The sequence below is a fragment of the Schistocerca gregaria genome, chromosome 4 (genome assembly GCF_023897955.1).
Source record: "Schistocerca gregaria isolate iqSchGreg1 chromosome 4, iqSchGreg1.2, whole genome shotgun sequence".
Taxonomy (NCBI): Eukaryota; Metazoa; Arthropoda; class Insecta; order Orthoptera; family Acrididae; genus Schistocerca; species Schistocerca gregaria.
Window position 1 is genome coordinate 26889427 of NC_064923.1, and position 142950 is coordinate 27032376.

Here is a 142950-nt window from a genome sequence, read left to right on the forward strand (position 1 = left end):
GGAATTTTGTTCCTCTGCAGATGTAACTTACCGTTTTTCTGATTAACGTGATGTAATGGAAATAGCAACTTTAAACTTTGCCTACGTCTCCGTCAGTCGCAAGGAAACTGTATTTGAAGGTGAAGGTGATTTTGTAGACGTGTGTGAAAGACATGTTCTGAAATGCAAGTGGTGTTATTTGGAGAGCACTTCGTTTACGTGTAAGATGTGTAGCCAAGCAGTAATGGGTCGCCATAGCTGCAAATATTAGACGGTAATATTAAGTGTTGTCAGCTGAAGTTTGATGATCCAGACGACCGTAAGGATGAAGTACGCAAAAGTACCGCTAGGCCGCGCCTCTTTAGCTCAGTGGCAGAGCACTGGTCTAGTAAACCAGGGGTCGTGAGTTCGATCCTCACAGGAGGCAGACGAATTTTGGATATCAGTTGTGCGTCGTGGCCTTATAGCAAACAGTATCTGGGATGACGAACAATTAGCGAGAGGCGTTTTTTAAGAATTACTCTCAGATGTGATTAAGGCGAATGGCGCAGATAAAGCATTTGCCAAAGCGGTACAGCATAAGGTGGGACGGGGCAGCTCTGAAATATATTTTATAGATGTATTTCTCACATATCTCAGAGCCTTCCGCGGTCGTCGTCGTCGTCGTCGTCGTCGTCGTCGTCGCCACTTCTGCAGAAGTAGCAAATGGCCATCGTAGCAAATGCGGCGAGGGACGCCCTGCCTTACATTTCCGAATGCACAAAGTGTGTGGTCTAGTTTCCCAGTCTATATTTGGTAGGTCTCGTAGCAGGTTGAATGTATCAAATGGGTGGGAAAGAGCAAGGGGCAGCGTCTGTGTAGAACGAAAACACAACACTTCAGTGGTGTGAGCGTTTTGAGATGAGTCGTACATAAGTTCCACTTGTTCGTCAGTGACCGTGTGGCCTAATGGATAAGGCGTCGGACTTCGTATCCGAAGATTGCGTGTTTGATTTCTCTCACGGTCGTGTTTTTCCAGATCTGAAAAAGAAACATACCGTTTTAGTGTAGCACTTGAGCAGTACGAAACCGTGGGAATGTTGAAGTTGACCATTTTCTGCTTGGAGATGCTCTTGAGCTTGAAACACGCACAACAAGACAGGTGTTAACTAGCGAATTGGTTTGCATACTGCCGTCGCCGCGTGTTTTTGACTGGCACTTGCACATCTAAAATAACGTCGGAAAGTAACTCGTTCGGCTTATGAGTCACATCAAGTATGTGTGTTAATTTTGACGAAAATAGCTCTGCAGGTTGTCATGCAATTCTGTTACCTCTCAGAAATGATTATGAAATAAAAGTGAACTACGTGACGAGTGTGACGTTAGGAAAACATTAGGCAACATGGAGAGGTTCTGTATGGGAAAAATAAACCCAAACGAGTACTGTGTGACGTGCTAACCGGCATATATTCACCGAGGCAGCGCGGCTAGCTCAGTCGGTAGAGCATAAGGCTCTTAATTCAAGGATCGTGGCTACGAGCCCCACACGGGGAGGAACGTAATTTTGTTCCTCTGCACATGTAAATTACCGTTTTTCTGATTAACGTGATGCAATTGAAATAGCAACTTTAAATTTTGCCTACGTCTCCGTCAGACGCAAGGAAACAGTATTTGAAGGTGAAGGTGATTTTGTAGACATGTGTGAAAGACATGTTCTGAAATGCAGGTGGTGTTATTTGGAGAGCACTTCGTTTACGTGTCTGATGTGTATCCAAGCAGTAATGGGTCGCCATAGCTGCAAATATTAGACGGTAATATGAAGTGTTGTCAGCTGAAGTCTGATGATCCAGACGACCGTAAGGATGATGTACGCAAAAGCACCGCTAGGCCGCGCCTCTTTAGCTCAGTGGCAGAGCACTGGTCTAGTAAAACAGGGGTGGTGAGTTCGATCCTCTCAGAAGGCAGACGAATTTTGGATAGCAGTTGCTCTTCGTGGCCTTATAGCAAACAGTATCTGGGATGACGAACAATTAGCGAGAGTCGTTTTATTAAGAATTACTCTCAGATGTGATTAAGGCGAATGGCGCAGATAAGGCATTAGCCAAAGCTGTACAGCATAAGGTGGGACGGGGCAGTCTGAAATATATTTTATAGATGTATTTCTCACAAATTTCAGAGCTTTCCGCGGTCGTCGTCGCCGTCGCCGCCGCCGCCGCCGCCACTTCTGCAGAAGTAGCAAATGGCCATCGTAGCAAATGCGGCGAGGGACACCCTGCCTTCGATTCCGAATGCACAAAGTGTGTGGTCTAGTTTCCCAGTCTATATTTGGTAGGTCTCGTAGCAGGTTGAATGTATCAAATGGGTGGGAAAGAGCAAGGGGCAGCGTCTGTGTAGAACGAAAACCAACTCCTCAGTGGTGTGAGCGTTTAGAGATGAGTCGTATATAAGTTCCACTTGTTTGTCAGTGACCGTGTGGCCTAATGGCTAAGGCGTCGGACTTCGTATCCGAAGATTGCGTGTTTGATTCCTCTCACGGTCGTGTTTTTCCAGATCTGAAAAAGAAACATACCGTTTTAGTGTAGCACTTGAGCAGTACGAAACCGTGTGAATGTTGCTGTTTTCCATTTTCTTCTTGGAGATGCTCTTGAGCTTGAAACACGCACAACAAGACCGGTGTTAACTAGCGAATTGGTTTGCATATTGCCGTCGCCGCGTGTTTTTGACTGGCACTTGCACATCTAAAATAACGTCTGAAAGTAACTCGTTCAGCTTATGAGTCATATCAAGTATGTGGGTTAATTTTGACGAAACTAGCTCTGCAAGTTGTCATGCAATTCTGTTACCTCTCAGAGATGATTATGAAATAAAAGTGAACTACGTGTCGAGTGTGACGTTAGGAAGACATTAGGCAACATGGAGAGGTTCTGTATGGGACCAATCAACCCAAACGAGTACTGTGTGACGTGCTAACCGGCATATATTCACCGAGGCAGCGCGGCTAGCTCAGTCGGTAGAGCATAAGGCTCTTAATTCAAGGATCGTGGGTTCGAGCCCCACACGGGGAAGAACGGAATTTTGTTCCTCTGCACATGTAACTTACCGTTTTTCTGATTAACGTGATGTAATGGAAATAGAAACTTTAAACTTTGCCTACGTCTCCGTCAGTCGCAAGGAAACTGTATTTGAAGGTGAAGGTGATTTTGTAGACATGTGTGAAAGACATGTTCTGAAATGCAAGTGGTGTTATTTGAAGAGCACTTCGTTTACGTGTCTGATGTGTAGCCAAGCAGTAATGGGTCGCCATAGCTGCAAATATTAGACGGTAATATGAAGTGTTGTCAGCTGAAGTCTGATGATCCAGACGACCGTAAGGATGAAGTACGCAAAAGTACCGATAGGCCGCGCCTCTTTAGCTCAGTGGCAGAGCACTGGTCTAGTAAACCAGGGGTCGTGATTTCGATCCTCTCAGAAGGCAGACGAATTTTGGATATCAGTTGCTCTTCGTGGCCTTATAGCAAACAGTATCTGGGATGACGAACAATTAGCGAGAGGCGTTTTATTAATAATTACTCTCAGATGTGATTAAGGCGAATGGCGCAGATAAGGCATTAGCCAAAGCTGTACAGCATAAGGTGGGACGGGGCAGTCTGAAATATATTTTATAGATGTATTTCTCACATATCTCAGAGCTTTCCGCGGTCGCCGTCGCCGCCGCCGCCGCCGCCGCCACTTCTGCAGAAGTAGCAAATGGCCATCGTAGCAAATGCGGCGAGGGTTGCCCTGCCTTACATTTCCGAATGCACAAAGTGTGTGGTTTAGTTTCCCAGTCTATATTTGGTAGGTCTCGTAGCAGGTTGAATGTATCAAATGGGTGGGAAAGAGCAAGGGGCAGCGTCTGTGTAGAACGAAACCACAACTCCTAAGTGGTGTGAGCGGTTTGAGATGAGTCGTATATAAGTTCCACTTGTTTGTTAGTGACCGTGTGGCCTAATGGATAAGGCGTCGGACTTCGTATCAGAAGATTGCGTGTTTGATTCCTCTCACGGTCGTGTTTTTCCAGATCTGAAAAAGAAACATACCGTTTTAGTGTAGCACTTGAGCAGTACGAAACCGTGTGAATGTTGCTGTTGACCATTTTCTGCTTGGAGATGCTCTTGAGCTTGAAAGACGCACAACAAGACCGGTGTTAACTAGCGAATTGGTTTGCATATTGCCGTCGCCGCGTGTTTTTGACTGGCATTTGCACATCTAAAATAACGTCGGAAAGTTACTCGTTCGGCTTATGAGTCACATCAAGTATGTGTGTTAATTTTGACGAAACTAGCTCTGCAGGTTGTCATGCAATTCTGTTACCTCTCAGAAATGATTATGAAATAAAAGTGAACTACATGACGCGTGTGACGTTAGGAAAACATTTGGCAACATGGAGAGGATCTGTATGGGACCAATCAACCCAAACGAGTACTGTGTGACGTGCTAACCGGCATATACTCAGCGAGGCAGCGCGGCCAGCTCAGTCGGTAGAGCATAAGACTCTTTATCCCAGGGTCGTGGGTTCGAGCCCCACGCGGAGAAGATCGGAATTTTGTTCCTCTGCAGATGTAACTTACCATTTTTCTGATTAACGTGATGTAATGGAAATAGAAACTTTAAACTTTGCCTACGTCTCCGTCAGTCGCAAGGAAACAGTATTTGAAGGTGAAGGTGATTTTGTAGACATGTGTGAAAGACATGTTCTGAAATGCAAGTGGTGTTATTTGGAGAGCACTTCGTTTACGTGTCTGATGTGTAGCCAAGCAGTAATGGGTCGCCATAGCTGCAAATATTAGACGGTAATATGAAGCGTTGTCAGCTGAGGTCTGATGATCCAGACGACCGTAAGGACGAAGTACGCAAAATTAGCACTAGGCCGCGCCTCTTTAGCTCAGTGGCAGAGCACTGGTCTAGTAAACCAGGGGTCGTGAGTTCGATCCTCACAGGAGGCACACGAATTTTGGACATCAGTTGCGCGTCGTGGCCTTATAGCAAACAGTATCTGGGATGACGAACAATTAGCGAGAGGCGTTTTATTAAGAATTACTCTCAGATGTGATTAAGGCGAATGGCGCAGATAAAGCATTTGCCAAAGCGGTACAGCATAAGGTAGGACGGGGCAGTCTGAAATATATTTTATAGATGTATTTCTCACATATCACAGAGCCTTTCGCGGTCTTCGTCGTCGTCGTCGTCGCCGTCGCCGCCACCGCCGCCGCCGCCACTTCTGCAGAAGTAGCTAATGGTAATCGTAGCAAATGCGGCGAGGGACGCCCTGCCTTACATTTCCGAATGCACAAAGTGTGTGGTCTAGTTTCCCAGTCTATATTTGGTAGGTCTCGTAGCAGGTTGAATGTATCAAATGGGTGGGAAAGAGAAAGGGGCAGCGTCTGTGTAGAACAAAAACACAACACTTCAGTGGTGTGAGCGTTTTGAGATGAGTCGCATATAAGTTCCACTTGTTTGTCAGTGACCGTGTGGCCTAATGGATAAGGCGTCGGACTGCGTATCCGAAGATTGCGTGTTTGATTTCTATCACGGTCGTGTTTTTCCAGATCTGAGAAAGAAACATACCGTTTTAGTGTAGCACTTGAGCAGTACGAAACCGTGTGAATGTTGCTGTTGACCATTTTCTTCTTGGAGATGCTCTTGAGCTTGAAACACGCACAACAAGACCGGTATTAACTAGCGAATTGGTTTGCATATTGCCGTCGCCGCGTGTTTTTGACTGGCACTTGCACATCTAAAATAACGTCGGAAAGTAACTCGTTCGGCTTATGAGTCACATCAAGTATGTGTGTTAATTTTGACGAAAATAGCTCTGCAGGTTGTCATGCAATTCTGTTACCTCTCAGAAATGATTATGAAATAAAAGTGAACTACGTGACGAGTGTGACGTTAGGAAGACATTAGGCAACATGGAGAGGTTCTGTATGGGACCAATCAACCCAAACGAGTACTGTGTGACGTGCTAACCGGCATATATTCACCGAGGCAGCGCGGCTAGCTCAGTCGGTAGAGCATAAGGCTCTTAATTCAAGGATCGTGGGTTCGAGCCCCACACGGGGAAGAACGGAATTTTGTTCCTCTGCACATGTAACTTACCGTTTTTCTGATTAACGTGATGTAATGGAAATAGAAACTTTAAACTTTGCCTACGTCTCCGTCAGTCGCAAGGAAACAGTATTTGAAGGTGAAGGTGATTTTGTAGACATGTGTGAAAGACATGTTCTGAAATGCATGTGGTGTTATTTGGAGAGCACTTCGTTTACGTGTCTGATGTGTAGCCAAGCAGTAATGGGTCGCCATAGCTGCAAATATTAGACGGTAATATGAAGTGTTGTCAGCTGAAGTCTGATGATCCAGACAACCGTAAGGATGAAGTACGCAAAAGTACCGATAGGCCGCGCCTCTTTAGCTCAGTGGCAGAGCACTGGTCTAGTAAACCAGGGGTCGTGATTTCGATCCTCTCAGAAGGCAGACGAATTTTGGATATCAGTTGCTCTTCGTGGACTTATAGCAAACAGTATCTGGGATGACGAACAATTAGCGAGAGGCGTTTTATTAATAATTACTCTCAGATGTGATTAAGGCGAATGGCGCAGATAAGGCATTAGCCAAAGCTGTACAGCATAAGGTGGGACGGGGCAGTCTGAAATATATTTTATAGATGTATTTCTAACATATCTCAGAGCCTTTCGTCGTCGTCGTCGTCGTCGTCGTCGTCGTCGCCACTTCTGCAGAAGTAGCAAATGGCCATCGTAGCAAATGCGGCGAGGGACGCCCTGCCTTACGTTTCCGAATGCCAAAGTGTGTGGTTTAGTTTCCCAGTCTATATTTGGTAGGTCTCGTAGCAGGTTGAATGTATCAAATGGGTGGGAAAGAGCAAGGGGCAGCGTCTGTGTAGACCGAAAACACAACTCCTCAGTGGTGAGAGCGTTTTGAGATGAGTCGTATATAAGTTCCACTTGTTTGTCAGTGACCGTGTGGCCTAATGGATAAGGCGTCGGACTTCGTATCCGAAGATTGCGTGTTTGATTCCTCTCACGGTCGTGTTTTTCCAGATCTGAATAAGAAACATACCGTTTTAGTGTAGCACTTGAGCAGTACGAAACCGTGTGAATGTTGCTGTTGACCATTTTCTGCTTGGAGATGCTCTTGAGCTTGAAACACGCACAACAAGACCGGTGTTAACTAGCGAATTGGTTTGCATATTGCCGTCGCCGCGTGTTTTTGACTGGCACTTGCACATCTAAAATAACGTCGGAAAGTAACTCGTTCGGCTTATGAGTCACATCAAGTATGTGTGTTAATTTTGACGAAACTAGCTCTGGTGGTTGTCATGCAATTCTGTTACCTCTCAGAAATGATTATGAAATAAAAGTGAACTACGTGACGAGTGTGACGTTAGGAAAACATTAGGCAACATGGAGAGGTTCTGTATGGGACCAATCAACCCAAACGAGTACTGTCTGACGTGCTAACCTTCATATATTCACCGAGGCAGCGCGGCTAGCTCAGTCGATAGAGCATAAGGCTCTCAATCCCAGGGTCGTGGGTTCGAGCCCCATGCGGGGAGGAACGGAATTTTGTTCCTCTGCAGATGTAACTTACCGTTTTTCTGATTAACGTGATGTAATGGAAATAGCAACTTTAAACTTTGCCTACGTCTCCGTCAGTCGCAAGGAAACTGTATTTGAAGGTGAAGGTGATTTTGTAGACATGTGTGAAAGACATGTTCTGAACTCAAGTGGTGTTATTTGGAGAGCACTTCGTTTACGTGTCAGATGTGTAGCCAAGCAGTAATGGGTCGCAATAGCTGCAAATATTAGACGGTAGTATGAAGTGTTGTCAGCTGGGATCTGATGATCCAGACGACCGTAAGGATGAAGTACGCAAAAGTACCGATAGGCCGCGCCTCTTTAGCTCAGTGGCAGAGCACTGGTCTAGTAAACCAGGGTTCGTGAGTTCGATCCTCACAGGAGACAGACGAATTTTGGATATCAGTTGCGCGTCGTGGCCTTATAGCAAACAGTATCTGGGATGACGAACAATTAGCGAGAGGCGTTTTATTAAGAATTACGCTCAGATGTGATTAAGGCGAATGGCGCAGATAGAGCATTTGCCAAAGCGGTACAGCATAAGGTGGGACAGGGCAGCCTGAAATATATTTTATAGATGTATTTCTCACATATCTCAGAGCCTGTCGTCGTCGTCGTCGCCGCCGCCACTTCTGCAGAAGTAGCAAATGGCCATCGTAGCAAATGCGGCGAGGGACGCCCTGCCTTACGTTTCCGAATGCACTAAGTGTGTTTTAGTTTCCCAGTCTATATTTGGTAGGTCTCGTAGCAGGTTGAATGTATCAAATGGGTGGGAAAGAGCATGGGGCAGCGTCTGTGTAGAACGAAAACACAACTCCTCAGTGGTGTGAGGGTTTTGAGATGAGTCGAATATAAGTTCCACTTGTATGTCAGTGACCGTGTGGCCTAATGGATAAGGCTTCGGACTTCGTATCCGAAAATTGCGTGTTTGATTCCTCTCACGGTCGTGTTTTTCCAGATATGAAAAAGAAACATACCGTTTTAGTGTAGCACTTGAGCAGTACGAAACCGTGTGAATGTTGCTGTTGACCATTTTCTGCTTGGAGATGCTCTTGAGCTTGAAACACGCACAACATGACCGGTGTTACCTAGCGAATTGGTTTGCATATTGCCGTCGCCGCGTGTTTTTGACTGGCACTTGCACATCTAAAATAACGTCGGAAAGTAACTCGTTCGGCTTATGAGTCACATCAAGTATGTGTGTTAATTTTGACAAAACTAGCTCTGGTGGTTGTCATGCAATTCTGTTACGTCTCAGAAATGATTATGAAATGAAAGTGAACTACGTGACGAGTGTGACGTTAGGAAAACATTAGGCAACATGGAGAGGTTCTGTATGGGACCAATCAACCAAAACGAGTACTGTGTGACGTGCTAACCGGCATGTATTCACCGAGTCAGCGCGGCTAGCTCAGTCTATAGAGCATAAGGCTCTTAATCCCAGGGTCGTGGGTTCGATTGGAATTTTGTTCCTCTGCAGATGTAAATTACCGTTTTTCTGATTAACGTGATGTAATGGAAATAGCAACTTTAAACTTTGCCTACGTCTCCGTCAGTCGCAAGGAAACTGTATTTGAAGGTGAAGGTGATTTTGTAGACATGTGTGAAAGACATGTTCTGAAATGCAAGTGGTGTTATTTGGAGAGCACTTTGTTTACGTGTCAGATGTGTAGCCAAGCAGTAATGGGTCGCCATAGCTGCAAATATTAGACGGTAATATGAAGTGTTGTCAGCTGAAGTCTCATGATCCAGACGACCGTAACGACGAAGTACACAAAAGTACCGCTAGGCCGCGCCTCTTTAGCTCAGTTACAGTTCCGCTTCAGGCACCGTGCAATGTGGACGTGCCTAGTCTTCCGCTCCGCCGTAGCGTTACGTATAGTGGGATATCGTTTGTTTACGTGTAGTGTTGTACCTTCTGTAAGTTTTTCTCCGTCGTTGTTTCGTTCCTTGTGTTACTTTCTGTGTGTATTTCAGTGTTTTTTGTGTAGCGGTTTAGACCGCGTAGTTTTTGAAAATGTCGTCTCAGGTTATTCCTCGTCAGGCTACAGTTAGTTTTGCTTTCGACAAGTCCACCCGCCATGTGCAACCTAGTTCTCTTGAGATTCATGATTGGTTAGTAGATACCTTTGGTATTAATTCGGATCAGGTGCACACTGCATATTTTGATACAGAACTCTATGTTTTCTTTGTTAAATTTATGGACCCCCTTCAGGTTGATAAAATTATTTCCAAATTTGGTCATCAGGTTCTCTTTCGGCATCGGGATGATTCTGTCAGTACCGTACTGCTTTCAAATGCTATCATTACGTACACCAGTGTTCGTGTTTACAACCTTCCGCCGGAGGTGGATAATGTGTATCTTAAGGAAGATTTACTCAAGTATGGTGATGTTAAGAGTATTCGCCTTGAACGCTGGTCCGGCCAACATCGATTGCAGTGTTATAGTGGCATTCGTTCCGTCGAAATGCACGTGAAGCAGAATATTCCCTCGCACCTGCAGATCGGTGGATATCGTGTCCATGTAACATATAGTGGTCAGGTTGGCACCTGTTTCTTGTGTAATGAGAGTGGCCACGTGCGTACCAACTGTCCGCGGAGGGTTTTTGTGTTAAAAAATTCTCTCGAACAGCGTCGCAAGTTAACGGTGGCTGACCTCGTTGCAGGTGGTTCTGCTCTTGGTGTCGAACAGTCCAGTGGTAGTAGCGCCCAGCCGCAGGTTGTGCACGCCCCTGACACAGAATTTCCTCTTTACGTGCCAAATCTGATGTTGTTCCGTCGGTTCCTCAGGTGGGTGTGTCGCTTTTGAATAATAAACGGCGTCTCGCACAAGATGGAAATAGTACGGATGAGGATCTCCCCGAGATGCCCCAATCCGAGAGACCGACATCCTCCGAGCCACAGAGTAGTGTAGATGCTCCCTGTTCCCCAGAAGTAGCTGTTCCGGTAGCGGCTGCTGACGCCCTTCCGGCTTCCGACACGGCTTCTCTCGAGTCGGCTCGTCGGTCGGGCCTGTTGGCGCCGCCTTCCGAACCGACTTCGTTGTCACAACAAGTTGAGTCGCAACAACTTCCTGCTTCGCTGCCCCACACCTCTGCCAGCGGGCCTGCTCCGCTTCCTTCCAACTTAGCAGTTTCTGAGCTTCCTGCTCACGTTTCGCCTCCGTGTAGTCCATGTTTGCCGGAAGCTAATACTGGTGTAGATCAGTCCGTTTCGTCGGATGTTTCCCCCGCGACCCCGGACCCTGACTGTGGACCGGCGCGGGTGTTGTCAGATGCAGAACTTGACCCTCCTACGTCATCGGCGGCTGCCGCTTCCTTGCCCGTCAGCCGACGCAAGTTGCGCGTTCAGCCGAACGTCAATGCTGTTCGTAAAAAACCGAAACGTAAGGGATCCGCGGAAGGGGGTAGCAGTCCCCCTCCCTCGGATGCCTCCGTCTCCCCTGCTATGGACTCTGATGTTGATGCGTCGGTGTAGGTGATTTCTTCCCTCGCTTTTCTCTCCAAGGTTCAAGCATACACCTTTCTTACCTTAAATGTTAACCGTATTGAGTCCGACGTTCGCATTGCCTCTTTGCGGCAGTTTCTTTACGACTCCTGTGCGGACGTAGTATTTTTGCAGGAAGTATTGTTTTCTGATCTCTCTCTACCTGGATTTCAAACTGTTTTTAATGTCGCACCGGAGAATTCAACAGGAACTGCTCTTTTCTTTCGAGAAGGTATTCCTATTACTAACATTGAATTCGTTGACTCTGGCCGTGGGATTGGTTGTCGTCTTTTTGATCTCCACCTAGTTGTTTTGTATGCCCCCTCTGGTTCGGGTCGCACTGTGGCTCGATCGCGCTTTTATAAGGAAGAGCTTATTTATCTTTTGCGCAAGAGTCCGCGGAGTCTCCTGCTTGGAGGCGATTTTAATTGTGTTTTACGCCCTGATGACCAGTCTCCCAATTTTAATTATTGCCGAGATTTACATGACTTGGTTCGTACGATGCACCTGCGTGATGTTTGGGAACACAAATATCCAACCCTGGTGAAATTTACGTATTTTACCGCGTCCTCATGCAGTAGACTCGACAGATTCTACTTCTCTGATTTTTTATGTGATAACATTCTTTCTGTCGATGTTATTCCTACTAGTTTTTCTGACCATTGTGCTTTTACTGCAACTGTAAATCTTACTCACCAACCAGCAAAACTTTATCGTTCCCAGTGGATGTTAAATGTTTCCCACCTTGCCGACAGTGCCATTGATGAAGTTGTAAGTGCCGTGTGGGAGCGATGTCTTCGCTCTGTCCCGCGTTACCCCTCCTTGCTCGTTTGGTGGACTGCGTTTGCCAAGCCATAGATTCGTCAGACTTTGATTTTTTACTGTGCCGCAAGGGCGCGTGATTTTAAGAACACGTATGAATTTTACTACTCTGTCCTGCGTGAACTGTATGACGCGGTGGGTCCTTCTCCTCTGCGGATCCATGATGTTCGTCGTATTAAAGCCAAGCTCTTGACCCTCAAACGACGACAGTTGGATGGTCTGCGAGTAAAGTCGAAACCTCACTCTCTTGTTGAAGGTGAACTGACTTCTTTGTACCACCTGCTGCGGCATCAGACTCGACGTCGTCGCTCCTTCATCTCTTCTCTTATGGTGGATGATGGACGACAGCTTATTGCACAGGAGGATATGACTCGTGCTCTTATTCAGTATTACGCTAGTCTCTATTCTGCCGATGATTCTGGTGCGTCACTTTCTGATGATGTCCTTGAGGATCTTCCTGCGACGGTCACGCCTGACGCGAACGGCGACTTTCTCCGGGAGTTGCAGGAAGATGATGTTTTTGATTTTATTGCTCACTCTCCGTCCGGTAAATCGCCGGGTCCAGACGGCCTGCCTAAAGAATTTTATCTCCGTTTTTGGCCTCTTTTGGGTGGCACTTTTACGCAGATTTTAAATGAGATTGTCAGGGGGATGGATGTGCCAGCCGATTTTAAAGTAGGTAAAATTGTTTTAATTCCGAAGTCCACTGGTCGTTTATCTACTGCCAATCTTCGTCCGCTCACATTGCTGAACTTTGATTACAAGACAGCTGCTAGAGCACTCAATAGTCCATTGTCTTCACTGCTTCGGGGTGTGATTGATGCACATCAATGTTGTTTTCCTGGTAGATCTATTCTGACCCCAGTAGCCGAATATCGGGATGTTGTCTCGGTTGCGGCGGTTACAAACGTTCATTGTGCCTTTGCTTTCCTCGATTTTTATAAGGCTTTTGATCACGTCAGTCATCTGTTTTTAGATCATGTTTTAGATACAATAGGTTTTAACGCTTCATCACGTGGTGTTCTTGGTAATTTGTATAGGGGAATAACTGCTCGGGTGTCAGTCAATGGGCAGCTGACGCCGCCCTTTGCTATCCGCCGAGGGTTACCTCAGGGTAGTCCGCTCTCTATGTCGCTATTCATATTGTCCCTGGAACCGCTGCTTCGGACTCTTGCTTTCAAGCTTCAGGGTATGACCCTCTCTGGTGGGAAGCTCACTGTTAAGGCGTACGCGGACGATGTCGTTGTTCTCCTCCGTCAACGTGATGATATCACATTGTTGAAAGGGGCAGTCGATGCATACTGTTGTGTCTCTGGAGCGCGTCTTAATCAGGGTAAGTGTAAGTTCCTTGATATTCGAGGGTTTCGCGATGCTGATGTTCCTTGGGCCACTTTTGTCGATCGCCATACGTCATTGGGGATTACCATTGATCGGTGTCCTATAAAAATGGCAGCTCTTAATTGGAAATCTGTCACCGAGAAGATACAGGGGGCTCTGATGGTCCATGAGCAGCGCTCTGCTACCATTTTGCAAAAAATCAGAATTTTAGACACATACGTGTTATGTAAAGCCTATTATGTTGCTCAGCTGTTCCCCCTTCCCATTATGGTGGCGAAACGGTTGCGCCAATTGTCTAGCAGGTTTATATGGAAGGGTCATCTATTCAAGTTGCGTTACGAGGTTATGACGAAACCGCGTATCTCCGGAGGCTTGGGCCTCACTGACATTACTCGCAAGGCATCTGCCTTGTACGTCCGCCGTACGACTCTAATTGTTACGCAAGAAGTGACTTCAATTACATCCAGACTTTTTACTGTTGTGCGTCCGAAGAGCCTTGCTCCACCTGTCGACGTCGGTCGCCTCAATTTTAAGTTGAAACACGTCCGGGAATTTTTTATTGCGGTTAGTTACCTCGGTGACGTCTTCTTGCGACGACCGGTGCCAACGATCAAGAGCTTGATTGCCCGTTGGGAGGGGCTGGCCGGTCCCAATCCAATCGAACTGGCGTCTCCATCAGTGTCCTGGAAGAACGTCTGGAAGAATGTTAGTCTGCCGATCCACACTATGGCTGTGGCGTCCACGTGGTGTAGGGTAGTTAATGGTTTGGTCCCCACCAACGTACGACTGCACCGTATTGGTCTTTCTGACACGGACAACTGCACTCGGTGTGGTCTCCTGGACACACTTGAGCATCGATTCACCTGCAGTGGGCACCTTGCTAATTGGATTAGGCTCAGGAAACAACTGGCTTTTGTCACTAGGACTGCCGAAACCGCTTATACCATTGACATCATCGTACGGCCCGATTCTTCCTTTTATCCGCGAACGAAGCCCAATACCGTTATGTGGTTGCTTGGACACTTCGTACATTTTGTTATTAGTTGTCATGAAGAGGATGAACACCTAACGTTTCGACAGTACATTCTTACTGCTTACTGGAACCGATTGCGCATGCCAGGACTCCGTGAGGATTTTGCAAATATGCTTAGCCTGACATTTGAAAGGGAGGGTGTTGGCTAAGGTCGCCTGTGTTAGCCGATTTCCTATAAACTGTTTCTGGATTTGCCACCTTTCTGTAAACTACTTTTCTAAACCTGGACTGAAGTTTTCGTGGATATTTAGGACGAACAAGAAAAACAAACGTGAGACCAAGAACCGAGACAGTAGAGGAAAGTACGACGCCGTAGTACTGGTGCCATTCGGAAACAGGACGGTGGAGTCATCGTGGCCAGGCCTCGGGTTTCGACCCCTGCCCGCTTTGTTTCCTCAGGCCTGAATCTGAGTGTCACCCCTAAATTTTAAACAATGGCATATCAAGTAATACAAAAAAAAGAAAGGAAAAATAAAATGAAACAACAAGAAAAAGATGGTAAACAAAAAAAAGGGGGTATGATTCCTGCTTTGGGTGCAGGAGGAGATAAAAAAAATGGATAAGGCGTCAGACTTCGTATCCGAAGATTGCGTGTTTGATTCCTCTCACGGTCGTGTTTTTCCAGATCTGAAAAAGAAACATACCGTTTTAGTGTAGCACTTGAGCAGTACGAAACCGTGTGAATGTTGCTGTTGACCATTTTCTGCTTGGAGATGCTCTTCAGCTTGAAACACGCACAACAAGACCGGTGTTAACTAGCGAATTGGTTGCATATTGCCGTCGCCGCGTGTTTTTGACTGGCACTTGCACATCTAAAATAACGTCTGAAAGTAACTCGTTCGGCTTAGGAGTCACATCAAGTATGAGTGTTAATTTTGACAAAACTAGCTCTGCAGGTTGTCATGCAATTCTGTTACCTCTCAAAATGATTATGAAATGAAAGTGAACTACGTGACGAGTGTGACGTTAGGAAAACATTAGGCAACATGGAGAGGTTCTGTATGGGACCAATCAACCCAAACGAGTACTGTGTGACGTGCTAACCGGCATGTATTCACCGAGGCAGCGCGGCTAGCTCAGTCGGTAGAGCATAAGGCTCTTAATCCCAGGGTCGTTGGTTCGAGCGGAATTTAGTTCCTCTGCAGATGTAACTTACCGTTTTTCTGATTAACGTGATGTAATGGAAATAGCAACTTTATACTTTGCCTACGTCTCCGTCAGTCGCAAGCAAACTGTATTTGAAGGTGAAGGTGATTTTGTAGACATGTGTGAAAGACATGTTCTGAAATGCAAGTGGTGTTATTTGGAGAGCACTTCGTTTACGTGTCAGATGTGTAGCCAAGCAGTAATGGGTCGCCATAGCTGCAAATATTAGACGGTAATATGAAGTGTTGTGAGCTGAAGTCTCATGATCCAGACGACCGTAACGACGAAGTACGCAAAAGTACCGCTAGGACGCGCCTGTTTAGCTCAGTGGCAGAGCACTGGTCTAGTAAACCAGGGATCGTGAGTTCGATCCTCACAGGAGGCAGACGAATTTTGGATATCAGTTGCACGTCGTGGCCTTATAGCAAACAGTATCTGGGATGACGAACAATTAGCGAGAGGCGTTTTATTACAATTACTCTCAGATGTGATTAAGGCGAATGGCGCAGATAAAGCATTTGCCAAAGGGGTACAGCATAAGCTGGGACGGGGCAGTCTGAAATATATTTTATAGATGTATTTCTCACATATATCAGAGCCTTTCGTCGTCGTCGTCGTCGCCCCAGGCTCCACCGGCACTTCTGCAGAATTAGAAAATGGCCATTGTCGCAAATGCGGCGAGGGACGCCCTGCCTCACATTTCCGAATGCACGAAGTGTGTGGTCTAGTTTCCCAGTCTATATTTGGTAGGTCTCGTAGCAGGTTGAATGTATCAAATGGCTGGGAAAGAGCAAGTGGCAGCATCTGTGTAGAACGAAAACACAACTCCTCCGTGGTGTGAGGGTTTTGAGATGAGTCGTATATAAGTTCCACTTGTTTGTCAGTGACCGTGTGGCCTAATGGATAAGGCGTCGGATTTCGTATCCGAACATTGCGTGTTTGATTCCTCTCACGGTCGTGTTTTTCCAGATCTGAAAAAGAAACATACCGTTTTAGCGTAGCACTTGAGCAGTACGAAACCGTGTGAATGTTGCTGTTGACCATTTTCTGCTTGGAGATGCTCTTGAGCTTGAAACACGCACAACAAGACCGGTGTTAACAAGCGAATTGGTTTGCATATTGCCGTCGCCGCGTGTTTTTGACTGGCACTTGCACATCTAAAATAACGCCTGAAAGTAACTCGTTCGGCTTATGAGTCACATCAAGTATGTGTGTTAATTTTGACGAAACTAGCTCTGCAGGTTGTCATGCAATTCTGTTACCTCTCAGAAATGATTATGAAATAAAAGTGAACTACGTGACGAGTGTGACGTTAGGAAAACATTAGGCAACATGGAGAGGTTCTGTATGGGACCAATCAACCCAAACGAGTACTGTGTGACGTGCTAACCGGCATGTATTTACCGAGGCAGCGCGGCTAGCTCAGTCGATAGAGCATAAGGCTCTTAATCCCAGGGTCGTAGGTTCGAGCGGATTTTTGTTCCTCTGCAGATGTAAATTACCGTTTTTCTGATTAACGTGATGTAAAGGAAATAGCAACTTTAAACTTTGCCTACGTCTCTGTCAGTCGCGAAGAAACTGTATTTGAAGGTGAAGGTGATTTTGTAGACATGTGTGAAAGACATGTTCTGAAATGCAAGTGGTGTTATTTGGAGAGCACTTCGTTTACGTGTCAGATGTGTAGCCAAGCAGTAATGGGTCGCCATAGCTGCAAATATTAGACGGTAATATCAAGTGTTGTCAGCTGAAGTCTGATGATCCAGACGACCGTAAGGACGAAGTACGCAAAAGTACCGGTAGGCCGCGTCTTTTTAGCTCAGTGGCAGAGCACTGGTCTAGTAAACGAGGGGTCGTGAGTTCGAACCTCACAGGAGGCAGACGAATTTGGGATATCAGTTGCGCGTCGTGGCCTTAGAGCAATCAGTATCTGGGATGACGAACAATTAGCGAGAGGCGTTTTATTAAGAATTACTCTCAAATGTGATTAAGGCGAATGGCGCAGATAAAGCATTTGCCAAAGCAGTACAGCATAAGGTGGGACGGGGCAGTCTGAAATATATTTTATAGATGTATTTCTCACATATCTCAGAGCCTTCCGCGGTCGTCGTCGTCGTCGTCGTCGTCGTCGTCGTCGTCGTCGTCTTCGTCGTCGTCTTCGTCGTCGTCGTCGTCGTCGTCGCCGCCGCCACTTCTGCAGAAGTAGCGAATGGCCATCGTAGCAAATGCGGCGAGGGACGCCCTGCCTTACATTTCCGAATGCACAAAGTGTGTGGTTTAGTTTCCCAGTCTATATTTGGTAGGTCTCGTAGCAGGTTGAATGTATCAAATGGGTGGGAAAGAGCAAGGGGCAGCGTCTGTGTAGAACGAAAACACAATTCCTCAGTGGTGTCAGCGTTTTGAGATGAGTCGTATATAAGTTCCACTTGTTTGTCAGTGACCGTGTGGCCTAATGGATAAGGCGTCGCACTTCGTATCCGAAGATTGCGTGTTTGATTCCTCTCACGGTCGTGTTTTTCCAGATCTGAAAAAGAAACATACCGTTTTAGTGTAGCACTTGAGCAGTATGAAACCGTGTGAATGTTGCTGTTGACCATTTTCTGCTTGGAGATGCTCTTGAGCTTGAAACACGCACAACAAGACCGGTGTTAACTAGCGAATTGGTTGCATATTGCCGTCGCCGCGTGTTTTTGACTGGCACTTGCACATCTAGAATAACGTCTGAAAGTAACTCGTTCGGCTTAGGATTCACATCAAGTATGTGTGTTAATTTTGACGAAACTAGCTCTGCAGGTTGTCATGCAATTCTGTTACCTCTCAGAAATGATTATGAAAGTGAACTACGTGACGAGTGTGACGTTAGGAAAACATTAGGCAACATGGAGAGGTTCTATATGGGACCGATCAACCGAAACGAGTACTGTGTGACGTGCTAACCGGGATGTATTCACCGAGGCAGCGCGGCTAGCTCAGTCGGTAGAGCATAAGGCTCTTAATCTCAGGGTCGTGGGTTCGAGCGGAATTTCGTTCCTCTGCAGATGTAATTTACCGTTTTTCTGAATAATGTGATGTAATGGAAATAGCAACTTTAAACTTTGCCTACGTCTCCGTCAGTCGCAAGGAAACTGTATTTGAAGGTGAAGGTGATTTTGTAGACATGTGTGAAAGACATGTTCTGAAATGCAAGTGGTGTTATTTGGAGAGCACTTCGTTTACGTGTCAGATGTGTAGCCAAGCAGTAATGGGTCGCCATAGCTGCAAATATTAGACGGTAATATGAAGTGTTGTGAGCTGAAGTCTCATGATCCAGACGACCGTAAGGATGAGGTACGCAAACGTACCGCTAGGCCGCGCCTCTTTAGCTCAGTGGCAGAGCACTGGTCTAGTAAATCAGGGGCCGTGAGTTCGATCCTCACAGGAGGCAGACGAATTTTGGATATCAGTTGCGCGTTGTGGCCTTACAGCAAACAGTATCTGGAATGACGAACAATTAGCGAGAGGCGTTTTATTAAGAATTACTCTCATATGTGATTAAGGCGAATGGCGCAGATAAAGCATTTGCCAAAGCGGTACAGCATAAGGTGGGACGGGGCAGTCTGAAATATACGAGGGTCAGTCAAAAAGTAATGCCTCCTATTTTTTTTCTACGTTTAATTGTTAGGAAATTTAAATGCAATTACATAGGTTGAAAACCACAACATTGAGGATCATTTTGTCATTTTTCAATGTAATCTCCGCCCATCTCCACAGTTTTGGTCCATCTTTGAACAAGGGCATGTATCCCAGCACGGTAAAAATCACAGCTCTGCTTCCTAACCCATTGATGCACGGATGTTTTGACGGCCTCCTCATCTTCAAAATGAATCCCACGATGAGCTTCTTTTAGTGGCCCGAACAGATGGAAGTCTGATGGTGCCAGGTCAGGGCTGTATGGCGGATGAGGCAAAACTTCCCATCCAATTTTGACAATCTCGTCAGAGGTGTGACGACTGGTGTGTGGTCTTGCATTGTCATGCAAAAGAAGAACATCTGCCATTGATTTTGTTGGGCGAACTCGCTGAAGACGTGCTTTAAGTTTTTTGAGGGTTGTGACGTATTGAACAGAATTTATTGTGCATCCCTGCTCCAAAAATCAACCAGAATCACACCCTTTGTATCCCAGAAAACTGTTGCCATAACTTTCCCTGCCGATCGCACAGTTTTGAATTTTTACTTCCTCGGCGAGCTTGTGTGACGCCACTCCATTGACGGCCTCTTTGATTCGGGTTCAAAAAAATGCACCCATGTTTCGTCCCCGGTCACAATTTTTTTCAGAAACTCATCTTCCTCCAAACGGAAGCGCTGCAAGTGTTGGGAGGCTATTGATTTCCTTGCCTCTTTATTCTGATCGGTTAACATTCTTGGAACCCACCGTGCACAAACTTTTGAGTACCCCAATTGTTTAATAATCGTGATCAGACTGCCTTTACTAAGAGAAATAATGCGACACACTTCATCTGCAGTCACCCGACGGTCACCACGAATGATGTCATCAACTTGCTGAATGTTGTGTGGAGTCACTGCACTCACGGGCCTGCCGCTCCGCTTTTCGTCAGTCAACGGTGTTTGCCCTTCAGCTTCCTTACAACGACGAACCCATCGTCTAACAGCGCTGACATCCACTGTCACAACACCATACACCTTCTTCAGTCTTTCATGAATGCGTATGGGCGTTTCACCTTCTGCATTCAAGAATTCAATCACACAACGCTGTCTCAAACGAACATCGATGTCTGCCATCTTACAAACTTCTGCTGTGTTGCCACCCGTTGACACAGAAAGTTACTACTGCAGTGGATTGCAGAAGAAGGTTTGAGGAATGGCGCCAAATTCAAATTTTTCACTTAACTTAATTTTTTTAAGTAGAAAAAAAATGGGAGGCATTACTTTTTGACCGACCCTCGTATTTTATAGATGTATTTCTCACATATCTCAGAGCCTTCCGCGGTCGTCGTCGTCGTCGTCGTCGTCGTCGTCGTCGTCGTCGTCGTCGCCGCCACTTCTGCAGAATTAGCAATTGGCCATCGTAGCAAATGCGGCGAGGGACGCCCTGCCTCACATTTCCGAATGCACAAAGTGTGTGGTCTAGTTTCCCAGTCTATATTTGGTAGGTCTCGTAGCAGGTTGAATGTATCAAATGGGTGGGAAAGAGCAAGGGGCAGCGTCTGTGTAGAACGAAAACACAACTCCTCAGTGGTGTGAGCGTTTTGAGATGAGTCGTATATAAGTTCCACTTGTTTGTCAGTGACCGTGTGGCCCAATGGATAAGGCGTCGGACTTCGTATCCGAAGATTGCGTGTTTGATTCCTCTCACGGTCGTGTTTTTCCAGATCTGAAAAAGAAACATACCGTTTTAGTGTAGCACTTGAGCAGTACGAAACCGTGTGAACGTTGCTGTTGACCATTTTCTGCTTGGAGATGCTCTTGAGCTTGAAACACGCACAACAAGACCGGTGTTAACTAGCGAATTGGTTGCATATTGCCGTCGCCGCGTGTTTTTGACTGGCACTTGCACATCTAAAATAACGTCGGAAAGTAACTCGTTCGGCTTATGAGTCACATCAAGTATGAGTGTTAATTTTGACGAAACTCGCTCTGCAGGTTGTCATGCAATTCTGTTACCTCTCAGAAATGATTATGAAATGAAAGTGAACTACGTGACGAGTGTGACGTTAGGAAAACATTAGGCAACATGGAGAGGTTCTGTATGGGACCAATCAACCCAAACGAGTACTGTGTGACGTGCTAACCGGCATGTATTCACCGAGGCAGCGCGGCTAGCTCAGTCGGTAGAGCATAAGGCTCTTAATCCCAGGGTCGTTGGTTCGAGCGGAATTTAGTTCCTCTGCAGATGTAACTTACCGTTTTTCTGATTAACGTGATGTAATGGAAATAGCAACTTTATACTTTGCCTACGTCTTCGTCAGTCGCAAGCAAACTGTATTTGAAGGTGAAGGTGATTTTGTAGACATGTGTGAAAGACATGTTCTGAAATGCAAGTGGTGTTATTTGGAGAGCACTTCGTTTACGTGTCAGATGTGTAGCCAAGCAGTAATGGGTCGCCATAGCTGCAAATATTAGACGGTAATATGAAGTGTTGTGAGCTGAAGTCTCATGATCCAGACGACCGTAACGACGAAGTACGCAAAAGTACCGCTAGGACGCGCCTGTTTAGCTCAGTGGCAGAGCACTGGTCTAGTAAACCAGGGATCGTGAGTTCGATCCTCACAGGAGGCAGACGAATTTTGGATATCAGTTGCACGTCGTGGCCTTATAGCAAACAGTATATGGGATGACGAACAATTAGCGAGAGGCGTTTTATTAAGAATTACTCTCAGATGTGATTAAGGCGAATGGCGCAGATAAAGCATTTGCCAAAGGGGTACAGCATAAGCTGGGACGGGGCAGTCTGAAATATATTTTATAGATGTATTTCTCACATATCTCAGAGCCTTTCGTCGTCGTCGTCGTCGTCGTCGCCCCAGGCGCCGCCGGCACTTCTGCAGAATTAGAAAATGGCCATTGTCGCAAATGCGGCGAGGGACGCCCTGCCTCACATTTCCGAATGCACAAAGTGTGTGGTCTAGTTTCCCAGTCTATATTTGGTAGGTCTCGTAGCAGGTTGAATGTATCAAATGGCTGGGAAAGAGCAAGGGGCAGCATCTGTGTAGAACGAAAACACAACTCCTCCGTGGTGTGAGGGTTTTGAGATGAGTCGTATATAAGTTCCACTTGTTTGTCAGTGACCGTGTGGCCTAATGGATAAGGCTTCGGACTTCGTATCCGAACATTGCGTGTATGATTCCTCTCACGGTCGTGTTTTTCCAGATCTGAAAAAGAAACATACCGTTTTAGCGTAGCACTTGAGCAGTACGAAACCGTGTGAATGTTGCTGTTGACCATTTTCTGCTTGGAGATGCTCTTGAGCTTGAAACACGCACAACAAGACCGGTGTTAACTAGCGAATTGGTTTGCATATTGCCGTCGCCGCGTGTTTTTGACTGGCACTTGCACATCTAAAATAACGTCTGAAAGTAACTCGTTCGGCTTATGAGTCACATCAAGTATGTGTGTTAATTTTGACGAAACTAGCTCTGCAGGTTGTCAAGCAATTCTGTTACCTCTCAGAAAAGATTATGAAATGAAAGTGAACTACGTGACGAGTGTGACGTTAGGAAAACATTAGGCAACATGGAGAGGTTCTGTATGGGACCAATCAACCGAAACGAGTACTGTGTGACGTGCTAACCGGCATGTATTTACCGAGGCAGCGCGGCTAGCTCAGTCGATAGAGCATAAGGCTCTTAATCCCAGGGTCGTGGGTTCGAGCGGAATTTTGTTCCTCTGCAGATGTAAATTACCGTTTTTCTGATTAACGTGATGTAAAGGAAATAGCAACTTTAAACTTTGCCTACGTCTCTGGCAGTCGCGAAGAAACTGTATTTGAAGGTGAAGGTGATTTTGTAGACATGTGTGAAAGACATGTTCTGAAATCCAAGTGGTGTTATTTGGAGAGCACTTCGTTTACGTGTCAGATGTGTAGCCAAGCAGTAATGGGTCGCCATAGCTGCAAATATTAGACGGTAATATGAAGTGTTGTCAGCTGAAGTCTGATGATCCAGACGACCGTAAGGACGAAGTACGCAAAAGTACCGGTAGGCCGCGCCTTTTAGCTCAGTGGCAGAGCACTGGTCTAGTAAACGAGGGGTCGTGAGTTCGAACCTCACAGGAGGCAGACGAATTTGGGATATCAGTTGCGCGTCGTGGCCTTAGAGCAAACAGTATCTGGGATGACGAACAATTAGCGAGAGGCGTTTTATTAAGAATTACTCTCATATGTGATTAAGGCGAATGGCGCAGATAAAGCATTTGCCAAAGCGGTACAGCATAAGGTGGGACGGGGCAGTCTGAAATATACGAGGGTCAGTCAAAAAGTAATGCCTCCTATTTTTTTTCTACGTTTAATTGTTAGGAAATTTAAATGCAATTACATAGGTTGAAAACCACAACATTGAGGATCATTTTGTCATTTTTCAATGTAATCTCCGCCCATCTCCACAGTTTTGGTCCATCTTTGAACAAGGGCATGTATCCCAGCACGGTAAAAATCACAGCTTTGCTTCCTAACCCATTGATGCACGGATGTTTTGACGGCCTCCTCATCTTCAAAATGAATCCCACGATGAGCTTCTTTTAGTGGCCCGAACAGATGGAAGTCTGATGGTGCCAGGTCAGGGCTGTATGGCGGATGAGGCAAAACTTCCCATCCAATTTTGACAATCTCGTCAGAGGTGTGACGACTGGTGTGTGGTCTTGCATTGTCATGCAAAAGAAGAACATCTGCCATTGATTTTGTTGGGCGAACTCGCTGAAGACGTGCTTTAAGTTTTTTGAGGGTTGTGACGTATTGAACAGAATTTATTGTGCATCCCTGCTCCAAAAATCAACCAGAATCACACCCTTTGTATCCCAGAAAACTGTTGCCATAACTTTCCCTGCCGATCGCACAGTTTTGAATTTTTACTTCCTCGGCGAGCTTGTGTGACGCCACTCCATTGACGGCCTCTTTGATTCGGGTTCAAAAAAATGCACCCATGTTTCGTCCCCGGTCACAATTTTTTTCAGAAACTCATCTTCCTCCAAACGGAAGCGCTGCAAGTGTTGGGAGGCTATTGATTTCCTTGCCTCTTTATTCTGATCGGTTAACATTCTTGGAACCCACCGTGCACAAACTTTTGAGTACCCCAATTGTTTAATAATCGTGATCAGACTGCCTTTACTAAGAGAAATAATGCGACACACTTCATCTGCAGTCACCCGACGGTCACCACGAATGATGTCATCAACTTGCTGAATGTTGTGTGGAGTCACTGCACTCACGGGCCTGCCGCTCCGCTTTTCGTCAGTCAACGGTGTTTGCCCTTCAGCTTCCTTACAACGACGAACCCATCGTCTAACAGCGCTGACATCCACTGTCACAACACCATACACCTTCTTCAGTCTTTCATGAATGCGTATGGGCGTTTCACCTTCTGCATTCAAGAATTCAATCACACAACGCTGTCTCAAACGAACATCGATGTCTGCCATCTTACAAACTTCTGCTGTGTTGCCACCCGTTGACACAGAAAGTTACTACTGCAGTGGATTGCAGAAGAAGGTTTGAGGAATGGCGCCAAATTCAAATTTTTCACTTAACTTAATTTTTTTAAGTAGAAAAAAAATGGGAGGCATTACTTTTTGACCGACCCTCGTATTTTATAGATGTATTTCTCACATATCTCAGAGCCTTCCGCGGTCGTCGTCGTCGTCGTCGTCGTCGTCGTCGTCGTCGTCGTCGTCGCCGCCACTTCTGCAGAATTAGCAATTGGCCATCGTAGCAAATGCGGCGAGGGACGCCCTGCCTCACATTTCCGAATGCACAAAGTGTGTGGTCTAGTTTCCCAGTCTATATTTGGTAGGTCTCGTAGCAGGTTGAATGTATCAAATGGGTGGGAAAGAGCAAGGGGCAGCGTCTGTGTAGAACGAAAACACAACTCCTCAGTGGTGTGAGCGTTTTGAGATGAGTCGTATATAAGTTCCACTTGTTTGTCAGTGACCGTGTGGCCCAATGGATAAGGCGTCGGACTTCGTATCCGAAGATTGCGTGTTTGATTCCTCTCACGGTCGTGTTTTTCCAGATCTGAAAAAGAAACATACCGTTTTAGTGTAGCACTTGAGCAGTACGAAACCGTGTGAACGTTGCTGTTGACCATTTTCTGCTTGGAGATGCTCTTGAGCTTGAAACACGCACAACAAGACCGGTGTTAACTAGCGAATTGGTTGCATATTGCCGTCGCCGCGTGTTTTTGACTGGCACTTGCACATCTAAAATAACGTCGGAAAGTAACTCGTTCGGCTTATGAGTCACATCAAGTATGAGTGTTAATTTTGACGAAACTCGCTCTGCAGGTTGTCATGCAATTCTGTTACCTCTCAGAAATGATTATGAAATGAAAGTGAACTACGTGACGAGTGTGACGTTAGGAAAACATTAGGCAACATGGAGAGGTTCTGTATGGGACCAATCAACCCAAACGAGTACTGTGTGACGTGCTAACCGGCATGTATTCACCGAGGCAGCGCGGCTAGCTCAGTCGGTAGAGCATAAGGCTCTTAATCCCAGGGTCGTTGGTTCGAGCGGAATTTAGTTCCTCTGCAGATGTAACTTACCGTTTTTCTGATTAACGTGATGTAATGGAAATAGCAACTTTATACTTTGCCTACGTCTCCGTCAGTCGCAAGCAAACTGTATTTGAAGGTGAAGGTGATTTTGTAGACATGTGTGAAAGACATGTTCTGAAATGCAAGTGGTGTTATTTGGAGAGCACTTCGTTTACGTGTCAGATGTGTAGCCAAGCAGTAATGGGTCGCCATAGCTGCAAATATTAGACGGTAATATGAAGTGTTGTGAGCTGAAGTCTCATGATCCAGACGACCGTAACGACGAAGTACGCAAAAGTACCGCTAGGACGCGCCTGTTTAGCTCAGTGGCAGAGCACTGGTCTAGTAAACCAGGGATCGTGAGTTCGATCCTCACAGGAGGCAGACGAATTTTGGATATCAGTTGCACGTCGTGGCCTTATAGCAAACAGTATATGGGATGACGAACAATTAGCGAGAGGCGTTTTATTAAGAATTACTCTCAGATGTGATTAAGGCGAATGGCGCAGATAAAGCATTTGCCAAAGGGGTACAGCATAAGCTGGGACGGGGTAGTCTGAAATATATTTTATAGATGTATTTCTCACATATCTCAGAGCCTTTCGTCGTCGTCGTCGTCGCCCCAGGCGCCGCCGGCACTTCAGCAGAATTAGAAAATGGCCATTGTCGCAAATGCGGCGAGGGACGCCCTGCCTCACATTTCCGAATGCACAAAGTGTGTGGTCTAGTTTCCCAGTCTATATTTGGTAGGTCTCGTAGCAGGTTGAATGTATCAAATGGCTGGGAAAGAGCAAGGGGCAGCATCTGTGTAGAACGAAAACACAACTCCTCCGTGGTGTGAGGGTTTTGAGATGAGTGGTATATAAGTTCCACTTGTTTGTCAGTGACCGTGTGGCCTAATGGATAAGGCGTCGGACTTCGTATCCGAACATTGCGTGTATGATTCCTCTCACGGTCGTGTTTTTCCAGATCTGAAAAAGAAACATACCGTTTTAGCGTAGCACTTGAGCAGTACGAAACCGTGTGAATGTTGCTGTTGACCATTTTCTGCTTGGAGATGCTCTTGAGCTTGAAACACGCACAACAAGACCGGTGTTAACTAGCGAATTGGTTTGCATATTGCCGTCGCCGCGTGTTTTTGACTGGCACTTGCACATCTAAAATAACGTCTGAAAGTAACTCGTTCGGCTTATGAGTCACATCAAGTATGTGTGTTAATTTTGACGAAACTAGCTCTGCAGGTTGTCAAGCAATTCTGTTACCTCTCAGAAAAGATTATGAAATGAAAGTGAACTACGTGACGAGTGTGACGTTAGGAAAACATTAGGCAACATGGAGAGGTTCTGTATGGGACCAATCAACCGAAACGAGTACTGTGTGACGTGCTAACCGGCATGTATTTACCGAGGCAGCGCGGCTAGCTCAGTCGATAGAGCATAAGGCTCTTAATCCCAGGGTCGTGGGTTCGAGCGGAATTTTGTTCCTCTGCAGATGTAAATTACCGGTTTTCTGATTAACGTGATGTAAAGGAAATAGCAACTTTAAACTTTGCCTACGTCTCTGGCAGTCGCGAAGAAACTGTATTTGAAGGTGAAGGTGATTTTGTAGACATGTGTGAAAGACATGTTCTGAAATCCAAGTGGTGTTATTTGGAGAGCACTTCGTTTACGTGTCAGATGTGTAGCCAAGCAGTAATGGGTCGCCATAGCTGCAAATATTAGACGGTAATATGAAGTGTTGTCAGCTGAAGTCTGATGATCCAGACGACCGTAAGGACGAAGTACGCAAAAGTACCGGTAGGCCGCGCCTTTTAGCTCAGTGGCAGAGCACTGGTCTAGTAAACGAGGGGTCGTGAGTTCGAACCTCACAGGAGGCAGACGAATTTGGGATATCAGTTGCGCGTCGTGGCCTTAGAGCAAACAGTATCTGGGATGACGAACAATTAGCGAGAGGCGTTTTATTAAGAATTACTCTCAAATGTGATTAAGGCGAATGGCGCAGATAAAGCATTTGCCAAAGCGGTACAGCATAAGGTGGGACGGGGCAGTCTGAAATATATTTTAGAGATGTATTTCTCACATATCTCAGAGCCTTCCGCGGTCGTCGTCGTCGTCGTCGTCGTCGTCGTCGTCGTCGTCGTCGCCGTCGCCGTCGCCGTCGCCGCCGCCACTTCTGCAGAAGTAGCGAATGGCCATCGTAGCAAATGCGGCGAGGGACGCCCAGCCTTACATTTCCGAATGCACAAAGTGTGTGGTTTAGTTTCCCAGTCTATATTTGGTAGGTCTCGTAACAGGTTGAATGTATCAAATGGGTGGGAAAGAGCAAGGGGCAGCGTCTGTGTAGAACGAAAACACAACTCCTCCGTGGTGTGAGGGTTTTGAGATGAGTCGTATATAAGTTCCACTTGTTTGTCAGTGACAGTGTGGCCTAATGGTCATTTCCGCTTGAGACACGACAGCGTTCGGACGTGCCTTCACATCCGTGCCGTCGTAGCGCCGCAAGCCGTGTTTACATCGTTTCTTGTGACTGTGATTGTGTTTCTTTCTCCTGTTATTTTCCGTTTTTGTGTACTCTTATTCTTTTTTTTTCTCTTACTAGCGGTTTCGTCCGCTTATCGTTACAGTTATGGCTAAATCCGTTCCCCGTAAGAATACATTATGTTTTGAATTTGACAAGGCATCGCGTCGTGTGCAACCAAGCTCTCTGGAAATTCATGATTGGATTGTCGATGTAATTGGGATAACTTCTGACCAGGTTCACACAGCGTACTATGATATGGCGGATTACTGTTTCTTCGTCAAGTTTCTCACTCCGTTACAACTGGAGAAGATATTGCAGAAAACTGGAGGAAAGGCGGAATTCCATCATCGCGACCAATCGGTGAGTACCGTGTTAATCACCAATGCCGATGTAGAATATAAACAGGTTCGAGTATTCAATTTGCCACCTGAAGTTGAACATTACCAATTGAAAGATGTTCTTGCTAAATACGGTGATATTCGGCAAATAAAAATGGAAAAGTGGTCTAGCCAACACAAATTGCAATGCTACAGTGGGGTTCGTTCTGTTGATATGAGCATTAAAGTTAATATTCCCTCGAATATCGTGGTCTGTGGCTATAAAGCACATGTCGTTTATAGTGGGCAAGTAGAAACTTGTTATATTTGTAACGAGAGCGGGCATCTACGCAGTGATTGTCCTCGGCGTATTTTCGTCCTTAAAAACACCTTACAAAAACGCCAGAGGTTGACACTAGCTGATATTATGACCCAACGTCAGAATTTGGAGGAGACACCTTTGCCACCCGGTACATCAGTGGCCGTTGAACCTGATCGTAGCAACGAGTCCTTCCCGCCATTAGCGCAGAAGAGCGAGAAGTTTCCACTTGCTGTCAGCACAACGTTATCAGTCGGTAACAAACGACGCCGTACCTGTGACGATAGTGGAACTGATGAAGAGTTGTCGGTCAACGACCCGATCTCGGTCACGGACGCAAACCCTCCCTCCCAGGAAAAAGTTGCCGTGGACAGCATAGCTGAGGGCTCCGACGCCGCTGCTTCCACTGCGGCGTCGGTAAACAACAGTGCCGGCCAGTGTTTACAGCTGACTGTTGTGACGCCGCCGGCCGGCCCGCCACAACACGACTTGGACGCACAACAAGAGGACGACCGTCCGATGTCGGCTCTACAGACACACGGCGAAGCAGTTGGTCTGGAGCCCTTGTCAACACCAACCTGCCCCTTCATGAACTCAACCAACCTGGGGCGCCGGACGGCTGTTTACCAACAGACAGTGTGGATACAAACAAACACACATTACCTTCCGCCGCCGCGACTTAGCACGAGTTAGCTCCAGTGGCGGAAGCCGGCACTCCGGCTACCGATTTCAGTCATGATCCGCCCACCCCGCCTTCTGCCATGGAACTCCCGGCTAGTGGACGACGGAAAACTAAACCCAAACCAAATGTCTCCGCGGCCCGAAGGAAGACTCCGATTAGAGGTGCCGCGGAATCAGGACGCGAACCTGGCACTGTCACTTCGCAGTCTGACAGTGCGATGGACTGGGCCGCTAATGCAATGCAGCTTTCTCCCTCCTCCGATGGGCACGACCCAGGCATATAAATTTCTTTCTCTTAATATTAACAAGTTCACGACAGCTTTGAAGACAGGGTTGTAGCGACAGTTTATCAACGGGTCTGCAGCCGATGTTGTACTTCTACAGGAAGTGTCTATATTAAGTCTCACCATTCCTGCTTTTCATGAGATAGCAAATGTAACGAAAGACACGGGCACAGGTGCAGCCATTTAGTGAAAAAGCGGCGGACTTCAGGCTGACTTTTCTTCCCCTCAAATACATTGTGCACATTGGGCGAAGTGTACATCTCCAATTTTGTGTACCCCCTCCACTTTGCCACCCCTACATGACAATTAACCTTCTCAGATGATTCAAGCTTATAAAAATTAACTATTAACGTTAACAGGATAACGTCAGATTTGAAAAAAGTAGTGTTAAATCAATTTATCTATGAATCAGAGGCCGATGTTGTGTTGTTGCAAGAAGTGTTATTCACTGATTTCACCGTACCCGGTTTTCAAATATTTTATAATGTCCTACCGGACGCAAACACAGGAACCGCAATTTTAACTCGTGAAGGTTTACCGGTGATGTTGTTGGACAAACTGGTTACAGGAAGAGGCCTTAGTTGTAAAATATTTGATGTCACCGTTGTCAATGTTTATGCACCGTCCGGTAACACCAACAAAGCGGCGAGAGCTAATTTTTTCAAGGATGACTTTATCTACTTGCTGAGGAAAAATCCTTCGTCTGTAATAATTGGTGGTGACTTCAATTGTGTAGTTAACAGGAAAGATAAGGTGCCGCACTTTAATTACAGCAAGGAGCTGCATGACTTAATTAGAAACATGAAGTACAGAGATGCATGGGAAATCAAATTCCCTACGCTAGTCAAGTTCACGCATTTCACTTCGACATCATGCAGTCGGATCGATAGGCAGTATGTGTCGGAGAATCTAATTCATAACGTGTTGGATGTGGAAGTAATCCCGACATACTGCTCGGATCACTGTGGGTTTTCTATGACTATCAATTTAGCAAGACAACCTACTAAATTTTACCGCAGTCAGTGGATGCTCAACATTGCCCATCTCAAAGATGACGAACTGGAAGACTGGATCAAAGCCACATGGACGGCATGTTTGAAATCAGTGCATAAATACGGATCTAAAATCGAATGGTGGGTCAAGTTTGCCAAACCTAAACTTCGGCAATCCTTAAAATTATACAGTTTTCAAAAAACTAGAGATACTAAAAAGACAATCGAATTTTATTTTACGGTATTGCGAGAACTACATGACAAACATAATGTAGCTGCTACTCACCTAGAGCAAATTCGAAAAATAAAAGCAAAGCTTCTAAGCATCACACGCCGGCAGTTGGAGGGATTAAAACTTAAATCAAAGGCCAAGTCTCTACTACAAGAAGAAACTACTTCAATGTTTCACCTGATCAAACACCAACTTCATAGGCGACGCAGTTTTATTGAACACCTCAAACTCGAAGACGGGACTGTAATTCCGGACCAACATGACATGGTGCGCGCCATACATCAGCATTTCGCTCACCTCTACTCTAAAGACCAGACTGCCGAGACTGCACGTCCTGAATCTTTACACTTATTAACGGAACGGATCACTACTGATGAAAATAACTGTCTGCTTGCTGCCTTTGCAGAGGACGAAATATTACATCTCGTAAAGACGTCACCTTCCAACAAATCGGCGGGTCCAGATGGATTACCAAAAGAATTTTATTACAAGTTTTGGCATATTATTGGGTCAACATTCACGGATATAATAAACGAAACCTTACAAGGAGGAGAATTACCAACTGAACTTAAGGAAGGAAAACTAGTCTTGATTCCGAAAAGTAAAGGACAAACGAACATTGATCAGTTTCGCCCCTTAATGTTGATGAACTATGATTACAAGACCATTGCACGAGCACTTAAGGAGAGACTCACACCACTTCTCAGAACAGTAATAAAAGGCCATCAAGCCTGCTTCCCGGGCCGGACGATCATGTCGGTCATCTCCATATACAGAGACCTCATTTCTATCGTGGCAGTCACTGACGTCAGGTGTGCAATATACTTCGTCGATTTCTGCAAGGCATTTGACCATGTCAGCCACCGATACGTGGACCTCATATTTAAACATCTGGCTTTTGACGATCGAGCAGTTCGAGTAATCCATCAGATGATGACCGGAATAACTGCCAAGGCTTACGTCAACGGCCAGCCGACGAAAACTATTTATATAGAGAGGGGAGTTCCACAAGGGAGCCCGTTATCAATGCTTTTGTATGTACTTGCACTTGAACCTTTGCTACGGCAACTCAGCCACAAATTAAGTGGTGTCACCATCTCCGGAGTCACGTTTACAGCAAAAGCATATGCCGATGACGTGGGCGTCGTCCTTCGAAACGGAAGAGAAATTACAATTCTGGAAGAGACAATACGTCAATATAGTCGCGCCTCTGGTGCAAAAGTGAACACCCATAAGAGTAAAATCTTAAACCTAAGAGGGTTTGACAGGGTACGCAGCCAATGGGCGTCACTAGTTGATTCCCACAAAACACTAGGCATTACTATGAACAATTGTCCAATGAAGATGGCTGCAGTAAATTGGCGGGACACGGCGAACAAAATACAGGGTGCGTTAAGGGAACTTCGTTGGCGATCCGCGGATTTATTGCTAAATGTTCAATTAATTAACACCTACGTGTTTTCTAAAGCCTGTTTTGTAGCACAAATATTCCCAGCACCGACGTTACAGGTGAAAAAGGTAATGCGTCTTGCAAATAGCTACCTGTGGAAAGGCAACATATTTACAGTTAGACTGGACAGTGTGACCAAAGCAAGACTGATGGGCGGGTTAGGGCTAACTAATTTGGTTACAAAGGCAACTGCACTTTACATCAAAAGAACACTGTTTATGATTAATAAGGACAGAAATAACATCACCTCCCGACTATTCACAATTGTCCACCCAGGTTCCCTGCAACCCCCGGTGAATGTGGGCAAACTAAACAACACACTAACGCATATCAAGAAATTTTATATTGAGGTCGGCTACTTAGAGCCACGCATTATGTACAAGTCAAGTATAACTACAAAGGAGATTCTAAATACATGGCACAAATCGGATACACAAAATACCATAGAAATCAAATATCCGAACGTCATATGGCGTACTGTATGGAAAAACCTTAGTCTCAAAATCCATTCAACAAACGTGGCTTCCACTTCGTACAAGATAGTCAGCGACACTGTACCAACCAATGCAAAACTTTATCAGATAGGACTGTGTGCTACAAATCACTGCACTAAGTGTGGATTCGTGGACACACTTCACCACAGATTCACGTGCAGAGGACAATTTCACAATTGGACATGGATAAGACAGAAGATTGCACTCCTCACCAGAAGTGATGGCCGCCATTATACACCACAAATGCTATTACAGCCTGAAGTGACATTTTTTCCAGAAAGCAAAAATAACACTGTCATGTGGCTCATGGGTCACTACACACATTACGTAATTGGGAGGAATGGTTCTGACAATTCACTTGATTTCATCGTCTATATGGTATCCGCTTATTGGGAATCAAAAAAATACAGTGACCATAAAAAACACTACGGCAACATGTTGAATATAGTCTTCGAGAGGACAGGCATAGGATATAAACGAACAACACGATAGAAACTATAAGGAAGTAACAAGCAAACAGTGGACTGAGTGAACTATTTTATTAATCTCTGAGAAGTGACTACGGCTTCTACACGGTATTATGTACGAAAAAAAACACAACAGAAAAAGGTACAAACAAATTACAACATTCAAGAACCAAACAGGGCAAATAATAAAAAAACAACTAAAAAAACATAAAATAAAATAAAGGAAAAACCACAACGTTCTAAGTAAAAACTTTGTTCCATGATATAAATAATCTCAGAGGCGACAGACAAAAAGTATGTGTCCTCCCATGTCATGATGGTGAAGGGGTTCTGTGTCGTGACGCACTTGCAGTGCCGCGAAGAGGCCCCACTGCTGTTGTTGCGCGTCCGGGATCCTGCCTTCATTGCGATCTACTTATTGAAAGGAGAAGTAAAAAAAAGGGGTTAAGGAAAAAAAAGTGGTTAAGGCCAAAAAAAAAGTTTGGAAGAGCGTTAAACAAAAATAAAAAAAAGTGGTTAAAAAATGGTGTATTGGTAAAAAAAAAGTAGTTAAGGCGTCTGACTAGAAATCAGATTCCCTCTGGGAGCGTAGGTTCGAGTCCTACCGACTGCGATTCGTTTTTGTGTAGAGACGCGAAGAGCGTCTCCAACGGAACCGTGAAATGGGCAAACACGTGGGAAACATTGCATTCGAGAGGCTTGTGAATTTATAGTTGCCAAGTGAGTGTCGAAAAAAAAAAAAGTGGTACAGCACTGGTCTGATAAACCGGGGGTCGTAAGTTCCATCTTCACAGGAGAAAGATGAATTTTGGAAATCAGTTGCGCGTCGTGGCCGTATAGCAAACAGTATCTGTGATGACGAACAATTAGCGAGAGGCGTTTTTTAAGAATTACTCTCAGATGTGATTAAGGCGAATGGCGCAGATAAAGCATTTGCCAAAGTGGTACAGCATAAGGTATGACGAGGCAGTATGAATTACATTTTATAGATGTATTTCTCACATATCTCAGAGCCTCTCGCGGCCGTCGTCATCGTCGTCGTCGTCGTCGTCGTCGTCGTCGCCGCCGCCGCTTCTGCAGAAGTAGCAAATGGCCATCGTAGCAAATGCGGCGAGGGACGCCCTGAATTCGATTCCGAATACACTAAGTGTGTGGTCTTGTTTTTTAGTCTATATTTGGTCGGTCTCGTAAGAGGTTGAATGTAACGAATGGGTGGAAAAGAGCAAGGGGCAGCGGCTGTGTAGAGCGAAAACACAAATCCTCAGGGGTGTGAGCGTTTCGAGAAAAAAAAAAAAAAAATGGATCAGGCTTCGGACTTCGTATCCCAAGATTGCGTGTTTGATTCCTCTCACGGTCGTGTTTTTCCAGATCTGAAAAAGAAACATACCGTTTTAGTGTAGCACTTGAGCAGTACGAAACCGTGTGAATGTTGCTGTTGACCATTTTCTGCTTGGAGATGCTTTTGAGCTTGAAACACGCACAACAAGACCGGTGTTAACTAGCGAATTGGTTTGCATATTGCCGTCGCCGCGTGTTTTTGACTGGCACTTGCACATCTAAAATAACGTCTGAAAGTAACTCGTTCGGCTTATGAGTCACATCAAGTATGTGTGTTAATTTTGACGAAACTAGCTCTGCAGGTTGTCATGCAATTCTGTTACCTCTCAGAAATGATTATGAAATAAAAGTGAACTACGTGACGAGTGTGACGTTAGGAAAACATTAGGCAACATGGAGAGGTTCTGTATGGGACCAATCAACCCAAACGAGTACTGTGTGACGTGCTAACCGGCATGTACTCACCGAGGTAGCGCGGCCAGCTCAGTCGGTAGAGCATAAGACTATTTATCCCAGTGTTGTGGGTTCGAGCCCCAGGCGAGGAGGAATGGAATTTTGTTCCTCTGCAGATGTAACTTACCGTTTTTCTGAGTAACGTGATGTAATGGAAATAGCAACTTTAAACTTTGCCTACGTCTCCGTCAGTCGCAAGGAAACTGTATTTGAAGGTGAAGGTCATTTTGTAGACATGTGTGAAAGACATGTTCTGAAATGCAAGTGGTGTTATTTGGAGAGCACTTCCTTTACGTGTCAGATGTGTAGCCAAGCAGTAATGGGTCGCCATAGCTGCAAATATTAGACGGTAATATGAAGTGTTGTCAGCTGAAGTCTGATGATCCAGATGACCGTAAGGATGAAGTACGCAAAAGTTCCGCTAGGACGCGCCTCTTTAGCTCAGTGGCAGAGCACTGGTCTAGTAAATCAGGGGTCGTGAGTTCGATCCTCACAGGAGGCAGACGAATTTTGGATATCAGTTACGCGTCGTGGCCTTATAGAAAACAGTATCTGGGATGACGAACAATTAGCGAGAGGCGTTTTATTAAGAATTACTCTCAGATGTGATTAAGGCGAATGGCGCAAATAAAGCATTTGCCAAAGCGGTACAGCATAAGGTGGGACGGGACAGTCTGAAATATATTTTATAGATGTATTTCTCACATATCTCAGAGCCTTCCGCGGTCGTCGTCGTCGTCGTCGTCGTCGCCACCACTTCTGCAGAAGTACCGAATGGCCATCGTAGCAAATGCGGCGAGGGACGCCCTGCCTTACATTTCTGAATGCACAAAGTGTGTGGCTTAGTTTCCCAGTCTATATTTGGTAGGTCTCGTAGCAGGTTGAATGTATCAAATGGGTGGGAAAGAGCAAGGGGCAGCGTCTGTGTAGAACGAAAACACAACTCCTCAGTGGTGTGAGCGTTTTGAGATGAGTCGTATATAAGTTACACTTGTTTGTCAGTGACCGTGTGGCCTAATGGATAGGGCTTCGGACTTCGTATCCGAAGATTGCGTGTTTGATTCCTCTCACAGTCGTGTTTTTCCAGATCTGAAAAAGAAACATACCGTTTTAGTGTAGCACTTGAGCAGTACTAAACCGTGTGAATGTGGCTGTTGACCATTTTCTGCTTGGAGATGCTCTTGAGCTTGAAACACGCACAACAAGATCAGTGTTAACTAGCGAATTGGTTTGCATATTGCCGTCGCCGCGTGTTTTTGACTGGCACTTGCACATCTAAAATAACGTCTGAAAGTAACTCGTTCGGCTTATGAGTCACATCAAGTATGTGTGTTAATTTTGACGAAACTAGCTCTGCAGGTTGTCATGCAATTCTGTTACCTCTCAGAAATGATTGTGAAATAAAAGTGAACTACGTGACGAGTGTGACGTTAGGAAAACATTAGGCAACATGGAGAGGTTCTGTATGGGACCAATCAACCCAAACGAGTACTGTGTGACGTGCTAACCGCCACATACTCTCCGAGGCAGCGCGGCCAGCTCAGTCGGTAGAGCGTAAGGCTCTTAACCCCAGGGTCGTGGGTTCGAGCCCCACGTGGGGATGAACGGAATTTTGTTCCTCTGCAGATGTAACTTACCGTTTTTCTGATTAACGTGATGTAATGGAAATAGCAACTTTAAACTTTGCCTACGTTTCCGTCAGTCGCAAGGAAACTGTATTTGAAGGTGAAGGTGATTTTTTAGACATGTGTGAAAGACATGTTCTGAAATGCAAGTGGTGTTATTTGGAGAGCACTTCGTTTACGTGTCAGATGTGTAGCCAAGCAGTAATGGGTCGCCATAGCTGCAAATATTAGACGGTAATATGAAGTGTTGTCAGCTGAAGTCTGATGATCCAGACGACCGTAAGGATGAAGTACGCAAAAGTACCGCTAGGCTGCGCCTCTTTAGCTCAGTGGCACAGCACTGGTCTAGTAAACCAGGGGTCGTGAGTTCGATCCTCACAGGAGGCAGACGAATTTTGGATATCAGTTGCGCGTCGTGGCCTTATAGCAAACAGTATGTGGGATGACGAACAATTAGCGAGAGGCGTTTTATTAAGAATTACTCTCAGATGTGATTAAGGCGAATGGCGCAGATAAAGCATTTGCCAAAGCGGTACAGCATAAGGTGGGACGGGACAGTCTGAAATATATTTTATAGATGTATTCCTCACATATCTCAGAGACTTCCGCGGTCGTTGTCGTCGTCGTCTTTGTCGTCGCCGCCGCAGCCACTTCTGCAGAAGTACCGAATGGCCATCGTAGCAAATGCGGCGAGGGACGCCCTGCCTTACATTTCTGAATGCACAAAGTGTGTGGCTTAGGTTCCCAGTCTATATTTGGTAGCTCTCGTAGCAGGTTGTATGTATCAAATGGGTGGGAAAGAGCAAGGGGCAGCGTCTGTGTAGAACGAAAACACAACTCCTCAGTGGTGTGAGCGTTTTGAGATGAGTCGTATATAAGTTCCACTTGCTTGTCAGTGACCGTGTGGCCTAATGGATAAGGCTTCGGACTTCGTACCCGAAGATTGCGTCTTTGATTCCTCTCACGGTCGTGTTTTTCCAGATCTGAAAAGAAACATACCGTTTTAGTGTAGCACTTGAGCAATACGAAACCGTGTGAATGTGGCTGTTGACCATTTTCTGCTTGGAGATGCTCTTGAGCTTGAAACACGCACAACAAGACCAGTGTTAACTAGCGAATTGGTTTGCATATTGCCGTCGCCGCGTGTTTTTGACTGGCACTTGCACATCTAAAATAACGTCTGAAAGTAACTCGTTCGGCTTGTGAGTCACATCAAGTATGTGTGTTAATTTTGACGAAACTAGCTCTGCAGGTTGTCATGCAATTCTGTTACCTCTCAGAAATGATTGTGAAATAAAAGTGAACTACGTGACGAGTGTGACGTTAGGAAAACATTAGGCAACATGGAGAGGTTCTGTATGGGACCAATCAACCCAAACGAGTACTGTGTGACGTGCTAACCGGCACATACTCACCGAGGCAGCGCGGCCAGCTCAGTCGGTAGATCATAAGGCTCTTAATCCCAGGGTCGTGGGTTCGAGCCCCACGTGGGGATGGACGGAATTTTGTTCTTCTGCAGATGTAACTTACCGTTTTTCTGATTAACGTGATGTAATGGAAATAGCAACTTTAAACTTTGCCTACGTCTCCGTCAGTCGCAAGGAAACTGTATTTGAAGGTGAAGGTGATTTTGTAGACATGTGTGAAAGACATGTTCTGAAATACAAGTGGTGTTATTTGGAGAGCACTTCGTTTACGTGTCAGATGTGTAGCCAAGCAGTAATGGGTCGCCATAGCTGCAAATATTAGACGGTAATATGAAGTGTTGTCAGCTGAAGTCTGATGATCCAGACGACCGTTAGGATGAAGTACGCAAAACTACCGCTAGGCCGCGCCTCTTTAGCTCAGTGGCACAGCACTGGTCTAGTAAACCAGGGGTCGTGAGTTCGATCCTCACAGGAGGCAGACGAATTTTGGATATCAGTTGCGCGTCGTGGCCTTATAGCAAACAGTATGTGGGATGACGAACAATTAGCGAGAGGCGTTTTATTAAGAATTACTCTCAGATGTGATTAAGGCGAATGGCGCAGATAAAGCATTTGCCAAAGCGGTACAGCATAAGGTGGGACGGGACAGTCTGAAATATATTTTATAGATGTATTCCTAACATATCTCAGAGATTTCCGCGGTCGTCTTCGTCGTCGTCGTTGTCGTCGTCGCCGCCGCCGCCACTTCTGCAGAAGTAGCAAATGGCTATCGTAGCATATGCGGCGAGGGACGCCCGGCCTTACATTTCCGAATGCACAAAGTGTGTGGCTTAGTTTCCCAGTCTATATTTGGTAGGTCTCGTAGCAGGTTGAATGTATGAAATGGGTGGGAAAGGGCAAGGGGCAGCGTCTGTGTAGAACGAAAACACAACTCCTCAGTGGTGAGAGCGTTTTGAGATGAGTCGTATATTAGTTCCACTTGTTTTGTCAGTGACCGTGTGGCCTAATGGATAAGGCTTCGGACTTCGTATCCGAAGATTGCGTGTTTGATTCCTCTCACGGTCGTGTTTTTCCAGATCTGAAAAAGAAACATACCGTTTTAGTGTAGCACTTGAGCAGTACGAAACCGTGTGAATGTGGCTGTTGACCATTTTTTGCTTGGAGATGCTCTTGAGCTTGAAACACGCACAACAAGACCAGTGTTAACTAGCGAATTGGTTTGCATATTGCCGTCGCCGCGTGGTGTTGACTGGCACTTGCACATCTAAAATAACGTCTGAAAGTAACTCGTTCGGCTTATGAGTCACATCAAGTATGTGTGTTAATTTTGACGAAACTAGCTCTGCAGGTTGTCATGCAATTCTGTTACCTCTCAGAAATGATTATGAAATAAAAGTGAACTACGTGACGAGTGTGACGTTAGGAAATCATTAGGCAACATGGAGAGGTTCTGTATGGGACCAATCAACCCAAACGAGTACTGTGTGACGTGCTAACCGGCATATACTCACCGAGGCAGCGCGGCCAGCTCAGTCGGTAGAGCATAAGACTCTTTATCCCAGTGTTGTGGGTTCGAGCCCCAGGCGAGGAGGAACGGAATTTTGTTCCTCTGCAGATGTAACTTACCGTTTTTCTGATTAACGTGATGTAATGGAAATAGCAACTTTAAACTTTGCCTACGTCTCCGTCAGTCGCAAGGAAACTGTATTTGAAGGTGAAGGTGATTTTGTAGACATGTGTGAAAGACATGTTCTGAAATGCAAGTGGTGTTATTTGGAGAGCTCTTCGTTTACGTGTCAGATGTGTAGCCAAGCAGTAATGGGTCGCCATAGCTGCAAATATTAGACGGTAATATGAAGTGTTGTCAGCTGAAGTCTGATGATCCAGACGACCGTAGGGATGAAGTACGCAAAAGTACCGCTAGGCCGCGCCTCTTTAGCTCAGTGGCAGAGCACTGGTCTAGTAAACCAGGGGTCGTGAGTTCGATCCTCACAGGAGGCAGACGAATTTTGGATGTCAGTTGCGCGTCGTGGCCTTACAGCAAACAGTATGTGGGATGACGAACAATTAGCGAGAGGCGTTTTATTAAGAATTACTCTCAGATGTGATTAAGGCGAATGGCGCAGATAAAGCATTTGCCAAAGCGGTACAGCATAAGGTGGGACGGGACAGTCTGAAATATATTTTATAGATGTATTCCTAACATATCTCAGAGATTTCCGCGGTCGTCGTCGTTGTCGTCGTCGCCGCCGCCGCCACTTCTGCAGAAGTAGCAAATGGCTATCGTAGCATATGCGGCGAGGGACGCCCGGCCTTACATTTCCGAATGCACAAAGTGTGTTGTTTAGTTTCCCAGTCTATATTTGGTAGGTCTCGTAGCAGGTTGAATGTATGAAATGGGTGGGAAAGGGCAAGGGGCAGCGTCTGTGTAGAACGAAAGCACAACTTCTCAGTGGTGTGAGCGTTTCGAGATGAGTCGTATATAAGTTCCACTTGTTTGTCAGTGACCGTGTCCTAATAGATAAGGCTTCGGACTTCGTATCCGAATATTGCGTGTTTGATTCCTCTCACGGTCGTGTTTTTCCAGATCTGAAAAAGAAACATACCGTTTTAGTGTAGCACTTGAGCAGTACGAAACCGTGTGAATGTTGCTGTTAAGCATTTTCTGCTTGGAGATGCTCTTGAGCTTGAAACACGCACAACAAGACCGGTGTTAACTAGCGAATTGGTTTGCATATTGCCGTCGCCGCGTGTTTTTGACTGGCACTTGCACATCTAAAATAACGTCTGAAAGTAACTCGTTCGGCTTATGAGTCACATCAAGTATGTGTGTTAATTTTGACGAAACTAGCTCTGCAGGTTGTCATGCAATTCTGTTACCTCTCAGAAATGATTATGAAATAAAAGTGAACTACGTGACGAGTTTGACGTTAGGAAAACATTAGGCAACATGGAGAGGTACTGTATGGGACCAATCAACCCAAACGAGTACTGTGTGACGTGCTAACCGGCATATACTCACCGAGGCAGCGCGGCCAGCTCAGTCGGTAGAGCATAAGGCTCTTAATCCCAGGGTCGTGGGTTCGAGCCCCACGTGGGGAGGAACGGAATTTTGTTCCTCTGCAGATCTAACTTACCGTTTTTCTGATTAACGTGATGTAATGGAAATAGCAACTTCAAACTTTGCCTACGTCTCTCTCAGTCGCAAGGAAACTGTGTTTGAAGGTGAAGGTGATTTTGTAGACATGTGTGAAAGACATGTTCTGAAATGCAAGTGGTGTTATTTGGAGAGCACTTCCTTTACGTGTCAGATGTGTAGCCAAGCAGTAATGGGTCGCCATAGCTGCAAATATTAGACGGTAATATGAAGTGTTGTCAGCTGAAGTCTGATGATCCAGATGACCGTAAGGATGAAGTACGCAAAAGTTCCGCTAGGACGCGCCTCTTTAGCTCAGTGGCAGAGCACTGGTCTAGTAAATCAGGGGTCGTGAGTTCGATCCTCACAGGAGGCAGACGAATTTTGGATATCAGTTACGCGTCGTGGCCTTATAGAAAACAGTATCTGGGATGACGAACAATTAGCGAGAGGCGTTTTATTAAGAATTACTCTCAGATGTGATTAAGGCGAATGGCGCAAATAAAGCATTTGCCAAAGCGGTACAGCATAAGGTGGGACGGGACAGTCTGAAATATATTTTATAGATGTATTTCTCACATATCTCAGAGCCTTCCGCGGTCGTCGTCGTCGTCGTCGTCGTCGTCGCCACCACTTCTGCAGAAGTACCGAATGGCCATCGTAGCAAATGCGGCGAGGGACGCCCTGCCTTACATTTCTGAATGCACAAAGTGTGTGGCTTAGTTTCCCAGTCTATATTTGGTAGGTCTCGTAGCAGGTTGAATGTATCAAATGGGTGGGAAAGAGCAAGGGGCAGCGTCTGTGTAGAACGAAAACACAACTCCTCAGTGGTGTGAGCGTTTTGAGATGAGTCGTATATAAGTTACACTTGTTTGTCAGTGACCGTGTGGCCTAATGGATAGGGCTTCGGACTTCGTATCCGAAGATTGCGTGTTTGATTCCTCTCACAGTCGTGTTTTTCCAGATCTGAAAAAGAAACATACCGTTTTAGTGTAGCACTTGAGCAGTACTAAACCGTGTGAATGTGGCTGTTGACCATTTTCTGCTTGGAGATGCTCTTGAGCTTGAAACACGCACAACAAGATCAGTGTTAACTAGCGAATTGGTTTGCATATTGCCGTCGCCGCGTGTTTTTGACTGGCACTTGCACATCTAAAATAACGTCTGAAAGTAACTCGTTCGGCTTATGAGTCACATCAAGTATGTGTGTTAATTTTGACGAAACTAGCTCTGCAGGTTGTCATGCAATTCTGTTACCTCTCAGAAATGATTGTGAAATAAAAGTGAACTACGTGACGAGTGTGACGTTAGGAAAACATTAGGCAACATGGAGAGGTTCTGTATGGGACCAATCAACCCAAACGAGTACTGTGTGACGTGCTAACCGCCACATACTCACCGAGGCAGCGCGGCCAGCTCAGTCGGTAGAGCGTAAGGCTCTTAATCCCAGGGTCGTGGGTTCGAGCCCCACGTGGGGATGAACGGAATTTTGTTCCTCTGCAGATGTAACTTACCGTTTTTCTGATTAACGTGATGTAATGGAAATAGCAACTTTAAACTTTGCCTACGTTTCCGTCAGTCGCAAGGAAACTGTATTTGAAGGTGAAGGTGATTTTTTAGACATGTGTGAAAGACATGTTCTGAAATGCAAGTGGTGTTATTTGGAGAGCACTTCGTTTACGTGTCAGATGTGTAGCCAAGCAGTAATGGGTCGCCATAGCTGCAAATATTAGACGGTAATATGAAGTGTTGTCAGCTGAAGTCTGATGATCCAGACGACCGTAAGGATGAAGTACGCAAAAGTACCGCTAGGCTGCGCCTCTTTAGCTCAGTGGCACAGCACTGGTCTAGTAAACCAGGGGTCGTGAGTTCGATCCTCACAGGAGGCAGACGAATTTTGGATATCAGTTGCGCGTCGTGGCCTTATAGCAAACAGTATGTGGGATGACGAACAATTAGCGAGAGGCGTTTTATTAAGAATTACTCTCAGATGTGATTAAGGCGAATGGCGCAGATAAAGCATTTGCCAAAGCGGTACAGCATAAGGTGGGACGGGACAGTCTGAAATATATTTTATAGATGTATTCCTCACATATCTCAGAGACTTCCGCGGTCGTTGTCGTCGTCGTCTTTGTCGTCGCCGCCGCAGCCACTTCTGCAGAAGTACCGAATGGCCATCGTAGCAAATGCGGCGAGGGACGCCCTGCCTTACATTTCTGAATGCACAAAGTGTGTGGCTTAGGTTCCCAGTCTATATTTGGTAGCTCTCGTAGCAGGTTGTATGTATCAAATGGGTGGGAAAGAGCAAGGGGCAGCGTCTGTGTAGAACGAAAACACAACTCCTCAGTGGTGTGAGCGTTTTGAGATGAGTCGTATATAAGTTCCACTTGTTTGTCAGTGACCGTGTGGCCTAATGGATAAGGCTTCGGACTTCGTACCCGAAGATTGCGTCTTTGATTCCTCTCACGGTCGTGTTTTTCCAGATCTGAAAAGAAACATACCGTTTTAGTGTAGCACTTGAGCAATACGAAACCGTGTGAATGTGGCTGTTGACCATTTTCTGCTTGGAGATGCTCTTGAGCTTGAAACACGCACAACAAGACCAGTGTTAACTAGCGAATTGGTTTGCATATTGCCGTCGCCGCGTGTTTTTGACTGGCACTTGCACATCTAAAATAACGTCTGAAAGTAACTCGTTCGGCTTGTGAGTCACATCAAGTATGTGTGTTAATTTTGACGAAACTAGCTCTGCAGGTTGTCATGCAATTCTGTTACCTCTCAGAAATGATTGTGAAATAAAAGTGAACTACGTGACGAGTGTGACGTTAGGAAAACATTAGGCAACATGGAGAGGTTCTGTATGGGACCAATCAACCCAAACGAGTACTGTGTGACGTGCTAACCGGCACATACTCACCGAGGCAGCGCGGCCAGCTCAGTCGGTAGATCATAAGGCCCTTAATCCCAGGGTCGTGGGTTCGAGCCCCACGTGGGGATGGACGGAATTTTGTTCTTCTGCAGATGTAACTTACCGTTTTTCTGATTAACGTGATGTAATGGAAATAGCAACTTTAAACTTTGCCTACGTCTCCGTCAGTCGCAAGGAAACTGTATTTGAAGGTGAAGGTGATTTTGTAGACATGTGTGAAAGACATGTTCTGAAATACAAGTGGTGTTATTTGGAGAGCACTTCGTTTACGTGTCAGATGTGTAGCCAAGCAGTAATGGGTCGCCATAGCTGCAAATATTAGACGGTAATATGAAGTGTTGTCAGCTGAAGTCTGATGATCCAGACGACCGTTAGGATGAAGTACGCAAAACTACCGCTAGGCCGCGCCTCTTTAGCTCAGTGGCACAGCACTGGTCTAGTAAACCAGGGGTCGTGAGTTCGATCCTCACAGGAGGCAGACGAATTTTGGATATCAGTTGCGCGTCGTGGCCTTATAGAAAACAGTATGTGGGATGACGAACAATTAGCGAGAGGCGTTTTATTAAGAATTACTCTCAGATGTGATTAAGGCGAATGGCGCAGATAAAGCATTTGCCAAAGCGGTACAGCATAAGGTGGGACGGGACAGTCTGAAATATATTTTATAGATGTATTCCTAACATATCTCAGAGATTTCCGCGGTCGTCTTCGTCGTCGTCGTTGTCGTCGTCGCCGCCGCCGCCACTTCTGCAGAAGTAGCAAATGGCTATCGTAGCATATGCGGCGAGGGACGCCCGGCCTTACATTTCCGAATGCACAAAGTGTGTGGCTTAGTTTCCCAGTCTATATTTGGTAGGTCTCGTAGCAGGTTGAATGTATGAAATGGGTGGGAAAGGGCAAGGGGCAGCGTCTGTGTAGAACGAAAACACAACTCCTCAGTGGTGAGAGCGTTTTGAGATGAGTCGTATATTAGTTCCACTTGTTTTGTCAGTGACCGTGTGGCCTAATGGATAAGGCTTCGGACTTCGTATCCGAAGATTGCGTGTTTGATTCCTCTCACGGTCGTGTTTTTCCAGATCTGAAAAAGAAACATACCGTTTTAGTGTAGCACTTGAGCAGTACGAAACCGTGTGAATGTGGCTGTTGACCATTTTTTGCTTGGAGATGCTCTTGAGCTTGAAACACGCACAACAAGACCAGTGTTAACTAGCGAATTGGTTTGCATATTGCCGTCGCCGCGTGGTGTTGACTGGCACTTGCACATCTAAAATAACGTCTGAAAGTAACTCGTTCGGCTTATGAGTCACATCAAGTATGTGTGTTAATTTTGACGAAACTAGCTCTGCAGGTTGTCATGCAATTCTGTTACCTCTCAGAAATGATTATGAAATAAAAGTGAACTACGTGACGAGTGTGACGTTAGGAAATCATTAGGCAACATGGAGAGGTTCTGTATGGGACCAATCAACCCAAACGAGTACTGTGTGACGTGCTAACCGGCATATACTCACCGAGGCAGCGCGGCCAGCTCAGTCGGTAGAGCATAAGACTCTTTATCCCAGTGTTGTGGGTTCGAGCCCCAGGCGAGGAGGAACGGAATTTTGTTCCTCTGCAGATGTAACTTACCGTTTTTCTGATTAACGTGATGTAATGGAAATAGCAACTTTAAACTTTGCCTACGTCTCCGTCAGTCGCAAGGAAACTGTATTTGAAGGTGAAGGTGATTTTGTAGACATGTGTGAAAGACATGTTCTGAAATGCAAGTGGTGTTATTTGGAGAGCTCTTCGTTTACGTGTCAGATGTGTAGCCAAGCAGTAATGGGTCGCCATAGCTGCAAATATTAGACGGTAATATGAAGTGTTGTCAGCTGAAGTCTGATGATCCAGACGACCGTAGGGATGAAGTACGCAAAAGTACCGCTAGGCAGCGCCTCTTTAGCTCAGTGGCAGAGCACTGGTCTAGTAAACCAGGGGTCGTGAGTTCGATCCTCACAGGAGGCAGACGAATTTTGGATGTCAGTTGCGCGTCGTGGCCTTACAGCAAACAGTATGTGGGATGACGAACAATTAGCGAGAGGCGTTTTATTAAGAATTACTCTCAGATGTGATTAAGGCGAATGGCGCAGATAAAGCATTTGCCAAAGCGGTACAGCATAAGGTGGGACGGGACAGTCTGAAATATATTTTATAGATGTATTCCTAACATATCTCAGAGATTTCCGCGGTCGTCGTCGTTGTCGTCGTCGCCGCCGCCGCCACTTCTGCAGAAGTAGCAAATGGCTATCGTAGCATATGCGGCGAGGGACGCCCGGCCTTACATTTCCGAATGCACAAAGTGTGTTGTTTAGTTTCCCAGTCTATATTTGGTAGGTCTCGTAGCAGGTTGAATGTATGAAATGGGTGGGAAAGGGCAAGGGGCAGCGTCTGTGTAGAACGAAAGCACAACTTCTCAGTGGTGTGAGCGTTTCGAGATGAGTCGTATATAAGTTCCACTTGTTTGTCAGTGACCGTGTCCTAATAGATAAGGCTTCGGACTTCGTATCCGAATATTGCGTGTTTGATTCCTCTCACGGTCGTGTTTTTCCAGATCTGAAAAAGAAACATACCGTTTTAGTGTAGCACTTGAGCAGTACGAAACCGTGTGAATGTTGCTGTTAAGCATTTTCTGCTTGGAGATGCTCTTGAGCTTGAAACACGCACAACAAGACCGGTGTTAACTAGCGAATTGGTTTGCATATTGCCGTCGCCGCGTGTTTTTGACTGGCACTTGCACATCTAAAATAACGTCTGAAAGTAACTCGTTCGGCTTATGAGTCACATCAAGTATGTGTGTTAATTTTGACGAAACTAGCTCTGCAGGTTGTCATGCAATTCTGTTACCTCTCAGAAATGATTATGAAATAAAAGTGAACTACGTGACGAGTTTGACGTTAGGAAAACATTAGGCAACATGGAGAGGTACTGTATGGGACCAATCAACCCAAACGAGTACTGTGTGACGTGCTAACCGGCATATACTCACCGAGGCAGCGCGGCCAGCTCAGTCGGTAGAGCATAAGGCTCTTAATCCCAGGGTCGTGGGTTCGAGCCCCACGTGGGGAGGAACGGAATTTTGTTCCTCTGCAGATCTAACTTACCGTTTTTCTGATTAACGTGATGTAATGGAAATAGCAACTTCAAACTTTGCCTACGTCTCTCTCAGTCGCAAGGAAACTGTGTTTGAAGGTGAAGGTGATTTTGTAGACATGTGTGAAAGACATGTTCTGAAATGCAAGTGGTGTTATTTGGAGAGCACTTCCTTTACGTGTCAGATGTGTAGCCAAGCAGTAATGGGTCGCCATAGCTGCAAATATTAGACGGTAATATGAAGTGTTGTCAGCTGAAGTCTGATGATCCAGATGACCGTAAGGATGAAGTACGCAAAAGTTCCGCTAGGACGCGCCTCTTTAGCTCAGTGGCAGAGCACTGGTCTAGTAAATCAGGGGTCGTGAGTTCGATCCTCACAGGAGGCAGACGAATTTTGGATATCAGTTACGCGTCGTGGCCTTATAGAAAACAGTATCTGGGATGACGAACAATTAGCGAGAGGCGTTTTATTAAGAATTACTCTCAGATGTGATTAAGGCGAATGGCGCAAATAAAGCATTTGCCAAAGCGGTACAGCATACGGTGGGACGGGACAGTCTGAAATATATTTTATAGATGTATTTCTCACATATCTCAGAGCCTTCCGCGGATGTCGTCGTCGTCATCGTCGTCGTTGTCGTCGTCGCCGCCGCCGCCACTTCTGCAGAAGTAGCAAATGGCTATCGTAGCATATGCGGCGAGGGACGCCCTGCCTTACATTACCGAATGCACAAAGTGTGTGGTTTAGTTTCCCAGTCTATATTTGGTAGGTCTCGTAGCAGGTTGAATGTATGTAATGGGTGGGAAAGAGCAAGGGGCAGCGTCTGTGTAGAACGAAAACACAACTCCTCAGTGGTGTGAGCGTTTTGAGATGAGTCGTATATAAGTTCCACTTGTTTGTCAGTGACCGTGTGGCCTAATGGATAAGGCTTCGGACTTCGTATCCGAAGATTGCGTGTTTGATTCCTCTCACGGTCGTGTTATTCCAGATCTGAAAAATAAACATACCGTTTTAGTGTAGCACTTGAGCAGTACGAAACCGTGTGAATGTGGCTGTTGACCATTTTCTGCTTGGAGATGCTCTTGAGCTTGAAACACGCACAACAAGACCGGTGTTAACTAGCGAATTGGTTTGCATATTGCCGTCGCCGCGTGGTGTTGACTGGCACTTGCACAACTAAAATAACGTCTGAAAGTAACTCGTTCGGCTTATGAGTCACATCAAGTATGTGTGTTAATTTTGACGAAACTAGCTCTGCAGGTTGTCATGCAATTCTGTTACCTCTCAGAAATGATTATGAAATAAAAGTGAACTACGTGACGAGTGTGACGTTAGGAAAACATTAGGCAACATGGAGAGGTTCTGTATGGGACCAATCAACCCAAACGAGTACTGTGTGACGTGCTAACCGGCATGTACTCACCGAGGCAGCGCGGCCAGCTCAGTCGGTAGAGCATAAGGCTCTTAATCCCAGGGTCTTGGGTTCGAGCCCCATGTGGGGTTGAACGGAATTTTGTTCCTCTGCAGATGTAACTTACCGTTTTTCTGATTAACGTGATGTAATGGAAATGGCAACTTTAAACTTTGCCTACGTCTCCGTCAGTCGCAAGGAAACTGTATTTGAAGGTGAAGGTGATTTTGTAGACATGTGTGAAAGACATGTTCTGAAATGCAAGTGGTGTTATTTGGAGAGCTCTTCGTTTACGTGTCAGATGTGTAGCCAAGCAGTAATGGGTCGCCATAGCTGCAAATATTAGACGGTAATATGAAGTGTTGTCAGCTGAAGTCTGATGATCCAGACGACCGTAAGGATGAAGTACGCAAAAGTACCGCTAGGCCGCGCCTCTTTAGCTCAGTGGCAGAGCACTGGTCTAGTAAACCAGGGGTCGTGAGTTCGATCCTCACAGGAGGCAGACGATTTTTGGATATCAGTTGCGCGTCGTGGCCTTATACCAAACAGTATGTGGGATGACGAACAATTAGCGAGAGGCGTTTTATTAAGAATTACTCTCAGATGTGATTAAGGCGAATGGCGCAGATAAAGCATTTGCCAAAGCGGTACAGCATAAGGTGGGACGGGACAGTCTGAAATATATTTTATAGATGTATTTCTCACATATCTCAGAGCCTTCCGCGGTCGTCGTCGTCGTCGTCGTCGTCGTCGTCGTCGTCGTCGCCGCCGCCGCCGCCACTTCTGCAGAAGTACCGAATGGCCACCGTAGCAAATGCGGCGAGGGACGCCCTGCCTTACATTTACGAATGCACAAAGTGTGTGGTTTAGTTTCCCAGTCTATATTTGGTAGGTCTCGTAGCAAGTTGAATGTATGAAATGGGTGGGAAAGAGCAAGGGGCAGCGTCTGTGTAGAACGAAAACACAACTCCTCAGTGGTGGGAGCGTTTTGAGATGAGTCGTATATTAGTTCCACTTGTTTTGTCAGTGACCGTGTGGCCTAATGGATAAGGCTTCGGACTTCGTATCCAAAGATTGCGTGTTTGATTCCTCTCACGGTCGTGTTTTTCCAGATCTGAAAAAGAAACATACCGTTTTAGTGTAGCACTTGAGCAGTACGAAACCGTGTGAATGTGGCTGTTGACCATTTTCTGCTTGGAGATGCTCTTGAGCTTCAAACACGCACAACAAGACCGGTGTTAACTAGCGAATTGGTTTGCATATTGCCGTCGCCGCGTGGTGTTGACTGGCACTTGCACATCTAAAATAAAGTCTGAAAGTAACTCGTTCGGCTTATGAGTCACATCAAGTATGTGTGTTAATTTTGACGAAACTAGCTCTGCAAGTTGTCATGCAATTCTGTTACCTCTCAGAAATGATTATGAAATAAAAGTGAACTACGTGACGAGTGTGACGTTAGGAAAACATTAGGCAACATGGAGAGGTTCTGTATGGGACCAATCAACCCAAACGAGTACTGTGTGACGTGCTAACCGGCATATACTCACCGAGGCAGCGCGGCCAGCTCAGTCGGTAGAGCATAAGGCTCTTAATCCCAGGGTCTTGGGTTCGAGCCCATGTGGGGTTGAACGGAATTTTGTTCCTCTGCAGATGTAACTTACCGTTTTTCTGATTAACGTGATGTAATGGAAATAGCAACTTTAAACTTTGCCTACGTCTCCGTCAGTCGCAAGGAAACTGTATTTGAAGGTGAAGGTGATTTTGTAGACATGTGTGAAAGACATGTTCTGAAATGCAAGTGGTGTTATTTGGAGAGCTCTTCGTTTACGTGTCAGATGTGTAGCCAAGCAGTAATGGGTCGCCATAGCTGCAAATATTAGACGGTAATATGAAGTGTTGTCAGCTGAAGTCTGATGATCCAGACGACCGTAGGGATGAAGTACGCAAAAGTACCGCTAGGCCGCGCCTCTTTAGCTCAGTGGCAGAGCACTGGTCTAGTAAACCAGGGGTCGTGAGTTCGATCCTCACAGGAGGCAGACGAATTTTGGATATCAGTTGCGCGTCGTGGCCTTATAGCAAACAGTATGTGGGATGACGAACAATTAGCGAGAGGCGTTTTATTAAGAATTACTCTCAGATGTGATTAAGGCGAATGGCGCAGATAAAGCATTTGCCAAAGCGGTACAGCATAAGGTGGGACGGGACAGTCTGAAATATACTTTATAGATGTATTTCTCACGTATCTCAGAGCCTTCCGCGGTCGTCGTCGTCGTCGTCGCCACTTCTGCAGAAGTAGCAAATGGCTATCGTAGCATATGCGGCGAGGGACGCCCGGCCTTACATTTCCGAATGCACAAAGTGTGTTGTTTAGTTTCCCAGTAAATATTTGGTAGGTCTCGTAGCAGGTTGAATGTATGAAATGGGTGGGAAAGGGCAAGGGGCAGCGTCTGTGTAGAACGAAAACACAACTTCTCAGTGGTGTGAGCGTTTCGAGATGAGTCGTATATAAGTTCCACTTGTTTGTCAGTGACCATGTGGCCTAATAGATAAGGCTTCGGACTTCGTATCCGAAGATTGCGTGTTTGATTCCTCTCACGGTCGTGTTTTTCCAGATCTGAAAAAGAAACATACCGTTTTAGTGTAGCACTTGAGCAGTACGAAACCGTGTGAATGTTGCTGTTAACCATTTTCTGCTTGGAGATGCTCTTGAGCTTGAAACACGCACAACAAGACCGGTGTTAACTAGCGAATTGGTTTGCATATTGCTGTCGCCGCGTGTTTTTGACTGGCACTTGCACATCTAAAATAACGTCTGAAAGTAACTCGTTCGGCTTATGAGTCACATCAAGTATGTGTGTTAATTTTGACGAAACTAGCTCTGCAGGTTGTCATGCAATTCTGTTACCTCTCAGAAATGATTATGAAATAAAAGTGAACTACGTGACGAGTGTGACGTTAGGAAAACATTAGGCAACATGGAGAGGTACTGTATGGGACCAACCAACCCAAACGAGTGCTGTGTGACGTGCTAACCGGCATATACTCACCGAGGCAGCGCGGCCAGCTCAGTCGGTAGAGCATAAGGCTCTTAATCCCAGGGTCGTGGGTTCGAGCCCCACGTGGGGAGGAACGGAACTTTGTTCCTCTGCAGATCTAACTTACCGTTTTTCTGATTAACGTGATGTAATGGAAATAGCAACTTTTAACTTTGCCTACGTCTCCGTCAGTCGCAAGGAAACTGTGTTTGAAGGTGAACGTGATTTTGTAGACATGTGTGAAAGACATGTTCTGAAATGCAAGTGGTGTTATTTGGAGAGCACTTCCTTTACGTGTCAGATGTGTAGCCAAGCAGTAATGGGTCGCCATAGCTGCAAATATTAGACAGTAATATGAAGTGTTGTCAGCTGAAGTCTGATGATCCAGACGACCGTAAGGATGAAGTACGCAAAAGTAGCGCTAGGCCGCGCCTCTTTAGCTCAGTGGCATAGCACTGGTCTAGTAATCCAGGGGTCGTGAGTTCGATCCTCACAGGAGGCAGGCGAATTTTGGATATCAGTTGCGCGTCGTGGCCTTATAGCAAACAGTATGTGGGATGACGAACAATTAGCGAGAGGCGTTTTATTAAGAATTACTCTCAGATGTGATTAAGGCGAATGGCGCAGATAAAGCATTTGCCAAAGCGGTACAGCATAAGGTGGGACGGGACAGTCTGAAATATATTTTATAGATGTATTTCTCACATATCTCAGAGCCTTTCGTCGTCGTCGTCGTCGTCGTCGTCGTCGTCGTCGCCGCCACTTCTGCAGAAGTAGCGAATGGCCATCGTAGCAAATGCGGCGAGGGACGCCCTGCCTTACATTTCCGAATGCACAAAGTGCGTGGTCTATATTTGGTAGGTCTCGTAGCAGGTTGAATGTATCAAATGGGTGGGAAAGAGCAAGGGGCAGCGTCTGTGTAGAACGAAAACACAACTCCTCAGTGGTGTGAGCGTTTTGAGATGAGTCGCATATAAGTTCCACTTGTTTGTCAGTGACCTTGTGGCCTAATGGATAAGGCTTTGGACTTCGTATCCGAAGATTGCGTGTTTGATTCCTCTCACGGTCGTGTTTTTCCAGATCTGAAAAAGAAACATACCGTTTTAGTGTAGCACTTGAGCAGTACGAAACCGTGTGAATGTGGCTGTTGACCATTTTCTGCTTGGAGATGCTCTTGAGCTTGAAACACGCACAACAAGACCGGTGTTAACTAGCGAATTGGGTTGCATATTGCCGTCGCCGCGTGTTTTTGACTGGCACTTGCACATCTAAAACAACGTCGGAAAGTAACTAGTTCGTCTTATTAGTCACATCAAGTATGTGTGTTAATTTTGACGAAACTAGCTCTGCAGGTTGTCATGCAATTCTTTTACCTCTCAGAAATGATTATGAAATAAAAGTGAACTACGTGACGGGTGTGACGTTAGGAAAACATTAGGCAATATGGAGAGGTTCTGTATGGGACGTGCTTATCGGCATATACTCATCGAGGCAGCGCGGCCTGCTCAGTTCGTAGAGCATAAGGCTCTTAATCCCAGGGTCCTGGGTTCGAGCCCCACGCGGGGAGAAACGGAATTTTGTTCCTTTGCAGATGTAACTTACCGTTTTTCTGATTAACGTGATGTAATGGAAATAGCAACTTTAAACTTTGCCTACGTCTCCGTCAGTCGCAAGGAAACTGTATTTGAAGGTGAAGGTGATTTTGTAGACATGTGTGAAAGACATGTTCTGAAATGCAAGTGGTGTTATTTGGAGAGCACTTCCTTTACGTGTCAGATGTGTAGCCAAGCAGTAATGGGTCGCCATAGCTGCAAATATTAGACGGTAATATGAAGTGTTGTCAGCTGAAGTCTGATGATCCAGACGACCGTAAGGATGAGGTACGCAAAAGTACCGCTAGGCCGCGCCTCTTTAGCTCAGTGGCAGAGCACTGGTCTAGTAAACCAGGGGTCGTGAGTTCGATCCTCACAGGAGGCAGACGAATTTTTTATATCAGTTGCGCGTCGTGGCCTTATAGCAAACAGTATCTGGGATGACTAACAATTAGCGAGAGGCGTTTTATTAAGAATTACTCTCAGATGTGATTAAGGCGAATGGCGCAGATAAAGCATTTGACAAAGCGGTACAGCATAAGGTGGGATGGGACAGTCTGAAATATATTTTATAGATGTATTTCTCACATATCTCAGAGCCTTCCGCAGTTGTCGTCGTCGTCGTCGTCGTCGTCGTCGTCGTCGTCGTCGTCGTCGTCGTCGCCGCCGCCGCCGCCACTTCTGCAGAAGTAGCAAATGGACATCGTAGCAAATGCGGCGAGGGACGCCCTGCCTTACATTTCCGAATGCACAAAGTGTGTGGTTTAGTTTCCCAGTCTATATTTGGTAGGTCTCGTAGCAGGTTGAATGTATCAAATGGGTGGGAAAGAGCAAAGGGCAGCGTCTGTGTAGAACGAAAACACAATTCCTCAGTGGTGTGAGCGTTTTGAGATGAGTCGTATATTAGTTCCACTTGTTTGTCAGTAACCGTGTGGCCTAATGGATAAGGCTTCGGACTTCGTATCCGAAGATTGCGTGTTTGATTCCTCTCACGGTCGTGTTTATCCAGATCTGAAAAAGAAACATACCGTTTTAGTGTAGCACTTGAGCAGTACGAAACCGTGTGAATGTTGCTGTTGACCATTTTCTGCTTGGAGATGCTCTTGAGCTTGAAACACGCACAACAAGACCGGTGTTTACTAGCGAATTGGTTTGCATATTGCCGTCGCCGCGTGTTTTTGACTGGCACTTGCACATCTAAAATAACGTCTGAAAGTAACTCGTTCGGCTTATGAGTCACATCAAGTATGTGTGTTAATTTTGACGAAACTAGCTCTGCAGGTTGTCATGCAATTCTGTTACCTCTCAGAAATGATTATGAAATAAAAGTGAACTACGTGACGAGTGTGACGTTGGGAAAACATTAGGCAACATGGAGAGATTCAGTGTGGGACCAATCAACCCAAACGAGTACTGTGTGACGTGCTAACAGGTACGTATGCACAGAGAAAGCGCGGCTAGCTCAGTAGGTAGAGCAATAGTCTCTTAGTCTCTTGGTCGTTGGTTCGAGCCCCACGATGGGCGGAATGGAATTTTGTTCTGCTGCAGATATAAATTACCGTTTTTCTGATTAACGTGATGTAATGGAAATAGCAACTTTAAACTTTGCCTACGTCTCCGTCAGTCGCAAGGAATCTGTATCTGAAGGTGAAGGTAATTTTGTAGACATGTGTGAAAAACATGTTCTGAAATGCAAGTGGTGTTGTTTGGAGAGCACATCGGTTACGTGTCAGATCTGTAGCCAAGCAGTAATGGGTCGCCATAGCTGCAATTATTACTTGGCAATATGAAGTGTTGTCAGCTGAAGTCTGGTGATCCAGACGAACGTAAGGACGAAGTACGGAAAACTACCTCTAGGCCGCGCCTCTTTCACTCAGTGGCAGAGCACCGGTCTAGTAAATCAGGGATTGTGAGTTCGATCCTCACATTAGGTAGACGAAATTTGGAAATCAGTTGCGCGTCGTGGCCGAATACCAAACAGTGTCTGGAATGACGAACAATTAGCGTCAGACGTTTTATTAAGAATTACTCTCAGATGTGATTAAGGCGAAAGGTGCAAATAAAGCATTTGCCAAAGCGATACAGCATATTTTCCTCCTACGTGATTGCCGCCGACCTTAACATCCATAGTCGCTCCGCTGCCCAGCTACAGCGGTTGCATCGGTCCTCGCCACCCTCCAAGCAGATGTCCTCCCTCTTCCCCAACACACCCGCCCTGAATCCAATACCACTCCCGATGTTGTCCTGGCCTCCCTCAACCTCCTTGGCCACATAGCGGTGGACGTCCTTGATCCTATTGTCAGTGACCATCTCCCTGTCCTCCTTACCATATCTGACGGTCGTCGCCCCCGTCCCAACCCTCGCCTTGACCCCCCCCCCCCCAAGTATGCCCATGATTACTCCCGTGCCGACTGGAATGCCTAACGAGATACACTTACTGCCCGAGTAGGTAGCCACCCCCTCACCTACCACCAACCTGATGACATCACCCATGCCGCGTCCTTTCTCCAGCAGACCTTGTCTGAGGCCATGGAGGCCCACATCGCTATCCACCCGCACCGTCCCACTTTACCCCCACAGGCCGTTCTCCTCTTTCGAGAATCCCGTCGTCTTTACCGTGCCTTCCTTCACACGCGTGACCGGGACACACTACGACGCCAACACTACGACGCCACCGGCAACTCCAGAGACACATCCAGAACTTGCTCGCGGCTAAGAAACGCCGGGACTGGCGGCAGACATGCACCCGTCTTAATGCTACCCTACCTCTTAACTCGTCCAAGTACTGGTCTGCCTTCCGCCGCCTTACCGGATCTAAACCCCCCTCTTACTATCCTCTCCTCCATAATGACCGTCCCTTTCCTGACAACCTTACTAAGGCCAACCATTTTGCCTCCTACCTCACGGATATCTTTACCGTCCCTGACGATCCCCCGTTCGATTATTCCCTCTTCCCCGATGTCCGCGATCGAACTGACACCTCTGTCCCTCCTGGCTTCCAATACTTGGACAACATTACACACACTGAACTCAATACCCCTATCACTACTCAAGACATCCTAGCTATACTCCACACCAAACGCAACACCGCTCCTTGTCACGACCGTGTTACTTACCGTCAACTCCATGAAGCTCCCGCCTCCTTCCTCTCCACCCTGGCCAGACTGTACAATGTGGTCTTGTCCACCGGCTTCTACCCCGACGTGTGGAAAACCTCCCGGATCCTAATGTTCCTCAAACCTGATAAACCTCCTTCCGCTGTCTCCTCCTACCGACCTATAAGACTCACCTCGGTCTTCAGCAAGGTCCTGTAATCCATTCTTACCCGCCGTATCCACCAGCACCTCCACCAGCACCGCTTCCTTCCCTCCACCCAATGTGGCTTCCGGCCATCCATCTCTGCCGATGACCTTCCCCTTCACCTCACTCACCTCCTCTCAGAACAACTCAACTCCTGTCACTCTGCCATCTTCCTCTCCCTCGACCTTGAACGCGCATATGACCGTGTATGGCATTCTGGTCTCCTCTTCAAGCTCCAAACCTTTGCCCTTCCCATCAACTACGTCCGTCTGGTCGCCTCCTTCATTTCCCACCGTCCTTCCTATGTCACCATCCACAACACGGATTCCTACACCTTCTACCCCTCTGCCGGTGTGCCCCAAGGCTCCGTCCTTTCCCCTCTTCTTTACCTTCTTTATAAGGCGGACATGCCTCCACCTGCACTCCCCCTTCACCTTCTCCAGTACGCCGATGACACCTCCTTCCTTGCCCTCGCCCCCACCCTGCAACGCTCCCAGCACCTTCTCCAATCCCATCTTGACCGGTTCACCTCTTGGTGTAACCAGTTGTTGCTCAAGGTCAAACCTTCCAAGACCCAGGCATGGATGTCTCCCAGCCCGCCCCTTCTACTGCCACCTCTACCACACCCTCCTACAGATACCTCCTTTCCCATCCGGATCCCTCTCTCCTGGAGGCCCACAACCTCACCTTGCTCCTCTGCCAAAACTTTCCTGGCGCCCCTATCTCCCTTCTCACCCCCCGTAGTGACTCCGTCCTTATCACCTCCTCTAGCCCCACCCTCCACACCGACATCCTATCAAGCATCCCCATTACCCGCTTCGGCCGCAATACCTCTCTCGCCCCTGCTCCTTCCCCTTCCTCTTCCCGTCAACCCCAACCCCCGCGTTCCTGCCAACCTTCACCGCCTTGATCACTCGGCTTAGTCCGACGATCACGGAGGAGGAGGTGTTGGCAGAGCTGAAGGCGCATCCCTACATCAATGTTCGTGCCGTTCGCTGGATATACAACCCTGCCGGCCCCAGCCACCTTATGCGGGTTTTCTCTGAGCACGCTCCTTCGTTCGACCTTCTCCTTAAGGAGGGTGCCCTCCTCTTCAACCGCCGCTACAAGGTTGACCCTTCCCGCTCCCCTCCCCAGTCCATCCGATGCCAGAGGTGCCTGCGCTATAGTGCACACCTAACATCTGAGTGCCGCGAGGACCCTGTCTGCCCGCACTGCAAGCAAGCGCACTTCCTCCGGCAGTCCCCTCCATCCTGCAACACCTGTAACCTCCCTCACCCCAAATACTCGCAGAAATGCAAGGCTCGACCAGCCCCTTCCACTCCTGAACTCACCGTCCCTGTCCGCCCTCTGGATGACCCTACCCCCCTGGTAAATCCCTTCGTCCCCCCCCCCACTGCCGAGGATATCATCCGCTTTGTCACCATTGTCCTCCAAAACGTCCATCCTTTTCAGCGCCCCCATACCCTCCAGCAGATATCCCTCGCCTCACGCTCCGTGTTCCATCTCAATACCTATGCCACCTACTCCCATAACCAGGCCCACTTCACCTTCTCCCGTCTTGACACCCTCGTCTAAATTCCCATCATGGCGCGACAGCACCGTATCTTGTTCAGTAACATCCGCTCCCTTCCTGTCAACAAGAACCTCCTTCTGCATACACTCACAACCCACCGTGTGGATGCCTTCCTCCTGAACGAAACCTTTCTCCAGCCACACATCACCGTCCACACCTCCCCCTACCTCCTTCATCGCTCCGACAATCCCCTCCCAATAGCGTGTGGTGGAGTCGCCGTTGGCCACCACCGCCAGATCCCTGTTCCGCTCCAACCCCTCCTTCCTGACCCCACAGTACATCTGATCCTCAGCCTCTTCTACCCCGGCGTCACATTTTCCTGTGCCACCATTTATGTCCGCTCCACTGCCCCTATTCTTTTCGACTTCCTTTCCCACATCGACCGTACCTTCTCCTCCTACGTGATTGCTGCCGACCTTAACATCCATAGTGGCTCCGCTGCCCAGCTACAGCGGTGGCATCGGTTCCTCGTCACCCTCCAAGGAGATGTCCGTCCTCTTCCCCAAAACACCCGCCCTGAATCCAGTACCACTCCCGATGTTGTCTTGGCCTCCCCCAACCTCCTTGGCCACATAGCCGTGGACGTCCTTGATCCTATTGGCAGTGACCATCTCCCTGTCCTCCTTACCATATCTGACGGTCGTCGCCCCCGTCCCGACCCTCGCCTTGACCCACCCCCCAAGTATGTCCATGATTACTCCCGTGCCGACTGGAATGCCTACCGTGATACCCTTATTGCCCGAGTCGATAGCCACCCTCTCACTTACCACCAACCTGATGACATCACCCATGCCGCGTCCTTTCTCCAGCAGACCTTGTCTGAGGCCGTGGAGGCCCACAACCCTACCGTCGCTATCCACCCGCACCGTTCCACTTTACCCTCACAGGCCGTTCTCCTCCTTCGAGAATCCCGTCGTCTTTACCGTGCCTTCCTTCACACGCGTGACCGGGACACATTACGACGCCACCGGGAACTCCAGAGACACATCCGGAACTTGCTCGCGGCTGAGAAACGCCGGGACTGGCGACAGACATTCACCCGTCTTAATGCTACCCTACCTCTTAACTCGTCCTAGTACGGGTCTGCCTTCCGCCGCCTTACCGGATCTAACCCCCCCCTTACTATCCTCTCCTCCATGATGACCGTCCCTCTCCTGACAACCTTAGTAAGGCCAACCATTTAGACTCCTACCTCACGGATATCTTTACTGTCCCTGACGATCCCCAGTTCGATTATTCCCTCTTCCCCGATGTCTGCGATCGAACTGAAACCTCTGTCCCTCCACTCGCTCCTGGCTTCCAATACTTGGACAACATTACACACACCGAACTCAATACCCCTATCACTACTCAAGACATCCTAGCTACACTCCACACCAAACGCAACACCGCTCCTAGTCACCATCGTGTTACTTACTGTCACTTCCGTGAAGCTCCTGCCTCCTTCCTCTCCACCCTTGCCAGACTGTACAATGTGGTCTTGTCCACCGGCTTCTCCCCCGACCTGTGGAAAACCTCCCGGATCCTAATGCTCCTCAAACCTGATAAACCACCTTCTGCTGTCTCCTCCTACCGTCCTATAAGCCTTACCTCGGTCTTGAGAAAGGTCCTGTAATCCATTCTTACCCGTCGCATCCACCAGCACCTCCACCAGCACTGCTTCCTTCCCTCCACCCAATGTGGCTTTTGGCCATCCTTCTCTGCCGATGACCTTCTGCTTCACCTCACTCACCTCCTCTCAGAACAACTCAACTCCCGTCGCTCTGCCATCTTCCTCTCCCTCGACCTTGAACGCGCGTATGACCATGCATGGCATTCTGGTCTCCTCTTCAAGCTCCAAACCTTTGCCCTTCCCATCAACTACGTCCGTCACGTCGCCTCCTTCATTTCCAACCGTCCTTCCTATGTCACCAACCACAACACGGATTCCTACACCTTCTACCCCTCTGCCGGTGTGCCCCAAGGCTCCGTCCTTTCCCCTCTTCTTTACCTTCTTTATACGGCGGACATGCCTCCACCTGCACCCCCCCCTACACCTTCTCCAGTACGCCGATGACACTGCCTTCCTTGCCCTCGCCCCCACCCTGCAACGCTCCCAGCACCTTCTCCAATCCCATCTTGTCCGGTTCACCTCTTGGTGTAACCAGTGGTTGCTCAATGTCAATCCATCCAAGACCCAGGCAATCATCGTAGGCAAAACCACCCCATCCTTCCGACTCCTTGATTTCTATCTCACCATTTATGGCCATCCCGTTAACCTCACCCCCACCCTCAAGTACCTTGGCGTCACCCTTGATTGTCGCCTCTCCTGTACCCCTCATCTCCAGACAATCCAAGCCAAGGCACGCTCCCGACTCCGCCTCCTCAAGCTCCTCTCTGGCCGCACATGGGTTTTGGACCCGTCCACCGTCCTCCACACCTATAAATCCCTCATCCGTCCTATCCTTTGTTATGCCCATCCCGCCTGGATCTCCGCTCCTCCTACCTTTTAACAATCCCTTCAAATCCTTGAACGCCATGCACTCCGCCTCGCCTATCGCATCCGCCTCCCTTCCCCCACGCGGATCCTCTATGACCTCATCCCCTTCCCACACCTCCTCCTTTTCCTCGAACGGATACAGATCCTCTACACCTCCCGTAAGCTTGATCCTCCCCACCCGCTTGTCTCTCCCATCCTCTCCCACCCCAACCCGCTGCCGCGCTGTACTCCTGTATCCCACCTGCTCTCCATCTTCACACTCTCCACACCCTCTCCCAAGGTGGCTTCCGCAAACTCCCCCTCCTGGATGATGCCCTCCTCCCATCCATCTACCCCTCCTACCAACTATGAGCCTTGCCTTCCCTCTCCTCTCCTTATCCTGTGGGCACCCTCTCTCCCCTCTCTCCCTCCCTCCTTCCCTCTCCTCCCCCTCTCCCTCGGCTTCCACACACCACCCCTCCCTCTCCTATCCTCTCCCCATTGGCATCAATCCCTCCCCCATTCCCTCCTACCCTCGCCCCTTCCCTCTGGCAGGTCCCCGGCCTTACTCGTGTGCCCAGTGCATCACCAACCGCCGGAGATTGTCGCCGCAGTGCTTATGTGTTTTGTCGTCCCATTAATGCATCCGCGTCTCTTGTTCCATGCTCCATCGTTCACGTATGCTACTTTGTATCTCTCCGTTATGTACTGCGTGAATCACTTTCAACTTGACTGCTCCACAGTGAACGGCTTCTGTTCTTTTACTCTGTTTGTCTACTGTTTTTTAACCTCCATGTCTCTTTGTATCTCTTACTGCTTGTACTATGTTCATGTCTGTGGCCGAAGAGCGGCTCAGTTACGCCGCTGCTGGCCTACCTATGTATAGGTATAAAATAACAATAAAGAAATAATAAGGTACAGCATATTGTGAAACGGGGCCGTCTGAAATATATTTTATAGCTGTATTTCTCACGTATCTCAGAGCCTCTCGCGGTCGTCATCGTCGTCGTCGTCGTCGTCGTCGTCGACGTCGTCGTCGACGCTTCTGCAGAAGTAGCAAATGGCCATCGTAGCAAATGCAGCGAGGGACGCCCTGCTTTCGATTCCGAATGCACAAAGTGTGTGGTCTTGTTTCCCAGTCTATATTTGGTCGGTCTCGTAAGAGGTTGAATGTAACGAATGGATGGGAAAGAGCAAGCGTCAGCGGCTGTGTAGAACGAAAACACAATTCTTCAGGGGTGTGAGCGTTTCGAGGTGAGTCGTATATTAGTTATACTGCGCCGTCAGTGACCGTGTGGCGTAATGAATAAGGCATCGGACTTCGGATCCAAAGACTGCAGTTTCGAATCTGGTCAGTGTGGTGTTCTTCTAGTTCTGGAAAAGAAACATACCGTTTTAGTGTAGCACTTGAGCAGTACGAAACCGTGTGAATGTTGCTGTTGACCATTTTCTACTTGGAAATGCTCTTGAGCTTGAAACACGCACAACAAGACCGGTGTTAACTAGCGAAATGGTCGGCAGAGTGCCGTCGCCGCGTGTTTTTGACTGGCACTTGCACATCTAAAATAACGTCGGAAAGTAACTCGTTCGGCTTATGAGTCACATCAAGTATGTGTGTTAATTTTGACGAAACTAGCTCTGCAGGTTGTCATGCAATTATTTACCTCTCAGAAATGATTATGAAACAAAAGTGAACTACGTGACGAGTGTGACGTTAGGAAAACATTAGGCAACATGAAGAGATTCTGTATGGGACCAATCAACCCAAACGAGTACTGTGTGACGTGCTAACCGGCACGTACTCACCAAGGCGGCACGGCTAGCTCAGTAGGTAGAGCATGAAGCTCTTAAATCTCAGGGTCGAGGGTTCGGGCAACACGCTGGGCGGAATTGTGTTTTGTTCCACTGCAGATGTAAATTACCGTTTTTCTGATTAACGTGTTGTAATGGAAATAGCAACTTTAAACTTTGCCTACGTCTCCGTCAGTCGCAAGGAAACTGTATTTGAAGGTGAAGGTGATTTTGTAGACATGTGTGAAAGACATGTTCTGATATGCAAGTGGTGTTGTTTGGAGAGCACATCGGTTACGTGTCAGATGTGTAGCCAAGCAGTAATGGGTCGCCATAGCTGCAAATATTAGTCGGTAATATGTAGTGATGTCAGATGAAGTCTGCTGATCCAGACGACCGTAAGTACTATCGCTAGGCCGCGCCTCTTTGGCTCAGTGGCAGAGCACTTTTGTAGTAAACCAGGGGTCGTGACTTCGAATCTCACTGGATGCAGACGAATTTTGGAAATCAGTTGCGCGTCGTGGATGTATACCAAACAGTATGTGGAATGACGAACAATTGGCGACAGGCGTTTTATTAAGAATTACTCACGGACGTGATTGAGGCGAATGGCGCAGATAAAGCATTTGCCAAAGCGGTACGGCATAAGGTGAGCGAGGAAGTCTGAATTACATTTTATAGATGTATTTCTCACATATCTCAGAGCCTATCGTGGTCGTCGTCGTCGTCGTCGTCGCCGCCGCTTCTGCAGAAGTAGCAAACGGCCATCGTAGCAATTGCGGTGAGGGACGCCCTGCCTTCGATTCCGAATGCACAAAGTGTGTGGTCTTGTTTCCCAGTCTATTTTTGGTCGGTCTCGTAAGGGGTTGAATGTAACGCATGGGTGGGAAAGAGCAAGGGTCAGCGGCTGTGTAGAACGAAAACACAATTCTTCAGGGGTGTGAGCGTTTCGAGATGGGTGGTATATTAGTTATAATTCCTCGTCAGTGACCGTGTGGTCTAATGGATAAGGCGTCGGACTTCGGATCAGAAGATTGCAGGTTCGAATACTGTACTGGTCGTGTTTTTCCAGTTCTGAAAAAGAAACATACCGTTTTATTGTAGCACTTGAGCAGTACGAAACCGCGTGCATGTTGCTGTTGACAATTTTCTGCTAGGAAATGCACTTGAGCTTGAAACACACACAACAAGACCGGTGTTAACTAGCGAAATGGTCGGCAGAGTGCTGTCGCCCCGGTTTTTGACTGGCACTTGCACATCTAAAACAACGTCGGAAAGTAACTCGTTCGGCTTATGAGTCACATCAAGTATGTGTGTTAATTTTGACGAAACTAACACTGCAGGTTGTCATACAACTCTTTTACCTCTCAGAAATTATTATAAAATAAAAGTGAACTACGTGACGAGTGTGACGTTAGGAAAACATTAGGCAACATGGAGAGTTTCTGTATGGGACCAATCAACCCAAACGAGTACTGTGTGTGTGCTAACCGGCATGTATTCACCTAGGCAGCGCGGCTAGCTCAGTAGGTAGAGCATGAGGCTCTTAATATCAGGGTTGTGGGTTCGAGCCCCATGTTGGGCGGAACGGAATTTTGTTCCGCTGCAGGTGTAAAATACCGTTTTTCTGATTAACGTGATGTAATGGAAATAGCAACTTTAAACTTTGCCTACGTCTCTGTCATTCACAAGGAAACTGTATTTGAATGTGAAGGTGATTTTGTAGACATGTGTGAAAGACATGTTCTGAAATGCAAGTGGTGTTGTTTGGAGAGCACATCGGTTACGTGTCAGATGTGTAGCCAAGCAGTAATGGGTCGCCATAGCTGCAAATATTAGACGGTAATATGAAGTGTTGTCAGCTGAAGTCTGGTGATCCAGACGACCGTAAGGACGAAGTACGCAAAACTACCGCTAGGCCGCGCCTCTTTGGCTCAGTGGCAGAGCATTGGTCTAGTAAACCAGGAGTCGTGACTTCGATCCTCACAGGATGCAGACGAATTTTGGAAATCAGTTCGCCAGACTGGCATGAGGTCGGTCGCCTGACGGCGCGTTCGGGGCGGGCTACCTGTTGTCGGCGCGCCATAAGGCACGGAGGCTCCCACTGGGGCATATCGCTTCCAGATGGGCGTGTCGCGGCAGTCCTCACAGGGGAAGTGATGCGTCTCTGATAGCCTCTCCTTCCCAAGTGGCTCTTTCCTCCTTCCCGTGGTGCCAGATGTCAAGTTCGGCATTCTGCCTTGCGACAAAAGGGAGAGCTGCGACCCAACCCGATGCGAAAGCGAAGGTTGCGTGGCACAGAGGGAGCTGTGCCGAGGGACCGAACAACAGTCCCTCTCTGTTCGCAGGTCACAGACCAGCTGGTGCTCTGCATGCCGGCGACCTCATTTGTCGGCGTGGGATCAGGGCGCGTATCGGCAAGGGTGCTTCGCCGCGCCCCTGGGTAACCGGGGCGTGTTCTGCCAAACCCACGAGCTGGTGACATCGCCTGGGCTAGGTTAGATGGGCCCAGACCGCTGAACCACTGGGGGACCGAACCACCACTTGAGTAGGAGTGGGTCCTCGGCCTTCAGGTGGAAACTCGGGCAAGTAGGTGGCGAAGGGCGAGGGGTGCATCAGCCTCTCTGGAGTGTGGGGTGCACTTGCCGAGATGCGTCGTGTGAAATCGTCGACGACGAGGCCTACGACGGGGACCAGTGCGCTGGCGATGGCGCGCTGAATCCAGCAGCTCTGCAGTGCCCTTGACCTAGGGGCGAGGTCGGTGGGTGAGCTGCAGAAGGCCCCCCCCCCCATGCCAGAGGAGCCGGTTCGGGGCAAGAGACGGGCTCCCATCTTTTTCTTCACTCGTCTATCAATATGGCTGATTCTAGTGCGTTCTTGAGGGCGTCGACAGCGACTGTTCCCACCTCACAGGAGGAAGGGGAACAAAAAGAGCTTAACACTTTAGAAAGACACACGAAAATTAACCAGATCTGGGTCTCTAGTGTCAAGAATGGTAAAATAAGCCTGGCTGCAGTCCTGGATATCAAAAACGAGCTCGCCGCCTGGGCCATTGCAAGTGCAAAGCTCGAGGGACGACTCGAGGAATTAGAAAAAGAGAATAACAGACTTAGACAACAACCAACTAAAACCTGTGCTGCAGTGGCTGCACAAGCAGTCACAAAACCTCAAACAACCAAAGAAGCAATTGCCAAAGTATCCAAAAGGCCGGACACGGTGGTCTTCTTAAGACCCCTTCCCGGTCAGACAATCAAGAAAGTGCAAGAATTATTTACCACAACCATAGACCCTGCTAAAGACAAAATCAAAATCAATAAAGTAAAGGCAACCAAAAATGTAGTAGTAGTGGACGTAGCAATGGAGGAAGACAGAGACAAAATTCTGAATAATACCAAGCTAAACACAATAATAAAATGTGAACCACCAGAAAAGCGGAACCCGCTGGTGATCCTTTATGACGTGCCGCTTGCATTGACAGAAACAGACATATACGAAACACTATACAATCAGAACTTTGATGATATGGAGTGGGAAACTTTTAAAAACGAGTTTAAATTACGCTTCAGAACAGGGCCCCGGGAACCTGACGTTGTACATCACGTTGCCGAGGTCTCCGGAAAGATGTGGCGCAAAATCACTACAATGGGGAGAGTCTACATAGGTTTCCACGCAGTAAACGTGCGAGATTACCTAGTAGTTCCCAGATGCCACAACTGTGGAGACTTAGATCACGTACACAAGCATTGTGAGAGGAAGCCAGCCTGCTCCAGGTGTGGGGCAGAAGACCATACGAGGAAGAACTGCAGCAAAGCTGCAACTTGCATACCATGCATAAAGAGAGGGAAAAAGACATGTAACACAACTGGCAGAAACTGCCCTACCTACAGGATGCTTGAGCAGAGATTCATAGCAAGAATTGATTATGGCTGAGTCCCTGAATGGGAACAGGAAGCCCAAAAGAAAGTCTCCTAGCAAGAGGCTGAGGGAATGCAATAAGGGCCAATAAATTCAAAGAATTTATTCAGAACATCACCAGGCCACAACAACACATGATTACAATGAAAGATGTTTGCACTCAAACATATCCTTGTGATCTGAGTGAAGCACCCTCCCCTCTGACTCAGGGACAAAGGACGATCAAAGAACAAGTACGACCACTCGGCATCCTGTGGTAGGGACAGAAGAAACAAAAAAGCAAGTTCTAGTAAACATAATAATCAGCACAAGTGTACCCACTGAACGAGGGCTAGGAACAGATCCTGCTAGGATCTACCCCAACCTGGAGCACGCCTTACAGCTGTCTAGGCTTGAAGAGCCGGCCAACCTCACAACAGCCCTAAGGCATGTGGTGCGTGTTGGCCATGAATATGGCAGAGACATCACCTTCCCAGTGATGGAGGCTGTAGACAGAATACAGCTTAAGACAATGAATCTCCCCACAGACCTCGGGGCCCTGCGAGACCTGGTTAAGAAAGTGTTTGAAAGGCGAAACGAAAAGTTCGACCTTAATGAATTATATAACCAATCTGTCATCACTAGCGGCAGAATAGCACACGTCTGGCGCAAGAACTGGCCGGAATCTCACGTACATACATACTTTCCACGTGAGCCAATTAAGAGTGGGACACATAAACACTCATAACAGTAAACTGGTCTTGCAGGAACTCCGGAAAGTGGTGGAGGAGATGAGTTTGGATGTATTCTGTATTCAGGAGCCATACTCCCGGGCTGGACGGATCCCATTCACCGCAGTTAATTGGCAACGAATTTCCAGTGGAGCAGAACCTAGAGCTGCAGTCATTATCATAAACAAGGCACTGAGAGCCACAATTCTATCACAATTCTCAGACGACCACTGCAAGGTCGTGGAGCTTCATTCACCCACGGGATTACTATACGTGGTGAACATGTACTTCCAGTACGGGAGACAAATTGATGAATTCCTGGAAAAGCTTGTCCAGATAGCCACGGCTTTGCGGGGTCAAAAAATTCTTGTGACCGCAGACATCAATGCTAAATCCCCCCTATGGTTCAGTGGTACTCAGGACGAAAGGGGAGAAAAAGCTGTCGACACAATCATGTCGTTACAACTAGTGGTCGCTAACAAACAGGGAAATCCGCCCACCTACACGGGTGGGGGAGGACATGGTACGAACATTGACGTTACCCTGGTAACGCCAAACTTGGCTACAAAAATATCGGATTGGACTGTTTGGAATCAAATTACTACCAGCGACCACAACATGATAACATTCACCATTGGCGACAGCGAGTGCCACGGCGACATGGGGTGGGAGAAGCAGCTCAACTGCAATAAAACCGATTGGGACCGCCTGGCGAGGGAGTGTAACATACCTATGTTACCGGAGGGTGATGTCAATGCAGAAGAGTATGCCAGAGAGACCACAAACGCGATAACCAGGGCAGTGAAGGCAGCTGTACCAACCAGGAGGAGGGCAGTTGCGGCCACCCCCTCACCATGGTCAGCCGAACTGGGGCAACTGCGCCAAGCAGTCAGGAGGGCGAGGAGGTATTACCAGCGGAGCGTCGTCTGGCATGAAAAGCAGCGCTGGCTGCAGGCATACAGAGAAGCCAAAGAACAGTTCCAACAGGAACTTAAGGCTGTCAGGATAAGGAGCTGGGAGAACTACGTGCAGAGCCAATTGGCTACAGACCCATGGGGTTTGCCTTACAAAATAGTCAGAGAAAAATTAAAATCACCTATGGTGCTATCTACCGTCAGGGATGGGGACCGGATGACGGAAACCTGGCAGGAAACTGCGGAGGTCCTACTCCGTGCCCTGCTACCTGACAATATAGAGGAAGAGGACTCTGATGAACAGAAGAGAACAAGAAGAGAAAACCAACAGGTCTACGGAAACAACAGAGTGGTCTACCCCTTCTCTGAAGAAGAGGTAAGCTCTCAAATAAAAGCCTTTAAAAAAGGTAAAGCTCCTGGCCCAGACGGCATCACTGCGGAAATGATACAGTACCTCGCCCCCCATCTGGTGGCACCTCTCACTCAGCTGTACAATGAATGCCTACGGCAACAGACATTCCCCTCAATATGGAAGAAGGCGAATGTAGTAATCATCAAAAAAGGCCCAGATAAAGACCCCAAAGAAACCAAGTCATACAGACAAATATGTCTACAGGACTTGTTGGGCAAGCTTTTTGAGAGGTTGCTAGCTGACAGGCTGGCTGCACAACGCGTCGTGTGTGGGATGAGTGACAGACAATTCGGTTTTCGGACAGGGCGGTCGTCGTCCGACGCAATCGCCCTTGCTGTGGATGTCTGTGACTCTGCCCCGCACAAGTATATAATCGGCATCGTGGTGGACATCAGTGGCGCCTTTGATAACCTGTGGTGGCCTTCGCTCTTTTCCTGCTTGCGGGAAAAGGAATGCCCAGGGCCGTTATATGGTTGTCTCAGGAGCTATTGTGAAGGAAGGGAGGTCTGGCTATCGGCCCCTAGCGGCAAAGTTAGCAAGAATATCACCAAGGGGTGTCCTCAAGGATCCGTCCCAGGGCCACTCTTTCGGGATATAAACATGGAACCACTCCTAGAAGAACTGAAGAGCAGTGAAGACGTGCTAGAGGTCATAGCCTACGCAGACGACCTCCTCCTGCTGGTCGGCGGCCGCAGCCGCGAAGAGTTGGAACCTAAAGTAGATAGAGCAATTGCAATACTAACCACTTGGTGCCACAAAACAAAAATGACTGTCGCGACAAATAAGTCAACTCACCTATTGGTCAAAGGCCAACTCACAAGAAACCCAACCGTGAAAATAAATGGCCTACCAGTGCTCAGGCGCAAGGAGGCCTGGTATCTTGGTGTCATTGTCGATGAGAGATGGAACTATGCACCACACATTGAAATGGTTACACATAGATCTCTCACAGTATTAAACAACTTAATAGGCATAGGACATAAGAGATTTCACCTCCCACCTGAATTAATTAAATTATATCACAACAGCATCTTACATTAATTGTAGGCTATGGGTCTGCGGTCTGGGCACACAGGCTCACGAGGGTCATGCACGCCGTCGCTGTAAGAAGAGTGCAGCGAAATGTGCTCCTGCGGTCAGTGGGCGCATACAGAACAACTCCTGGGGGGGCACTCTTATTACTCATGGGGCTATGTCCACTGGACATAAAAATTAGGGAACAGGCCACCTGGTACTGGATAAAAAAGGACAGAAGAGAAAAAATTGTAGAAATCATGGGGGTACACGTTGGGGACAAAAGGGGTATTAGAACCAGAGGAATCGAACTGTGGCAGGAGCTCTGGGACAATGACGAGACTGGCCGCAGAACACACGAGCTGCATCCAAATATACAGGAACGCCTGAAACTCACATACTTCAACCCCACAAAAGGCATGCTGCACTTCCTTACAGGTCAAGGACCCTACCCGACGTATCTGTGACGGTTTGGGAAAAGGGCAACACCAGCGTGTGACTGTGGAGCAGTGCAGGGCACTCCAGACCATGTGGTGTATGAGTGTCCCCTCTTCGACGACGTTGCACACCACTTACGAGAACAATTGCCAAACAACAACACGTACCACCTGCTCAGGCACGAAAACACTTTTAACATCGTAAATAATCTAGCGGACTTAATCTCAGGTAAAGTCCTCAAAGAATATTTACAAATCAATCACTAATAATACCGAACTAGTCAAGTACACCCCCCTCAGTTCCGCCGGGACTTGGATTTGGCCAGCCGCCTCACGGCTGGAACCCGCCAAGTCTTCGGATTAGGTGGGGGGGTAGTACATCAATACCCAAAGTAGACTACGCACCGACTATGACAATAGAGTTAAGGTTAGTTATAGGTCAAAATAGGACACTGACGTAGTATAGAACTGCAGCGATATGTCTTCGGCCAGCCCAGTGCTAGGGGCACTAGCACTAGGACTAGATTAGTGGAAAAGGCCAACAATTGGGTTTATATCAAACTGGCACACTTGTAACGCTGCAGGTAGTGTAGTTTAAGTAATAACAATAACAAACATGCAAAATTACTATTGTAACTAAAAGCAGAAAAACTAGGGTAACACCAAAATAACAATGTAGTGCGCATAGTAGACTAACCCCATAGTAGTAAAGAATTATTGTAGATACCTGTAGTGTTTGAAAAGTAGCTGTAGTTAGAAATTGTAAAAGTTAAAATTAGGAACTACTAATGTATTAGGTAGTAGGTTAAATAGTATCATTGTAATATTTGGTCATTAAATTAAAAAAAAAAAAAGAATCAGTTGCGCGTCGTGGCCGTATACCAAACAGTATCTGGGATGACGAACAATTAGCGACAGGCGTTTTATTAAGAATTACTCTCAGGTGTGATTAAGGCGAATGGCGCAGATAAAGCATTTGCCAAAGTGGTACAGCATAAGGTGAGGCGAGGAAGTCTGAATTACATTTTATAGATGTATTTCTTACATATCTCAGAGCCTTTCGCGGTGGTCGGCGTCGTCGCCGCCGCTTCTGCAGTAGTAGTAAATGACCATCGTAGCAAATGCGGCGAGGGACGCCCTGCCTTCGATTCCGAATGCACAAAGTGTGTGGTCTTGTTTCCCAGTCTATATTTGGTCGGTCTCGTAAGAGGTTGAATGTAACGAATGGGTGGGAAAGAGAAATGGGCAGCGGCTGTGTAGAACGAAAACACAATTCCTCAGGGGTAAGAGCGTTTCGAGATGAGTCGTATATTAATTCCACTTGGTCGTCAGTGACCGTGTGGCGTAATGGATAAGGCGTCGGACTTCGGATCCGAAGATTGCGGGATCGAATCCTGTTACGGCGATGTTTTTCCAGTTCTGAAAAAGAAACATACCGTTTTAGTGTAGGACTTGAGCAGTACGAAATCGTGTGAATGTTGCTGTTGACCAACCGGCACGTACTCACCGAGGCATCGCGGCTAGCTCAGTAGGTAGAGAATGAGGTGAGACGTCCTCTTAGAAAAATTATACAAGACTGTGCTTAAACTGACACACAATATTTTTAGCGCAACGCAATCTGATTTTCAAAAATCCCTACGGAAGAATAGCCCAGACTAACATTAACCTATAGGTTGGAAATGCTCACAAATTTGTGTTAATACGTCGTTACAGACTTTTTGACATTTCGATTTGATTTTATGTAATTCAGTAGTTAAATCTTCACGTGTTTGTTCAAGGGTATGTTCCACTGAGTCTAACTTTTGAAGCTTTTGCTCCATTGCGTCTATCTTTTGCTGTGCTTGTCTCTGATTTTGTTCCATTGTGTCTAACATTTGAAGCTTTTGCTGTGTTTGTCTCTGATTTTCTTCCATTGTGTCTAACTTTTGAAGATTTTGTCCCATTTATTTCTGATTTTGTTCAAGCGTTGTGCCTAACCTTTGTAGCCTTTGTCCCATTTGTTCCATTAACTGTAATAACAGTGCACTGGTGTCTGAAACATGTTCCTCAGTTCTTTTCGGCAGTGCATTTGAACCGACAATATTCGCATTTTGAAAAGCAGAAAATGTGCCTTGATTTATTTGAGAAAACGGTGAGGACGCAAAATCTTAATCTACAGTATTTGCAAGATTGTGTCCTGTCGTTTCGGAATCCTGAGGCAAGCTGTTGCCGACCGATCGATCGATAATGCTACCCTGTTCACTAATTGTTTCATTGCCTACACCATTATTCGCGGCCCGCTCCATTTCCCTATGCACAGTTACCAAATTACTAATTTGAACATTAGTTAATTCATTACATGGTGGCGTTAACACACTGCTTTCGTCTTCACTGTCATTTCTCAGTTTACTTTGGAGCCTAGTATTACGTTTTTCACACGCCATTATTGTCACAATATTTCACACGATAACACAGCAAAGCACAATTTGAAGAGCAAAAATAAGAAAACACATTAACATAGCAAACAATATCTAGTTAATTGCAAGCGCAGCTGCGAAATACTTGGTGCAAATCTACATGCATGCCACAACCGTTTTACAGTACAACAATGAAAGACTACAACTACAAAGGAGATTCTCTCTACAATTACGCGCTAGCAATAAGCAAAATCTACATTAATTACGCAAACTACAAGAACAAATCAGAAGATTCCAGTGAGGTATCCTTGGCGAAGGGTCGACATATGAAACGTCCCCTTAGAAAAATTATACAATACTGTGCTTAAACTGACACACAATACTTTTAGCGCAAAGCAATCTGACTTCCAAAAATCCCTACGAAAGAATGGCCCTGACTAACATTAACCTATACGTTTCACAAATCACTTCCCTCACAAAAATCTTCGTTACTCAAGCTACTGCAATACAGCGAGCGCCACTGCTGCCATATAAATAAAAGATTCAAACTATTCAAGTCACTAACTACTGAGGCACAGTTAGCAAATGAAAGGTTTTAATAGAGAACAAACAATGTCTTTACCTTAATAGTCATAATATATATATATATATATATATATATATATATATATATATATATATATATATATATATATATATATATATATATATCAGTTCATGACACCAATTCTTACAAATTTCAAAACTCCGCCCTCTCTCTCCCCATGTCCATCACTGCTGGCGGCTCACCTCCAACTGCGCAACGCCATGCACTGTTAGCATCCAGCTGCCGCTGCCCGACACTACAATGGCGAGTATTACAACAATGCCAACCAGCCACAGACTGCACAAAGCACAGCCAGTGATTTTCATACAGAGCGCTATGTGGCGGTGGCGTTACCAATATAAAAACCTAAACAGCCTACTTACATAGCCCCCATGCTCCCCACAAAAAAATTTTTACAAATTGTTTTGGGCAGTTGCCAATAATGATGTGATAAAATTTTTTATAATTACAATAACAAAGAAATGAAATGCACACACTTATCGATACAATGTTGGTCAAGAGCTAAAATTTTTTCACAGTCCATACAGACAGTCCTGATCATTTATCACAGTAAAATAGCAGTGTTTTACTCAAATACTGAGCAATAAGAGAAAATGCACACGGGAGTAGTGGATTTCCAAGCAGTCTTGAAGAAGTAGTGTTGTCCTTCCAACGGAAAGACAGTGCTGACTCTTGACATGCAGACAGATAATGGGCCACTACAGAGAAAACCCACAGCAGAGTCAGTCGAAGTTTTGAAGAAAATTGGTAGGTAGGTCAACACAGAGTAGACCCATTGTAGTCCTGGTACAGATGGCCAGCAGCCATTTGTTTGACTGTGCAGGCGCACAATCATCACTGAAGGGTCTTGCGGATAATATAGCAAGGTCATAACCCATAACTTGTCGACTCACGATGTTTTTAGAATTGTCCTTAGAACCAGCATTGCTGTTATCCAGTCCCTTACTGAATTATTAACACACGTGCAAACACTATCAGTCTCTACTTCTCACATATTGTCCATATACTATGACCAACAGAAACGTGTGCAGTGAAATGTAATTTACAAGTTACTTAATTTGATGAACTGGTGTCAATTACAATTTTATAACATAAGAATACAATAACAAAGGTACAAAATACATCATTAAAGAACATAACAATACAGATAACATTATCAGTAGTACAGGCGTTACAAAAGAATCGAAATAGCAAATACATCAATGTTACAAAATTACGACATAAGTACATACATAAAAGATCAGAATAACTTTTGAAACATTAATTTCACACATGAGCATTAGTACAAAACAGAATAAACAATGTTTAAACGTCTTTATAAAGTAAATAACATGTTATTGATGCAAATTTTATTTGAGGATAGCAGTATTCCTTATCATAGTGAATGTATCTTAGTATTAGAACAGAAAAAATTCTATGAAACAGTACACAGAGACAGGAAGAAAATAAATACACAAGGGTACACAAACACATAGTGGGATAACACAAAAGGAAACGACAGGGTTTGCTTTCAGGATACCATTTGGTACTGGAGTCCATCCCAAGACTTCATTCCATAGATCGCCCCTCTTATTTCAACATTTGCTCCAGCCAAAAAAAATCCTATCCAAGCATGCTTTCTGTATTCTGTTCTCATCCTCTTTCAAAAATAGTTTTCCTCCACTGTACACTACTTTTTGGGCCAAACCATTTTCTTAAAGCTTCTCAATGCTTTTCTTCCAATTCATCATAGTTAGTTTCTTATATAGTCTACCCCTCTTAAGCTAACTTAAATCTACTGAGCTCAGATGCTAAACTAAGGGACGAGGCAATGCAGCAGCACAAAACAATTAACACAAACAGCAATGATAAAAAAATGGAAATTGGCAAAAAAGGCAGCAATATTACAACTAATATAAGGCAATGCGCAGCAAACAATAAAAATAGTACTACAAAGTGACATTCAGTAGCACTATGAATGGCAAACAGCTGCAGCAAATGCTATAACTTATACCTGAACATGACAAAGCTCAAGCAGAAAAAATGTTACACTAAAGACAACAATGCAGATAAGGACAATGTCCATTCACATCTTAATGTCTATGCAGTTAAAGTCATGCACCACAAAAACAAATGCTACAACAAATTACCAAGTACTTGAAAAGAAAATTATATATACAGTTACTGTTATTAGTCGCTTCTTATTGCTCATTCCATTCCAAGAGCTCCTTTTTTGAAGAATGTGGATCATGAAATAATTATTTAATAGATCTGTTGACAGAAAGTGTTCACATTAGCAAATGCATTCAATTTTATTTTATAAAACCAATGCTGCAACACAGCTGGAAACCAGATATCAAATGAAATAAGCAACTATGAAAGGCAAAGCATAAAAATATCATTCAATAGTCATGTGACATTTCATAAGTTAGTACAAATTCTCTCAACTCTTGTAGAAAGACACTTGTCATTATCAGGTGTGCAGAAGTAAGTAATTATCTTTTCCAAGTAATGAGCGTGTCGTTTTTGCGATGCTTTCTGCAAAGGAATGTCAATAGCGAGGATAATGGCCTCCCCTTTTTTTCTTGTGCCTCTGAAAAGCACACACTAATGGCTTTCTTTTTGTCAGGTGGTTGTCGCGCAGCTGGGTGCCCACGACGCATTACGTGCAGGTGGACACTTAACTGTCTTATCGAAATATTTACACCAGTTTCCGCTAAAGTGGCAGTGTCATATAAAAAAAATTCACAGGTCAAGAATTTGCGATACACATGTGTAGAAACAAAATCCTATTGATATAACAGTGTCCAAAATATTTTCGTCGGCATTGTAATACATTCACGCATTTACATACATTTCATAACTCTTAAAGTATGATTCTTGGTTTGCAACAACCTTTTTCACAAACCAGAGTCCCTAACCTCTTCTCATTATTTCTTACCGTATTCGTCGACACTTCTTCAATATTCCATCATAACAGATAAGTAGCATAATCAAATAACTCATATAGCATCAGCTTATTGATCCGAAACATACCGCAACAACATAATACACATAGTCATCGTAATAATATCATCATAACACCTCAGTCAAATTCTAAAAATCGTCGTAGCTTCCTCCAATAATTTCAAAACCTACAAAAAAATCACTTCTCATGTCAAAAGTGTCATCTACCTCAAACGTACTTTAAAAATCATGATCTCATACCAAATATGTCAATCAAAGCTCTCATAGTATCACAATGCTACCGAAAAAATATGAACAGTTCACAAAGTACAGACAAAATACAATTTCGTAAGTTTTAAGTTATCCAACTGTGTAATTACGTAAACATGTGTCACTGATGTAGTATAATAAATGTTTGTTTCTCTCAGTTAAATGATCAGATAGCTGTGTAATTTATGTGTTAGAGAAATATGGTACCGATGTGTAAAGTTGTATAAACAAATACCATATTAGCTAGGGCTCCTTGTGCTTGCCAAACACATGGTACACAAAGTAAGCGTGTACCCCCCTGAGGAATAATGTAATTATATCCTCAGGTGTTACAGATTACAGCAATGGAATGAAATGTATCACGGAAAACCTTTGTATCATTGTATTTCAAATATGTTTAAAAATAAATGTTTTAGTACAAAATTAATCACTCAAATACGTGTACTGTAGCGCTAAACTGTGCGCTAGTTATCGTCCTCCGAAAGCTAAGTTCTGCAGAAGTCAATGTACTTACCTCATGATAAACAAAAGTGAAATGCTTTGCGTATAGATATCATAGTTACTACGCTTATTGCCATGATGAAGTAAGTACTGTACTGTAACGTATTGTTGTGCTACAGAAAAGGCTGTCTCGTTGTAGCTATACCTCAAAAGTTACTACTAAAACATGTTTTACTTTTCTGAAGAATTCATAAAAACTGTGCAGATATAAAACACATAAACTGCAAAAGCAACATTGCAAATTGTCACTCATTAGTAGCGGCGTGATAAAATCGTGTAGCTGTCATATAAACTAACCACTGTGTCATCTGGTATCTCACAGAAAGTACTTTAAATCCAGAATGTATTTTCAAGTAGACCAAAATGTTGCATTAAAATCTCATTAGCAATACTGGTAAATGTTCTAAGTATGTGAGCCTTATAGTCGTTACGTAATCGTGCAACTAACAAGCAAGAATGTACACACGCAATAACACAGTGATGTCTGTTCACTATAACAATGCACTCGTAAATACTGTCTAAATATATTCCGTAGGTTCTAGACTGGATAGTTAACTTGAAAACATTGTTGCATGTTAACAGTTTCTCAGTGTGACAAAGCATACTAGAAATGTGAAGTGAAATGTTTTATGGCAAAGACAAGGTTAAAAAGCAGATTATATTTCAATAAACGGTTTTACATGTGAAATGTAGTACAATCCTTTACTCTTCGTAGTACGCACACTGTCAACTGAAAAGCAATTATCATGTTTTATACGTCGGTAAGGAATGCTAAATCTTTTCTCAAGGTTAGTGTCTCTTTTTATTTTTCTCTGAGCCAGCCGGCGCAGGTGGCTGCCTGCGGTGCGAGTCATTGACTGTTTCTTTGTGGGCGCGCGCCGTTATTGGGATTAGGAGAACTAACTTCTACCAATTCACCTTGCCGAGAGGGCCCAGCTCTGTTTGAAGCTCGCCAGTTCTGATGGAATTCAGCTCTGTCGTTTTGTCGGTAGTTTACATAGTTTCTTGTTTGTCGGTCATGTGGTGGAGAATTTCTCCCGGAATCGTAACTGCGCGCTGAACTGTTGCGTCTGAAATTATTCTGTCTCCCTTGATATTAATAGTTCTGGTTACCATATTGTCTGCTTCTATGGTTGTCTCTGTCATAGTCATTACTATGGAAATGCGGTCTTTCTCTGTAACTATTACTCTGCCAGTGGTTGTCATACGGGTGGTGTCTGTTTTGGTCACGATTTGCGTTGTAAGAATAGACTTGTCGTGTCCAGTTATTGCTTCTGTCGTCACGGAATTGTGACGGATGTGAACTGTAGTGATTGTTTTGCTGTTTTCGCATCCCGCGACTGTCTGTGTCAATTTCTAATTCTTGTAAGAGTCCCTGAAAAGCTTCAATGTCGTCTTTGCAACGCCCTGCCAAAATAATATTCCTTAAATGTTCAGGCAATTTGATTAAGCAAATGCGGATGAGTTCTGACGGGCTGTATGGGTTTGAAAGAAACTGGTTCTTATGCAACATGTCTTCAAAATACACTCCTGGAAATTGAAATAAGAACAACGTGAATTCATTGTCCCAGGAAGGGGAAACTTTACTGACACATTCCTGGGGTCAGATACATCACACGATCACACTGACAGAACCACAGGCACATAGACACAGGCAACAGAGCATGCACAATGTCGGCACTAGTACAGTGTATATCCACCTTTCGCAGCAATGCAGGCTGCTATTCTCCCATGGAGACGATCGTAGAGATGCTGGATGTAGTCCTGTGGAACGGCTTGCCATGCCATTTCCACCTGGCGCCTCAGTTGGACCAGCGTTCGTGCTGGACGTGCAGACCGCGTGAGACGACGCTTCATCCAGTCCCAAACATGCTCAATGGGGGACAGATCCGGAGATCTTGCTGGCCAGGAAGTTGACTTACACCTTCTAGAGCACGTTGGGTGGCACGGGATACATGCGGACGTGCATTGTCCTGTTGGAACAGCAAGTTCCCTTGCCGGTCTAGGAATGGTAGAACGATGGGTTCGATGACGGTTTGGATGTACCGTGCACTATTCAGTGTCCCCTCGACGATCACCAGAGGTGTACGGCCAGTGTAGGAGATCGCTCCCCACACCATGATGCCGGGTGTTGGCCCTGTGTGCCTCGGTCGTATGCAGTCCTGATTGTGGCGCTCACCTGCACGGCGCCAAACACGCATACGACCATCATTGGCACCAAGGCAAAAGCGACTCTCATCGCTGAAGACGACACGTCTCCATTCGTCCCTCCATTCACGCCTGTCGCGACACCACTGGAGGCGGGCTGCACGATGTTGGGGCGTGAGCGGAAGACGGCCTAACGGTGTGCGGGACCGTAGCCCAGCTTCATGGAGACGGTTGCGAATGGTCCTCGCCGATACCCCAGGAGAAACAGTGTCCCTAATTTGCTGGGAAGTGGCGGTGCGGTCCCCTACGGCACTGCGTAGGATCCTACGGTCTTGGCGTGCATCCGTGCGTCGCTGCGGTCCGGTCCCAGGTCGACGGGCACGTGCACCTTCCGCCGACCACTGGCGACAACATCGACGTACTGTGGAGACCTCACGCCCCACGTGTTGAGCAATTCGGCGGTACGTCCACCCGGCCTCCCACATGCCCACTATACGCCCTCGCTCAAAGTCCGTCAACTGCACATACGGTTCACGTCCACGCTGTCGCGGCATGCTACCAGTGTTAAAGACTGCGATGGAGCTCCGTATGCCACGGCAAACTGGCTGACACTGACGGCGGCGGTGCACAAATGCTGCGCAGCTAGCCCCATTCGACGGCCAACACCGCGGTTCCTGGTGTGTCCGCTGTGCCGTGCGTGTGATCATTGCTTGTACAGCCCTCTCGCAGTGTCCGGAGCAAATATGGTGGGTCTGACACACCGGTGTCACTGTGTTCTTTTTTCCATTTCCAGGAGTGTATTTCACAGGACTGGAAAATTCAGATTGTTCGAAATGTTTCATCATCATGATGCCATGTTTTACTTGGACTTGTGTGGCGTGGGACCAATATGCTGAGAGGAAGGCATGGTAAAATTCTCCTTCACTGTGGCAATCGTGAATGACCGATCGCATTCTTACAGCTGGTTCATTCTCTAAGTAGCCACACATAAATTCTAATCTGTGCTCAAGTGACCAGTTGGGAGGAAAACAATGAGAGAATTGATGGAGCCACGCTTGTGGATGAATGTCGTTGCCAGAATTCTTAAATGTTTTGAATTTACGTGTAGTAATGAACAGCTTATAGTCAAAATCATCGTGTCGGCGGGTCGCCTATCGGTCATTGTTACGTCGTTTCGGCAGGTCCATCTCAAAATTCGGTGTACTTTGCAAATTTCTATCATAATCTCCAAAGTGCCCTGTGTTGTTATTTTGTGGCAGTTCCGTATTTTTATGTCCCTCTTCCCGTATTGGAGTGCGAGTGTCCTCCGAAATACGTAATTCTTGTATTAACTGTGTCAACTGATCTTGTACTTCCCGGATTTCTCTTTGGTGTTGCGTATTAATTTGATTCTGATTTTGTTTGAATTTCCTAATTTGTTCGAACTCTTCTGTGTCATTAAAGACTACCGGTTTTATGTCATTCAGATTATCATCTACCTTCGTAGATAAATTATTTAGCTGATCCGAAAGTTCAACAACTTTCTCTGATAATGAACTAATGTCCTCCATGTGTCTTTCTGAACCAATTTTCAGAGTATCTACTGTGTCCTTTAAGTTTTCTTGAGTTTTTGCAAGTTGCGTAACCGAATCGGTAGATGCAACTGAGTCAATTTTAGCTGGCAAGGTCTCATGATTTTCATGAACAATTGTTTGCAGTTCTTTTATGGCTGCTTCGTGATTCTGTAATGCATTTTCATGACTCGAAAAAATAGGTTGCAAAAGCTCACAAATTTGTGTTAATACGTCGTTACAGACTTTTTGACATTTCGATTCGATTTTATGTGATTCAGTAGTTAAAACTTCACGTGTTTGTTCAAGGGTATGTTCCACAGAGTCTAACTTTTGAAGCTTTTGCTCCATTGCGTCTATCTTTTGCTGTGTTAGTCTCTGATTTTGTTCCATTGTGTCTAACTTTTGAAGATTTTGTCCCATTTGTTTCTGATTTTGTTCAAGCGTTGTGTCTAACTTTTGTAGCCTTTGTCCCATTTGTTCCGTTAACTGTAATAACAGTGCACTGGTGTCTGAAACATGTTCCTCAGTGCTTTTCGGCAGTGCATTTGAACCGACAATATTCGCATTTTGAAAAGCAGAAAATATGTCTTGATTTATTTGAGAAAACGGTGAGGACGCAAAATCTTAATCTACAGTATTTGCAAGATTGTGTCCTGTCATTTCGGAAGCCTGAGGCGAGCTGTTGCCGACCGATCGATCGATAATGCTACCCTGTTCACTAATTGTTTCATTGCCTACACCATTATTCACGGCTTGCTCCATTTCCCCATGCACAATTACCAAATTACTACTTTGAACATTAGTAAATTCATTAGATGGTGGCGTTAACACACTGCTTTCGTCTTCACTGTCATTTCTCAGTTTACTTTGGAGCCTAGTATTACGTTTTTCACACGCCATCATTGACACAATATTTCACACGATAACACAGCAAAACACAATTTGAAGAGCAAAAATAAGAAAACACATAAACATAGCAAATAATATCTAGTTAATTGCAAGCGAGGCTGCGAAATACTTGGTGCAAATCTACATGAATGCCACTACTGATTTACAGTACAACAATGAAAGACTATAACTACAAAGGAGATTCTCTCTACAATTACGCGCTAGCAATAAACAAAATCTACATTAATTACACAAACTACAAGAAAAAATCAGAAGATTCCAGTGAGGTATCCTTGGCGAAGGGTCGACAAATGAAACGTCCCCTTAGAAAAATTATACAATACTGTGCTTAAACTGACACACAATATTTTTAGCGCAACGCAATCTGACTTCCAAAAATCCTACGAAAGAATGGCCCTGACTAACATTAACCTATACGTTTTACAAATCACTTCCCTCACAAAAATCTTCGTTACTCAAGCTACTGCAATACAGCGAGCGCCACTACTGCCAGATAAATAAAGATTCAAACTATGGAAGTCACTAACTACTGAGGCACAGTTAGCAAATGAAAGGTTTTAATAGAGAACAAACAATGTCTTTACCTTAATAGTCATAATATATATATGTCAGTTCATGGCACCAATTCTTACAAATTTCAAAACCCCGCCCTCTCTCTCCCCACGTCCACCACTGCTGGCGGCTTACCTCTAAATGCGCAACGCTAAGCGCTGTTAGCATCCAGCTGCCACTGCCCGACACTACAATGGCGAGTATTACAACAATGCCAACCAGCCACATACTGCACACGGCACAGCCAGTGATTTTCATACAGAGCGCTACGTGGCGGCGGCGTTACCAATAAAAAAACCTAAACAGCTAACTTACAGAAGCTCTTAAACTCAGGGTCGTGGGTTCGAGCACCACGCTGGGCGGAACGGAATTTTCTTCCGCTGCAGATGTAAATTACCGTTTTCCTGATTAACGTGATGTATTGGAAGTAGCAACTTTAAACTTTGCCTACGTCTCCGTCTGCCGCAAGGAAACCGTATTTGAAGGTGAAGGTGATTTTGTAGACATGTGTGAAAGACATGCTCTGAATTTCAAGTGGTGTTGTTTGGAGAGCACATCGGTTACGTGTCAGATGTGCAGCCAAGCAGTAATGGGTCGCCATAGCTGCAAATATTAGTCGGTAATATGAAGTGTTGTCAGCTGAAGTCTGGTGATCCAGACGACCGTAAGGACGAAGTACGCAAAAGTACCGCTAGGCCGCGCCTCTTTGGCTCATTGGCAGAGCACTGGTCTAGTAAACCAGGGGTCATGACTTCGATCCTCACAGGATGCAGACGAATTTTGCAAATCAGTTGCGCGACGTGGCCGTATACCAAACAGTATCTGGGATGACGAGCAATTAGCGACAGGCGTTTTATTAAGAATTACTCTCAGATGTGATTAAAGCGAATGGCGTAGATAAAGCATTTGCCAAAGCGGTGCAGCCCGCGTCGTCCTTCGGCGGAACTCGTGAGAGTTGCGTCCTTCGAGAATTGATTTCCGCAATCGTCGAAGCGATAGGTTTAGCAGCAGCAGCAGCAGCAGCAGCAGCAGTAGTAGTAGTAGTTCCAGTAGCGGTTGCCGTCGCAGTTCCAGCGGTTCCAGCGGTTCCAGCAGTTCCGGCAGCACAGGCACCAGTGTCAGCAGCAGCAGCAGCAGCAGCCGCCGCCCCCGCAGCGCGACTCCTGTCGCCGGTGCAGCCCTTCCTGCTCGCCGTTCTCGTCGCCGGCTGACGCAGTCTGCCCCGTTCGTCGTCATCGCCGCCGCCTCCGCCAGCCCGCCGCCGAGCCCGTCCTCCTCCGCCGCCGCAGCAGCAGGGCGGGGCCCCGGACCCCGCTCCCCGCGGTCGCAGCAGCAGCCGCTGCCGCCGTCTTCGCCTTCATGGACTTGTGCAGTGTAGTGTAGTGTAGTGTTCGTCTTCATCTTCGTCTTCCTTGTCTGTCATCCTTTTGCAGTGTAGTGTAGTGTTCGTCTTCATCTTCGTCTTCCTTGTCTGTAATCCTTGGTGCTTCTTTTTCCCTCATCCCGTTCAATTGTTTCGTTTCACCATGACCACCCCAACCACCAACGCAACTATCACAGCCATAACTTACACCTCCCCCTCAGCAGCTGCCACATCCATTACTTGGTGTGCTCAAACACCCCCCGCCCCCTACATCGCACCCCTCCTCATACTTCCCTCCCCAGCTCCCTTTGTCGCTCCTTCTCCCCCAGCCACCTCACCTTACCCCTTCCCTCCACTCCCCCACGCCACTTCATTCGCTCATGCAGCCCCTGCCAGGGTTGTGGCTCGGAGAGCCACCACCCATGCCGCACCTTCACCAGCACCAGCACCAGCACCAGCACCTGCGCCCGCAGCTGCCTCATCTACAGCACCGGCCCCAGCACCACTGCCGGTACCTGCCTCCTCCCACCATCTCCCGGTTGCTCCTGTACCCCGCCCCTCTTCCCATCCTGTAAAACGTCCAAGTGGCACCCCTGCCTACTCCACTCCCAAGAAATCACAGCCCCTTCCCCCTCCTCCCCCCAAAGATGCCACGGATGTCTCCCCACCCGCCCCTTCTACCACTTCCTCTACCACCCCCTCCTACAGATACCTACTTTCCCATCAAGATCCCTCTCTCCTGGAGGCCCACAACCTCACCTTGCTCCTCCGCCAACACTTTCCTGGCGCCCCTATCTCCCTTCTCACCCCCCGTAGGGACTCTGTCCTTATCACCTTCTCCAGCCCCACCTTCCACAACGACATCCCATCCCGCATCCCCATTACCCGCTTCGGCCCCAATGCCTCTCTCGCCCCTGCTCCTTCCCCTTCCTCCTCCCGTCAACCCAAACCCCCGCGTCGCCCGCCAACCCTCACCGCCGTGATCACTCGGCTTAGTCCGACGATCACGGAGGAGGAGGTGTTGGCAGAGCTTAAGGTGCATCCCTACCTCAATGTTCGTGCCGTTCGCCGGATCCACAACCCTGCCGGCCCTACCCAACTTATGAAGGTTTTTTCTGAGCATGCTCCTTCGATCGACCTTCTCCTTAAGGCGGGTGCCCTCCTCTTTAACCGCCGTTACAAGTTCGACCCTTCCCGCTCCTCTCCCCAGTCCATCCGATGCCAGAGGTACCTGCGCTATAATGCACACCCAACATCTGAGTGCCGCGAGGCCCCTGAGTGCCCGCACTGCAAGCAAGCGCACTTCCTCGGCAGTGCCCCAACCTTCAGTCCCCTCCATCCTGCAACACCTGTAACATCCCTCACCCCACATACTCCCAGAAATGCAAGGCTCGACCAGCCCCTTCCACTCCTGAACTCACCTTCCCTGTCCGCCCTCTGGATGACCCTACCCCCCTGGTAACTCCCTTCGTCGCCCCCCCCACTGCCGAGGACATCATCCGCTTTGTCACCATTGTCCTCCAAAACGTCCATCCTTTTCAGCGCCCCCATACCCTCCAGCAGATATCCCTCACCTCACGCTCTGTGTTCCATCTCAATACCTATGCCACCTACTCCCATAACCAGGCCCACTTCACCTTCTCCCGTCTTGACACCCTCGTCTAAATTCCCATCATGGCGCGACAGCACCGTATCTTGTTCAATAACATCCGCTCCCTTCCTGTCAACAAGAACCTCCTTCTGCATACACTCACGACCCACCGCGTGGATGCCTTCCTCCTGAACGAAACCTTTCTCCTGTCCCACATCACCGTCCACACCTCCCCCTTCCTCCTTCATCGCTCCAACAATCCCCTCCCAACAGCGCGTGGTGGAGTCGCCATTGGCCACTACCGTCAGATCCCTGTTCGGCTCCAACCCCTCCTTCCTGACCCCACAGAACATCTGATCCTCAGCCTCTTCTACCCCGGCGTCACATTTTCCTGTGCCACCATTTATGTCCGCTCCACTGCCCCTATTCTTTTCGACTTCCTGTCCCACATCAACCGTACCTTCTCCTCCTACGTGATTGCTGCCGATCTTAACATCCATAGTGGCTTCGCTGCCCAGCTACAGCGGTGGCATCGGTTCCTCGTCACCCTCCAAGGAGATGTCCGTCCTCTTCCCCAAAACACCCGCCCTGAATCCAATACCACTCCCGATGTTGTCTTGGCCTCCCCCAACCTCCTAGGCCACATAGCGGTGGATGTCCTTGATCCTATTGGCAGTGACCATCTCCCTGTCCTCCTTACCATATCTGACGGTCGTCGCCCCCGTCCCAACCCTCGCCTTGACCCACACCACAGGTATGTCCATGATTACTCCCGTGCCGACTGGAATGCCTACCGGGATACCCTTACTGCCCGAGTAGATAGCCACCCCCTCACCTACCAGCAACCTGATAACATCACCCATGCCGCGTCCTTTCTCCAGCAGACCTTGTCTGAGGCCGTGGAGGGCCACTTCCCTACCATCGCTATCCACCCGCACCGTCCCACTTTACCCCCACAGGCCGTTCTCCTCCTTCGAGAATCCCGTCTTCTTTACCATGCCTTCCTTCAAACGCGTGACCGGGACACACTACGACGCCACCGGCAACTCCAGAGACACATCCGAAACTTGCTCGCAGCTAAGAAACGCCGGGACTGGCGACTGACATGCACCCGTCTTAATGCTACCCTACCTCTTAACTCGTCCAAGTACTGGTCTGCCTTCCGCCGCCTTACCGGATCTAACCCCCCCCCCCTTACTATCCTCTCCTCCATAATGACCATCCCTTACCTGACAACCATTTTGCCTCCTACCTCACGGCTATCTTTACCATCCCTGACGAACCCCAGTTCGATTACTCCCTCTTCCCCGATGTCTGCAATCGAACTGACACCTCTGTCCCTCCACTCGCTCCTGGCTTCCAATACTTGGACAACATTACACACACTGAACTCAATACCCCTATCACCACTCAAGACATCCTAGCTATACTCCACACCAAACGCAACACCGCTCCTGGTCACGACCGTGTTACTTACCGTCAACTCCATGAAGCTCCCGCCTCCTTCCTCTCCACCCTGGCCAGACTGTACAATGTGGTCTTGTCCACCGGCTTCTGCCCCGACCTGTGGAAAACCTCCCGGATCCTGATGTTCCTCAAACCTGGTAAACCTACTTCCGCTGTCTCCTCCTACCATCCTATAAGCCTTATCTCGGTCTTCAGCAAGGACCTGGAATCCGTTCTTACCGCCGCATCCACCAGCACTTCCACCAGCACTGCTTCGTTCCCTCCAACCAATGTGGCTTTCGGCCATCCTTCTCAGCCGATGACCTTCTCCTTCACCTCACTCACCTCCTCTTAGAACAACTCAACTCCTGTCGCTCTACCATCTTCCTCTCCCTCCACCTTGAAAGCACGTATGACCTTGCATGGCATTCTGGTCTCCTCTTCAAGCTCCAAATCTTTGACCTTCCCATCAACTACGTCCGTCTGGTCGCCTCCTTCATTTCCCACCGTCCTTCCTATGTCACCATCCACAACACGGATTCCTACACCTTCTACCCCTCTGCCGGTGTGCCCCAAGGCTCAGTCCATTCCCCTCTTCTTTATCTTCTTTATACGGCGGACATGCCTCTGCCTGCACCCACCCTACACCTTCTCCAGTACGCCGAAAACACCGCCTTCCTTGCCCACGCCCCCACCCTACAATGATCCCAGCACCTTCTCCAATCCCATCTTGACCGGTTTACCTCTTGGTGTAACCAGTGGTTGCTCAATGTCAATCCATCCAAGACCCAGGCAATCATCGTAGGCAAAACCACCCCATCCTTCCGACTCCTTGATTTCTATCTTACCATTTATGGCCGTCCTATTAACCTCACCCCACCCTCAAGTACATTGGCGTCTCCCTTGATCGTCACCTCTCCTTGACAGCTCATCTCCGGACAATCCAAGCCAAGACATGCTCCCGACTCCGCCTCCTCAAGCTCCTCTCTGGCCGCACATGGGGTCTGTACCCGTCCACCATCCTCCACACCTATAAATCCCTCATCCGTCCTATCCTTTGTTATGCCCATCCCGCCTGGATCTCCGCCCCTCCTACCTTTTACCAATCCCTTCAAATCCTTGAACGCCATGCACTCCGCCTCGCCTATCGCATCCGCCTCCCTTCCCCCACGCGGAACCTCTATGACCTCATCCCCTTCCCACACCTCCTCCTTTTCCTCGAACGGATACGGATCCTCTACACCTCTCCCAAGCTGGCTCCTCCCCACCCGCTTGTCTCTCCCATCCTCTCCCACCCCAACCCGCTGCCGCGCCTGTACTCCTGTATCACACCTGCTCTCCATCATCACACTCTCCACACCCTCTCCCAAGGTGGCTTCCGCCAACTCCCCCTCCTGGATGATGCCCTTTTCCCCTCCATCTACCCCTCCTACCAACTTTGAGCCTTGCCTTCACTCTCCTCTCCTTATCCTGTGGGCACCCTCTCTCCCTTCTCTCCCTCCCTCCTTCCCTCCCCTCCCCCTCTCCATGGGCTTCCACACACCACCCCTCCCTCTCCCATCCTTTCCCCATTGGCATCAATCGCTCCCTCATTCCCTCCTACCCTCGCCCCTTCCCTCTGGCAGGTCCCCGCCCTTACTCGTGTGACAAGTGCTTCACCAACCGCCGGAGATTGTCGCCGCAGTGCTTATGTGTTCTGTGGTCCAGTTAGTGCACTTGTGTCTCTTGCTCCGTGCTCCATCGTTCACGTGTGCTACTTTGTATCTCTCCGTTATGTGCTGTGTGAATCGCTTTTAACTTGACTGCTCCACAGTGAACGGCTTCTGTTATTTTACTCTGTTTGTCTACTGTTTTTTAATCTCCAAGTCTCTTTGTATCTCATACTGCTTGTACTACGTTCATGTCTGTGGCCGAAGAGCGGCTTAGTTACGCAGCTGCTGGCCTACCTATGTATAGGTATAAAATAACAATAAAGAAAAAAAAGGAACAGCATACACACACATCTTCGGCGGAACTCGAGAGAGTTGCGCCCTTCGAGGATTGATTTCCGCAATCGTCGAAGCGATAGGTTTAGCAGCAACAGCAGCAGCAGCAGCAGCAGTTCCAATAGCGGTTCCCGTCGCAGTTCCAGCGGTTACAGCAGTTCCATCAGTTCCAACAGTTCCGGCTTCACAGGCACCAGTGTCAGCAGCAGCAACAGCGGCCGCCGCCCCCGCAGCTTGACTCCTGTCGCCGGTGCAGCCCTTCCTGCTCACCGTTCTCATCGCCGGCTGACGCAGTCTGCCCCGTTCGTCGTCATCGCCGCCGCCTTCGCCAGCCCGCCGCCGAGCCCGTCCTCCTCCGCCGCCGCAGCAGCAGGGCGGTGCCCTGGACCCCGCTCCCCGCCGTCGCAGCATCAGCCGCCGCCGCCGTCTTCGCCTTCCTGGTGTTGTGCAGTGTAGTGTAGTGTTCGTCTTCATCTTCGTCTTCCTTGTCTGTCATCCTTCGTGTTTCTTTTTCCCTCATCCCGTTCAGTTGTTTCATTTCACTATGACCACCCCTACCACCACCGCAACTATCACAGCCATAACTTACACCTCCCCCTCAGCAGCTGCCACATCCATTACTTGGTGTGCTCAAACACCCTCCCTCCCCCTACATCCCACCCCTCCTCACCCTTCCCTCCCAAGCTCCCTTTGTCGCTCCTTCTCCCCCAGCCACCTCACCTGACCCCTTCCCTCCACTCCCCCACGCCACTTCATCCGCTCATGCAGCCCCCGCCGGGGTTGTGGCTCGGAGAGCCACCACCCATGCCGCACCTTCACCAGTACCAGCACCAGCACCAGCACCTGCGCCCGCAGCTGCATCATCTGCAGCACCGGCCCCAGCACCACTGCTGGGACCTGCCTCCTCCCACCATCTCGCGGTTGCTCCTGTACGCCGCCCCTCTTCCAATCCTGTAAAACGTCCAAGTGGCACCCCTGCGTACTCCACTCCCAAGAAATCACAGCCCCTTCCCCTTCCTCCCCCCAAAGATGCCACGGATGTCTCCCCGCCCACCCCTTCTACTGCTTCCTTTACCACCCCTCCTACAGATACCTCCTTTCCCATCAAGATCCCTCTCTCCTGGAGGGCAGCAACCTCACCTTGCTCCTCCGCCACCACTTTCCTGGCGTCCCTATCTCCCTTCTCACCCCCCGTAGAGACTCCTCCTTATCACCTCCTCTAGCCCCACCCTCCACACCGACATCCTATCCTGCATCCCCATTACCCGCTTCGGCCCAAAGGCCTCTCTCGCCCCTGATCCTTCCCCTTCCTAATCCCGTCAACCCCAACCCCTGCGTCGCCCGCCAACCCTCACCGCCGTGATCACTCGGCTTAGTCCGACGATCACGGAGGAGGAGGTGTTGGCAGAGCTTAAGGCGCATCCCTACCTCGATGTTCGTGCCGTTCGCCAGATCCACAACCCTGCCGGCCCCACCCACCTTATGCGGGTTTTTTCTGAACACGCTCCTTCGGTCGACCTTCTCCTTAAGGAGGGTGCCCTCCTCTTCAACCGCCGCTACAAGGTCGACCCTTCCCGCTCCTCTCCCCAGTCAATCTGATGACAGAGGTGCCTGCGCTATAATGCACACCCAACATCTGAGTGCCGCGAGGCCCCTGTCTGCCCGCACTGCAAGGAAGCTCACTTCCTCCGGCAGTGCTCCAACCTTCAGTCCCCTCCATCCTGCAACACCTGTAACCTCCCTCACCCCAAATACTCGCAGATATGCAAGGCTCGACCAGGCCCTTCCACTCCTGAACTCACCGTCCCTGTCCGCCCTCTGGATGACCCTACCCCCCCTGGTAAATCCCTTCGTCCCCCCCCCCACTGCCGAGGATATCATCCGCTTTGTCACCAAAACGTCCATCCTTTTCAGCGCCCCCATACCCTCCAGCAGATATCCCTCGCCTCACGCTCCGTGTTCCATCTCAATACCTATGCCACCTACTCCCATAACCAGGCCCACTTCACCTTCTCCCGTCTTGACACCCTCGTCTAAATTCCCATCATGGCGCGACAGCACCGTATCTTGTTCAATAACATCCGCTCCCTTCCTGTCAACAAGAACCTCCTTCTGCATACACTCACGACCCACCGCGTGGATGCCTTCCTCCTGAACGAAACCTTTCTCCAGCCCCACATCACCGTCCACACCTCCCCTACCTCCTTCATCGCTCTGACAATCCCCTCCCATAGCGCGTGGTGGAGTCGCCATTGGCCACTACCGCCAGATCCCTGTTCGGCTCCAACCCCTCCTTCCTGACCCCACAGAACATCTGATCCTCAGCCTCTTCTTCCCCGGCCTCACCATTACTTGTGCCACCATTTATGTCCGCTCCACTGCCCCTATACGTTTCGACTTCCTTTCCCCCATAGACTGTACCTTCTCCTCCTACGTGATTGCCGCCGACCTTAACATCCATAGTCGCCCCGCTGCCCAGCTACAGCGGTGGCATCGGTTCCTCTTCACCCTCCAAGGAGATGTCCTTCCTCTTCCCCAACACACCCGCCTTGAATCCAATACCACTCCTGATGTTGTCCTGGCCTCCCCCAACCTCCTTGGCCGCATAGCGGTGGACGTCCTTGATGCTATTGGCAGTGACCATTTCCCTGTCCTCCTTACCATATCTGACAGTCGTCGCCCCCGTCCCGATCCTCGCCTTGACCCAACCCCCAGGTATGTCCATGATTACTCCTGTGCCGACTGGAATGCCTACCGGGATACCCTTAACGCCCGAGTCGATAGCCACCCCCTCACCTACCACCAACCTGATAACACCACCCATGCCGCGTCCTTTTTCCAGCAGACCTTGTCTGAGGCCGAGGAGGCCCACATCCCTACCATTGCTATCCACCTGCACCGTCCCACTTTACCCCCACAGGCCGTTCTATTGCTTCGAGAATCCCGTCGTCCTTACCGTGCCTTCCTTCACACGCGTGACCGGGACACACTATGACGCCACTGGCAACTCCAGAGACACATCCGTAACTTGCTCGCGGCTAACAAATGCCGGTACTGGCGACAGGCATGCACCCGTCTTAATGCTACCATACGTCTTAACTCGTCCAAGTACTGGTCTGCCTTCCGCCGCCTTACCGGATCTAAACCCCCCCCCCCCCTTACTATCCTCTCCTCCATAATGACCATCCCTTTCCTGACAACCTTAGTAAGGCCAACCATTTTGCTTCGTACCACACCGATATCTTTACCCTCTTCCCCGATGTCAGCGATCGAACTGACACCTCTGTCCCTCCACTCGCTAATGGCTTCCAATACTTGGACAACATTACACACACAGAACTCAATACACCTATCACTACTCAAGACATCCTAGCTATACTCTGCACCAAACGCAACACCGCTCCTGGTCACGACCGTGTTACTTACCGTCACCTCCATGAAGCTCCCGCCTCCTTCCTCTCCACCCTGGCCAGACTGTACAATGTGGTCTTGTCCACCGGCCTCTACCCCGACCTGCGGAAAACCTCCCGGATCCTGATGTTCCTCAAACCTGATAAACCGACTTCCCCTGTCTCCTCCTACCTTCCTGTAAACCTTACCTCGGTCTTCAGCTAGGTCCTGGAATCCATTCTTACCTGCCGCATCCACCAGCACGGCTTCCTTCCCTCCACCCTATGTGGCTTTCGGCCATCCTTCTCTGCCGATGACCTTCTCCTTCACCTCAATCACCTCCTCTCAGAACAACTCAACTCCTGTCGCTCTGCCATCTTCCTCTCCCTCGAACTTGAACGCGCATATTACCCTGTATGGCATTCTGGTCTCCGCTTCAAGCTCCAAACCTTTGCCCTTCCCATCAACTACGTCCGTCTAGTCGCCTCCTTCATTTCCCACCGTCCTTCCTATGTCACCATCCACAACACGGATTCCTACACCTCCTTCCCCCCCGCCGGTGTGCCCTAAGGCTCCGTCCTTTCCCCTCTACTTTACCTTCTTTATGCGGCGGACATGCCTCTGCCTGCACCCCCGCTACACCTTCTCCAGTACGCCGATGACACCGCCTTCCTTTCGCTCGCCCCCACCCTGCAACACTCCCAGCACCTTCTCCAATCCCATCTTGACCGGTTCACCTCTTGGTGTAACCTGTGGTTGCTCAAGGTCAATCCTTCCAAGACCCAGGAAATCATCGTTGGCAAAACCACCCCATCCTTACGACTCCTTGATTTCTATCTTACCATCTATGGCCGTCCTATTAATTTCATCCCCACCCTCAAGTACCTTGGCGTCACCCTTGATCGTCGCCTCTCCTGGACCCCTCATCTCCGGACAATCCAAGCCAAGGCACGCTTCCGACTCCGCCTCCTCAAGCTCCTCTCTCGCCGCACATGGGGTCTGGACCCGTCCACCGTCCTCCACACCTATAAATCCCTCATCCGTCCTATCCTTTGTTATGCCCATCCCGCCTGGATCTCCGTCCCTCCTACCTTTTACCAATCCCTTCATATCCTTGAACCCCATGCACTCCGCCTCGCCTATCGCATCCGCCTCCCTTCCCCCACGCGGATCCTCTATGACCTCATCCCCTTCCCACACCTCCTCCGTTTCCTCGAACGGATACGGATCCTCTACACCTCCCGCAAGCTTGATCCTCCCCACCCGCTTGTCTCATCCATCCTCTCCCACCCCAACCCACTGCCGCGCCTGTACTCCTGTATCACACCTGCTCCCCATCATCACACTCTCCACACCCTCTCCCAAGGTGGCTTCCGCCAACTCCCCCTCCTGGATGATGCCCTCTTCCCCTCCATCTACCCCACCTACCAACTTTGAGCCTTGCCTTCCCTCTCCTCTCCTTATCCTGTGGCCACCCTCTCTCCCTTCTCTCCCTCCCTCCTTCCCTCCCCTCCCCCTCTCCATGGGCTTCCACACACCACCCCTCCCTCTCCCATCCTTTCACCATTGGCATCAACACCTCCCCCATTCCCTCCTACCCTCGCCCATTCCCTCTGGCAGGTCCCCGGCCTTACTCGTGTGACAAGTGCATCACAAACCGAGGGAGATTGTCGCCGCAGTGCTTATGTGTTTTGTCGTCCTGTTAGTGCAACCGTGTTCTCTTGTTCCGTGCTCCATCGTTCATGTGTGCTACTTTGTATCTCTCCGTTATGTGCTGTGTGAATCACTTTTAACTTGACTGCTCCACACTGAACGGCTTCTGTTATTTTACTCTGTTTGTCAACTGTTTTTTCTGATTAACGTGATGTAATCGAAATAGCAACTTTAAACTTTGCCTACGTCACCGTCAGTCGCAAGGTAACTGTATTTGAAGGTGAAGGTGATTTTGTAGACATGTGTGAAAGACATGTTCTGAAATGCAAGTGGTGTTATTTGGAGAGCACTTCGTTTACGTGTCAGATGTGTAGCCAAGCAGTAATGGGTCGCCATAGCTGCAAATATTAGATGGTAATATGAAGTGTTGTCAGCTGAAGTCTGATGATCCAGACGACCGTAAGGATTAAGTACGCAAAACTACCGCTAGACCGCGCCACTTTAGCTCAGTGGCAGAGCACTGGTCTAGTAAACCAGGGGTCGTGAGTTCGATCCTCACAGGAGGCAGACGAATTTTGGATATCAGTTGCGCGTTGAGGCCTTATAGCAAACAGTATCTGGGATGACGAACAATTAGCGAGAGGAGTTTTATTAAGAATTACTCTCAGATGTGATTAAGGCGAATGGCGCAGATAAAGCATTTGCCAAAGCGGTACAGCATAAGGTGGGACGGGGCAGGCTGAAATATATTTTATAGATGTATTTCTCACATATCTCAGAGCCTTCCGTAGTCGTCGTCGTCGTCATCGTCGTTGCCGCCGCCGCCACTTCTGCAGAAGTAGCAAATGGCCATCGTTGCAAATGCGGCGAAGGACGCCCTGCCTTACATTTCCGAATTCACAAAGTGTGTGGTTTAGTTTCCCAGTCTATATTTGGTAGGTCTAGTAGCAGGTTGAATGTATCAAATGGGTGGGAAAGAGCAAGGGGCAGCGTCTGTGTGGAAAGAAAACACAACTCCTCAGTGGTGTGAGCGTTTTGAGATGAGTCGTATATAAGTTCCACTTGTTTGTCAGTGACCGTGTGGCCTAATGGATAAGGCGTCGGACTTCGTATCCGAAGATTGCGTGTTTGATTCCTCACACGGTTGTGTTTTTCCAGATCTGAAAAAGAAACATACCGTTTTAGTGTAGCACTTGAGCAGTGCGAAACCGTGTGAATGTTGCAGTTGACCATTTTCTGCTAGGAGATGCTCTTGAGCTTGAAACACGCACAACAAGACCGGTGTTAACTAGCGAATTGGTTTGCATATTGCCGTCGCCGCGTGTTTTTGACTGGCACTTGCACATCTAAAATAACGTCGGAAAGTAACTCGTTCGGCTTATGAGTCACATCAAGTATGTGTGTTAATTTTGACGAAACTAGCTCTGCAAGTTGTCATGCAATTCTGTTACCTCTCAGAAATGATTATGAAATGAAAGTGAACTACGTGATGAGTGTGACGTTAGGAAAACATTAGGCAACATGGAGAGGTTCTGTATGGGACCAATCAACCCAAACGAGTACTGTGTGACGTGCTAACCGGCATATATTCACCGAGGCAACGCGGCAAGCTCAGTCGGTAGAGCATAAGGCTCTTAATCCCAGGGTCGTGGGTTCGAGCCCCACGCGGGGAGGAACGGAATTTTGTTCCTCTGCAGATGTAACTTACCGTTTTTCTGATTAACGTGATGTAATGGAAATAGCAACTTTAAACTTTGCCTACGTCTCCGTCAGTCGCAAGGAAACTGTATTTGAAGGTGAAGGTGATTTTGTAGACATGTGTGAAAGACATGTTCTGAAATCCAAGTGGTGTTATTTGGAGAGCACTTCGTTTACGTGTCAGATGTGTAGCCAAGCAGTAATGGGTCTCCATAGCTGCAAATCTTAGACGGTAATATGAAGTGTTGTCAGCTGAAGTCTGATGATCCATACGACCGTAAGGATGAAGTACGCAAAAGTACCGCTAGGCTGCGCCTCTTTAGCTCTGTGGCAGAGCACTGGTCTAGCAAACCAGGGGTCGTGAGTACGATCCTCACAGGAGGCAGACGAATTTTGGATATCAGTTGCGCGTCGTGGCCTTATAGCAAACAGTATCTGGGATGACGAACAATTAGCGACAGTCGTTTTATTAAGAATTACTCTCAGATGTGATTAAGGCGAATGGCGCAGATAAAGCATTTGCCAAAGCGGTACAGCATAAGGTGGGACGAGGCAGTCTGAAATATATTTTATAGATGTATTTCTCACATATCTCAGAGCCTTCCTCGGTCGTCGTCGTCGCCACTTCTGCAGAAGTAGCAAATGGCCATCGTAGCAAATGCGGCGAGGGACGCCCTGCCTTACATTTCCGAATGCACAAAGTGTGTGGTTTAGTTTCCCAGTCTATATTTGGTAGGTCTCGTAGCAGGTCGAATGTATCAAATGGGTGGGAAAGAGCAAGGGGCAGCGTCTGTGTAGAACGAAAACACAACTCCTCAGTGGTGTGAGCGTTTTGAGATGAGTCGTACATAAGTTCCACTTGTTTGTCAGTGACCGTGTGGCCTAATGGATTCAGCCAGCTGCTGCGCTGGAGGTCGGACGTGCCGTGCTGTGTGCTGTGCTGCGTTAGCTCCGCGTGGTAAGTCTCTGCTCTTGCTGCAACGCGTCGCTGTCTATAGTTTTTGTGTCGACATGAAAAAGAATTAAGAGATGTCGCAACCGCAACGAAAAGATACTTTGAAATTCACGTTTGATCGCAACTTTGTCCGACCGAGTTCATTTGATGTTGAACAGTGGTTAGAGGATGATGTTAAAATAGGACTTGATGATATTATCGGCATACATTTCTCGATTATTTACAGTGTGGTTTTCGTGAAACCTGCCAGTCCAAAACTGTGTGAAAGGATAGTTCGATCTTGTGGTGGCATTCTGAAATTTAAACATGCTGACGGAAATGTTGGGGAGGTTACCGTTGCCCATGCTGGTCTAGGTATTCGGACCGTGCGAGTCTTTGAACTTCCCTTTGAAATTACAAGTGACCAGATAAATGCTGTTATTGCTCCATACGGGAAAGTTTTGAGTAATATTGCCGAACGGTGGTCTGCTGCACACAAATTCCCTGTTTTGAATGGTGTGCGCCAATTAAAAGTCGAATTGCAGAAGCACATTTCGTCGTTTATAAACGTCTGCGGATATAGAGCTGTTGCGATGTATGATGACCAACCAAAAACGTGTGCTGTCTGCAATTTACCAGGCCACGTACGTGCAGAATGTGTTCAAAGGCGAGTGGCGCAACTGCCTACCGGCGATGCCGTCAGGCCCCCTGCTATGTCAACGTTGCCCGTGACATATGTCGCCGTAGCGCGCGGTTTTGCAAGTGCCACTGCGCCCCCCGAAGTTACTACGAATACCGACCCACAAGCGACCGACCAACCGACCGACTCAGGTGTAGCATCTGTAGACACTCAACCCTCCTGCGAAGACATATCTGCTCCTGCCCTTGTCGCCGTGGAATCGCCCAATGAGGCAATGGATACGGACGCGACCTCAGTCGCTTCGGGTAGTGCTCCTCTGCATCCTGGAGCTTCTTTAGGAGGTATCAAAAGCGTATCAGAAGCACAGAAAACGGACTCGCAACCAGCCGTTTCTAGTGGTGCTCCTCCGAATCCTGCAGCTCTCTTAGGCACTGACCACAGCCCGTCAAGTGCAATGAAATCAGAGCTGGCGTCAGTCACTTCGAATAGTGCTACTTTGCAACCTGAGGCTTCTTCAGGTACCGTCCAAAGTCCACCACGAGACGCATCTCCCAAGAAATCTAAAAAACGGAGGATCGCGCGTCAAGGTGCAGAGCAGACTGCACCACAACTGCGTGAACAGGCGAAGCAAATAGGGGGCAAAATACGTCAATCTGCATCTGAGAACTTGCAGTGCAATCAGCAGTCATCTAACGAAGACCCTGTGTCCTTGGATAGTACCTCCGGTTCTGCCAGTTTGCCCTCCGATGACGTAGCAATTACCCGAACCGAAGATAAAAATCACCAGCAAACACCAGAATATAGTGCACCACTTAATGACGAACCGATGACAGGGCTGTCGAATCCGTGGGCAGACGATGTCGACGACACTACAAAGGAGGACGCAATTATGGAAACCACAGGATCCGTTACAGTCACCAAGATGGCCACACCACGAGATGTCGTCGTCTTGAATGTCATCGCCGCGACGGATACTGTCCCAGACACGGAGAAGCCGACTGATCCCTTCCCAAGTCATGAATATTTCTAGTCTGAACGGTTTTACTGACTTGTGTCCACATGTCTCTCGGGTCAGATTTCTTAATGTTTTTTCGAAATGATATGTTGCCAGAGTTTTTCCTAATTACGCTCCCGTCTTGGCTAACGTAGTTCCGTTGCAGGCCTATAAGATCGCTACGCTGAACATCAATAAAATTTGTAGCCCATTTAATTTACAAAATTTAAAAGATTTCCTGTATGCAGCTGATGTGGACATTTTGTTTTTACAAGAAGTAACAAACATCAAACTTGACTTCATACAGGGGTATAATGCTATAGTCAATCCTGGAATTGGATGTGATTTGGGTACCGCATTTCTTTTCAAAGAGGGCGTCGTCATTACAGACGTAACAAAACTGCCTAACGGCAGAGGCATTGCCGGCACGCTTTATAACACCAGGATTATTAATGTCTATGCCCCATCTGGTTCTACCAATCGGTGCCAACGAGCACAGTTTTTTAAGGAGGGAATTGTTCCTTTGTTTGGTGTACACTGCACCCATACCATACTTGGAGGAGACTTTAACAGTGTCATACATGCCAAAGACCAAACTCCGAACTACAACAAATCGCCGGACCTGGAACGTATCGTCACCGACATCCGTTTAACTGATTCGTGGGAGCAAAAGCACGGCGCGACACCCGGCTTTACCCACCTCACTAATCATTCAGCGAGCCGGTTGGATCGAATATATGTCTCGCCCAATCTGAAACACCGCATCCTGCAGTCTGAAGTTTGGCCAACCATTTTTTCAGACCACGCTGCATATATATGCACATTAAATTTGGAACGACAAGGAACCTGTCGATATGAAGGGCCATGGAAACTTAATGTTTCACACTTAAAAGATCCTGCCTGTCGAGAATTCTTTCTCACCACTTGGAGAGCCTGCGAGACCAAACTCATCTCTTACCACTCGACTTTGGATTGGTGGCTCAAATGCGCCAAACCTCAGATCCGGAGATGTTTCATCAACTACTCCCGGGAGAAGAGCTTTTGGCGGAAAAGAACGATAGAATTTTACTTTCATTGTCTCCGAGAACTCTACCTGCAAGGTGCTACAACTATTGGGAACCATGGGAGAAATAAAAAAATCCAGGCAAAAATACTGACATTAAGGCGACAACAGCTTGAAGGATACCAAATAAGGTCAAGAGCAGAGACTGTGGCGCAAAAAGAAGCCACTTCGGTATATCATGTGATTCGTGAAACTAAACGAGGATTCCGCAAAATACTGACGGAGCTTAAAACTGATATTGAAACCACCTTGACAATGCACAACGACATAAAAGCAGAAATACTAACCCATTTCGACAACTTGTTTTCACATAAAGAGGTAGACGAAAAAGCACAGGACGATTTACTGACCCACCTGCAAGGACGCGTTGGTAACGCGTACGCGGAAGCTCTAATAGCGGAGGCGACCGAAGACGATGTACACTATGCTGTCTATCAAAGTGCAAAAAATAAATCCCCTGGAGCTGACGGCATACCAGCAGAATTTTATCAAGTCTTCTGAGCACATATAAAACATAGAATTACATGCATCTATAATGAACTTCTGAACCTCAATAAGGAGATACCGAAAGATTTTCGCTAAGGTATGATAGTGTTAATCGCAAAAAAATCGGCTGGCAAGAAAATTGGAAATTTGAGACCAATCACTCTGCTGAACAGTGACTATAAAATTTTTTCGCGGCTCTTAGCCCACAGACTTAAAAATGTAATGGCCAGCGTCACCTGCCCATATCAGTCTAGCGTGGGCAAGGGTAGGAAAATTCAGCAGACGCTGTCCGACTACCGCGACATAATTTCAATAGCAGAAGTATGTCGACTAAAATGTGCCATCGTGTCGTTAGATTTCGATAAAGCCTTCGACAGGATCAGCCACTCCTACCTCCTGAAAACGATAGGCGCAATGGGTTTTCCGCCGAGATTCGTTGACCTCATACGACGTTTGGTAACGAATAACTCCTCCAGAATCATCATAAATGGACAGCCTAGCCGGCCAGTCGAGATCGCATGTTCCGTCAGGCAAGGTTGTCCGTGGTCCATGGCACTTTTTGCCATGGCCATCGAACCTTTGCTCGCTACCTTGACTCAGCGGTTACAAGGATTGCAAATACGAGGAAACAAAATAATATGTAAAGCTTATGCGGACGATGTTGGGTTTCTCGTTATGAATGTAGCGGAAGTCGAGACGGCAATGCACATAATAGAAAAATACGAACGAGCGTCAGCCGCGAGGTTAAACAAAACCAAGTCCGGCATATTCAATATCGGACGTGGCATTGGCATGCGCACACACGGTCAGTTACGTGAGCTAACAGCCTTGAAGTGTCTCGGCATTGATTTCCGAAAAAATATACGTCAAACTATTGCGGCCAACTATAGACAAGTACTAACTACCATACGAGCTAGTGTACGGACACATAGTATTCGACAATTAAATTAAATTCAGAGAGTGTCTTTAGCGAACGTCTCTATTACTTCCAAAGTCAATTATGTCGGCCAGATACTGCCAATACCTGCCGGCATCGCCAAACAAATTATGTCAGCAATAGGCTACTTTGTGAGCCGTGGCCACATATTTAAAATCCAGTATGACACTCTGACGCTCGCCACTAATAATGTCGGCTTAAACTTAACGAATATTACTAAAAAGTCGCAGGCTCTGTACATCTCCAATACGTTTCAACAATGGAGACAATCCGGCAGCTGTATCGCCGCGCACTTGCTATCTGAAATAGCTCCAGATGACCTCTCTCCACCCATTAATGTGCAGCACATACCGAGCGGACTTTACCATTTACAATGGTTTTTAATAGAATATAGCTACCTACATTCAAGAATTCCGGAAAAAGACATGACAAACGTAAAAGAAATATATGGCAAATTGGTGGAAGAAAAGAAGAACAACAAAATAGAACAAAACTATCCATGTTCTAACTGGAAAGTGATATGGGCAAATATTCATAACCGTAACTTAGCTACTCATCTGAAAGCAACATGGTACTTTGTTGTCAATAGGAAAGTTGCAACAAACTCGAAACTGCATACGATCCACTTAGCGGATTCGCCTTTGTGTGCAACGTGTAGTTTAATTGATAACGAAGAACATCGTTTCGTGTGTGACAAGGTTAAAGATATATGGCTGAATGTCCGACGAAAGCTGGCACTCATCCTTCGAACGTCACCTAACGCTATAACGCCTGCGGACTTTTTGACACCGGATGATGTACCCTTTCCTAACACGAAACGCAACGCAGTCAATTGGCTGAAAGCGGCAACGGTACATTACCTCTACACGACGGAAGAGAAAAGCCAAGAGGATTTTTGGATCTATCTGCTAACTGAGCATCACATGTTACTGAAGACTAGTAAATATAAAGAAACATACGCAAATTTTTTAATCAAGACCTTGATGTAAAAGAATTAACAAGAAATATCTGCGGACACAGAAGACAAACGTAAGAGAGTGTTCACCACTACTAACTTACTTTACAATCGTGGAAAAAAAAATAGTTTTTACCGGAATTGCCGTTCTTTGAGTTCAACGTTTATTAATTTATTTTTCAAGAAGCCATTATAAATAGTTGCTTCTCACCGAATATGGTTTTTTTTAAGCATTTTCAGAGAGAAGAGGCAGTTTCGGAATGCACTCTGACGTTTCTTTGTCAAGGAAGCCTATTTGCTTTAAGTGTGACAACAAAAAACAGCGATGAAGAAGGAAACAAACTGAGCATAACTTCTGTTTCTACCTACTGAAGACTTCATTCTTTTTTCACATTATCAATAAGCCCAAAGAAGGGGTACAGTAGTTTCTCCACAATAAAGGGATTAACTTTGTCTCATCAGTTTATGGTTATGTACATGGCGTGAGAAGCCGACGCCGATGAAGGCGAATTATGGAGAGCGCAAGGATGGGCTAAAAGGGGTGATGGGAGGCCAAAAAAAAAAAAATATAAATAAATAAAATAAAAAAATGGATAAAGCGTCGGACTTCGTATCCGAAGATTGCGTGTTTGATTCCTCTCACGGTCGTGTTTTTCCAGATCTGAAAAAGAAACATACCGTTTTAGTGTAGCACTTGAGCAGTACGAAACCGTGTGAATGTTGCTGTTGACCATTTTCTGCTTGGAGATGCTCTTGAGCTTGAAACACGCACAACAAGACCGGTGTTAACTAGCGAATTGGTTTGCATATTGCCGTCGCCGCGTGTTTTTTACTGGCACTTGCACATCCAAAATAACGTCGGAAAATAACTCGTTCGGCTTATGAGTCACATCAAGTATGTGTGTTAATTTTGACGAAACTAGCTCTGCAGGTTGTTATGCAATTCTGTTACCTCTCAGAAATGATTATGAAATAAAAGTGAACGACGTGACGAGTGTGACGTTAGGAAAACATTAGGCAACATGGAGAGGTTCTGTATGGGACCAATCAACCCAAACGAGTACTGTGTGACGTGCTAACCGGCATATATTCACCGAGGCAGCGCGGCTAGCTCGGTCGGTAGAGCATAAGGCTCTTAATCCCAGGGTCGTTGGTTCGAGCCCCACGTGGGGAGGAACGGAATTTTGTTCCTCTGCAGATGTAACTTACCGTTTTTCTGATTAACGTGATGTAATGGAAATAGCAACTTTAAACTTTGCCTACGTCTCCGTCAGTCGCAAGGAAACTGTATTTGAAGGTGAAGGTTATTTTGTAGACATGTGTGAAAGACATGTTCTGAAATGCAAGTGGTGTTATTTGGAGAGCACTTCGTTTACGTGTCAGATGTGTAGCCAAGCAGTAATGGGTCTCCATAGCTGCAAATCTTAGACGGTAATATGAAGTGTTGTCAGCTGAAGTCTGATGATCCATACGACCGTAAGGATGAAGTACGCAAAAGTACCGCTAGGCCACGCCTCTTTAGCTCAGTGGCAGAGCACTGGTCTAGTATAAACCAGGGGTCGTGAGTACGATCCTCACAGGAGGCAGACGAATTTTGGATATCAGTTGCGCGTCGTGGCCTTATAGCAAACAGTATGTGGGATGACGAACAATTAGCGACAGGGGTTTTATTAAGAATTACTCTCAGATGTGATTAAGGCGAAAGGCGCAGATAAAGCATTTGCCAAAGCGGTACAGCATACACACCCGATCTTCGGCGTAACTCGAGAGGGTTGCGCCCTTCGATATTATTGTCGTTAATATCGAAGTGCTAGGAGTTTCAGTGATCGCTGCAGCTGCCGTTGTCCCGAGCCTTTGCCGCCGTTGGTCCCAGCCGCCGCTGCCGCCGCCGCCGGTTCCCGCCGCCGCCGCCGGTTCCCGCCGCCGCCGCCGCCGCCGCCCCGCCGGTCTCCCGCCGACGCCGCCGCCGGTTGCCGCCACCGTATCCGGTTCCTGCCGCTGCTGCTGTTGCCGACCGCCGCCGCCGCCGCCGCCGCCGCCGCCGCCGCCGCCGCCGCCGCTCCCTGCCCGTCCTTCGTTCTGTCGTCTCTGCTTACGTCTTACCCTTCCTCTTCGTCAGTCTCTTGTCCTTGTCCTTTGACTGTCTCCTGTTATTTTCCCTCTTTTCCCCTCTCCCACTTATCCTCTCACCATGACAACCCCCACAACTACCGCCACTACCACTGCAATCATGTACACATCCCCCTCACTTGCTGCCACCACCATCACGTGGTGTGCTCAATCACCGCCTCCCCCATATATTCCCCCCCTCCTCACTCTTCCCACCCCTGCTCCTTTTGTTGCTCCCTCCCCTGTTCCTACCCCCCATGCCTCACGTGACCCATTCCCTCCCCTCCCACATGTAACTCATGCCACCCCCGCCAGGGTTGTTGCCCGTCGGGCCACCACCCACGCCACACCATCATCATCGTCATCACCATCACCATCACCATCGCCCTCGCCATCGCCAGTGCCAACCACTGCCACTGCATTTTCTGTGGCGCCAGCTCCAGCTCCAGCGCCAGCACCAGCACCACCACCAGTGCCTGCACCGCCGGTGGGACCTGCCATCTCCCGCCATCTCCCGGTCGTCCCCATCCCCCACACCTCTTCCCATCCCTCTCCCGCTGTGAAACGTCCCAGCGGCACCCCAGCCTCTTCTGCTCCCAAGAAGTCGCAGACTCTCCCCCCTCCAACCCCCCAGGATGCCATGGATACCACCCCACCTGCCCTATCTACTCCCTCCTCTACCTCCCCCTCCTACAGGTACCTCCTTTCTCACCCTGATCCCTCTCTCCTGGAGGCCCGCAATCTTACCCTTCTCCTCCGCCAGAACTTCCCCGGAGCCCCGATCTCCCTTCTCACCCCCCGTCGGGACTCCGTCCTGATCACATCCCCCAGCCCCACCCTCCACTCCGACATCCTCTCCCGCATTCCCCTCACCCGGTTTGGTCCCCATGCCTCCCTTGCCCCTGCTCCCTCCCCCTCCTCATCCCGACAACCCCAGCCGCCCCGTCGCCCACCGACCCTCACTGCCGTGATCACTCGGCTTAGCCCGATGATCACGGAGGAGGAGGTGTTGGCGGAGCTGAAGGCCCATCCCTATCTAGAGGTTCGAGCTGTCCGCCGGATTCGCAATCCAGCCGGCCCCACCCGCCTCATGCGGGTGTTCTCCGAGCATGCTCCCTCCATAGACCTCCTCCTCAAGGAGGGTGCCCTCCTTTTCAACCGCCGTCATAAGGTCGACCCCTCCCGCTCCCCTCCACAGTCCATCCGCTGCCAGAGGTGCTTGCGCTATAATGCACATCCTACATCTGAGTGCCGCGAGGCCCCCGTCTGCCCGCACTGCAAAGAAGCACACTTCCTCCGGCAGTGCCCCAACCTTCAGTCCCCCCCCTCCTGTAACACCTGTAACCTCCAACACCCAACCTACTCCCAAACGTGCAAGGCCCGACCCCCTCCCTCCGCTCCTGAACTCACTGTCCCTGTCCGCCCCTTGGATGCCCACACCCCTCCCGGCAATTCCCTCCGTCCCCCCCCCCCCCACAGCTGAGGACATCATCCGCTTTGTAACCGTTGTCCTTCAGAACATCCACCCCTTTCAGCGCCCCCACACCCTCCAGCAGATATCCCTTGCCGCCCGTTCCGTCTTCCAGCTCAACACTTACGCCACCTACTCCCATAACCAGGCCCATTTTACCTTCTCCCGTCTCGACACCCTCGTCTAAATTCCCACTATGGCGCGACAGCAACGTATCCTGTTTAACAACATCCGTTCCCTTCCTGTCAACAAGAATCTCCTTATGCATACCCTCACCACCCACCGCGTGGATGCCTTCCTCCTAAACGAAACATTTCTCCAGCCCCACCATACTGTCCATACCTCGCCCTACCTCCTTCACCGCTCTGACAACCCCCTCCCGATAGCGCGTGGCGGAGTTGCCATTGGCCACCATCGCCAGATCCCTGTTCGGCTCCAACCCCTCCTTCCCAACCCCACGGAACACCTGATCCTTAGTCTATTCTTCCCCGGCCTCACCGTTACCTGCGCCACCATCTATGTCCGCCACTCTGCCCCTATTCCTTTTGACTTCCTTTCCCACATCGACCGTACCTTCTCCTCCTACGTGATTGCCGCAGATCTCAATATCCATAGTCGCTCCGCCACCCAGTTACGGCGGTGGCATCGGTTCCTCGCCACCATCCAAGGAGATGTCCTTCCTCTTCCCCAACACACCCGCCCTGAATCCAATACCACACCCGATGTCGTCCTAGCCTCCCCCAACCTCCTTGGCCGCATAGCGGTGGACGTCCTCGACCCTATTGGCAGTGACCATCTCCCTGTCCTCCTTACCATATCAGACGGTCGTCGCCCCCGTCCCGATCCTCGCCTTGACCCTCCCCCCAAGTATGTCCATGATTACTCCCGTGCCGACTGGAATGCATACCGGGATACCCTTACTACCCGAGTCGATAGCCACCCCCTCACCTACCACCGCCCACATGACATAACCCATGCCGCATCCTTTCTCCAGCAGACCTTGTCTGAGGCCGTGGAGGCCCACATCCCTACCGTCGCCATCCACCCGCACTGTCCCACTTTACCCCCACAGGCCGTCCTCATCCTTCGAGAATCCCGTCGTCTCTACCGTGCCTTCCTCCACACGCGTGACCGGGACACACTACAACGCCACCGGCAACTCCAGAGACACATCCGGAACTTGCTCGCGGCTAAGAAACGCCGGGACTGGCGACAGACATGCACCCGTCTTAATGCTACCCTACCTATTAACTCGTCCAAATACTGGTCAGCCTTCCGCTGCCTTACTGGATCAAAACCCCCCCCTTACTATCCTCTCCTTCATAATGACAATCCCTTTCCTGACAACCTTAGTAAGGCGAACCATTTTGCCTCCTACCTCACCGATGTCTTTACCATCCCTGACGATCCCCAGTTCGATTATTCCCTTTTCCCCGATGTCCGCGATCGAATGACACCTCTATCCCTCCACTAGCTCCTGGCTTCCAGTACTTGGACAACATTACACACACTGAACTCAATAACCCTATAACTACTCAAGACATCATCGATATACTCCGCACCAAACGCAACACTGCTCCTGGTCACGACCGTGTTACTTACCGTCACCTCCGTGAAGCTCCCGCCCCCTTCCTCTCCACCCTGGCCAGGCTGTACAATGTGGTCTTGTCCACCGGCTTCTACCCCGACCTGTGGAAAACCTCCCGGATCCTGATGTTCCTCAAACCCGATAAACCACCTTCCGCTGTCTCCTCCTACCGTCCTATAAGCCTTACCTCGGTCTTCAGCAAGGTCCTGGAATCCATTCTAACCCGCCGCATCCACCAGCATCTCCACCGGCACCGCTTCCTTCCCTCCACCCAATGTGGCTTTCGACCATCCTTCTCTGCCGATGACCTTCTCCTTCACCTCACTCACCTCCTCTCCGAACAACTCAACTCCCGTCGCTCCGCCATATTCCTCTCCCTTGACCTTGAACGCGCCTATGACCGTGTGTGGCATTCTGGTCTCCTCTTCAAGCTCCAAACCTTTGCTCTTCCTATTAACTACGTCCGTCTGATCGCCTCCTTCATTTCCCACCGCCCTTCCAATGTCACTATCCACAACACTGATTCCTACACCTTCTACCCCTCTGCCGGTGTGCCCCAAGGTTCCGTCCTTTCCCCTCTTCTTTACCTTCTTTATACGGCGGACATGCCTCCACCTGCACCCCCCCCCCCTTCACCTTCTCCAGTACGCCGATGACACCGCCTTCCTTGCCCTTGCCCCCACCCTGCAACGCTCCCAACACTTTCTCCAATCCCATCTTGACCGGTTCACCTCTTGGTGTAACCAGTGGTTGCTCAAGGTCAATCCTTCCAAGACGCAGGCAATCATCATAGGCAAAACCACCCCTTCCTTCCGTCTCCTTGATTTCTATCTTACCATTTATGGCCGTCCTATTAACCTCACACCCACCCTCAAGTACCTTGGCGTCACCCTTGACCGTCGCCTCTCCTGGACCCCTCATCTCTGGACAATCCAAGCCAAGGCACGCTCCCGACTCCACCTCCTGAAGCTCCTTTCTGGCCGCACATGGGGTCTGGACCCCTCCACCGTCCTCCACACCTATAAATCTCTCATCCGCCCTATCCTCTGTTATGCCCATCCCACCTGGATCTCTGCCCCGCCTACCTTTTACAAATCCCTTCAAATCCTTGAACGGCATGCACTCCGCCTCGCCTATCGCATCCGCCTCCCTTCCCCCACGCGGATCCTCTATGACCTCATCCCCTTCCCACACCTCCTCCTCTTCCTCCAACGGATACGGATCCTCTGCACCTCCCGCAAGCTTGATCCTCCCCACCCGCTTGTCTCTTCCATCCTCTCCCACCCCAACCCACTGCCACGCCTGCGCTCCTGTATCCCACCTGCTCTCCATCTTCACACTCTCCACACCCTCTCCCAAGGTGGCTTCCGCCGACTCCCCCTCCCGGATGATGCCCTCCTCCCCTCCATCTACCCCTCCTACCAACTTTGAGCCTTGCCTTCCCCTCTCCTCTCATTTTCCTGTGGGCACCCTCTCTCCCTTCTCTCTCTCCCTCTCTCCCTCCTTCCATCCTTACCTCCCCTCCCCCTCTCCCTGGGCTTCCACCCCCCTCTTTTCTTCTCCCCTCCTCCTCCCTGGCATCCTATCTCCCCCTCCCGCCTTCCCTCCCCCTGTTTTTTCCCTTGGCAGCCCCCCAGCTTTTCGGTGTGGACAGTGCCCCTGTAAGCGCCGAAGCCCATCTCCGCAGTGTCCGTGTCTTTCGTCCCGTCTGTGCCTCGAGTGTTTCTTCGTTTTCTGCTCCAACGTTCACCTGTGCTAGTGTTCTCTGTTCCGTGCTGTGCTGCCCGTTTTTTTTTTTTTTTTTAACTGAAACAGTGCTGCGTCGGTGAACGACTTCAATTCTTTTTATTCTCTGTTGTCTTCTGATTTTTGTCCTCCATGTCTGTGTTTTGAGATTATGTCTTCCTGTTTTTATCTCTTGTATGTTTCTTATGGCCGAAGAGCGGCATATTAGGCCGCTGCCGGCCTACCTTTGTAGGTATAAAATGACAATAAAGGAAAAAAAAAAAGGTACAGCATAAGGTGGGACGGGGCAGTCTGAAATATATTTTATAGATGTATTTCTCACATATCTCAGAGCCTTCCGCGGTCGTCGTCGTCGTCGTCGTCGTCGTCGTAATCGCCGCCGCCACTTCTGCAGAAGTAGCAAATGGCCATTGTAGCAAATGTTTCGAGGGACGCCCTGCTTTACATTTCCGAATGCACAAAGTGTGCGGTTCAGTTTCCCAGTCTATATTTGGTAGGTCTCGTAGCAGGTTGAATGTATCAAATGGGTGGGAAAGAGCAAGGGGCAGCGTCTGTGTAGAACGAAAACACAACTCCTCAGTGGTGTGAGCGTTTTGAGATGAGTCGTACATAAGTTCCACTTGTTTGTCAGTGACCGTGTGGCCTAATGGATTCAGCCAGCTGCTGCGCTGGAGGTCGGACGTGCCGTGCTGTGTGCTGTGCTGCGTTAGCTCCGCGTGGTAAGTCTCTGCTCTTGCTGCAACGCGTCGCTGTCTATAGTTTTTGTGTCGACATGAAAAAGAATTAAGAGATGTCGCAACCGCAACGAAAAGATACTTTGAAATTCACGTTTGATCCCAACTTTGTCCGACCGAGTTCATTTGATGTTGAACAGTGGTTAGAGGATGATGTTAAAATAGGACTTGATGATATTATCGGCATACATTTCTCGATTATGAACAGTGTGGTTTTCGTGAAACTTGCCAGTCCATAATTGTGTGAAAGGATAGTTCGATCTTGTGGTGGCATTCTGAAATTTAAACATGCTGACGGAAATGTTGGGGAGGTTACCGTTGCCCATGCTGGTCTAGGTATTCGGACCGTGCGAGTCTTTGAACTTCCCTTTGAAATTACAAGTGACCAGATAAATGCTGTTATTGCTCCATACGGGAAAGTTTTGAGTAATATTGCCGAACGGTGGTCTGCTGCACACAAATTCCCTGTTTTGAATGGTGTGCGCCAATTAAAAGTCGAATTGCAGAAGCACATTCCGTCGTTTATAAACGTCTGCGGATATAGAGCTGTTGTGATGTATGATGACCAACCGAAAACGTGTGCTGTCTGCAATTTACCAGGCCACGTTCGTGCAGAATGTGTTCAAAGGCGAGTGGCGCAACTGCCTACCGGCGATGCCGTCAGGGCCCCTGCTATGTCAACGTTGCCCGTGACATATGTCGCCGTAGCGCGCGGTTTTGCAAGTGCCACTGCGCCCCCCGAAGTTACTACGAATACCGACCCACAAGCGACCGACCAACCGACCGACTCAGGTGTAGCATCTGTAGACACTCAACCCTCCTGCGAAGACATATCTGCTCCTGCCCTTGTCGCCGTGGAATCGCCCAATGAGGCAATGGATACGGACGCGACCTCAGTCGCTTCGGGTAGTGCTCCTCTGCATCCTGGAGCTTCTTTAGGAGGTATCAAAAGCATATCAGGTGCACAGAAAACGGACTCGCAACCAGCCGTTTCTAGTGGTGCTCCTCCGAATCCTGCAGCTCTCTTAGGCACTGACCACAGCCCGTCAAGTGCAATGAAATCAGACCTGGCGTCAGTCACTTCGAATAGTGCTACTTTGCAACCTGAGGCTTCTTCAGGTACCGTCCAAAGTCCACCACGAGACGCATCTCCCAAGAAATCTAAAAAACGGAGGATCGCGCGTCAAGGTGCAGAGCAGACTGCACCACAACTGCGTGAACAGGCGAAGCAAATAGGGGGCAAAATACGTCAATCTGCATCTGAGAACTTGCAGTGCAATCAGCAGTCATCTAACGAAGACCCTGTGTCCTTGGATAGTACCTCAGGTTCTGCCAGTTTGCCCTCCGATGACGTAGCAATTACCCGAACCGAAGATAAAAATCACCAGCAAACACCAGAATATAGTGCACCACTTAATGACGAACCGATGACAGGGCTGTCGAATCCGTGGGCAGACGATGTCGACGACACTACGAAGGAGGACGCAATTATGGACACTACAGGAACCGTTACAGTCACCAAGATGGCCACACCACGAGATGTCGTCGTCTTGAATGTCATCGCCGCGACGGATACTGTCCCAGACACGGAGAAGCCGACTGATCCCTTCCCAAGTCATGAATATTTCTAGTCTGAACGGTTTTACTGACTTGTGTCCACATGTCTCTCGGGTCAGATTTCTTAATGTTTTTTCGAAATGATATGTTGCCAGAGTTTTTCCTAATTACGCTCCCGTCTTGGCTAACGTAGTTCCGTTGCAGGCCTATAAGATCGCTACGCTGAACATCAATAAAATTTGTAGCCCATTTAATTTACAAAATTTAAAAGATTTCCTGTATGCAGCTGATGTGGACATTTTGTATTTTACAAGAAGTAACAAACATCAAACTTGACTTCATACAGGGGTATAATGCTATAGTCAATCCTGGAATTGGATGTGATTTGGGTACCGCATTTCTTTTCAAAGAGGGCGTCGTCATTACAGACGTAACAAAACTGCCTAACGGCAGAGGCATTGCCGGCACGCTTTATAACACCAGGATTATTAATGTCTATGCCCCATCTGGTTCTACCAATCGGTGCCAACGAGCACAGTTTTTTAAGGAGGGAATTGTTCCTTTGTTTGGTGTACACTGCACCCATACCATCCTTGGAGGAGACTTTAACAGTGTCATACATGCCAAAGACCAAACTCCGAACTACAACAAATCGCCGGACCTGGAACGTATCGTCACCGACCTCCGTTTAACTGATTCGTGGGAGCAAAAGCACGGCGCGGCACCCGGCTTTACCCACCTCACTAATCATTCAGCGAGCCGGTTGGATCGAATATATGTCTCGCCCAATCTGAAACACCGCATCCTGCAGTCTGAAGTTTGGCCAACCATTTTTTCAGACCACGCTGCATATATATGCACATTAAATTTGGAACGACAAGGAACCTGTCGATATGAAGGGCCATGGAAACTTAATGTTTCACACTTAAAAGATCCTGCCTGTCGAGAAGTCTTTCTCACCACTTGGAGAGCCTGCGAGACCAAACTCATCTCTTACCACTCGACTTTGGATTGGTGGCTCAAATGCGCCAAACCTCAGATCCGGAGATGTTTCATCAACTACTCCCGGGAGAAGAGCTTTTGGCGGAAAAGAACGATAGAATTTTACTTTCATTGTCTCCGAGAACTCTACCTGCAAGGTGCTACAACTATTGGGAACCATGGGAGAATTAAAAAAGTCCAGGCAAAAATACTGACATTAAGGCGACAACAGCTTGAAGGATACCAAATAAGGTCAAGAGCAGAGACTGTGGCGCAAAAAGAAGCCACTTCGGTATATCATGTGATTCGTGAAACTAAACGAGGATTCCGCAAAATACTGACGGAGCTTAAAACTGATATTGGAACCACCTTGACAATGCACAACGACATAAAAGCAGAAATACTAACCCATTTTGACAACTTGTTTTCACATAAAGAGGTAGACGAAAAAGCACAGGACGATTTACTGACCCACCTGCAAGGACGCGTTGGTAACGCGTACGCGGAAGCTCTAATAGCGGAGGCGACCGAAGACGATGTACACTATGCTGTCTATCAAAGTGCAAAAAATAAATCCCCTGGAGCTGACGGCATACCAGCAGAATTTTATCAAGTCTTCTGAGCACATATAAAACATAGAATTACATGCATCTGTAATGAACTTCTGAACCTCAATAAGGAGATACCGAAAGATTTTCGCGAAGGTATGATAGTGTTAATCGCAAAAAAATCGGCTGGCAAGAAAATTGGAAATTTGAGACCAATCACTCTGCTGAACAGTGACTATAAAATTTTTTCGCGGCTCTTAGCCCACAGACTTAAAAATGTAATGGCCAGCGTCACCGGCCCATATCAGTCTAGCGTGGGCAAGGGTAGGAAAATTCAGCAGACGCTGTCCGACTACCGCGACATAATTTCAATAGCAGAAGTATGTCGACTAAAATGTGCCATCGTGTCGTTAGATTTCGATAAAGCCTTCGACAGGATCAGCCACTCCTACCTCCTGAAAACGATAGGCGCAATGGGTTTTCCGCCGAGATTCGTTGACCTCATACGACGTTTGGTAACGAATAACTCCTCCAGAATCATCATAAATGGACAGCCTAGCCGGCCAGTCGAGATCGCATGTTCCGTCAGGCAAGGTTGTCCGTGGTCCATGGCACTTTTTGCCATGGCCATCGAACCTTTGCTCGCTACCTTGACTCAGCGGTTACAAGGATTGCAAATACGAGGAAACAAAATAATATGTAAAGCTTATGCGGACGATGTTGGGTTTCTCGTTATGAATGTAGCGGAAGTCGAGACGGCAATGCACATAATAGAAAAATACGAACGAGCGTCAGCCGCGAGGTTAAACAAAACCAAGTCCGGCATATTCAATATCGGACGTGGCATTGGCATGCGCACACACGGTCAGTTACGTGAGCTAACAGCCTTGAAGTGTCTCGGCATTGATTTCCGAAAAAATATACGTCAAACTATTGCGGCCAACTATAGACAAGTACTAACACCATACGAGCTAGTGTACGGACACATAGTATTCGACAATTAAATTAAATTCAGAGAGTGTCTTTAGCGAACGTCTCTATTACTTCCAAAGTCAATTATGTCGGCCAGATACTGCCAATACCTGCCGGCATCGCCAAACAAATTATGTCAGCAATAGGCTATTTTGTGAGCCGTGGCCACATATTTAAAATCCAGTATGACACTCTGACGCTCGCCACTAATAATGTCGGCTTAAACTTAACGAATATTACTAAAAAGTCGCAGGCTCTGTACATCTCCAATACGTTTCAACAATGGAGACAATCCGGCAGCTGTATCGCCGCGCACTTGCTATCTGAAATAGCTCCAGATGACCTCTCTCCACCCATTAATGTGCAGCACATACCGAGCGGACTTTACCATTTACAATGGTTTTTAATAGAATATAGCTACCTACATTCAAGAATTCCGGAAAAAGACATGACAAACGTAAAAGAAATATATGGCAAATTGGTGGAAGAAAAGAAGAACAACAAAATAGAACAAAACTATCCATGTTCTAACTGGAAAGTGATATGGGCAAATATTCATAACCGTAACTTAGCTACTCATCTGAAAGCAACATGGTACTTTGTTGTCAATAGGAAAGTTGCAACAAACTCGAAACTGCATACGATCCACTTAGCGGATTCGCCTTTGTGTGCAACGTGTAGTTTAATTGATAACGAAGAACATCGTTTCGTGTGTGACAAGGTTAAAGATATATGGCTGAATGTCCGACGAAAGCTGGCACTCATCCTTCGAACGTCACCTAACGCTATAACGCCTGCGGACTTTTTGACACCGGATGATGTACCCTTTCCTAACACGAAACGCAACGCAGTCAATTGGCTGAAAGCGGCAACGGTACATTACCTCTACACGACGGAAGAGAAAAGCCAAGAGGATTTTTGGATCTATCTGCTAACTGAGCATCACATGTTACTGAAGACTAGTAAATATAAAGAAACATACGCAAATTTTTTAATCAAGACCTTGATGTAAAAGAATTAACAAGAAATATCTGCGGACACAGAAGACAAACGTAAGAGAGTGTTTCACCACTACTAACTTACTTTACAATCGTGGAAAAAAAAATTATTTTAGTTTTTACCGGAATTGCCGTTCTTTGAGTTCAACGTTTATTAACTTATTTTTCAAGAAGCCATTATAAATAGTTGCTTCTCACCGAATATGGTTTCTTTTCTTTAAGCATTTTCAGAGAGAAGAGGCAGTTTCGGAATGCCCTCTGACGTTTCTTTGTCAAGGAAGCCTATTTGCTTTAAGTGTGACAACACAAAACAGCGATGAAGAAGGAAACAAACTGAACATAACTTCTGTTTCTACCTACTGAAGACTTCATTCTTTTTTCACATTATCAATAAGCCCAAAGAAGGGGTACATTAGTTTCTCCACGATAAAGGGATTAACTTTGTCTCATCAGTTTATGGTTATGTACATGGCGTGAGAAGCCGACGCCGATGAAGGCGAATTATGGAGAGCGAAAGGATGGGCTAAAAGGGGTGATGGGAGGCCCACAAAAAAAAGAAAAAAAAAAGAAAAAAGTGGCAGAGCACTGGTCTAGTAAACCAGGATTCGTGAGTTCGATCCTCACAGGAGGCAGACCAATTTTGGATATCAGTTGCGCGTCGTGGCCTTATAGCAAACAGTATCTGGGATGACGAACAATTAGAAAGAGGCGTTTTATTAAGAATTACTCTCAGATGTGATTAAGGCGAATGACGCAGATAAAGCATTGGCCAAAGCGGTACAGCATAAGGTGGGACGGGGCAGTCTGAAATATATTTTATAGATGAATTTCTCACATATCTCAGAGCCTTTCGCGGTCATCGTCGTCGTCGTCGTCGTCGTCGCCGCCGCCGCCGCCGCCACTTCTGCAGAAGTATCAAATGGCCATCGTAGCAAATGCGGCGAGGGACGCCCTGCCTTACATTTTCGAATGCACAAAGTGTGTGGTTTAGTTTCCCAGTCTATATTTGGTAAGTCTCGTAGCAGGTTGAATGTATCAAATGGGTGGGAAAGAGCAAGGGGCAGCGTCTGTGTAGAACGTAAACACAACTCCTCAGTGGTGTGAGCGTTTTGAGATGGGTCGTATATAAGTTCCACTTGTTTGTCAGTGACCGTGTGGCCTAATGGATAAGGCGTCGGACTTCGTATCCGAAGACTGCGTGTTTGATTCCTCTCACGGTCGTGTTTTTCCAGATATGAAAAAGAAACATACCGTTTTAGTGCAGCACTTGAGCAGTACGAAACCGCGTGAATGTTGCTGTTGACCATTTTCTGCTTGGAGATGCTCTTGAGCTTGAAACATGCACAACAAGACCGGTGTTAACTAGCGAATTGGTTTGCATATTGCCGTCGCCGCGTGTTTTTGACTGGCACTTGCACATCTAAAATAACGTCGGAAAGTAACTTGTTCCGCTTATGAGTCACATCAAGTATGTGTGTTAATTTTGACGAAAGTAGCTCTGCAGGTTGTCATGCAATTCTGTTACCTCTCAGAAATGATTATGAAATAAAAGTGAACTACGTGACGAGTGTGACGTTAGGAAAACATTAGGCAACATGGAGAGGTTCTGTATGGGACGAATCAACCCAAACGAGTACTGTGTGACGTGCTAACCGGCATATATTCCCCGAGGCAGCGCTGCTAGCTCAGACGGTAGAGCATAAGGCTCTTAATCCCAGGGTCGTGGGTTCGAGCCCCACGCGAGGAGGAACGGAATTTTGTTCCTCTGCAGATGTAACTTACCGTTTTTCTGATTAACGTGATGTAATGGAAATAGCAACTTTTAACTTTGCCTACGTCTCTGTCAGTCGCAAGGAAACTGTATTTGATGGTGAAGGTGATTTTGTAGACATGTGTGAAAGACATGTTCTGAAATGCAAGTGGTGTTATTTGGAGAGCACTTCGTTTACGTGTCAGATGTGTAGCCAAGCAGTAATGGGTCGCCATAGCTGCAAATATCAGACGGTAATATGAAGTGTTGTCAGCTGAAGTCTGATGATCCAGACGACCGTAAGGATGAAGTACGCAAAAGTACCGCTAGGCCGCGCCTCTTTAGCTCAGTGGCAAGTTCCGCTTCAGACGCCGTGCAGTGTGGACGTGCCTAGTCTTCCGCTCCGCCGTAGCGTTACGTATAGTGGGATATCGCTTGTTTACGTGTAGTGTTGTACCTTCTGTAAGTTTTTCTCCGTCGTTGTTTCGTTCCTTGTGTTACTTTCTGTGTGTATTTCAGTGTTTTTTGTGTAGCGGTTTAGACCGCGTAGTTTTTGAAAATGTCGTCTCAGGTTATTCCTCGTCAGGCTACAGTTAGTTTTGCTTTCGACAAGTCCACCCGCCATGTGCAACCTAGTTCCCTTGAGATTCATGATTGGTTAGTAGATACCTTTGGTATTAATTCGGATCAGGTGCACACTGCATATTTTGATACAGAACTCTATGTTTTCTTTGTTAAATTTATGGACCCCCTTCAGGTTGATAAAATTATTTCCAAATTTGGTCATCAGGTTCTCTTTCGGCATCGGGATGATTCTGTCAGTACCGTACTGCTTTCAAATGCTTCCATTACGTACACCAGTGTTCGTGTTTACAACCTTCCGCCGGAGGTGGATAATGTGTATCTTAAGGAAGGTTTACTCAAGTATGGTGATGTTAAGAGTATTCGCCTTGAACGCTGGTCCAGCCAACATCGCCTGCAGTGTTACAGTGGCATTCGTTCCGTCGAAATGCACGTGAAGCAGAATATTCCCTCGCACCTGCAGATCGGTGGATATCGTGTCCATGTAACATATAGTGGTCAGGTTGGCACCTGTTTTTTGTGTAATGAGAGTGGCCACGTGCGTACCAACTGTCCGCGGAGGGTTTTTGTGTAAAAAAATTCTCTCGAACAGCGTCGCAAGTTAACGGTCGCTGACCTCGTTGCAGGTGGTTCTGCTCTTGGTGTCGAACAGTCCAGTGGTAGTAGCGCCAGCCACAGGTTGTGCACGCCCCTGACACAGAATTTCCTCCTTTACGTGCCAAATCTGATGTTGTTCCGTCGGTTCCTCAGGTGGGTGTGCCGCTTTTGAATAATAAACGGCGTCGCGCACAAGATGGAAATAGTACGGATGAGGATCTCCCCGAGATGCCCCAATCCGAGAGACCGACATCCTCCGAGCCACAGAGTAGTGTAGATGCTCCCTGTTCCCCAGAAGTAGCTGTTCCAGTAGCGGCTGCTGACGCCCCTCCGGCTTCCGACACGCCTTCCCTCGAGTCGGCTCGTCGGTCGGGCCTGTTGGCGCCGCCTTCCGAACCGACTTCGTTGTCACAACAAGTTGAGTCGCAACAACTTCCTGCTTCGCTGCCCCACACCTCTGCCAGCGGAGCTGCTCCGCTTCCTTCCAACTTAGCAGTTTCTGAGCTTCCTGCTCACGTTTCGCCTCCGTGTAGTCCATGTTTGCCGGAAGCTAATACTGGTGTAGACCAGTCCGTTTCGTCGGATGTCTCCCCCGCGACCCCGGACCCTGACTGTGGACCGGCGCGGGTGTTGTCAGATACAGAACTTGACCCTCCTACGTCATCGGCGGCTGCCGCTTCCTTGCCCGTCAGCCGACGCAAGTTGCGCGTTCAGCCTAACGTCAATGCTGTTCGTAAAAAACCGAAACGTAAGGGATCCGCGGAAGGGGGTAGCAGTCATGCCTCCGTCTCCCCTGCTATGGACTGTGATGTTGATGCGTCGGTGTAGGTGATTTCTTCCCTCGCTTTTCTCTCCATGGTTCAAGCATACACCTTTCTTACCTTAAATGTTAACCGTATTGAGTCCGACGTTCGCATTGCCTCTTTGCGGCAGTTTCTCTACGACTCCTGTGCGGACGTAGTATTTTTGCAGGAAGTATTGTTTTCTGATCTCTCTCTACCTGGATTTCAAACTGTTTTTAATGTCGCACCGGAGAATTCAACAGGAACTGCTCTTTTCTTTCGAGAAGGTATTCCTATTACTGACATTGAATTCCTTGACTCTGGCCGTGGGATTGGTTGTCGTCTTTTTGATCTCCACCTAGTTGTTTTGTATGCCCCCTCTGGTTCGGGTCGCACTGTGGCTCGATCGCGCTTTTATAAGAAAGAGCTTATTTATCTTTTGCGCAAGAGTCCTCGGAGTCTCCTGCTCGGAGGCGATTTTAATTGTGTTTTACGCCCTGAAGACCAGTCCCCCAATTTTAATTATTGCCGAGATTTACATGACTTGGTTCGTACGATGCACCTGCGTGATGTTTGGGAACACAAATATCCAACCCTGGTGAAATTTACGTATTTTATCGCGTCCTCATGCAGTAGACTCGACAGATTCTACTTCTCTGATTTTTTATGTGATAACATTCTTTCTGTCGATGTTATTCCTACTAGTTTTTCTGACCATTGTGCTTTTACTGCAACTGTAAATCTTACTCACCAACCAGCAAAACTTTATCGTTCCCAGTGGATGTTAAATGTTTCCCACCTTGCCGACAGTGCCATTGATGAAGTTGTAAGTGCCGTGTGGGAGCGATGTCTTCGCGCTGTCCCGCGTTACCCCTCCTTGCTCGTTTGGTGGACTGCGTTTGCCAAGCCCAAGATTCGTCAGACTTTGATTTTTTACTGTGCCGCAAGGGCGCGTGATTTTAAGAACACGTATGAATTTTACTACTCTGTCCTGCGTGAACTGTATGACGCGGCGGGTCCTTCTCCTCTGCGGATCCATGACGTTCGTCGTATTAAAGCCAAGCTCTTGACCCTCAAACGACGACAGTTGGATGGTCTGCGAGTAAAGTCGAAACCTCACTCTCTTGTTGAAGGTGAACTGACTTCTTTGTACCACCTGCTGCGGCATCAGACTCGACGTCGTCGCTCCTTCATCTCTTCTCTTATGGTGGATGATGGACGACAGCTTATTGCACAGGAGGATATGACTCGTGCTCTTCATCAGTATTACGCTAGTCTCTATTCTGCCGATGATTCTGGTGCGTCACTTTCTGATGATGTCCTTGAGGATCTTCCTGCGACGATCACGCCTGACGCGAACGGCGACTTTCTCCGGGAGTTGCAGGTAGATGATGTTTTTGATTTTATTGCTCACTCTCCGTCCGGTAAATCGCCGGGTCCAGACGGCCTGCCTAACCAATTTTATCTCCGTTTTTGGCCTCTTTTGGGTGGCACTTTTACACAGATTTTAAATGAGATTGTCAGGGGGATGGATGTGCCTGCCGATTTTAAAGTAGGGAAAATTGTTTTAATTCCGAAGTCCACTGGTCGTTTATCTACTGCCAATCTTCGTCCGCTCACATTGCTGAACTTTGATTACAAGACAGCTGCTAGAGCACTCAATAGTCGATTGTCTTCACTGCTTCGGGGTGTGATTGATGCACATCAATGTTGTTTTCCTGGTAGATCTATTCTGACCCCAGTAGCCGAATATCGGGATGTTGTCTCGGTTGCGGCGGTTACAAACGTTCATTGTGCCTTTGCTTTCCTCGATTTTTATAAGGCTTTTGATCACGTTAGTCATGTGTTTTTAGATCATGTTTTAGATAGAATAGGTTTTAACGCTTCATCACGTGGTTTTCTTGGTAATTTGTATAGGGGAATAACTGCTCGGGTGTCAGTCAATGGGCAGCTGACGCCGCCCTTTGCTATCCGCCGAGGGGTACCTCAGGGTAGTCCGCTCTCTATGTCGCTATTCATATTGTCCCTGGAACCGCTGCTTCGGAATTTTGCTTTCAAGCTTCAGGGTATGACCCTCTCTGGTGGGAAGCTCACTGTTAAGGCGTACGCGGACGATGTCGTTGTTCTCCTCCGTCAACGTGATGATATCACATTGTTGAAAGGGGCAGTCGATGCATACTGTTGTGTCTCTGGAGCGCGTCTTAATCAGGGTAAGTGTAAGTTCCTTGATATTCGAGGGTTTCGCGATGCTGATGTTCCTTGGGCCACTTTTGTCGATCGCCATACGTCATTGGGGATTACCATTGATCGGTGTCCTATAAAAATGGCAGCTCTTAATTGGAAATCTGTCACCGAGAAGATACAGGGGGCTCTGATGGTCCATGAGCAGCGCTCTGCTACCATTTTGCAAAAAATCAGAATTTTTAGACACATACGTGTTATGTAAAGCCTATTATGTTGCTCAGCTGTTCCCCCTTCCCATTATTGTGGCGAAACGGTTGCGCCAATTGTCTAGCAGGTTTATACGGAAGGGTCATCTATTCAAGTTGCGTTACGAGGTTATGACGAAACCGCGTATCTCCGGAGGCTTGGGCCTCACTGACATTACTCGCAAGGCATCTGCCTTGTACGTCCGCCGTACGACTCTAATTGTTACGCAAGAAGTGACTTCAATTACATCCAGACTTTTTACTGTTGTGCGTCCGAAGAGCCTTGCTCCACCTGTCGACGTCGGTCGCCTCAATTTTAAGTTGAAACACGTCCGGGAATTTTATATTGCGGTTAGTTACCTCGGTGACGTCTTCTTGCGACGACCGGTGCCAACGACCAAGAGCTTGATTGCCCGTTGGGAGGGGCTGGCCGGTCCCAATCCAATCGAACTGGCGTCTCCATCAGTGTCCTGGAAGAACGTCTGGAAGAATGTTAGTCTGCCGATCCACACTATGGCTGTGGCGTCCACGTGGTGTAGGGTAGTTAATGGTTTGGTCCCCACCAACGTACGACTGCACCGTATTGGTCTTTCTGACACGGACAACTGCACTCGGTGTGGTCTCCTGGACACACTTTAGCATCGATTCACCTGCAGTGGGCACCTTGCTAATTGGATTTGGCTCAGGAAACAACTGGCTTTTGTCACTAGGACCGCCGAAACCGCTTATACCATTGACATCATCGTACGGCCGGATTCTTCCTTTTATCCGCGAACGAAGCTCAATACCGTTATGTGGTTGCTTGGACACTTCGTACATTTTGTTATTAGTTGTCATGAAGAGGATGAACACCTAACGTTTCGACAGTACATTCTTACTGCTTACTGGAACCGATTGCGCATGCCAGGACTCCGTGAAGATTTTGCAAATATGCTTAGCCTGACATTTGAAAGGGAGGGTGTTGGCTAAGGTCGCCTGTGTTAGCCGATGTCCTATATACTGTTTCTGGATTTGCCACCTTTCTGTAAACTACTTTTCTAAACCTGGACTGACGTTTTCGTGGATAATTAGGACGAACAAGAAAAACAAACGTGAGACCAAGAACCGAGACAGTAGGGGAAAGTACGACGCCGTAGTACAGGTGCCATTCGGAAACAGGACGGTGGAGTCATCGTGGCCAGGCCTCGGGTTTCGACCCCTGCCCGCTTTGTTTCCGCAGGCCTGAATCTGAGTGTCACCCCTAAATTTTAAACAATGGCATATCAAGTAATACAAAAAAAAGAAAGGAAAAATAAAATGAAACAACAAGAAAAAGATGGTAAACAAAAAAAAATGGATAAGGCATCGGTCTCCTAAACCGGGGATTGTGGGTTCGAGTCCCACCAGAGGTACAAAAAAAAAAGTGGTAGAGCACTGGTCTAATAAACCAGGGGTCGTAAGTTCAATCCTCACAGGAGTAAGATGAATTTTGGAAAAAAAAAGAAAACTAAAAAAAAGAAAAAAAAAGTGACAGAGCACTGGTCTAGTAAACCAGGGGTCGTGAGTTTGATCCTCACAGGAGGCAGACGAATTTTGGATATCAGTTGCGCGTCGTGGCCTTATAGCAAACAGTATCTGGGATGACGAACAATTAGCGAGAGGCGTTTTATTAAGAATTACTCTCATATGTGATTAAGGCGAATGGCGCAGATAAAGCATTTGCCAAAGCGGTACAATATAAGGTGGGACGGGGCGGTCTGAAATATATTTTATAGATGTATTTCCCTCCCCCCATGAACCATGGACCTTGCCGTTGGTGGGGAGGCTTGCGTGCCTCAGCGGTACAGATGGCCGTACCGTAGGTGCAACCACAACGGAGGGGTATCTGTTGAGAGGCCAGACAAACATGTGGTTCCTGAAGAGGGGCAGCAGCCTTTTCAGTAGTTGCAGGGGCAACAGTCTGGATGATTGACTGATTTGGCCTTGCAAAATTAACCAAAACGGCCTTGCTGTGCTGGTACTGCGAACGGCTGAAAGCAACGGGAAACTACAGCCGTAATTTTTTCCGGAGACATGCAGCTTTACTGTATGATTAAATGATGATGGCATCCTCTTGGGTAAAATATTCCGGAGGTAAAATAGTCCCCCATTCGGATCTCCGGGCGGGGACTACTCAGGAGGATGTCGTTATCAGGAGAAAGAAAACTGGCGTTCTACGGATTGGAGCGTGGAATGTCAGATCCCTTAATCGGGCAGGTAGGTTAGAAAATTTGAAAAGGGAAATGGATAGGTTAAAGTTAGATATAGTGGGAATTAGTGAAGTTCGGTGGCAGGAGGAACAAGACTTCTGGTCAGGTGACTACAGGGTTATAAACACAAAATCAAATAGGGCTAATGCAGGAGTAGGTTTAATAATGAATAGGAAAATAGGAATGCGGGTAAGCTACTACAAACAGCATAGTGAACGCATTATTGTGGCCAAGATAGATACGAAGCCCACACCTACTACAGTAGTACAAGTTTATATGCCAACTAGCTCTCCAGATGATGAAGAAATTGAAGAAATGTACGATGAAATAAAAGAAATTATTCAGATAGTGATGGGAGACGAAAATTTAATAGTAATGGGTGACTGGAATTCGAGTGCAGGAAAAGGGAGAGAAGGTAACATAGTAGGTGAATATGGATTGGGGCTAAGAAATGAAAGAGGAAGCCGCCTAGTAGAATTTTGCACAGAGCACAACTTAATCATAGCTAACACTTGGTTTAAGAATCATGAAAGAAGGTTGTATACGTGGAAGAACCCTGGAGATACTAAAAGGTATCAGATAGATTATATAATGGTAAGACAGAGATTTAGGAACCAGGTTTTAAGTTGTAAGACATTTCCAGGGGCAGATGTGGACTCTGACCACAATCTATTGGTTATGACCTGTAGATTAAAACTGAAGAAACTGCAAAAATGTGAGAAATTAAGGAGATGGGACCTGGATAAACTGAAAGAACCAGAGGTTGTACAGAGTTTCAGAGAGAGCATAAGGGAACAATTGACAGGAATAGGGGAAAGAAATACAGTAGAAGAAGAATGGGTAGCTCTGAGGGATGTAGTAGTGAAGGCAGCAGAGGATAAAGTAGGTACAAAGACGAGGGCTGCTAGAAATCCTTGGGTAACAGAAGAAATATTGAATTTAATTGATGAAAGGAAGATAATATAAAAATGCAGTAAATGAAGCAGGCAAAAAGGAATACAAACGTCTCAAAAATGAGATCGACAGGAAGTGCAAAATGGCTAAACAGGGATGGCTAGAGGACAAATGTAAGGATGTAGAAGCTTATCTCACTAGGGGTAAGATAGATACTGCCTACAGGAAAATTAAAGAGACCTTTGGAGAGAAGAGAACCACGTGTATGAATATCAAGAGCTCAGATGGCAGTCCAGTTCTAAGCAAAGAAGGGAAGGCAGAAAGGTGGAAGGAGTATATAGAAGGTTTATACAAGGCGATGTACTTGAGGACAATATTATGGAAATAGAGGAGGATGTAGATGAAGACGAAATGGGAGATACGATACTGCGTGAAGAGTTTGACAGAGCACTGAAAGACCTGAGTCGAAACAAGGCCCCCAGAGTAGACAACATTCCATTAGAACTACTGACGGCCTTCGGAGAGCCAGTCATGACAAAACTCTACCAGCTGGTGAGCAAGATGTATGAGACAGGCGAAATACCCTCAGACTTCAAGAAGAATATAATAATTCCAATCCCAAAGAAAGCAGGTGCTGACAGATGTGAAAATCACCGAACTATCAGTTTAATAAGCCACGGCTGCAAAATACTAACGCGAATTCTTTACAGACGAATGGAAAAACTGGTAGATGCAGATCTCGGGGAGGATCAGTTTGGATTCCGTCAAAATGTTGGAACACGTGAGGCAATGCTGACCTTACGACTTATCTTAGAAGAAAGATTAAGAAAAGGCAAACCTACGTTTCTAGCATTTGTAGACTTAGAGAGAGCTTTTGACAATGTTGACTGGAATACTCTTTTTCAATTTCTGAAGGTGGCAGGGGTAAAATACAGGGAGCGAAAGGCTATTTATAATTTGTACAGAAACCAGATGGCAGTAATAAGAGTCGAGGGGCATGAAAGGGAAGCAGTGGTTGGGAAAGGAGTGAGACAGGGTTGTAGCCTCTCCCCGATGTTATTCAATCTGTATATTGAGCAAGCAGTAAAGGAAACAAAAGAAAAATTTGGAGTAGGTATTAAAATTCATGGAGACGAAGTAAAAACTTTGAGGTTCGCCGATGACATTGTAATTCTGTCAGAGACGGCAAAGGACTTGGAAGAGCAGTTGAACGGAATGGACAGTGTCTTGAAAGGAGGATATAAGATGAACATTAACAAAAGCAAAACGAGGATAATGGAATGTAGTCAAATTAAATCGGGTGATGCTGAGGGAATTAGATTAGGAAATGAGACACTTAAAGTAGTAAATGAGTTTTGCTATTTAGGAAGTAAAATAACTGATGATGGTCGAAGTAGAGAGGATATAAAATGTAGACTGGCAATGGCAAGGAAAGCGTTTCTGAAGAACAGAAATTTGTTAACATCGAATATAGGAAGTCGTTTCTGAAAGTATTTGTTTGGAGTGTAGCCATGTATGGAAGTGAAACATGGACGATTACTAGTTTGGACAAGAAGAGAATAGAAGCTTTCGAAATGTGGTGCTACAGAAGAATACTGAAGATAAGGTGGATAGATCACGTAACTAATGAGGAGGTATTGAATAGGATTGGGGAGAAGAGAAGTTTGTGGCACAACTTGACTAGAAGAAGGGATCGGTTGGTAGGACATGTTTTGAGGCATCAAGGGATCACAAATTTAGCATTGGAGGGCAGCGTGGAGGGTAAAAATCGTAGAGGGAGACCGAGAGATGAGTACACTAAGCAGATTCAGAAGGATGTAGGTTGCAGTAGGTACTGGGAGATGAAGCAGCTTGCACAGGATAGAGTAGCATGGAGAGATGCATCAAACCAGTCTCAGGACTGAAGACAACAACAACAACAGATATATTTCTCACATATCTCAGAGCCTTCCGCGGTCGTCGTCGTCGTCGTCGTCGTCGTCGTCGTCGCCGCCGCCGCCGCCACTTCTGCAGAAGTATCAAATGGCCATCGTAGAAAATGCGGCGAGGGACGCCCTGCCTTACATTTTCGAATGCACAAAGTGTGTGGTTTAGTTTCCCAGTCTATATTTGGTAGGTCTCGTAGCAGGTTGAATGTATCAAATGGGTGGGAAAGAGCAAGGGGCAGCGTCTGTGTAGAACGAAAACACAACTCCTCAGTGGTGTGAGCGTTTTGAGATTAGTCGTATATAAGTTCCACTTGTTTGTCAGTGACCGTGTGGCCTAATGGATAAGGCGTTGGACTTCGAATCCGAAGGCTGCGTGTTTGATTCCTCTCACTGTCGTGTTTTTCCAGATCTGAAAAAGAAACATACCGTTTTAGTGTAGCACTTGAGCAGTACGAAACCGTGTGAATGTTGCTGTTGACCATTTTCTGTTTGGAGATGCTCTTGAGCTTGAAACACGCACAACAAGACCGGTGTTAACTAGCGAATTGGTTTGCATCTTGCCGTCGCCGCGTGTTTTTGACTGGCACTTGCACATCTAAAATAACGTCTGAAAGTAACTCGTTCGGCTTATGAGTCACATCAAGTATGTGTGTTAATTTTGACGAAACTAGCTCTGCAGGTTGTCATGCAATTCTGTTACCTCTCAGAAATGATTATGAAATAAAAGTGAACTACGTGACGAGTGTGACGTTAGGAAAACATTAGGCAACATGGAGAGGTTCTGTATGGGACCAATCAACCCAAACGAGTTCTGTGTGACGTGCTAACCGGCATACATTCACCGAGGCAGCGCGGCTGGCTCAGTCGGTAGAGCGTAAGGCTCTTATTACCAGCGTCGTGGGTTCGAGCCCCACGCGAGGAGGAATGGAATTTTGTTCCTCTGCAGATGTAACTTACCGTTTTTATGATTAACGTGATGTAATGGAAATAGCAACTTTAAACTTTGCCTACGTCTCCGTCAGTCGCAAGGAAACTGTATTTGAAGGTGAAGGTGATTTTGTAGACATGTGTGAAAGACATGTTCTGAAATGCAAGTGGTGTTATTTGGAGAGCACTTCGTTTACGTGTCAGATGTGTAGCCAAGCAGTAATGGGTCGCCATAGGTGCAAATATTAGACGGTAATATGAAGTGTTGTCAGCTGAAGTCTGATGATCCAGACGACCGTAAGGATGAAGTACGCAAAAGTACCGCTAGGCCGCGCCTCTCTAGCTCAGTGGCAGAGCACTGGTCTAGTAAACCAGGATTCGTGAGTTCGATCCTCACAGGAGGCAGACCAATTTTGGATATCAGTTGCGCGTCGTGACCTTATAGCAAACAGTATCTGGGATGACGAACAATTAGCGAGAGGCGTTTTATAAGAATTACTCCGAGATGTGATTAAGGCGAGTGGCGCAGATAAAGCATTTGAGAAAGCGGTACAGCATAAGGTGGGACGGGGCAGTCTGAAATATATTTTATAGATGTATTTCTCACATATCTCAGAGCCTTCCGCGGTCGTCGTCGTCGTCGTCGTCGTCGTCGTCGCCGCCTCCGCCACTTCTGCAGAAGTAGCAAATGGCCACCGTAGCAAATGCGGCGAGGGACGCCCTGCCTTACATTTCCGAATCCACAAAGTGTGTGGTTTAGTTTCCCAGTCTATATTTGGTAGGTCTCGTAGCAGGTTGAATGTATCAAATGGGTGGGAAAGAGCAAGGGGCAGCGTCTGTGTAGAACGAAAGCACTACTCCTCAGTGGTGTGAGCGTTTTGAGATGAGTCGTATATAAGTTCCACTTGTTTGTCAGTGACCGTGTGGCCTAATGGATAAGGCGTCGGACTTCGTATCCGAAGATTGCGTGTTTGATTCCTCTCACGGTCGTGTTTTTCCAGATCTGAAAAAGAAACATACCGTTTTAGTGTAGCAATTGAGCAGTACGAAACCGTGTGAATGTTGCTGTTGACCATTTTCTGCTTGGAGATGCTCTTGAGAGTGAAACACGCACAACAAGACCGGTGTTAACTAGCGAATTGGTTTGCATATTGCCGTCGCCGCGTGTTTTTGATTGGCACTTGCACATCTAAAATAACGTCGGAAAGTAACTCGTTCGGCTTATGAGTCACATCAAGTATGTGTGTTAATTTTGACGAAACTAGCTCTGCAGGTTGTCATGCAATTCTGTTACCTCTCAGAAATGATTATGAAATAAAAGTGAACTACGTGACGAGTGTGACGTTAGGAAAACATTAGGCAACATGGAGAGGTTCTGTATGGGACGAATCAACCCAAACGAGTACTGTGTGACGTGCTAACCGGCATATATTCACCGAGGCAGCGCGGCTAGCTCAGTCGGTAGAGCATAAGGCTCTTAATCCCAGGGTCGTGGGTTCAAGGGGAATTTTGTTCCTCTGCAGATGTAAATTACCGTTTTTCTGATTAACGTGATGTAATGGAAATAGCAACTTTAAACTTTGCCTACGTCTCCGTCAGTCGCAAGGAAACTGTATTTGAAGGTGAAGGTGATTTTGTAGACATGTGTGAAAGACATGTTCTGAAATGCAAGTGGTGTTATTTGGAGAGCACTTCGTTTACGTGTCAGATGTGTAGCCAACCAGTAATGGGTCGCCATAGCTGCAAATATTAGACGGTAATATGAAGTGTTGTCAGCTGAAGTCTGATGATCCAGACGACCGTAAGGATGAAGTACACAAAAGTACCGCCAGGCCCCGCCTATTTAGCTCAGTGGCAGAGAACTGGTCTAGTAAACCAGGGGTCGTGAGTTCGATCCTCACAGGAGGCAGACCAATTTTGGATATCAGTTGCGCGTCGCGGTCTTATAGCAAACAGTATCTGGGATGACGAACAATTAGCGAGAGGCGTTTTATTAAGAATTACTCTCAGATGTGATTAAGGCGAATGGCGCAGATAAAGCATTTGCCAAAGCGGTACAGCATAAGGTTGGGACGGGGCAGTCTGAAATATATTTTATAGATGTTTTTATCACATATCTCAGAGCCTTCCGCGGTCGTCGTCGTCGTCGTCGTCGTCGTCGTCGTCGTCGTCGTCGTCGTCGCCGCCACTTCTGCAGAAGTAGCAAATGGCCATCGTAGCAAATGCGGCGAGGGACGCCCTGCCTTACATTTCCGAATGCACAAAGTGTGTGGTCTAGTTTCCCAGTCTATATTTGGTAGGTCTCGTAGCAGGTTGAATGTGTCAAATGGGTGGGAAAGAGCAATGGGCAGCGTCTGTGTAGAACGAAAACACAACTCTTCAGTGGTGTGAGCGTTTTGAGATGAGTCGTATATAAGTTCCACTTGTTTGTCAGTGACCGTGTGGCCTAATGGACCCCCAATCTGCCTGCAGCATCCGTGGCGTGCGGTTGTCTGTGCTCAGCGCTGTAGCTGGCTTGTTTACTTCTGCGGGGTAAGTCGCTCGCTAGCAGCGGTTATTCTTGCGTGTGAGGAATAATGTTGATGCATCAGTGATGACACAAGCTATGAGGATAGATATTTTGAAGTTAACTTTCGATTATTCATTTGCTCGACCAACCTCTTTCGAAATCGAGGATTTCATCGAAGACGTGATGAAAATTGGAATCGATCAGATTATTGGTATACATTTGTCGATTTTGTCTAGCATACTTTATATCAAGATGAGAGATGCCGATTTTTGTGACAAAATAGTTGACTCCTTCAGTTCCGGTTTGAAGTTTAAGCATAGTGATGGCAATGTGGGTGTAGTTACTGTTTCCCACGCAGGGCTTGGACTTCGAACAATTCGCATTTTTGAACTACCCTTTGAGGTACCAGCCGATCAGATAAATGTTGCGATATCGCCATATGGCAAAGTTTTGAGTAACTTTGCTGAACGTTGGTCTTCGGCTCATAAATATCCGGTGTTGAATGGCGTCAGGCAGCTTAAAGTAGACTTGCAACGACATATTCCGTCGTACGTCACGGTTTGTGGGTACCGTGCAGTCGTAATGTATGATGGCCAACCTAGGACATGTGCTAGATGTAACTCGACGGGACATGTGCGTGCGGAATGTTTACAGCGTCGTGTAGTTCAACTTCCAACCGGAGAGAGTGTTCGCCCTCCCGCAATGTCAACATTACCAGCATCGTACGTGTCGGTTGCTCGCGGTGAGCCGGCAATACAACCGATTCGTGATCCACCTGCCGGACCCAGTCTCGCAGGTAATGTAGCATCACCGGACACTCCAGTCACGTCCGGGATGTCTGTGTCTGAAACCCATGACACTAACAGGACAAGTGATATGGTGGTAGAACAACCCATACAGGGTGCTGAGTTAACGGAGGTGTCCCTGGCTCCTGCTACCATGTCCGAACAAGTGACTGAAACGATGCCGAACTCTGACGCAGTAACACGCGGTAATAGATCTCCGAAGAAAAATAAAAAACGGAGGATGGCTCATCAAGGTGCGGAAGATACAGCACCGAGCTTGCGGGGAAAGGCAAAATTAATCGGCCAGAATTTAAAAGAAGGACCAGCTGACGCTGTCGCCTCGACTTCGCGCTCACGTAACGCACCACGATCTGACAACACCGTGTCGGAGCCGCCCGCGACGTCCTACAGCAGACAAGATGAGATGCCGATTCAGAACACTGAGCCACCGGATACGAATCCAACGTTTCCTGAACCAGTAGGCGCCCTTTCCTCTCCTAATTGGGCAGACGAGTGTGAAACGAATAAAGATGATGTAGAAATGCAGGAGGAGTCAACACCCGCGACTGGCTCCTTGCCCTCTCTCTCAGTAGTTGATGGAAGCAAAGTCCACGTTGCCATGGCTACTCAAACGACCTAAACTGTCAGAGCCTCCAATTGACAGCTAGCTGACGTATCCTAACGTCTACTCCTTTCGTACGGAACATCAATGACCACCTTGCAGGCCTACAAGATCATGACTCTCAATATCAATAAGATACGTAGCGATTTGAATCTGAAAAACTTACAAGACTTGTTATACGCAGCTGACATAGATATAGCAATGCTTCAGGAAGTGAGTGATATCGAGTTAGACCACATAGCCGGGTATAACGCGTTCATAAACCCTGGCAACGGTTTCGAACTTGGAACAGCATTACTCTTAAAAGAAGGGATCATTGCCAATTGTGAGGCAAAACTTGTGACCGGCAGAGGGATAGCAGTAACTGTCTATAACATCAGACTGATTAATATTTACGCACCTTTTGGGTCCAGTAATAGGCAACGCCGTGCAGAATTTTTCCGACACGAGATCCTTCCCCTCTTCGGGACCAACTACACTGATGTCATTTTTGGCGGAGATTTCATTTGTGTGCTTAGTCAAATAGATCAAACTCCGCACTTTAATCGGTGTGTTGAATTAGAACAGATCATTCAAGAACTCCGCTTAACTGACACCTGGACGTCCACGCACGGAATGGCAGTGGGTTTTACAAATTTTACCAGTCATTCGGCAAGTAGGTTAGATAGAATTTACATATCGTGTAATTTAAAGCAACACCTGCTACAGACCGAAATATGGCCTACTGTATTTTCCGACCATGCTGCCTATATCTGTACCGTCAACATGAAACAACAGGAAACCTACCGGAGTCGAGGGTTATGGAAGTTCAACATTGCACATTTGCAAGATACTGCATGTCGAGAAGCCTTCCTGTCCGCCTGGACGGTCTGTGAACGTAAATTCAATTCCTACAACTCCGCGATCGAGTGGTGGCTCCAATGCGCCAAACCTCAAATTAGGAAAACTTTAATGATTTACTCCCGTCAGAAAAATCAGTGGCACAAACGGACGAAGGAATTTTATTTTCAGTGTCTTCGGGAGTTACATAAATTTGACGGGACAGATATCCGCAATTTTGCACAGATCAAAAGAATTCAGGCAAAAATTTTTACGCTGCAACGGAAACAGTTGGAAGGTTTTCAAGTTCGGGCGCGAGTTCCTACGACGGTGCAAGAAGAAGAGGCTGCCATGTATCACATGTTACGTGAAAGTCGACGAGGCCGTCGGAAAATCCTTACACAGATCCGAACCAGCACCGGTGCCATAGTTACTAAACAAAGTGCAATCTTGAGTGCGATTGAAGAGTACTATCGAGACCTGATGTCCAATAAAATAACAGATGATACCGTGTTTGCGGATTTTACGACAAATTTATCACGGTGACTCGGCCCCACAGAGGCAAACAGGTTATTACAGAGGTGACAGAAGATGAATTAACAGACATTATCCTACGGAGTCCGAAAAATAAATCTCCAGGTTCGGACGGCCTACCAGCAGAAGTATATCAAACCTTCTGGCAACAGATGAAATCGAAAGTACTTGCACTATGTAACGAACTCATGAACCCATGTAACGTTAGTCCGCAGGAATTTCGACAGGGAATTGTTGTTTTACTGCCCAAGACCACGTGCAGTGACAACCCAACAAATTTAAGACCTCTCACGTTGTTAAATAGTGATTATAAACTATTCGCCCGTGTCCTCAGCCAACGGCTCAAAAATGTCATGTCCACAATCACAGGACAGTATCAAACGAGTGTTGGTAGAAATAGATCTATTTACCACACGCTCACGGATTACAGAGATGTGATAGCCGTAGCGGAGGCCTGCAAATTAAAATGCGCCCTCTTAATGATAGACTTTGAAAAAGCATCCGACAGAGTGAGCCACCGATTCCTTTTCCACGTCATGCGAGAATTGGGATTTCCGCACCAGTTCACGCAAGTAATCGACAATATGATCCGTAATAGTACTTCGCGAATCCAAATTAATGGTCGCCTCAGTGGTGCGATTGATATCGCGTGTTCGGTGAGGCAAGGCTGTCCGATGTCGATGGCTCTCTTTGCCATCGCCATAGAACCTCTGCTTGCTACGCTTACTGAACGTTTGCAGGGATCGGAAATCAATAGACAGAAGATTGTGTGCCGTGCGTACGCAGATGATGTCGGCTTTCTTGTCGTGAACGCGCAAGAAGTGAGGTCCTCACTTGAAATACTTCAACGATATGCGGCGGCATCAGGGGCGAAGGTGAACTGGCAAAAATCTGGAATCATGAATGTCGGACGGGGAATACATTTCCCCAACCATGCCCGATTACGGGAACTTACCAGTATACAGTGCTAAGGACTTGAGTTTCGTCGGAAGATACAGAATACCATTGCTGTAAATTATAGAGATTTACTTCACAAGGTCAGGGCATGTGTACAACAGCATAGTATGAGGCAACTGATTGCTCTCCAAAAAGTTGAACTGGTCAACACCTATATCGTCTCGAAGATCAACTATGTAGCCAAAGTGTTGCCTCTTCCCAGTGGCATTGCGAATAGAATGCTGTCCGCTCTTGGCCATTTCGTGACCAGAGGCAATATCTTCAAAGTTAAATTTGTTACGTTGACGCTCCCTACTCGGAAGGGCGGATTAAACCTCACTGATGTTTATAAGAAGGCACAGGCGCTCTATCTAAGCAGTATGTATAAGGTGTGGACAAAATCTCCACATTGTCTCACTGCTCACCTGCTCAACGAAATATCACCGGCGGACCTCAACCCCCCGATTGATGTACATCATATTCCACACGACCTTTACCATTTAAAATACTTCCTTTTGGAATATAGTTATGCTCGACAAAGAATTCCGGAGAAGGAAATAACGGTGGTGAAGAAGTTGTATAAGACTTTGATCGAGTCCACATCCCGGAATAACATCGAAGATAAATATCCAGCTCACAATTGGCGGGTCATTTGGGATAATATTCATTCACGACATTTACCGTCTCGCGTGCGAGCGTCTTGGTATCTAACGGTGAACCGTAAAATAGCAACGAATGCCAGGCTCCATTCCATTAATCTGGCCGATTCACCCTTATGCAACATATGCCGGGTACAAGATAGCGAGGAACACAGATTTGTCTGCGAAACAGTGCGAGATGTTTGGACGGTCATAATACAGTTGTTGGCAAGCATCACTAGAACATGCCCTGCCACCATAACGCCAGCCGACTTCCTCACTCCGCAGGTGGTGCCTTACCCGCAGACCAAACGAAATTCAGTAAACTGGCTTAAAGGCCACACAGTTTACTATCTTTTCAATCTGAACGAAACGAGTAAAGAAGACTTTCTTCTGTATCTAATGATACAGCACCACCGACTGCAGAAGACTAACAGCTATGAAGCTAATTTTGCAAACTTTTTAAGCCACACAATCATTTCACAGCCAATATAGGATGGAGTGCTTACAGCCCCTTTTCGACATGGTGGATTCCACTCTCCTATCGGCCACCCAGAGTGAAGACAAAAGATGTTAGTGCGGGGACGACTTTACGAGTGTGTCATCTTGATAATTGGTCGGATTCAGAAAATAACAGCTCGTTTGATGTAGCGCGTTACGTCTCATTGGCGGATGCCTTCCACGAAACTGTATTTCCTAGTTTTTTTTTATTATAACAGAAGATACGATAGAGAGAACAACGGTAGAAGAATTTTAATTTATTTTGTTCATCAATTATTAACATTGATTGAGGAGCGAGATGCAATCATGCGGTGCAAAATGCACGGATTTCCCTATTCTCCTGCATAAATATGAAATGGACATAATTAATTGACACTGCGTTTGGAAGCACCATTTCGTCTTCGGATTATTATCTGTTTTTCTGTTACCGGCGGCGGAGTCAAGCCGCAGTTTTTTTCTTTATTTCGCAGAAGAGGTAGGGTGACATGGTGACAGTTACGGTGGGAGACATTGTGGCCAGGCCTCGGATTGCACGACCCCTGCCCACTTTGCTTCTCCCTGATTGTTTACCGCATTTTACAAAACAGAAGAAAAAAAATGGATCAGAAAAAAAAATTAAAAAAAAATAAAAAAGTGGCTACGATACCTGGCTCTCATCCAGGAAGCCCGGGTTCGATTCCCGGTACCGGAAGTAAGCGTTTTAAAAAAAAAAAGAGAAAAGAAAAAGAAAAAAAAATGGATGAGGCATCGGACTTCGTATCCGAAGATTGCGTGTTTGATTCCTCTCACGGTCGTGTTTTTCCAGATCTGAAAAAGAAACATACCGTTTTAGTGTAGCAATTGAGCAGTACGAAACCGTGTGAATGTTGCTGTTGACCATTTTCTGCTTGGAGATGCTCTTGAGCTTGAAACACACACAACAAGACCGGTGTTAACTAGCGAATTGGTTTGCATATTGCCGTCGCCGCGTGTTTTTGACTGGCACTTGCACATCTAAAATAACGTCGGAAAGTAACTCGTTCGGCTTATGAGTCACATCAAGTATGTGTGTTAATTTTGACGAAACTAGCTCTGCAGGTTGTCATGCAATTCTGTTACCTCTCAGAAATGATTATGAAATAAAAGTGAACTACGTGACGAGTGTGACGTTAGGAAAACATTAGGCAACATGGAGAGGTTCTGTATGGGACCAATCAACCCAAACGAGTACTTTCTGTCGTTCTAACCGGCATGTATTCACCGAGGCAGCGCGGCTAGCTCAGTCACTAGAGCATAAGGCTCTTAATCCCAGGGTCGTGGGTTAGAGCGGAATTTTGTTCCTCTGCAGATGTAACTTACCGTTTTTCTGATTATCGTGATGTAATGGAAATAGCAATTTTAAACTTTGCCTACGTCTCCGTCAGTCGCAAGGAAACTGTATTTGAAGGTGAAGGTGATTTTGTAGACATGTGTGAAAGACATGTTCTGAAATGCAAGTGGTGTTATTTGGAGAGCATTTCGTTTACGTGTCAGATGTGTAGCCAAGCAGTAATGGGTCGCCATAGCTGCAAATATTAGACGGTAATATGAAGTGTTGTCAGCTGAAGTCTGATGATCCAGACGACCGTAAGGATGAAGTACACAAAAGTACCGCTAGGCCGCGCCTCTTTAGCTCAGTGGCAGAGCACTGGTCTAGTAAACCAGTGCTCGTGAGTTCCATCCTCACAGGAGGCAGACGAATTTTGGATGTCAGTTGCGCGTCGTGGCCTTATAGCAAACAGTATCTGGGATGACGAACAATTAGCGAGAGGCGTTTTATTAAGAATTACTCTCAGATGTGATTAAGGCGAATGGCGCAGATAAAGCATTTGCCAAAGCGGTACAGCATAAGGTGGGATGGGGCAGTCTGAAATATATTTTATAGATGTATTTCTCACATATCTCAGAGCCTTCCGCGGATTTCGTCGTCGTCGTCGTCGTCGTCGTCGTCGTCGCCGCCACTTCTGCACAAGTAGCAAATGGCCATCGTACCAAATGCGGCGAGGGACGCCCTGTCTTACATTTCCGAATGCACAAAGTGTGTGGTCTAGTTTCCCAGTCTATATTTGGTAGGTCTCGTAGCAGGTTGAATGTGTCAAATGGGTGGGAAAGAGCAATGGGCAGCGTCTGTGTAGAACGAAAACACAACTCTTCAGTGGTGTGAGCGTTTTGAGATGAGTCGTATATAAGTTCCACTTGTTTGTCAGTTGTAATTATGTAATAGGCGTATTTAAACTGTTTTAGCATGTAATTATCTGAACTGTTTCTTATTTAAATTGTTTTGTTAATTAAATTGCATTGTGTATTATTGAGAAAGAGCGGGAAACCGCGCATAGATACATTTTGAGAAAGAGCGGGAAACAGCGCGCAGTAATACATCTGTAATGGTAGCAGGGATTGTCTGCACCAAAAACCATTGTTGGCGGCGAGACCGCACTTTTGTAGCATTGAGCGTTGGAAGCGAGCAGTTGCGAGTAAGATGTGAGACGAGGCAGTCGTAGCTAGCGAGACATGAGAGGAGGTCGCTGTAAGCGAGGTATGAATTAACACTTTGAAAGAAACGGTGTGCTCGCCAGCCACTCGCTATATGTAGCGCAATGCTAGTTTTTAAGAATTTTTGTAAAGAACTATACCCCTTGTAATTGTTTGTCAAGATCGTTCTCAGAATATAGTTAACTTCTACCAGATTAAATGCATTAAGAATTTTCTATCCCAAAATCATTCACGTAAATGCTTTACGGAATTTATTGTTATCTTAAAAGAAAAGTCTAAACTGAGCTTCAGCTTTTATCAAATCTAAATTAACTTCAACTTAAAGAATTCCAGTCACAAAGTATTATGAAACTCCACCAGCAGCTTATAATTATGTTAAAGAGAAGTAAGTATATTCATTCCACAGTTTGCTGTAGCAGTCAGATGGCGATCCAGTATAAATAATTAAAGGTAAGAATCAGTCTTAATAATTTCAGTTAACGACTGAGGGCCACGGCGACAACACTTTTTATGTTTCGTCGTAATAATCAGCAGGTAGTCTTGACAGAGCAGCAGTTAAAAGATTTTAAGAGACGCAGCGTTCAGTCAGCAAGCAAACGTTCATCCAATATTAGACGGGAAAGTTTCACTTGGCGATATCCATTCAGTACGACATTTTAGTGAATCTACTGTGGATATGAATATACTGACTTTGATAATAGTGTGAATAAGTTACTGTTAAGTGGCGCAACGCATATACTAAAGTGTATAACTTTTATTCACAGGTCATCGGCAATTCTGTTTGCTTTATTGATTCGGCGTTGAAAAGTGTTTGTTCAGTGTTGAATCCGCTTTGAACAGTGATATATTTTGTTGCGTGTGATGATTATAGACAATGTCCCGCAGAATACTTACTCGTTCTCAAACTGATAAAACTGTACAAAATACTGACGAGAGATTCTTTTCTGGAATAGTCAGTAATAATACGTGTGAAAACCCTGATTCTGAAACGTTAGGTGAACAGACATTTAATAACTGTAACAATATGGAAGCGTTTAACGAACAAGTAACTTCAGAAATGCCCACAGACAATGAAACGGTAGTGCAAAATAATTTGGCATTAAATACAACAGACGGTACACAGTCACAAATTCCGCATAGTAGACATAACAGTTTCAGTAACGAAACCACTACAATGCAGTCAGACAGAGAGACTCCATTATGCACTGATGTAGATTCAAACGGTACACAGCTACACAAACTGCGTAGCAGATCCAACAGTTCTCATGACCAAAATTCCGAAATTACGGAAAACGTGACGCAGTCACAATCATCTGAGGATGTTCAAATGAACACAGATCTACAGCCTTTAACAACGAATACAAATACACACAGAAGTCAATCCGAAACGGATCCAATAATGGCATTTTTGCTACAAATGAGACAAGACATGAATCAAACTTTAACAGAGGGTCACAAGAATTAGAAAAAAGGTCACAAGATCTAAAAAACGAAATTAAGGCAGAACACGCACACACAGATCAGAAATTAGACAACATGTACCAAAATCTAAAACACGAAATCAAAGTAGAAATTCAAACAGTCGCTGAAAAATGTTCACAATCAACACAAGAATTACGCGACAAAATTCAAGAAATATCCGATAACCAAGCAACATTTGCAGTTAGTATACGGGAAACAATGACTGGTGCGATCGCAGGATAAAGAACGAAAGGAATTACTACAAACAATCACTAAACAGCGTCAGGACGACAAAAAGAAAGTGTTTGCCCAGGGCAAAACATATGTAGACAATCACATACAGTCGATCTCGGAAGAAATCGAAACGGTCAAAGAAACAAATAATCAAATACAAGACAGGCTTACAGAAATCCAAACACAGACAATCGATGTGAAAACTTCTACAGACACTGAAATCCAGAATGTTAAAGATAAATTAACAGAGGACGTTCAGACACTAACTGACAAAATAGAACACATAAAAATTAACCATGACACAGAAAATTTAAAGGCAGATTTTAAGAAAGTCACCAAAAGCAACCGTAAATTACGAAACGAACTGACAGAAAAGATCAATGAACTCACAACAAGAATAGATCTTTTAGATACTAACAATGACGAGAGATCAGACGACACTGCACCAGTCCCAGTGCAACAGAACTCTAATAGTAATAACACGCCATTGACAAATATACAACAAACTATCACAGATCTAAAATCGCGTAATGATTCATTGCATCAGCAAATAAATTCTCTACAGCAAGAGATAGCGGACGCACAAGAAACCGCCGCACATAATCATTTTCAACAGAACACACACCGCTACGAAATGCCTCAGATCCATAATACATATAATGTTGGTAGACTTCAGAGAGTAAGAGATTTTACCCAGGAAGAAAGACACCCGAATCCATATTCAAGACAATACGACAACACTTACACACACAGACATGACAGTTTTGATCACAAACATTTTCTTTCAGTTAGAAAGTTTAAAACATTTAAAAACGACAGGGCGCAAATACATCCGTTGGATTTTATCCAACAGTTCAGGGGAGCACTTCCATCATCATGGCCAGTACAACATAAGTTAGAATTTATTGTCAGTTTTCTTGAAGGAGAACCAGCACGACGAATGCGACCAATTGCTAGACAATGTTTTTCCGTAGAAGCATTTGAGGAAGCATTTTTATCAGCATATTGGTCTGACACTACACAAAACAGCATCAAAGATCGGCTACTTAGTTTGCCAAACTTTGAAAATTCTACCTTTCCAACAATCACACAATTTTTCGAGTACATGGTGGAACAGAACCAGTACCTCAACGAGCCATACAGTCAATCGGCATTAATACAGCTTTGCATTTCAAAACTGCCCAGAGCTTTGAAAGTGTCATTACTGACAGGGCAACAAAAGGACAATGTATCCACTTTTAGAGACATCTTACAACTATTAGAAGCACACCAGGCAGACTACGCATTTGTTAACAAAAATTTTTCACGACAGAACGGAAAACAAACAAACTCAGCTACTTTTGAACAAACACGATTTGGTAATAACAATCCGAGTAAACGCTTTCGCAGCGAAAATGACAACGAAAACAGGAGTAATGAAAAACATTATACTGACACGGTAAATTTATATTCAGGACAGCAACAGAATCCGAGACTTAACACGCAACCGAATAGGTCAAATTTCCATATGAATCATCGCTCAGATAATGCGACCGGGGAAGGCCATTACGCGGGTCGACCGCAAAATGAACAAAAACAAACGTTTCTACGGGGTGCAGGTGGGCTGCCGTACAGTCACAGTTATAACGACAGGAGAAAAGAAAACGAACACAGACCGCCGAGGACGTTCCACAATGACAGTTTTAACGGAAACTACAACAGGGCCCAACAGCTGCGTTACCGTATGAATGTACCAGACACCAGATTTCATCCACCAGACACTGCTAATAATCAAAACGGCAGAACTGTACAGTTGATAGAACACATACCAAACTCCCAAGCTGAAAATCACATATCGGAAGAATTATGACTAGAGAAAACCTGCAATGAATCTCTTAATGTCGATACTATGAAATCACACAGAGAAAACATAACGACCGAAAATGCCATTACATTTGACGACGTGAGAGACACATTGTTACAGGAAAAACCAATCCTACAGAAAACAATATATCACCCAATAATAGAGATAAATTTACAGTCGCACAATATTTTAGCGATAATTGATTCAGGTTCACCTATGTGCGTAATTAACGAAGACACATTTAACAGATGCAATAGCAATAATGATTACCCAGTATTTCCTTTAAACAGAACGAAGGTCAAGGGAGCTTTTGCAGGAAAAGGCATTGAAGTTAAAAGACAGACACAATTAACATTTGTTTTTGCAGGGAAAACGTTCCACAGTGATTGTTGGATAGTTCCGAATTTACCAACAGACATGATATTAGGAATAAATTTTCTTGTTCAGTACGATGCGAAGATTGACTACAAATCGTCATACCTCACACTACAAAAGGAAAACAGGGAAGTGATCGTAATATTTCAAAACACAGTATCCTCCGAAGAACAAAATATGCACAGGATCGAGATTATTACTGATTCTCAAGATAACGATTGTTATATCGCACTATACACGAACACACTTAATAATGACTTGGTAGAGGAACAGGAGTACAATATGTTCGAGACAATTACACGCAAGGTAGACAATAGTGTAGCAAAATGCGACGCAGAACGCACAGAACTTGAAAATATTCTGGTACAACACAAAGCAGTTTTTGCCAATGTTCCAGGAACAATGACAGGATTTATGTACGAATTTCAGGTGAAACCACACGAAACTTTCAAAGCAAAGCATTATCCAATCCCACACATACACACAGAAGCAGTTAAGAAAGAATTACGAGCAATGATCGATCAAGGAATAATAGAACCAACAGCCAGCCAATATATAAATCCACTACACATTGTTGAAAAGAAGGATGGATCACTACGTTTAGTTTTAGATTCACGTCAAGTTAATAAAATAATCATTACAGAAACCGACCGACCATAGACGTTAGAAGAGTTACTGCAAAAATTTCATGGCACCTCCATTTATACTACACTCGACCTCAAATCAGGGTTTTGGCAAATCCAACTACACCCAAATTGCCGAAAATATACGGCATTCCTTTGCTTTGGGGAATGCTATCAATTTTGTAAACTTCCGTTTGGACTAACGATTTCGTCTGCCGCCTTTATACGAGGCATGAATACTATTCTACCACAAGATCTGAAAAACAAAATTACTACATATGTTGATGACATTTTAATTGCAGCAGAAAACTGGGGACAACACAATCATACTCTTCAACAATTACTGAATACATTCGAGCAGAATGGTATAACTATAAACTTGCGTAAATCTGAATTTGGTAAAGCGTCAATAAAATTTCTAGGGCACATTATCTCACAAACAGGTATCGCACCAGACCCTGACATATTGCAAGCACTGAAAGACATCGACGTGCCAACAAACAAAAAGGAACTTCGGAGCTTTTTAGGTCTTATCAATTATTTTAGAAAATTTATCCACTACAAAGCATTAGACACGCCCTTGCTATACCAGCTTACAAGTAAAAACACACTTTGGTCATGGAATGAAGACGTTGAAGCTGAATTCGAGAACTTGAAAGAAGCGTTATTAAAAGCACCTTTGTTATCACACCCTGACCCAACACATAACTTTTCCGTTGCAACAGATAGTTCAACCACAGCACTAGGAGTACATATTTTCCAAGAAATAAAGGAAGAAGATAAGACAGTCGTGAAACACATTGCTTTTGCAAGCAGGATACTTTCTCCAGCAGAGCGCAATTATTCTGTAACAGAATTAGAGACACTATGTGTAATTTACGCTTTTAAGCGATTCCGTCATTTTCTATATGGCCGACATACAACAATATATACCGATCACCGAGCAATCCAGTTTTTATTGTCAGCAAAACTTACGCAGGATAGATTAAGCCGCTGGAAATTATACTTACAAGAGTTTGATTTTACCATTATACACATTCCAGGCACGCAGAATACTGTTGCCGACGCATTGTCGAGGTCCATTCACAATAAACGCATGGGGAAAGAAAATACCTTTTGCTACAACAACCATAGTATTATGTATATTAAACAAGTAGCTTTCGAAAACTTTATATCAGCAGCATTACAGGATATAGAGAGAGAACAGCAGAAAGATGAAACACTGAAAGAGATTGTAACGCTTTGGAAAGACAGAAGTAACGCTAAAGTCAGACTTCATTACACTGTACATCAAAATATACTCTTTATTCGATCATACCGAGACGGTAATAATTGGCTTTTATGCATTCCGGAAGGGATCGTAAATAAACTGATATGGTATACACATCTAAGTTATGGACACTACGGAGCGAGGAAATGCTTTCTGATTCTGCGACAAAATTGCCACTTTAATAACATGGAAAAACACATAAGAAAAGTAATAGCATCATGCAAGATATGTCAAAAAGCTAAATCATCAACAGTGTCACACATTCCACCATTGTATCCCATCATACCAGTTAAGTTAAGACACATGGCAGCAGTGGATCTTTTCGGTCCAATCCCAAGAACAAATAATGGTTATAGTTATATTTTTGTAGCTGTAGAACTAACATCCAAATTTGTAACATTTTCTCCACTAAGGAAAGCAACAGCAAGAACAGTATCAAGAACGTTTGTAAGAGATTTTCTATCAGTAGTAGGACGTGTACAGAAGGTTATTTCGGATAACGGTCCGCAGTTTAGGTCAGTCGTATGGAAGAAAATGTTAGAAAGTAAGAACATAACACCTGTTTACATATCAAGATATCACAGTTCTTCCAACCCATCAGAAAGAATAATGAAAGAGATCGGGAAGTTATGCAGAATTTATTGTCATAAAAGACATACAACATGGGATAAATATATTTTACAGTTTCAAGAAGTGATAAATGCAATACCCAATGAATCTACGATGCTATCACCAACCGTAATACTGACAAATAAAGACCCACCGAACAAAATTACCGAACTAATTACTTTTCCTAAGATGCGTAGGCTTCGACATTGTGAAATAATAGACACAGCATTAGCAAACACTAAAAGAGCTGCAGATCGGCGGAAGAAACAACAGAAGCAGGTAAGTCGACTACAGAAGTACGAGATTGGCGACAAAGTACTGATTCGCACTCATTTTCTTTCCAACAAAGGTAAGCACAGATGCCGTAAATTCGAACTTCTGTATGCAGGCCCTTACAGAGTTCGTAATATTCCACACGCTAATGTAGTGCATGTGGAAACGCTACGTAAGAAGAAATCATTAGGGAATCATCATGTATCCAACGTGAAACATTTCTTGACTTAAATTTTTGCATTTCAGCTGACGAAAGGACGGCGTGACACGTAAGTATGCAACAATGGTAGTTTCAGCGCGCTTCAGTAACAAACAAAGCCGCGACACGCAGCGGGCCGCTAATATTTCACCGTACCTTAAAGAACATAGCAGTACTTAATGATGCTACGCCAGCCAAGACAAATAAAAACACGAGAAACATTTCCTAACTTAAAGAGAACATGCAGACAACGACACGACGTATGAATTTGTGCACTGAGAGCTCATAAATGAAAGAAATTTTTTTTATAACGTGACATAATTACTTAAGAAAATGTCGATTTTTGCAATAGCTAAACTGATAATATAGATCGTTCATT

General features: G+C 46.8%; 29 non-coding genes across 29 annotated transcripts; all 29 read left to right on the forward strand.

Annotated features, from left to right (window-relative positions):
• Nucleotides 1–334: 334 nt before the first annotated feature.
• Nucleotides 335–406, forward strand: Trnat-agu (transfer RNA threonine (anticodon AGU)). Its single transcript has one exon. It is a non-coding gene; the product is annotated as a tRNA-Thr (tRNA).
• A 4465-nt stretch (nt 407–4871) lies between these two features.
• Trnat-agu (transfer RNA threonine (anticodon AGU)) lies at nt 4872–4943 on the forward strand. The gene has a single exon. It is a non-coding gene; the product is annotated as a tRNA-Thr (tRNA).
• A 2964-nt stretch (nt 4944–7907) lies between these two features.
• On the forward strand, nt 7908–7979 carry Trnat-agu (transfer RNA threonine (anticodon AGU)). The gene has a single exon. It is a non-coding gene; the product is annotated as a tRNA-Thr (tRNA).
• A 7751-nt stretch (nt 7980–15730) lies between these two features.
• Nucleotides 15731–15802, forward strand: Trnat-agu (transfer RNA threonine (anticodon AGU)). Its single transcript has one exon. It is a non-coding gene; the product is annotated as a tRNA-Thr (tRNA).
• Nucleotides 15803–17222: 1420 nt separating this feature from the next.
• Nucleotides 17223–17294, forward strand: Trnat-agu (transfer RNA threonine (anticodon AGU)). The gene has a single exon. It is a non-coding gene; the product is annotated as a tRNA-Thr (tRNA).
• A 1472-nt stretch (nt 17295–18766) lies between these two features.
• On the forward strand, nt 18767–18838 carry Trnat-agu (transfer RNA threonine (anticodon AGU)). Its single transcript has one exon. It is a non-coding gene; the product is annotated as a tRNA-Thr (tRNA).
• A 2780-nt stretch (nt 18839–21618) lies between these two features.
• Nucleotides 21619–21690, forward strand: Trnat-agu (transfer RNA threonine (anticodon AGU)). Its single transcript has one exon. It is a non-coding gene; the product is annotated as a tRNA-Thr (tRNA).
• A 1427-nt stretch (nt 21691–23117) lies between these two features.
• Trnat-agu (transfer RNA threonine (anticodon AGU)) lies at nt 23118–23188 on the forward strand. Its single transcript has one exon. It is a non-coding gene; the product is annotated as a tRNA-Thr (tRNA).
• A 2780-nt stretch (nt 23189–25968) lies between these two features.
• On the forward strand, nt 25969–26040 carry Trnat-agu (transfer RNA threonine (anticodon AGU)). Its single transcript has one exon. It is a non-coding gene; the product is annotated as a tRNA-Thr (tRNA).
• Nucleotides 26041–27461: 1421 nt separating this feature from the next.
• On the forward strand, nt 27462–27532 carry Trnat-agu (transfer RNA threonine (anticodon AGU)). Its single transcript has one exon. It is a non-coding gene; the product is annotated as a tRNA-Thr (tRNA).
• Nucleotides 27533–35633: 8101 nt separating this feature from the next.
• Trnat-agu (transfer RNA threonine (anticodon AGU)) lies at nt 35634–35705 on the forward strand. Its single transcript has one exon. It is a non-coding gene; the product is annotated as a tRNA-Thr (tRNA).
• A 1438-nt stretch (nt 35706–37143) lies between these two features.
• Trnat-agu (transfer RNA threonine (anticodon AGU)) lies at nt 37144–37215 on the forward strand. Its single transcript has one exon. It is a non-coding gene; the product is annotated as a tRNA-Thr (tRNA).
• A 1446-nt stretch (nt 37216–38661) lies between these two features.
• Trnat-agu (transfer RNA threonine (anticodon AGU)) lies at nt 38662–38733 on the forward strand. The gene has a single exon. It is a non-coding gene; the product is annotated as a tRNA-Thr (tRNA).
• Nucleotides 38734–40184: 1451 nt separating this feature from the next.
• Trnat-agu (transfer RNA threonine (anticodon AGU)) lies at nt 40185–40256 on the forward strand. Its single transcript has one exon. It is a non-coding gene; the product is annotated as a tRNA-Thr (tRNA).
• Nucleotides 40257–41695: 1439 nt separating this feature from the next.
• Nucleotides 41696–41767, forward strand: Trnat-agu (transfer RNA threonine (anticodon AGU)). Its single transcript has one exon. It is a non-coding gene; the product is annotated as a tRNA-Thr (tRNA).
• A 1441-nt stretch (nt 41768–43208) lies between these two features.
• Trnat-agu (transfer RNA threonine (anticodon AGU)) lies at nt 43209–43280 on the forward strand. The gene has a single exon. It is a non-coding gene; the product is annotated as a tRNA-Thr (tRNA).
• Nucleotides 43281–44726: 1446 nt separating this feature from the next.
• Nucleotides 44727–44798, forward strand: Trnat-agu (transfer RNA threonine (anticodon AGU)). The gene has a single exon. It is a non-coding gene; the product is annotated as a tRNA-Thr (tRNA).
• Nucleotides 44799–46249: 1451 nt separating this feature from the next.
• On the forward strand, nt 46250–46321 carry Trnat-agu (transfer RNA threonine (anticodon AGU)). Its single transcript has one exon. It is a non-coding gene; the product is annotated as a tRNA-Thr (tRNA).
• A 1439-nt stretch (nt 46322–47760) lies between these two features.
• Nucleotides 47761–47832, forward strand: Trnat-agu (transfer RNA threonine (anticodon AGU)). Its single transcript has one exon. It is a non-coding gene; the product is annotated as a tRNA-Thr (tRNA).
• A 1456-nt stretch (nt 47833–49288) lies between these two features.
• Trnat-agu (transfer RNA threonine (anticodon AGU)) lies at nt 49289–49360 on the forward strand. The gene has a single exon. It is a non-coding gene; the product is annotated as a tRNA-Thr (tRNA).
• A 1462-nt stretch (nt 49361–50822) lies between these two features.
• Trnat-agu (transfer RNA threonine (anticodon AGU)) lies at nt 50823–50894 on the forward strand. Its single transcript has one exon. It is a non-coding gene; the product is annotated as a tRNA-Thr (tRNA).
• A 1429-nt stretch (nt 50895–52323) lies between these two features.
• On the forward strand, nt 52324–52395 carry Trnat-agu (transfer RNA threonine (anticodon AGU)). Its single transcript has one exon. It is a non-coding gene; the product is annotated as a tRNA-Thr (tRNA).
• A 1403-nt stretch (nt 52396–53798) lies between these two features.
• Nucleotides 53799–53870, forward strand: Trnat-agu (transfer RNA threonine (anticodon AGU)). The gene has a single exon. It is a non-coding gene; the product is annotated as a tRNA-Thr (tRNA).
• Nucleotides 53871–93796: 39926 nt separating this feature from the next.
• Trnat-agu (transfer RNA threonine (anticodon AGU)) lies at nt 93797–93868 on the forward strand. The gene has a single exon. It is a non-coding gene; the product is annotated as a tRNA-Thr (tRNA).
• Nucleotides 93869–95312: 1444 nt separating this feature from the next.
• Trnaa-agc (transfer RNA alanine (anticodon AGC)) lies at nt 95313–95384 on the forward strand. Its single transcript has one exon. It is a non-coding gene; the product is annotated as a tRNA-Ala (tRNA).
• Nucleotides 95385–102520: 7136 nt separating this feature from the next.
• Nucleotides 102521–102594, forward strand: Trnat-agu (transfer RNA threonine (anticodon AGU)). The gene has a single exon. It is a non-coding gene; the product is annotated as a tRNA-Thr (tRNA).
• A 23568-nt stretch (nt 102595–126162) lies between these two features.
• Nucleotides 126163–126234, forward strand: Trnat-agu (transfer RNA threonine (anticodon AGU)). The gene has a single exon. It is a non-coding gene; the product is annotated as a tRNA-Thr (tRNA).
• A 1432-nt stretch (nt 126235–127666) lies between these two features.
• On the forward strand, nt 127667–127738 carry Trnat-agu (transfer RNA threonine (anticodon AGU)). Its single transcript has one exon. It is a non-coding gene; the product is annotated as a tRNA-Thr (tRNA).
• Nucleotides 127739–134814: 7076 nt separating this feature from the next.
• Nucleotides 134815–134886, forward strand: Trnat-agu (transfer RNA threonine (anticodon AGU)). The gene has a single exon. It is a non-coding gene; the product is annotated as a tRNA-Thr (tRNA).
• The last annotated feature ends 8064 nt before the right edge of the window (nt 134887–142950 follow it).